General features: G+C 51.7%; 5 protein-coding genes across 15 annotated transcripts; 3 read left to right on the top strand and 2 right to left on the bottom strand.

Moving 5' to 3' along the window:
• Positions 1–1,883: 1,883 nt before the first annotated feature.
• Positions 1,884–33,116, bottom strand: SPPL2B (signal peptide peptidase like 2B). Of its 4 annotated transcripts, none has more exons than XM_088147297.1 (15): positions 32,882–33,116; positions 32,640–32,759; positions 32,352–32,534; positions 31,037–31,126; positions 18,554–18,693; positions 17,586–17,728; positions 15,842–15,938; positions 15,234–15,350; positions 14,609–14,690; positions 13,741–13,815; positions 12,669–12,731; positions 10,744–10,843; positions 10,281–10,358; positions 9,062–9,222; positions 1,885–6,408 (listed from the first exon to the last, which is right to left on the bottom strand). In XM_088147297.1, the coding sequence occupies exons 1-15, from the start codon at positions 32,930–32,932 to the stop codon at positions 6,067–6,069; spliced, it is 1,842 nt and encodes a 613-aa protein (XP_088003423.1). In that variant the 5' UTR covers positions 32,933–33,116; the 3' UTR covers positions 1,885–6,066. The 4 variants fall into 4 exon arrangements, with proteins under 4 accessions (XP_088003425.1, XP_088003423.1, XP_088003424.1 ...); XM_088147300.1 differs by having other exon boundaries at positions 6,270–6,408; positions 8,993–9,222; XM_088147298.1 differs by lacking the exon at positions 15,234–15,350.
• A 139-nt stretch (positions 33,117–33,255) lies between these two features.
• Positions 33,256–34,736, top strand: LSM7 (LSM7 homolog, U6 small nuclear RNA and mRNA degradation associated). The gene is made up of 4 exons (XM_088147301.1): positions 33,256–33,400; positions 33,620–33,710; positions 33,837–33,908; positions 34,026–34,736. Exons 1-4 carry the CDS (start codon positions 33,377–33,379, stop codon positions 34,166–34,168), a joined length of 330 nt encoding a protein of 109 aa, XP_088003427.1. The 5' UTR covers positions 33,256–33,376; the 3' UTR covers positions 34,169–34,736.
• Positions 34,737–36,316: 1,580 nt separating this feature from the next.
• Positions 36,317–48,703, top strand: LOC103055164 (kelch-like protein 24a). Its single transcript, XM_088147296.1, has 5 exons — positions 36,317–36,339; positions 43,563–44,587; positions 44,724–45,648; positions 46,581–46,992; positions 47,483–48,703. Exons 3-5 carry the CDS (start codon positions 44,739–44,741, stop codon positions 47,790–47,792), a joined length of 1,632 nt encoding a protein of 543 aa, XP_088003422.1. The 5' UTR covers positions 36,317–36,339; positions 43,563–44,587; positions 44,724–44,738; the 3' UTR covers positions 47,793–48,703.
• A 2-nt stretch (positions 48,704–48,705) lies between these two features.
• ADAMTSL5 (ADAMTS like 5) lies at positions 48,706–84,550 on the bottom strand. 7 transcript variants are annotated; one of them, XM_088147290.1, is made up of 12 exons: positions 83,971–84,535; positions 80,790–80,850; positions 73,118–73,272; positions 69,522–69,582; positions 67,598–67,706; positions 62,907–63,034; positions 62,324–62,447; positions 58,843–58,926; positions 57,375–57,538; positions 56,767–57,049; positions 54,070–54,141; positions 53,141–53,589 (listed from the first exon to the last, which is right to left on the bottom strand). In XM_088147290.1, the coding sequence occupies exons 1-12, from the start codon at positions 84,093–84,095 to the stop codon at positions 53,276–53,278; spliced, it is 1,680 nt and encodes a 559-aa protein (XP_088003416.1). In that variant the 5' UTR covers positions 84,096–84,535; the 3' UTR covers positions 53,141–53,275. The 7 variants fall into 7 exon arrangements, with proteins under 7 accessions (XP_088003414.1, XP_088003419.1, XP_088003420.1 ...); XM_088147291.1 differs by having other exon boundaries at positions 56,800–57,049; positions 83,971–84,527; XM_088147288.1 differs by lacking the exon at positions 56,767–57,049 and having other exon boundaries at positions 48,706–53,589; positions 83,971–84,538.
• A 15,022-nt stretch (positions 84,551–99,572) lies between these two features.
• On the top strand, positions 99,573–114,675 carry LOC103063396 (uncharacterized). Of its 2 annotated transcripts, XM_088147287.1 has the most exons (6): positions 99,623–100,449; positions 100,557–100,650; positions 103,868–103,947; positions 104,094–104,220; positions 105,759–105,926; positions 113,592–114,675. In XM_088147287.1, exons 1-6 carry the CDS (start codon positions 100,048–100,050, stop codon positions 114,275–114,277), a joined length of 1,557 nt encoding a protein of 518 aa, XP_088003413.1. In that variant the 5' UTR covers positions 99,623–100,047; the 3' UTR covers positions 114,278–114,675. The 2 variants fall into 2 exon arrangements, with proteins under 2 accessions (XP_007443868.3, XP_088003413.1); XM_007443806.4 differs by lacking the exon at positions 113,592–114,675 and having other exon boundaries at positions 99,573–100,449; positions 105,759–111,323.
• Positions 114,676–121,896: the final 7,221 nt, after the last annotated feature.

Here is a 121,896-nt window from a genome sequence, read left to right as displayed (position 1 = left end):
GGGAAAGATATAAGCAGCTGAATGCAGATTTCCAGAGAATAGCCAGGAGAGATAAGAAGGCCTTCTTAAATGAACAATGCAAAGAAATTGAGGAAAACAATAGAATGGGGAAGACTAGAGATCTCTTCAAGAAAATTGGAGATATGAAAGGAACGTTTAGTGCAAAGATGGGCATGATAAAGGACAAAAAAGGCAGGGACCTAACAGAAGCAGAAGAGATTAAGAAGAGGTGGCAAGAATACACAGAAGAACTATACAAGAAAGATCTTAATGTCCCTGATGTCCACGCTGGTGTGATCACTGACCTTGAGCCACACATCCTAGAGAGTGAAGTCAAGTGGGCCTTAGGAAGCATTGCTAACAACAAAGCTAGTGGAGATGACAGGATTCCAGCTGAGTTATTTAAAATACTAAAAGATGATGGTGTTAAAGTGCTGCACTCAATATGCCAGCAAGTTTGGAAAACGCAACAGTGGCCACGGGATTGGAAAAGGTCAGTTTACGTTCCAATTCCAAAGAAGGGCAACGCCAAAGAATGCTCAAACTATCGCACAATTGCACTCATTTCACATGCTAGCAAGGTTATGCTCAAAATCCTACAAGCTAGGCTTCAGCAATATATGAACCGAGAACTACCGGATGTACAAGCTGGGTTTCGAAGAGGCAGAGGAACTAGAGATCAAATCGCCAACATTCGCTGGATCATGGAGAAAGCACGAGAGTTCCAGAAAAATATCTACTTCTGCTTCATTGACTATGCAAAAGCCTTTGATTGTGTGGATCACAACAAACTGTGGCAAATTCTTAAAGAGATGGGAATACCAGACCACCTTACCTGTCTCCTGAGAAATCTGTATGCGGGCCAAGAAGCAACAGTTAGAACCGGTCACGGAACAACCGATTGGTTCAAAATAGGGAAAGGTGTACGACAAGGCTGTATACTGTCACCCTGCTTATTTAACCTATATGCAGAGTACATCATGAGAAATGCCAGGCTGGAAGAATCACAAGCCGGAATTAAGATTGCAGGGAGAATCATCAACAACCTCAGATATGCGGACGATACCACCCTAATGGCAGAAAGTGAAGAAGAACTAAAGAGCCTCTTGATGAGGGTGAAAGAGGAGAGTGCAAAAGCTGGCTTGAAACTCAACATTAAAAAAACTAAGATCATGGCATCTGGACCCATCAATTCCTGGCAAATAGAAGGGGTAGAAATGGAAGCAGTAACAGACTTCTTTTATTTGGGCTCCAAGATCACCGCAGACGGAGACTGCAGCCATGAAATTAAAAGACGCTTGCTCCTTGGGAGGAAAGCTATGGCAAGCCTAGATAGCATATTAAAAAGCAGAGACGTCACCTTGCCGACAAAGATCCGCATAGTCAAAGCTATGGTTTTTCCAGTAGTAATGTATGGCTGTGAGAGCTGGACCATAAAAAAGGCCGAGCGCCGAAGAATTGATGCCTTTGAACTGTGGTGCTGGAGAAGACTCTTAAGAGTTCCCTGGACTGCTAGGAGGTCAAACCAGTCAATCTTAAAGGAAATCAACCCTGATTGCTCATTGGAAGGATCGATAATGAAGCTCAAGCTCAGATATTTTGGCCACCTAATGCGAAGAGAGATCTCTTTGGAGAAGACCCTGATGCTGGGAAAGATTGAAGGCAAAAGGAGAAGAGGACGGCAGAGGATGAGATGGTTAGATAGCATCACTGAAGCAATGAGCATGAAACTGAGCAAACTCAGGGAGGCAGTGAAGGACAGGAAGGCCTGGCGCAATATGGTTCATGGGGTCACGAAGAGTCGGACACGACTTAACGACTAAACAACAACAACAAATTTATTTAATAGACTTGTCCCCACCCATCTCCCCACAACGGGGGACTCTGGGGGGCTTACAACAAACTAAAATCAGAAATACAATTAAAAGTTATAAAAACCGGACATTACAAAAATAAAAAAGCTAAAAAATCCAAGAGGCCGCTGGGGGCACAGCATACCACTAAGGGGCCAGCCAACCCCACTACTGATATCCTCCCTCCCTGCCCCAGGCCAGATGGCAGAGCCAGGTCTTCAAGTCCCTCCGAAAGGCCTGGAGTGAGGGGGCCTGTCTCACCTCCAGGGGCAAGATGTTCCAAAGGGCGGGGGCCACAGCAGAGAAGGCCCGCCTTCTGGACCCCGCTAGTTGGAGTTCTTTTGCCGCGGGGATCCGGAGCATGCCTTCTCTGTGAGATCGGGTGGGATGGGTTGAGATCATGGGGGCGAGGCGGTCCTTCAGGTAGCCTGGCCCCATGCCATGTAGGGCTTTAAAGGTGATAACCAACACCTTGAATTGGACCCGGAAGCAAACTGGTACCCAATGCAGCTCACGGAGCAGAGGTGTTATATGGGTCCTTCTTCGGGCCCCAAAAATTGCTCGCGCCGCCCCATTCTGGACCAGCTGAAGCTTCCGGATATTCTTCAAGGGTAGCCCCATGTACAGTGCATTGCAGTAGTCTATCTGGGAGATAACAAGGGCATGAGTGACTGTTCGAAGGGCATCCCATCCAGGAAAGGGTGTAACTGGTGCACAACCCAGAGCTGTGCAAAAGCCCTCCTGGCCATGGCTGCCACCTGCTCTTTGAGCAGGAGCCGTGAGTCCAGGAGGACCCCCAAATTACGCAATGGGTCTGTCTGGGGCAGTGCACCCCCATCCAGCACCAAAGATGACAAAGTCCCGGAAACAGAGGAGCCCCCAACCCACAGCCACTCCGTCTTACCAGGGTTCAGCCGAAGCCTGTTGTTCCCCATCCAGACCCTCACAGCCTCCAGGCACCGAGAAAGGGCGGCCACGGCATCACTTACTTCACCAAGGATGGAGATGTATAGCTGTGTATCATCAGCGTACTGATGATACCTCACCCCATGATGACGGATGATCTCACCCAGCGGCTTCATATAGATGTTGAAAAGAAGCGGAGAGAGAACCGAGCCCTGCGGCACCCCACAAAGGAGGGGCCGAGGATGGGACCTTTTGCTCCCTATCACCACCGATTGGGACCGGCCCTGGAGAAAGGAGGTGAACCAGCACAGAACTGTGCCGCCCACCCCCATATCCCTGAGCCGTCCCAATAGGATCCCGTGGTCGACGGTATTGAACGCCGCTGAGAGATCAAGGAGAGCAAGGATGGTCGCACTTCCACCATCCCGCTCCCGCCAGAGATCATCCATAAGTTCTGGGGACATTTATCTCCAAAGGCCCATTGCCCCCCCAACCCCCAGCCCATTACAGTATTATGATCCTGCCCGGGCAAATCTTTACTGGGAGATCTTTGTAGGGACGGGTCATTTACTTCATGTGGTTTTGTTTCCCAATATCTGTCTATGGAATTGGTTTGTATTTATTATTTTATATAGCCACCCAATTTGCAAATTGTAATTAACATGATGAATGTGGTGGCTACACAGGGTTAAAAATTCCAAAAAGATAAGCAATGAATGTAACTGCAAAAGCAATACATAAAACAGCCCAAACTGAGGTCAAACCCAACACATCCAACAACCCAAATCATTTACCAAACAGGCTCAAATATCCTGGCCCTGTGCTTGGGGGAAAACCCAAATTTTTGATGCCTCCGGAAGCTGCCTGAATCTCAAGGGGTATAATCTGCACGTAGCTAGTTCCAGACAGGAAGGGAGGTGGTTGGGCACAGCATCAGGCGACAAGTTCAAGAGGCGTTCTTAAGCTGTTCCAAGATGCTTAGAAAAGGTCGTAAGACAATGCCAAGAAGGAAAAACAAAGAACACAAATCACTGCAGCCAGCTGGAATAAAATAGAGGGGCTGGGAAGCCCCCAAACCAAAATGGGAGGGCAGCAAGCCTTTTACCCAGCCCGCAGGGGCTAATCCTTCAAGTTAGATGTATACTGCTTGTTTCCAGGATCAGATCTGAGCCTGCATGCTCCCATCGCCACTACAGGGTTCAGATTTTTAAAAAAATGCAGCGAAAGTACATGGCATTTCTGTGCTTCCTATGGACGTGCAGAGAATCCCAGAGCAAAACTGTTCAGTCCATACTGATGTCATCCCTTTTCAACCCGGATGACTCAGACTGAAAGTGTCTACCGCACACAAGCCAGGAAAGGATCCTGTCAATCTCCCAGGTGGGGGATCTTGCACATCTTCTCCATCCCTTGATGGAGCCTCATTCCACAAAGACAGAACCCCCAAAATTCAGACACAACGTTTGGGTATGAGCAACTCAAGTTTCATCAAATTTATTGTTCAACCTGCTTCAGTAAAATAAAAGTTCCGTGTACATTATTTATAAAATGGCTTAAATTAAGGCATAATCCTGTAGTGTCTAAACAAGCGCCCGTGGTTCTGCATGAGTGAGAGCCAGGCCCACTTGCTACCCACACGTTGCACCAAGGAATCGGGATAAACCTCTCGGAAATCAGGTTGCCGGACCACAGAGGCGTCCCCTCCTTGAAGCGAGGGCCAACGTCACGGGGACTTGCCAGCAACTCAGCATCTACTGGACTCACCAGCGACTCAGCAGAAGCCAGTAAACTTTTAATATGCATGGTTGTAAAGCTACATCTGACAGTTTGGGAAACAAAGGAATGCAAATACACCACACTGAAACGTAAAGACAACACAGAAACCCTCAGGCCCAGGATGCCAAATAAGAGAAATTCAAGGGGGACTTGACACTCCCAAGAAGGAAGACTGCTCACTTTCCTCACGTTAAGACTATTGCCGCTGGAAGACTTCAGGTCTGCTGCAAACTCCATGCCTCCAAACCGCCTCTGCTTCGCTGGGAGATGGCCACAGGCTACGCAGAGTGTGTCAAAGAGGGCAGGGGAGAACTGCAGCTGCTTCGCTTTCCAAACAACGGAGGACTTGACCTGGGGTCAGGAAAGCTCTCATTCAATCCCAGCTGAACCAGAAAAGAAGAAAGTGACAGAAATGTGGCTGCCCTGACTTGTTGCCTTGAGCCGGTGCTCCCTATCCAATTCCCGTCCAGCCCCAGCTAACCCTAACCCTATCTCATTGCCTTCATTTCCCCCCCTCCCCCAGGAATTAAGCAGAGCAAAACCCAGGGCCACAGGGCATAATCAGGGCTCTGGCAGTGGCATGGAAACCACTGGGTCAATTTGGAGGGAGACCAGAACAGCGATCCGGAAGAAGAGATCACCTCCATCTGCCTCTTGCACAGCCTTGGTCTCGTTCCCTGGAACTGGCCTCAAGGCAGCCAAATGCTGGACAGGGGCTGGACAGGGTCCAGGAACCACTTCCACAAGCCACTGGGCACACAAAATCTATACCTTCCTAGCTGGACCTGATGGCCTGAAGCAACAGTAGTCTCTTCCTTCCCAGCCCGGAGAGTTCTGAAGGGTACCCCACCTCCTCCTGAGCTCTGCTTAGAGGCCAGCAAGTTGGGGTGCCACGTCCCACGGTCTTTTCCTTGGAAGGGAAATCAGCAGGCCGTGGCACCCCTCACTTCCAGCAGCATTACCATCCACCAGAGAAAGACAGAACGAAAACCCCACAAAGACAGAGTCAATGCCATTTGCTGTAAACAAATTCTTTCTGAGACCAGCTCATTCCTTGAGAGGACAATACATAAATTGCCCATTGGAAGGAAAAATGCAGGGCCTTCCATGGAGAGATTATTTTTAAAAAGAGGAAATGCCTACTGTCAGAGAAGAGTCTCTTCCCACGCAGCCCTAGTTATGCTAAAGCGATTATCATGGCCACGCAAGTGCAAATACTACCTACATTTTTTAAAAAAAGGTATTAATACTACCCAGCAGAATGAAACGGGGAAAGGAAAGGCATCTGCTTGTTGATTTGTTTCTTAAACAGTTGCGGAAATTCTATTCGAACCTTCATAAAAGCACCATATTCAAAATGGAAGGGGATTTGGTATGAAATGCTGATAGCCTGCCCCGCCAAAATCCAGCCTGGAAGTCTCCTAATGCTGAATGGCCCAAGAATTGATGTAGTGCTTCTGTGCAAAATGTGAAGGTGACCAAATCGGTCCTTGGCTGCACTCGGGAGTCAGGGGCAGGAGAAGGGGGGAGTCTAGCCAGACTGACTGTGCTTGGCTGGGGGGCTCGTCTGTCCCAGAACATCATCCTGCGGAGAGCTGGGCTGCTCTTCTTGTGGCCGTTGGGCAGGTGGCTGGTCGGGCTGGGGCTCACCAGCTTCAGTCTGTTCCTTCTCCTCTCCCTCTTCCTCCATCTCCAGGAAAGAGGCTTGTGGCTCCTCACTGCCCAAGTGGGTGCTGGCTGGCTCTCTGGGGGGGGCAGCAGAAGTGGCTGTTTCTCCGTCGGCTTCTGGGTGGGATGCTGGAGAACTCCCCCCTTTTGGAGGTGCAGGGCAGCTGACGGGGGAGATGACTAAGGGAGGATGAGGTAGCTCTTTCTGTGTATAGAAAAGCAGAGGTCAGGATCACTGGGATGAGAGAGAGAGAACTGACCATCAATGGCCACGACTGGCCAGAGGCTCTTGAGAAGGCCCCCCAAATCCAAGCACCTCCGGAGCAGGAGGGAGGAGCAACCTTCAGCCATAGCCAAACCGGGGCTCTGTTTGAAAGCGGCCTCCCACCCATCCTACCCTTTCCCCTGCTCCGGTTCAGCGGTGGTGCACTCTATGGCACCCCAGTTTTGCCACCAAAACAGCTGGCTTGGTTAGCATCCATGCCAGTCCATCAGGAACATCAGCAAGAGATCCAGGGCAGATTTTAGGCTTCTCATGCCATTCACTGGCCATGAAAGGGAGCATGAAGGAAATAAGAGGGCCGTTCGGCTCTAATCACCAGCCACGGGATGAGGGCCAAACGTCCAACCTGGGCTACTTTTCACCATGGCATGTGCCACCCTCAAAACAAGTAACTTTTCTGGGTTGCAAAATAAACAAGCTTAAGCCAGTTCAGTTCTGCTCTCCACCGTCCCCTGGAATGGTGGGCCATGTAATCTTGCAAGGAAACACAGGATTGTTCAGGATCCATAGGCGTCCCAAAGAATCACAACTTCCAGCTGTTTGTTTGGGGAGTAGGATCCCAGCCGGGAGAAACTAACCAAGCTTTTACTCTTCTACCTCCCCCCGACCAGCATGAGTCTGTCGCAGCACCAACATGCGTGTGTGTGTGAATTTTTTAGGAAGGGCAGCCACAACAGCAGTGCTCAAGACAGCACAAAGCTGTATGTAGGATTATGGAGCAGCGAATCTATTCCAGGATTAGCTCTTCACCCAGCCTTCGGCGAGGGAGAGCGAGACCCCTCACTTCACCGTGCTTGTCATCTTTTCTCTTTATTTTTGTTTTATTGATTTTATTGTTTGATTGTTGTAAGCTGCCCAGAGTCGTGCAGCATACAAGTTTAATGAATAATAATAATAATAATAATAATAATAATAATAATAATAATAATCTGTTGCACACCACCTATGACAGAGGATTGCAGTGAATAAATGCATACTCAGCGAAACTACAACCCTTGTCCAACCTTTAGTGCAGCTGCAAGGTGGGGAGCACACTCCAAAGTCAGGAGGGTGGCTGTGAGGCACAATCAGAGCCCTGTCCTCTTTGGATGTGAAGCTCACATGATGCACATGGCCACTACTTTGACTTCTGGGATGCCCTTCTGTGCCCCCTGGTTGATTCCACACTGGATCAGGTCAACAGGGGCCATCTGGTCCCGTGTAAGGTTCCCCCTCTAGCAGAGCAGCTATAAGCTGCAGAGGAGAGTCAATGCACCGTCTCCCAATGTTCCCAAGCAAGTGGCATGGACTGCTGTTAATTCCAATCACTGTAGGATCACAGGGACGGTGGCCAGTGAGAGTGCCATCGCAAGTTGGAGGCCTTGCCTGCAGTAGTGAATTCCCTCTTTTAGGACCAGAGAATGGAAGGGACCTGGAGAACATCCAGCCCAGCCCTCCGCCCACCACCACAGCATCCCTGGCAGAAGCCCTCCAGCCTCTGGTTAAAGCCTCCAGCGAGGGGGAGTCCCCCGCCTCCCAGGGAAGCCGGCTCCGCCCCTGCACAACTTTTCCAAAATCCAGCTGAAATCTGTTTAACCTCCTTGTTTCTCGCCCCATCCTCTAGGGCAGTGTTTCTCAAAGTGTGATTTGAGGACCCCTGGTGGTCCCCCAAGGCCCTCTCAGGGGTCTGAAAAATCAGAAGAATCAAAATTATTTGCCAGCCTATGTTGAAAAATAATGCAATATTAAAATCTCATCAAACAATCATGAGAAGCGGTAGTTGCAGCAAATGCGTCTATTTTGATTTTTAATATGGTAAATGCTGACAAATGCAACCCATACAAACAAGAACTCTTTTGGGGTCCTCCATACTTTTTAAAAGTGGGAAAGAGTCCTGAGGAAAAACAAGTTTAAGAAACACTGCTCTAGGGCAACTGAAGAGTTCTGCCCTGTCATCTGCCTTCAGGTCGGTCATGTCTGTCCAGACTTGCCTCTTCTTCAGGCTAAACGTACGCACCTCCACCAACCATTCCTCATTCGGTTTTTCTAAACTATATGCATGCCTTTGATTCTTCCTACCCAGATATAGGATTTTGTCCCCACTGAAATTTATTTTGCTGGCTTCTGCTCATTTTTCTAGTTTCTCAAGATCCTCCTGAGGGCTGATACTGTATTCTACGGTGTTTGCCCTCCCCCAGTCTTTGCGTGATCCACAAATGAAATAATCATATCCTGCCGCTCTGCCCCCCTACCCCCTGGGTAATTTAGAAACATGCTGAATGGCATGGGGCTCTGAAATGCATCTAATTGCTGGGTGGACCTGCTTCCTGCAGGAATCATCTTGCAGAAGATGCTTTTTCACCCCACCCTTTTGAATTAAGAGGCGATCCACGTGTCCCTAAACCCCAAGGCCTGGCTTTGAAGAAAGAGGCCCACCTCAAAAAGTTAAACACAAAGGAAGAGGAAAAAGGCAACAAGCAAAACTGCCCTTGTCTGGAGGGTAATGCTGATAAGAGTTCTACTCAACTTTAATTCTAGTTAGGGGTTTTCTAGCCTTAGCACGTCTCGAGGAGATTCATATCAAACTGGTATTCACCGCAAAGCCGCTGCCTGTCCAGAACATGGCCAGCTCCTGGCGCCAAAGGGCCACGAGGAGGCTGGTGAGAAGCGTGCAGGGCACAAGGTAGAGGAGTGCCGGCTGGCCCTTCTGCATCCACGCCAGGGCCGCAAAGGTCACCAAGAGGCCGATGCCGTAACCTGCAGGGGAGACGAGAGGCGTGGCTGTAGGTGCTGGGCTGCAGATCAGCCCCGCCGATGCCCTGGGAGGGGAGTCCATCCTCTCCCCAGCTGGAAAATCGGAAACGGGGGCAGAGAAGCCCAGGCAGCCAAAAGGAAGCTGAGGGGAGTGAGTGAAGCTGTGGCGCCCCCTTATATGCCAGCCGCCACGGGAGGGCAGTTGCAGAGCTCTGGGCCCAACAGCCGCTCCCCAAAGCGCTCTTTTGTGCAAGGCGGGCTATGGGACGAGACCGGGAAGCATTTCTGCACATCTGCCCTGATCCAGGAGGGGGACTTGCAAGAAGCAGCCCTGCTGGATAACGCTCCCCAGGAGAAAGGGTTCTGGAATGCCACTGGCAGCTCAAAGATCCAGGCCCAATCAATTCAAGGAGCAACTCCCAGGAGCATCACGAAACCACAGCATCTGACTTGGCAGCTGAGGACGTCAGGGTCAAACTCCTACTTCTTCTAACTGACTTTCTGGCCCCTAGCACTGCCAGGCCAAGGGACACCCTCGCTCACATTCTGTGGAGGGTGCACTGTTGCAATTACAGAGAACGCTCTTCCTTCGGGCAGCCCTGAAAAACTGCAATAGAAGGCCAGACCCAAGCCAGCACGGTGCCAGAGACAATGACAGAAGAGCGGGGGACAGAGCGCTCCTCCGGCCACAAGGATGCGGAAAGATACATATGTGGGGAAGCATTCTACCGATTCCCACTTGGGCCAGATGCCCCCTTGAGAAGAGGCTCCCTCCCTCCCCTTCCTTCTAGCTCTTCCTCAGGTGACTGAGGCCCCGTTCCTCCCTAATGTCTTTGATTCAAACGAAGCACCAACCCCCCGCCTGCCTACAATCTGGGGACGCAAGAAACTGGCCAAGCAAGATGAGGGGAGCAACTTCTCAGGGGCTCCCTTGGTGGGGGGAAGATAAGAACCGAAGGCTACTAGGGCCCAGTGGGAGCAGCCCCTCTGCCTTACGAGGCAGCAGCTCCTGGTGAGGGAGTGCGGAGACGAGGGACACGGGGTGGCGGCAGCGAACATACCTATGGTGCAAGCCACAAAATACACTCTGGACGACTGGACTTGAATGTCAAACCGGTGGCAATATGCCACAAGCAGACCTGCACAAGGAAAGAGAAGGAGAGGTGTTGGGTTCCTCTTTAAAGCAGCTGCAAGACTAACTCCCAAACCAAATCAAGGATTTCGTAAGGCAGCTAGGTGCACAGGGGCGCACGTCCCTTAAGACCCTGTCCTAGACCTAGGGCAGAGCTCAGGGCCAGCAGGGGCATCAAGCCCAAGAAGGGGGGCAGTCAGGAGGGACTGGGGCCTGCCTGCTATACAGGGCAGCCTCACCCACAGCCTTGTGGCCAAACGGAGGAAGGGGGGCAGGCTTTGGGGCGGGTAAAGCTGGCACCACTGGAGGCCAACTCAGGTGCTCTGGCCCGGAGCTGAGTTGCTCACACTGCCCTGTGCATCAGTCCAAACTGGAGGACTGGGAGCTCCTACCTGGCACCAAGATGTCCCCAAATCCCAGGAGAGAGAACGGCCTGTCGCAGAGGGCCAGCGGGGAGAAGTTGAGCCGGGGGACTTTGAGCACCATCGGAAGCTTTGGAAGTGAAGAAGGCATTGATTCTAATGGGGAAATAGCTCTTCTCCCTAACCGTACTGCTGTGGGGCAGAATCTCCCCCTCCCACCTCCACAATCTGCCTGGCCCAGCAGCAAAGGGTCAGCCCCACCAGGTAGCCCAGAACAGGAATCCCCTCCACAGGAAGGCTAGAACTACTTTCACTGAGAGTGGCTCTAAAGGCAAAATCTTGCAAGCCTGAGTGTACTGGACCCTCCCTCCCTCCCTCCCTCCCTCCACTTCACTGAATTAATGAACAAAGAAGGGCCTTCTCCATGGTGGCTCCCTCCCTGTGAAACATCATCCCCGCAGAGATAAGACTGGCCTCCACCTTGATGCTCTTCCACAAGGCCCTGAAGACATGGTTGTGCCAGTGGGCCTGGGGATCCCAGGTCGACCTGGAGCCCATCAAATGGCTAGTGTTTATGTACTGTTGTTGCCAGGGGGGTGGGGGGTGGAGTGGGTTTTGTATTGGGATGTTTATTTTTGTAAGCCGGCCGGAGTCACTGTGAGTGATTTGGGCGGCCATATAAATTGTTTAAATAAAGAAGGAAGGTAGGTAGGTCGGTCGGTCTGGGCCATATGCAAATGTTATCTTGTTTCCCAGGGCTTAGAAATTGTTTACCCCTTTTCCTCAGGTAAGAGATCTGTCCCTCAGGTCGCATTCCTTACTCTCTACACCAAGAGCCCGATGGTTCTGCTTCCTGGCTGGCCCAGCAGCAGCTTCCCTACACCCTCCCTGCTGCTCAGATAAAGATGAAACAACCGGGACTGGAGGTGGGTTTTTCCCCAGAAGGCCCGCCTGCAGCCCCGAGGAGGAGCGCCAATTCTTGCGGACCTTAGGTGGAGTTTTCATCTGGCCCCTCTTCGTGTCCTACCCCCGGCATCTTCCAGGGCATCCCTAACACTCTACAGGTACCTCCACCTGCCGAAAGTTGCTTGCCATCACCCTTGCATGGCCAGCTGCAGGCGGAAGTTTGCAGGGTTGGGTTGCCATCACCCTGCACTCAATGCTCGTGCCTGGCATACTGGATACGTCTTCCCCACCTCAAGGAGCACCTCTCGAGCGTAAGGATAGTAGCGGCTGAGAAGGGAAGGCAAGCTTGGCCAAGTCATGGGCCCCTAATGACCTCTAGAAGCCACAGGGCGTCTAGAAAACCACCTGGCTGCCCAAGGCCGCAGATCAACTCTGTGGTGACATCCTTGGTGGTTCCTGACTTCACCAGCAAAGCAGCCCCGCTGCATCTCCCCCGCCCACCAGCAAGAGCACAAGCAAGCCCTCTGCATACTGCCTGGTGCTCAGGAAGGAACAGGCCTCCCTTCCTTCCCCAAGAATCCTCCCTGGACATCAGGCCTCGCTGAGGGACTGGACTCCTGCAGGCAGGCAGGCAGGCCACACGCCAGGGACAGCATTCACCCCCACCCAGAGAGCTCAGGCCCTCTGCATGGCCGCAGAGGAGACTGGACTGCTGGGCAGGACACAAGGGTGCGAAATGCCAGAGGGTCGGCATCCTAAGCAGGGCCGGGGCTCTTGACGGCCTTTTGGATTAGGAAGTTGCCTAGAGGAGACAGATCAAAATTTCAGCCCTCTGCCAATTGTGCTGCCCGCATCCAACTCTCTTCCTTCCCCACACAAATTGTAGCTTTGGGATCCTCGGGGAACCCCAGCGCTGTGTCCCACACTGCTCCTCCCAAAATGAGCCACCTGGAAGCCTCCCAACCCTTTTACTCTTCCTGCTTTGAGCAATGATTCCTCCCCACTTGGTCTGGGGCAGCAGCTGGAAAGCCCACAAGGGCTCTGCACACCTTTTCACGAGTGGATGAGTCGGTTGGCCCAGCAGCCACTTCCACCATGATGCTCTCTCCTGTCTGGAAGAATGAGGAAGGAGGACAACATCAGGATGCCGATGGACTCAGCATGCTCCAAAGCCTCCCAAAGACCCGGAAAGCCGCCAGTCCACACCAAAAACACCACTCTATCCCTCTTCTCCCTGGGGACTGATCTTCCCACTTCCTCAACCTCTAAAAAAAACAGGGTGGAGGAGCTGAGTGGATGCACAAGCTAGAACGTGGACACTCTGCCCTGGTGGCCTCACCAGGGAATCCTCCCAACTAGCTGCCCTCTAGATGTCTTAGATTCCCAATTCTGGGGAGTTCTGGCTTGCATGGATGGACCTGGCAAGGGATGGTGGGAAGAATGGTCCAAACAGCCAGAGGGTACCTGTCATGCTTAAACATCTTGACAAACTAGCAGAGCACAGATCTGCCTTCTGTGGCTTTCATTTTGGACCACTAGCTCTTTGGCTTGGCACTTCTTTCTCCTGGTGATCACTAACCCCCTCTTGCTTTCTCCCTAGACCAGGAGACCTTCAAAGTGTTGGACATTTGCAAGATCTACACCTTTAACAGGATTAACCATAATGATTGTTTCTGGCTGTGAACTATTAGAATCAGCTGGCAAACTCTGTATAAGAGAAGTATCCTTCCTCTTACTCGTTCTGCTGCTTTCCTGATTTTACTTTTTTATGCTCACTGCTTTTACCCTGCTGTCTGGTATATATTTTGTATTGTATTATTTATATTCTTTGTTGTTACTTCTGTATTGTTGAGGATGTATTTTATATTTAAGTTTACCTTTTGTATATTTTAAGTAGATATAAAGGTTGATATTATATACCTTGTCTCCTCTTAATCTCATTACCCAACATAAAGGCAAGATTCTCCAGCCAGCCAAGTGTGTGAACCTGGTGAAAAGGCACACCCTAAAGCTCCCTTTAATCTATACCCACCTCCTTCCCTGAGAGTATCTCAGCCCTTCTCAGTCCCAAGGCCCTGTAGCTCATAGAAGAAAGCACTCACGGAGATGCACTGCACATACCTTGGTCAGATATGGTGTTATGAAGACGAAAAAAACATCATACACAAAGAGGACCAGGAGAAGCAAAGTGCAGCCCTGGCAAAGAAAAGGGAGGAATAGGGTGATGTTACCTGTTCTGCACTTGAAACAGCTACAGCTTTACCTACAGACTGCCCACATTCTCCACCTCTTTCGAGGGGGGTGAGGTGGGGGGCTGGAAGGATCACACCCCAGGCCCTCTGGGAAGCCTGGACGAGTCTGATTTTCATGGGCTTAGTCCAACTAGACAGACGGCAGCTCGCTGTGCTTCTACTGTACTTGGAACCAGCAGCTTATTCAGAAGAAGGAAGACTGGAAGCTTACTGGTGAAGGACTGCAATAGGGGGTCTTTGGAGCTTCTTTGGAGACTCCCCAGAAGCACCGCATTCTGCGACCGAAGCAATTTCCCAGCACCCTTTCTTGCTCCGGAGCAGCTAAGAGAGCGCCCCCCACAGGCCAGCCTGTTGGTCTGCCCGGCTCAGCTCCATCTGCCTAGCTCAGAAGCCTCTCTCCCATCACCAACCGGTAATCTCTTGGGGCAGTATAGGAGTAGGCACCTTTTCTGAGTTCTCCCCCATCCAGAGGATGTCCACGCCTGGAATTCCTCTTCCTCAACAACCAAGAGCACCCCTTTCTGTGTTTGCAGCCCTCGCTTTCATTCTCTTCCCTCCCCCTCTTCGCCCCTGACCTGGTGCCCCCTTATTGCTGCTGGGAGGGAAGAAAAGTAGTCCCCATTGCAAGCACCTCTCAGTGGGCCTCAGGGCAACTGGAGAGTCCTGATGCCAAGCCGGCCGCTCCCTAGCCTGTACTGCAAGCCAGGTGGCCCCCGCTGGGCCATCCGCTGTCTCACCTTGAAAGTCGGCAAGCGGATGGTTTTCAGCATATAAAGGCAGAAGGCAATCCCCAGGGCATCTTGGAGGATCCAGGCCCACCTGGGGGAAGAACCACCAGACAGCTGATCCATCTTCCCCTGCAGAAGCCCTATTTTACCCAGTGGTGGCGGCAGCAGCCACCCCTGGGCTCTCCCTCTTGGCTCACGCAGCGATGACGACACCCCCTGCAAGATTCCTGGACAAAACGGACCTCTCCTGGTCTGGTCTGGTCTAAGAAGGCTCTCCACGTAGGCTGCAAATCACAGGGACTGGAGCCGTTCCATTTTGGCCTTCTGCACAGCCTCTGCTGCTATGCCAAGTGTGCAACAACAGAAGTCGTTCTGTTCCCTAAGCTGCGGAGAGGAAGGCTGGAACTCAAAGCACGTTGGGAAGACGCTGGATGAGACCAGGGCTCTTGAATCCACCGGGGGCTCTGGGTGCCAATACAGACTCCCTCAGCCTGGGGCTCTAGTGTTATCCCAGTCCCTTTCCCCGCCTTGTTTTCAGGAAAGGAGATAACCTGGCACCCTGCAAGGCCTTCCTAAAGATCTGCGTGTCGCCAACATTTCAGGAAATCAAACAGAAGAGAGAACCCAGACTTACTGGTCCTCATTTCGGAAGAGACCCCAGACCAGGCTGACAGCAACGCAGAATGCAGCAAGGAGGAGCATCCGGACTTGGGGGCGTTTGTGGAAATAAGGCCAGTTGTTATTTGGAAAGCTGAAAGCAAGGCAGAGGCATGGCATGGGCATTGAGTGGCAATGGCAGGGACAGAGGAATGGGAGGAAGCGAGCTTTGTGACAGGAGTGCGTTAGTGCGTGCCACTCTCTCCAAGCACCTCCCTTCCCAAAGGGGTTTTCTGCAGCCTCCACCTTCCCCAGGATCTAGTCTTGCATCCCTTTAATCAGCTGGGGTAGCTTAACGTGGGTTATAAAAATGCTTCCTCAGGCTGAGAGAAAGATGCTGCTGCTGTTTTCAGCAGGTGCAACCGTGCTGTCTGTCTGAACGTGGCTAATAACAGAGCAATGCAAGGAAACACTGAACGAGGGCCAGAAGGTCCAACGGCAGCTGAAAAGAGAGAACCCGGAGAGGCTCTCTGCCACCCTGTGAGAGATGCCCAGGCCAAAGCACCTTCCAGACATCCCCACGGCTGGGAAACAGCACCTCTCCAACCAGAGCAGTTAAGGGGAAGTGGACAATCATCATCGTACCGGCACTTTCCAAGGGGGAACCTTCGGACAAACGGGGAAAGGCAGCTATAGAGACCGATGGAAGCTGCCAGGCAGAAAATTCCTATGATGGCATATACTGGAAGAGAAAAGAAAAAGGAACGACCATTAGGAAAATGCCCAAGTCATTCAGGCAGAAGATGCAAACACGGGCTGGGCCCTGAAGCCAAACCGAACCAGATAATTAGAGGAAAAATTCTCTTGGTCCCTGAGGGATCCATACTATTTATAAAGGGGTGGGAGCGCAGCTGCCCTGTTCTACTCCCCCACACCCAACATTACACTTTCCCCATAAGTAGCCAGCATCCTGTGGCTGGCAAACATGCTGACCGTTCGCTATGGTGATAGAAGAGCATCTGGAAAGGGGGATGCCAAAAGGAGGTTTTCTTTCTTGGCAGACCCTAGAATATCCTAGACCAGCCACACAGTCTGATGGACTTTCTTTTTGAAAAAGAGACTAGTTCATGTGACTGTATACATTGGTGAAACAATATTACTACAGGTAGTCCTCGCTTAATGACCACAATAGGGACCGGAAAATTTGTAGTTAAGAGGAGCGGTCATTAAGCAAAGCATCACATGACCTCACCTGATTTTACATTTTTTGCAGTGGTCGTTAAGCAAATCACGCAGTTCCCCATTGATTTTGATTGCCGGAAGCTGGCTGGGAAGGTCGCAAATGCAATCATGTGGCCCTGGGATGTTGCAACCATCGTAAGTGGGAGCTGGTTGCCAAGCACCTGGATTGTGATCACTGTGGGGGTGCTGCAACAGTTGTGAGGGGATCAGTTGCAAGTAGTTTTCAATGCCATCATAACTTTGAATGGTCGCTAAACAAATGGTTGTTAAGTGAGGACTACCTGTATTCTGAAAGTAGAAGGGCAGCGCCTCCTTATGTGCCTTCATTCTGCTATAAGTTGAATGTGATCAGAGCTGCTTTACTGGACAACGAAAGGTTGAGTTTTTAAAAGAAAGCCTTGGAAGCCATGAAAACAGTACTCAACTTCCAGGGAGGCAGATTACCCCTGGAAGCGAGGGGCAATTACCACATCCACGATCCATAACAGCGCTAGAGATGAAGGGAAACTGACAATCTGACATTCACTTTTGTCAGAGTGATACTTGCTTATTTTTAGGAGAGGATCAAAGCTAAGCCGGAGGATCAGTTTGACAAGTGGAAGGTCACATGCCAGCCCCCTAGAAGTACCTGCAGCTTCCAAGGGATCCCCTTTGGTCAGCTGGGGGCCCTGGGGGGCTTGGCAAGATGGATGGACCCCCATTTGCAGATTAGGAAGCCAGTCCTTTACTTGGAACTTGTTCTTTGAAAGGGTCTGCTCTGAACACAGAAGGTCAGGTTCAGTTCCCTGCAGCTTCTTCAGGCAGGGCTGGGAAGGACCTGGAGGGCCACTGCTGGCCATGGTGCCAGTGGCACTCTGGACAGAGAAGCCCCCTCAGTTCTTAACACTTGAGTTATCAACAGGCAAAAGGCACTGAGGGTCCTAGCAGCAGGCAAAGTCCAAGTTGCACAAGCCATGCCTTTTTCCCTTTCTTTTAACTCCCCAGGCACATGAAGATTTGGATCCTAGCCAAAGAACTCTAGCCTTTAACTTGCAGCCTTTGGCCAAAGAAAGGTAACTGAGGTGATCACAGAGTATGATGGGTGGAAAAAACAGAGAGATTATCTAGTCTAACTCTAACTGCCCAGTGCCCACCTCCTAGTCAGTACCTAGTTGGTCATAGAAATAATACAGGAGGACCAGCATAGAACAACACATGACCACAAAGACGCCAATCATGACTGGAGTAACATCAACGGTCTCATCCTCATGCTTCTCAGCCCCATCATCCCGTTTGTGCTTCATGTAGCGCCTGAAAAAGAAAGCCACAAACTGAGGCAGAACCCTGCAGGTTGTTGGATGGACTGTGGCCTTGTTCCTCTACATGTGTAGCCCATTCAACTGCTAACCCTGTCCAAGGAGTCCAGGAAGGATTCAGGACACTCCTAGCCCTTTCCTCACTGGCTGGGTGGGCAGCAGGAGGCACAGCTTGGCTGCCACATTCAGTCAACCCTGGGGAGGAGCCTTCTCCTCCCTCTGCTCCAGTCAACTGGGCTAAATGAAAGGGACGCTGGCTTGGCAATGCTCCCATTTCTCCACAGGCCCATCTTCCAAGCAGCTGGGGTTGCCACCAGTGGATATTCTTTGGAAACCTCTAAGTCATTTACAAATTTCTTTCCAGAAGACGTGCTGGTGAACCCTGGCTTAGAAATGCACAGAGAAGTCCTGCTGGCTTAAAAAAGCCTCCCCATTCAGAACCTCTGGCTATTTGTTGCCAAGAGTGACAGGAAGAGGGAACACTTCCTTCTGTTCTGCTTATGGGCCCCCAGAGGAGTGGGCTAAGATAGCTGTACTGGGGAGTTGAGGAGTAAATGATGTTGTACAGGCTAGAAGGAAAGTGCACCAACTCCTTTGGATCTCCACACTTGCAGCAACAAACGCTTGGGAAATGTATGGCAAAAGGCCTCGGGCTGCTAGAGATGTGAGGGTGAGAGAGCAACAGAGAGAAAGGAAGCGGGGGCAAAAGGGGTCAGAGCAGCTGCCTTGCGCGAATATTCAAACAGGTGTTTAGAAAGGACAGGGGGGCAAGAAACCCCACTCCTCTCATCCTTCGGGGCCACGTCATCTCTGGACTTACTTTTTCACGTCTCTGCTCCCAGCCCAGTACCCGCCGACAGCCACCGTGCCCACTGCCATGACAAAGATGATCACCATGTTGTAGTCCAAAACGGGCTCACCAGGTGCGTACATTGCCACCTTGGCTGAATGACCAAAGCTCTACAATAACAGCACGGACCAGGGTAGGGAGGTGAGGAGAAAGGAAGAGAATAGTAAACTAGTGCAGCATGCGGCTTTTAAGTAACAGCCAACGCTTTTTTCCTCCAGGAATTAATCCTAGGATCCTAGGGTTGGAAGAGACCTGGGCGGTCTTCCAAGGCAACCCCCTGCCCAGTGCAGGAATCCTCTGGCCGTTCCAGACAAATGGCAGCCTTGGCTTGGAACCCTCTAGGGAGGGGGCCCCCCTAGCTCCAGGAGGCAGGCTGGTCCACTGCTTCACGGCTCTCACGGCCAGGAAATTCCCCCTTGATTCACATTTGGATCTCAAGCTTCCACCTGCCAGTTCTGGTCTTACCCTCAGATGCGAGGGAGAATAAATCTGCTCCCTCTTCCCTGTGACATCCCTTCACATATCGGAAGACTGCTACCATGTCTCTCCTCAGCCTTCTCTTCTTTAAGTTAAACGCACCAAGTTCCTTTAACCACTCTTCGTAGGATTTAGCCTCCAAGCCCTTCACCATCTTTATTGCTCTTCTCTGCACTCTTTCGAGTTCCTCGGCATCCTTTTTGCATTGTGGTGACCAAAACTGGACACAGTATTCCAGGTGTGGTTTGACCAGTGCAGCACAGCGCGGTACTATCACTTCTCATGATCTTGACACTATACCTCTATTAATGTAGTAGCCCAAAACTGCATTGGCTTTATTTGGGCAGCTGGAACAGATTGCTGGCTCATCCTTAGAAAATTCTCATTGTCTCATCCACACATTTTAGGAGCATGCTTTCTATTCCCCCATCTAAGTCATTTATGAAGATGTTGAACATCCGTCCTTTTTTGCCATTTCCTCTAACCTTTTTTGTAATGTCTCTTGCTTTATGCCCGGCATTTCTATTTGTAGTTCAGCGGCTGATCCTCTCCTTTCAGTAGCTCTCGTCACCCTCTGTATGGGGGCTGCCATTATTGCTTATTTTATCTATTTATTCAATTTATATAGCCATATCTCATGATACTTCGCACTGTTGTCACTTCCTTTTTAGAAATTGCCTCCGCTAGCCTTTAGCCGGGGAATTGTCTATGGTTTGTTACGACTTCCTGTTGTTTGAACTAGTCCTTCTCCACCTGGTCTCTTATCTTTGTTTGTGTAAGTGGCCAATCCTCACACCCCAAAGCTTCAAACAACCCACTTTCCCACAGAGGTATTTAACTCTCTTCTTGCTTTTTAAAATTTCTCCAAAAATCCAGTTTTGACTGGTCACCTTATTCTGTTTAAATCTTTCTCAGTTTACTCTTAATTATGCCTTTTGCTCTCTCTACTTTTTTCTTTAAACCATCATTCAGTCTCTCTCTGTGATGGAATGGAATTATGAAGGCCAGGCTCAGGGAGAAAAACATTTTCTTACATCTCCTGAGGAGCGTGGGAGATACAAGAGGATGAGGCTGGCACCTCCCTGAGGAATTCACAATGTTGTGGCTGGCATAACTTGGGAACTGGGGTTTTTAGTCTGGGAAGATGCTTGCTAGAGGTTGTCGCTAATAAACATAGCCGGACTGAATTTACATGGTCTCCTGGAGTTCCTTGGGCTAGGCCTGACACTCTCAGGGGTCATATTTTTTACTCACTGGTTGGTCCTACTTTCAATAGAAATGAAGGTCCCAGTTCAGAGAGTTCAAAACTTTAAAACCTGGCTCCTTAAGAAAAGTGGACTTTGGTGACTAGGAGTCTCCTTTCGAAGCAGAGAGCTTGATGTTTCCCGTGCTTCCTAGAGGATATTAGCGAGATCCCTTCAGATCCCCCCACTATTCTGAGGAGTCTCCCTTTGCGGAATCAAATGGTTGATCTCCAGGTTTCCTCTTGATCCAAGGAAACTTCGCTTGCTCAGGGGTCGAGTTGCCTCCAGGCTGCCTCAGTTAATGCTTCAATGCTGTGTCTGTGGTCTGCCCTGTCTTCCCCGGAAGAATCACTAAAAGAATGGATGAACGATAGATGACTTTAAAAAAGAAATAATGGGATTGATTGAAAAGATTGCTGGTAAAGAGAAACAAAATGAGGAGAAAATAGAGATTTTAGAAAATAAGACTGAAATAAGTAACAAAGAAATTGAAAGAGCCTTGGATAATATCATACTATTGGAAGTAAGAGAGAAAGAATACTGTTTAAGACTAAGAGGTGTTAAGGAGGAACAGGGAGAATTTTTTTTAAATTCTATCTCAAATCTACTTGACTGGGGGAAAAAAAAAGGACGAGGAGATGAACAAGGTGTATATGATCAATTCCAGATATGCAAAGAAAAATAATGCCTCAAGAGAGATACCTGTACACTTTGTATGGAAGAATGTAAGAGATTAGATTCTTTGAAAGCATTTTAAAAAAGCATTTAGATAAATGATAAAGATGTCATTGTATTTAAAGAAATACGAGTTAGGATATTATGAAAAAGAAAAGATTATTCCTTTCTAACAGATGTACTTAAAAGAGAAGGTCACCCATTTCGTTGGGATACAATGGAGGGAATAATTCTGATGTACAATCAGAAAATACATACATTCAATTCTGTATCAAAGGCCAGAGAATTCTTTAAGTTTGACGGATTTGGAGGGGTAACTGGAAAAAAGGTGAGAGCCAGTAACAAGAAGAGGACCTAGAGGGAGATATCACATCACTAGGAGCTACAGCCATGGATGTTTCAAAACCAATAATGTAGATATAGAGCTTAAAAGCTTAACTTGGAATATAAATAGACGAAACTCCCCACAAAAAAGGAAAAATGTTTTTCATCATCTGGAAAAATTAAAACAAGATGTGATATGTTTGCGAGAAACACATTAAAGAAAAATATAAGGAATATTTGGTATATATTTGGGAGAAGAATTTATTTCAGCACGGGAAACAACAAAAAAAGAAATGGGGTGGTGGTGGTCTTGGATATTAATCTAATTTTACAACCCAAACTTATTTTTAACGATAAGAAGGTAGATATGCTGGAGTGGAGATCTTTTGGAATGCGACTAAGATTATTTTGATCAGTGTCTATGCACCAAATAATAATAAATTCACTTTTTAAATGGATTAATGAATAAATTAATAGAGATTAATTATGAAAGTTGGTGTATATTAGGGGATTGGAATGGAGTGGTGTGTCCACAAATAAATAAAACCTTGGCAAAAGAAATTAAAATAACATAAGGTAAACTCCCTAAGATTTTTTTTTGAAATAGTTGAGAACCTGGAATTTATAGATGTTTGGAGACATATAAATGGAGGTACAAAAGAATACATACACTGTTCTGAGAGACATAACTCTCAGTTTTTGAGAAATGATATGTTGTGGATTTCCAAGAATTTACTTAACTGGATTGACAAAGCAGAGATATTACCTTTTTCTGATCATAATCCAGTAACTTGGGTTCTTAAGAAGAAATATAAAGGATATGGATCGAGAATGAATGAAACCCTGCAATGTAATGAATCAATAATAAAAGACTGTAAAGAACAAAAAGAAATAAGTTTTTGAATTCAATTTGAATAAAGGCACAGAAATAACAGTAGTATGGGATGCAAGTAAAGCCTATATGAGGGAACAATTTATCAAACAGAATACAAGAATAAAAAAGATACTAGTTGAAATACAAAAGAAAGAAAATGAATTTAAAAAAGGAAATAAAAACATTTTAAAACATTTTAAAAATATAATTGCAACAACAATTAAAGAAATACAAATAAAAATGAGTTTTGCAAAGCAAAAAAAAATTGAATCAGCAAATAAACCAGGGAAGTGGTTAGTGTACAAACTGAGGAAAGAAAGAGGAAAAAATGTTATTAAAGTTGCAAAAAGGAAAAGATATTATGACAGACAATAAGGAAATGCAAAAGATTTTTTAAAAATATTATACCAAATTATATGAAGATGAGGAGATTCAAAAGAAGTCAAAACTGCCTAAAAAATGGGATTTTTCTTGATGCTGAAAAAGTCTTTGACAATTTGAACTCAACATTTATATTTAAAACCTTAGAAAGAATGGATTTTGGAGATAATTTCAGTAAGTGGATAAAATCAATTTATTCATCACAAAATAATAATAGTTAATGGTGAATTATCAAAACTCAATTCCATCTTGATTTCCGGTAAGGATTCATGGTGAACTAGATGTCCCTGAAGGAGTAGGTTCACTGCAGTGTAGAATGGCAGCCAGACAAATTCTGGCTGGCAAAGTCTCCCCGGAAAAAGGAGACATTGTAAGATCGCCCACTTGCACTCTGGACAGATGAGAAGACTGCAGGAACTGAAGTTTGTGGTTGACTTGTGAGTCAAGTGGCTGGAAGTCAAGGGATTTCAACCAAGCTCACAGCCGTAATGCAGCCTATATGAACATAAGATTCACTGAGCCTCATTTTTTAATCACTTTTGGAAATCGCTTAACTGCTTTTCAGTTATTAGGAACCTCCAAAGCGACAAGTTTTACAGCACCAGGTGAGTTTCCTTCAATCCTTAGCGAAAGAAGTTAGCTAAATTTAAATACAAGTTTAAGGATTAAAAAAAAACAAAACTTTTTTTTAGAATAAACAGCAAAAGGATGATTAGAACATTGATTTTGGAAAGTTACAAATGGACTAAGGGTCCAGATGGATTTGAAATAAGACTTTGAAATTAATTATAAGAATCCTTCCTGTGGGAAAATGCTGTTGCTTTGAATTCTTAAAAAAACAAACATGATAGGATGGGACTTTGAAGGTTGGACACTACAGAGAACCAGAAAGAACTAAAGATTACAATTAAAGGAGAAGAATACTTAGATTTGACTTATTAATTCAGAATGGAGCAAAATAGTTTAACACTGGACATACTGAAGAATATTTCTGAACAATGGGCCCAGAAGTTAATTTTAAAAGTGTCTGCATTATAGATGGCAGACTGTGGAAGAGGAACAAGTTTCACTGGACAAGACTGCTTTGAAAGTGGATTTAAAAATGACAGGCTATAAGAATGATATGGAAAAAGATGCTACACTGAATATACAAACAAAATTGGTTGATGTCTTAATTAAAAGGGATATACAAATAACAAAAAAGAGTGACTTGGATAATTTTCCTATATTGGATTTGCAAAAGAGATTTTTTAAAATTTTGAAGGATTTTGTGAGAAGGGACAAAGAAAAAATGAAAAGAAATCAAGTTCTAGGACATTATTTAAATCGATTAAAGATCAAGATTGTTAAAAATAAAAGGAAGGAATATAAAGTTGGTTTATTTGATCAAAGTTAAAATAGATATGTTGTTATCTGGTAACTCTTAACGGACGTTTGCTGACTGAACGATGAGGCTTTAAGGATTTGTTTATAGATAAGAAATATGGAAGAACAGAACATTTGTTGTATTTTAAGAGAAGGCAATAAGTTACTAAAATTATTTTATAGGTATGAAGGGGGAAGTCATTTATTTTCTTTTTCTTTACTATATTATTTTTTCTTTCTTTTCTATTTTTCTATTTCTATTTTTCCTTCTTTTCTACGCTTTCTATTTTTTCTTTTATTCTTTTATTCGTATTAGTTTATCTTTTTTAATGTAAAGTTTAATAAAATTATTATATTTTTGTTGTATAAGTCATAGTTTAAGATCCATTGACACTCTTGCTATAGAAGTTAAGACACTCTCCCATTGTCTAGGCAACATAGGAACCTCTTTATATACCTTCTTTATTCCACTCATCTCTCAGCACCTGCATATCAAATTGATTTACTGATAACAAATATCTACAAAAACTAATAGGTTTTTTAGTTTTAAAGGATTTAATAAGTTGTTCCAGTATCTCAGGTATTTCAGAAGCTGAAAATGCTGCTGGTCCAAACAATACTGTTAACAAATGTTGTAACTGTAAATATTGCCATTGAGTTATGTCTGATAGGTATCTATCTCTTAACACAGCATATGTTAAAAATTCATCACCATCTATCAATTGGTCCAAAGTAATTTAATGTTTAATAAAGTTATTATTAAAAAACAATCCTCATCACTATCTTGCCGTAGGTGGTGTTTACCAGGGATGTAAGACAAGATGACAGAATTATTGGAGTGAAATTGAAAAAGGGGACGTATAAATTAAGTGCAGTTGCAGATGATCTTCTTTTGATATTGGAACATCCCTTGGAAGGAATACAGGTAGTCCTTGTTCAATGACAATTCATTTAGCGACTGTTCAAAGTTATGACAGTGGTGAAGAGTGACTTATGACTGGCGCCTGAAGTTACGACCATTGCAGTGTGGGATGTGTGAAAAGGAAAACGAAACTTTTTATCGTGCATGGTGGACTTGTGAAAAAGCCAAAAAAAAAAAAAAATTGGGTACAAATTCATACAACGATGCAAAAAAAAAATTGCGGATCAATATTATGAGTTATTTCTACTGGATTTTATGGACAAGGAATTAGAGAAGAAACATGGCAAATTAATATTATATATGGTAACTGCAGCAAATTATTGTATGCAAAAAGCTGGAAAAGCAATGAAATACCTACAGTGGAAGACTGGACTATAAAATTAACTGAACTTGCAGAAATGGCAAAGCTGACCAGTTTTGTCAGAGAAAAAATGATAAAGACTTTTCTGAAAGACTGGAAACCTTATATGGATTTTTTGCTGAAAGAAGAAAAAATCAAATTGATGATTTGGGGATAAAAAAAAGGTTGGGAGAAAGTTTAAGATGATAATTACTGGACAGAAAGAAGGGCAAGAAAGCATAATTGTATGTTTTCTTCTTTTTTTATTTTCTATCTTTGCCTTTGTCCTGCATATTTTTACTACATTGAAAATTCTATATAGACAGACAGACAGATTGAACAGTACTGAGCCCAAGACAGAACCCCGAGGCGCTCCAGTGCATGCCTCCCTCCGTGTGGACACAGACTCATGGAGGATCACATGCTGCCTATGGCTGTTCAACCAATCCATCTGGTAGTGGGACCATCCAGGCTACATTTTCCGAGTTTATCAAGGAGACTAGGGTTACTTTATCAAATGCCTCACTGAACTCTAAGTATACTACACCCACAGCATTCCTTTGCTCTACTAATCTAGTTGCCTTGTCAAAGAAAGCGATAGGATTTGTCTGGCACGACCTGCTTTTAACAAATCCACGCTGACTTCTGGTAATCATCCTATTCATTTAGTGCTTGCAAAACTGCTGCTTGATTATCTTTTCTAGGATTTTCCCAGATACTGATGTCAAGCTGATCCATCTGTAGTTTCCTGGGTCCACTTTTTTTCCCTTTTCTTGAATATTGGAACCACATTGGCTCTTCTAACACTTCCCCTGCTCCAGGATTTCTTTAAGATTTCAATCAGTGGCTCTGAGATGACATCCTTTAACACCCGGAGATACCATCCCCTCCGGCCCAGGAGACTTGAATTCATTCAAAATTACTAGGTGCTCTGCAGGGCAGTGCCCCTGATTTTTGGAAACCAGCTCATCATCTGATACCAATACTCTGATGTTAAAAAAAAAAAAAAAAGCATGGAGAAATGTTACTCCCTGTTTAGGACATCTACGTGAAACTGTAGGGTGAGGCAGTTTGTTACTGGGTTTCACAGTATGCAGAGGAAACACTGTTTGGTTGCTCTCTCTCGTCATACTCCTACAAGACAGCACAGTGCTGGACCCTGCAAGAGGCTAAAGGAGGCCAGGAACCCTGGTAAGACAGAAGACCAAGGACTAGAGGATAATGGTCTCCTTCTTAAAGAGCAGGTGGGTTCATTTCTATCACTCAAGACTTGAAGATCTGCCTGACCCTGAGGACAACCAGCCAGCTGTACCTCACCTGTGATCTTTCCTGGATCAGTACGGCCTGGCCAGAGTGGTCTGTCCTCTGATAACCTCCCAGTTTTTTGATACCAAGTGAAAACATGGCCTTTTCCTTTTCCTTCAAGAGTTAACAATCACAACTCTGTGCTAACACTCCTTGTAAATAATCTGTACTTCTCTACTAGTATACTATAGCCATTGTTATTTTAATCTTTTGAAGTTATTTATTTATTTATTGTATTTATATAGCCACCCATCTCACATAAAGTGACTCTGGGTGGTGTACAATTAGAAAGAATAAATACATAAAAACAATTACAAGTAAAAAACTATAAAAGCACACAAAACAGGAGGGGATAATATTCATAAGGGAGCCATTGCAAAATCTCCCCAGTCCCCTGGGATACCCAGTCCTGAACACATAGCCAGGTCTTAAGGGACTTGGGGAATGTTAAGAGGGATGGAGCTAATCTCACTTCTGGGGGAGAAGATTCCACAAGGCTGGCAGAGAAGGCCTATCTCCTGGGACCCACCAAATGTAATTCCCTCGCAGTTGGGACCCGCAGCATGCCTTCTCTGCTGGTCCCGATGGGACGGGCAGATGTAATCGGGGAGAGGCAGTCCCTCAGGTAACTGGGCCCCATGCTATGAAGGGCTTTAAAGATCAAAACCAGCACCCTGAATTGGACCTGGAAGCAAACTGGCAACCATCACAGCTCGCAGAGCAGAGGTGTAACATTTACTGACCTAAGGGCACGCATTTTGCACCAGCTGAAGCTTCCAGATACTCTTCAAGGGCAGCCCCAGGTAGGACGGATTACAGAAATCCAAACGGGAGGTGACTAGGGCATGAGTGACAGTGAGTAGGTTCTTCTGATCTAGGAATGGGTGCAACTGGTGCACAACACGAAGCTGCGCAAAGGCCCTCCTAACCACAACTGCAGGAGTCGTGAGTCCGGGAAGACCCCCAGATTGCGCACAGGGTCTGTCTGGGGCAGTGCAACCCCATTCAGTACCAAAGACAGTATAGTCCTGGAACCAGTGGGCCAAAAATCCCAAAGCCACTCAGCCTTGCCGGGGTTCAGTTGAAGCCTCCCCCCTCCCCCCCCCATCCTCACAGCCTCCAAGCACTGGGATAAGATACCCACAGCATTGCTTAATTCACCAGGGGTGGAAAGGTATAATTGGGTATCATCAGCATACTGATGATACCTCATCCCATGGCGACGAATGAGCTCACATAGCGGCCTCACGTAGATGTTAAATAGGAGCGGAGAGAGCACTGACCCCTGTGGCACCCCACATAACAGGGGCCGAGGGCGGGATCTCTCCTCCCCAACCACCACTGATTGGAATCGGCCCTGGAAGAAGGGGGTGAACCAGCACAACATCGTGCCGCCCACCCCCAATCCTCTGAGTCGATCTAGAAGGATACCGTGGTCAGTGGTATCAAAAGCCGCAGAGAGGTCAAGTAGGGCAAGGATGGATGCACAACCCCCATCCCACCTGCGCCAGAGATCATCCAAAAGCATGACCAATGCTGTTTCTGTCCCATACACAGGGCTGAATCCTGACTGAAAGGGATCCAGATAATCCGCTTTATCCAGGGTCCTCTGAAGCTGTTGCACAACCACCTTCTTAATCACCTTCCCCAAAAAGTGGAGGTTGAATACTGGACGAAAATTGTCCAGTATAGTGGGGTCTAGCGATGGCCTCTTGAGGAGGGGCAAACCAAGGCCTCCCTAAGAGGTGAGGGAACAACCCCCTCATTCAAAGATACCCTAACCATTGCTACAACCCACTCACACGACACCCTCCAGGCGCTTTAAACACCCAGGAGGGGCATGGATCTAAAGAGCAGGTGGCTGAGCTCACAGTCCTAAGGACCCTGCCCCTTCCTCAGATCCAACAGGTTCAAACTGTTCCCAGATAACAGGGCAAGACGCCTCCCTAGGCATCTCCACTGGAGCTGCAGCAAAGCCAATGTCCAACTGAGAATGAATCAAAGCAATTTTATCTGACAGATGCTGGGAAAATTCCTCCGCATGTCCCTGTGGAAGGTTCTCCAAGCCATCCTTACCCAGGAGGGCTTGCTTCATCTGCAACAGGGCTGCAGGGTGGCTATCTGCAGACGCAATAAGAGTGGAGAAGTAATGACACTTCACCGCCCTTATCGCCACTAACTAGGCATGAATAACAGCTCTAACCTGTGTTCAGTCGAGTTCATCCCTTGTTGAGCGCCTGCGACGCTCTAGACGTCTCTTCTCTCGCTTCCTCTCCCTTAGCTCTTCCGTAAACCACGGAGAGTGCCAGGATCCCTGCGAGGAGAGAGGTCGCATGGGCATAATCTCATTCAAAGCCTCAGCCCCCCTTTATTCCAAGCGACCAAGGCTTCAGATAGACCATGCAGCAGACCAGCAGGAACAACCTCCAGCTCCCTCTGGAACCAATCTGGGTCCATTAGTCACCTGGGGCAGACTGATCTAATGAGTCCAGCCTCCCTGTAGTGGACAGTGGCGCCAGAGAATCCCACTGTAATCAGGGCATGATCTGACCATGCCAAGGGGGACACCAAAAGCTCCCTGAATTTCAGATTACACAGCCACTACTCTGACAGGAACACCAGATGTATGTATGACAGTGTATGACCACTGTCCTGTGTCATACACCTATCCCTGTATGATTAGGGATAGGTCCATGGCCATCGTGGTGGCCATGAACTCCTGAGCCACCTCAGACCCCACCCCTAGAGAAGGCAGATTGAAATCCCCCAAGATCATAAGCCTGGGGAACTCCACTCCCAACCCAGAAATGGCGTCAAGGAGCTTAGGCAGGGAAGTTGCTGTGTGGCAGGGAGGCTGGTACAACAGCAGCAGCAGCAGCAGTCCCAGCTGATCCCTAGAGCCCAACTTAATAAACAGGGTCCCACATCCGGTGACCTGTGGTGCAGTGCCCCTGAAAGCTGTTAAGTGATTCCCGGAGGACAATCGCCACACCTCCACCCCTGCCCCGGACTCTCGGCTGATGCCACACTTGAAACCTGGCTGGGCATAATTCCAAGAGGGCTACCCCCTCCTCTGAACCTAGCCAGGTTTCAGTGATGCATGCCGGGTCAGCCCTCTCATCAGTGATTAAATTACTGATGAGGGAGGCCTTGTTACAGACTTAGATATATAAGAACCTAGGTATGTAAGATAGTAAGGGGGAAAAAAAAAAAGAGAGACACGCCACTGAGTAAAGCTCTACTGATGTCACCCATGCAGTATTATAATAGTGGTTTGCCGTTCTATTATATTATTACTATTATTTTCCAACTTCCCATCTAGCCAACAGCTTTGCCATTCCCCTCATCCGAGTTGCCCTGTTTAGCTATTCAAATCACCCAAGTGTTCCACCTGCTGAGCTCTTAGATAACAGACAGGTATAAATATTTTAATGAAACATATAAACATAGAGCTAATAGTATCCATCCTCCCCAGGAACAGATATGATGGGTTTTAAAAATATGGTTAAATTCTCAAATGCTGCCTCCAGACCAATTAATCAGACAGCAGCATTCTGTTTGTACACTGCGCCACTTAGTTTTTCTTTTTGCCAGAAACGAGCCCAAGACTGATTCCCCTCCACAGCAGAACACATTATGAAGCTGACTATTGAGGCCATAAAAAGCACCGCAAGAGGCCCAACTGACTCTTTGGCACTGAAGGGGACTGAGAGAGGAAGGGGCGTAACCCACTTCTTGGCCACCTGTCCACTGACGGTATCAAGAGGCAGCAAGCAAGCGTTTGCAAGGAATGGACTTGCCGAGACACACAAAGCTGCTCCGCTCTACTAAAGCCACCCACGATCTCTGCAGTGTCGCAGCTGTGCTGTCTGGCAACAGGTGCAGGCGGGATCATTTCTCTCAGCTTTACCTGGTGATGCTACTGGAATCAAACCAGGGATCTTTTGCATGCAATAACTGTCACCCTCTCTGGATTCCAGTTCTCATGCTTCTACTGGGCTGCCTTAAGTAGGAATGGAAGGAACTCTGTGCCTGTCTATCTCAGGAAGGCCAGTGAAGTCCCTGTAGAGGAGTTACAAAAGTGATCAGAGAAAAACTCTTGGCAATATTTGACAACTCCTGGATGGTTGGTAAGGCCCCAGAAAACTAGAGGAGAGCAAAGACAATGGCAGAATAGTCTGTTATGTGAAGTGGTAAGATCTCCTACAAAGAGAGGCTGGACGGTCATCTGCCCTAATGGATCTTGCACTGAGCAGGCGGTTGGGATAGATGGTCTTTAAGGTTTGTTCCAATTCAATGATTTTCTGACCCTTAGCCTACAAGGCAAGAGCCCACCACTAAAAAAGAAAATATGCTATTTCTTTAGAACTATCTCCTTGTGGGAGGATTTATATTTGTTCCACTATTTACCAACTTTTATCAATTAAATGGTCAAGATTACTCTCACTGAAAAAATGATTTTGCTTTTCAGCTTCCCAACATTATACCTAGAAGTACCTCATGCCTGACTATATTGAAGACCACACAAACATCGAGAAGGGCTTACCCGTCCTATGTCCAGCATATCTGCATAGCTCAGCAGGGCCACTGGGATATCAATTTCCTCATACTGACTCCGGTTACCAGCTGGGGGGACCTAATGAGAACAGTAGAAAGCAGTGCTTAAATATACCACATAGGCATCAACTCAATTTCAGTGGCCTGAAATCTAAGCAATTCGCCCCCATGATGAAACTCAGCAACATCCATTTAACAAGCGTTGGGTTAGCTTTGTTCAATCTAGATGCTTTGCTGGGAGACCGAAGATGTTAAAATTGTTACAGGTTGTATGTGTTTGGGAACACGTTGGGATGTCACCTGGGGTGACCAAGGAAAAGGGCAATACAGAGAGAAGACCCAGGGACTTTAGTCATTTTAGTTTAGTTTAGTTACCGAAGGACCTTAAGCCTTCACATATGGATCTGAAGATGACAGAACTTGTAGAAATGGTTAAATTGACTTGCTTAGGGAGGGAACAACTACTACTTTTATAAAAGACTGGAAATCCTTCATGGACTTTTTGCTGAAAATGGATAAAAACAAACTGATGACTTATGGATTTACTGATTAATAAGGGTTGAATACAGGGAGAAAGGAACCATGTTATACAATTTAAAAGGGGGAAACGGTTTCAAGAATATCTATAACTGCTGTAAAGAAAATAAAAAATCGCTTAAGTATTTTTGTTTTATTTTTCTTTCTATTCACTTTCTATTGTTTCAACACTTTTTGTTTACCTTCCTTACTTTTTCCTATACTGTTTCACATTTATCTTTTAACTTTGTAAAAAAAAACCTTTAATAATTATAAAAAAAAGAACAGAAAAAAAAGAACAGAAGGACCTTGAATCTCAACTTCCCTTCCTACGTATAAGCTGAAGCTTAGCCCAGATACAAAAAAACAGTGCAGAACCGTACCATATGCATAAGTCCTGAATCATTCTCATTCCTTAGAAAAAGGATTAAAAGCCATGCTGAGGAAAAGAAAATAATAAAGGAAGCGAAACAAAAAGATCTATTTTCTGGGCGGCAGTGGAGTAAGAAAATACAGTGTGAATATAAGCTTTAAGTTTACTCTTTTGTCACACCGCTGGTCCCAGAAGCTAAACAAAACCCCTAGTTGAGAGGCCGCAGTGCTGTGCGGCGCTTAAGAGCTCTACCTAGTTTTCCTACCAAAACGGCATTTTAAAGAAAAGCAAAGCTTCGAAGGACTGGAAAGCACCGGGATAATAGAAGAGACCACCGCAGCCGGTTCTTCCGCCCCCGGGACCCGACCCAGAGGCGCGGGCCGGAGGCCCTCCCGAAGGGCCCGCGAGGACTCACCAGCCTCTCCTTGCTGACCACCAGCAGCCCGCGAGCGCCGTTGATCTGCGCCAGGCGCACCTTCTCGTAGAAGGTGCAGTTCCCCCGCATCACCATGGGCACCGCGTTGCCGAAGCCTCCGTCGGGGACCTCGGACGGAGCGCACAAGACCGACACCGTCTGATCCTGCAGCGCCAGGAGGGACTGCGGGAGGCGGGGAGCCGGCCGTCAGCGAGGCAGGGAAGCGGGGGGGCCGGAGCCGGGCCCAGCCTCGCCCCCGCCCCGCCCCGCCCCGCCCGCGGCACTCACCGCCTTGCCCAGGTCGTGCGGCAGGTGGGCCCACTGCGAGTTGAAGAGGATGCAGTAGTCCTTGCCGCCGCCGCCGCCCTTCTCCGGGAAGACGCGGACCACGCCGAACTCTCCGGACACCTGGGGAGACGCAGAGCAGCCACGCGAGCGGCGCCCTCCTCGCCCCCTGCCGCCCCGCTTCCCTGCCTCGCTAGCCAGCCAGCCAGCCGGCCAGCCCACCCCATCGGAGCGCCGCGGCTCACCTGGAAGACCAGCAGGGCCAGCACCCACCCGCGCGGCCCGCGAGCCACCATGGCTGCCTATTGTCTCCGCGGGGCCGGGAAGGAGCGGAAGGGAAGGCCGCCGCCAGGCCAGGCAGGAAGCGAGCGCCCGTTACTTGGCAACCCCCGGAAGTTCCTCCCTGACCGCCGAGCAGAGCTCCGCCTCTTCATTTGTTCATTTGGCCGGCGCGACTTCGCCCCAGAGAGGCTTCCGTGAGCGGAAAGCCTCGCCTCGCAGGGGCCGCGGGCGGAGACGGTTGCCGGGGCGACCCGAGAGCCTTTCTGGAGCCGAGCCTCTGTTTTAGAGCAGAAAAGAGGCGATCCCGACCTCGTCCGAGAGCGCCGGAAGTTCGGTCGTCCGCGGAGGTGCCTGCCGGTCACGTGACCGCGGCCCGCCGTCAATTGGAGAGCGGGCAAGAGGTGGTCCCGGAAGAACTGTCGGCGGAAGTGACGCCACGAGGGGAGGCAAGGGGCGGGATGCCTGGCGAGAGCAAGATGGCGGTAAGCGGCATTTCGGCCGGCCGCCTCTCTTCCGACGGCTGAGGCTCCTCGGCGGCGGGGCAGGAGCCGCCTTCCCGGAGGGCGGGTGGACGGACGGGCCGGCGGGCGGGGGGACGCTGCAACCTCCCTCTCGGGGAAGGGCTTCCTGGCGGGGTTGTGGGGTTCTTCCCTTCAGGTCGCGGGGCTCACGGGGTCCTCGGTCTTCTCGTTCGCGCGCAGGACAAGGAGAAGAAGAAGAAGGAGAGCATTTTGGACCTCTCCAAGTACATCGACAAAACCATCCGCGTCAAGTTCCAAGGGGGGCGGGAAGGTGAGTTTCCTCCGGGGAGGCTCCGTCCCGGTCGCTTCGGCTCGGGCTGCCGATCCGATCCGATCCGATCCCCGGCGTTCGGCCGCACGGAGGGCGCCCGGTAATTCTCCCTTCCTCTCCCCGCAGCCAGCGGTGTCCTGAAAGGATTTGACCCTCTTCTCAACCTGGTGCTGGACGGCACCATAGAGTACATGAGAGGTGCGTAGGAGGTCTCGCGGGAGGCCTGCGGCTTGGGCCCCCTGCCCTTCCGCTTCGGAGTGGGGCGCGGCAGGCAGGTGAGACTAATCAGGCGACTCTTTCTAACACCCCCATCAGATCCGGATGACCAGTACAAGCTCACCGAAGATACGCGCCAGCTCGGACTGGTGGTCTGCAGAGGGACCTCCGTGGTCCTCATCTGCCCGCAGGACGGGATGGAAGCTATACCGAACCCCTTCATTCAGCAGCAAGATGGCTAACCTGTCCAGGCTGCCGTTCAAGCCTTAGGAGGACTGGAGTGCGGTTGTCCTGAAAAGAAGCCTCTTTTGCAAGAAAAATTATTTTTTTACACTCATTTTATATAGGAGAAGGACCTTATAACTTTTTTTTACATTGTATGGCACCATGTGTTGGCAGGGAAAAGCCTTGCAGTGAGGTGATGTCTTTTGTCTGCAGCCGGTTTAGAGTGTCTTGCTGCTGTAAACAATTGAAAGTGCATAAGAAGGTTCAGTGAAATACAACAGACTATTCTTGGCGGTTCTTGGTCCTTTACTCCCTGGATGAACAATGTAGTTCTTCCCTGGATTGGTCCTGTTTCACCAGGCCTTCATCGTTGTCTGCTGACAGCTCTGTGCTGCTTTCTCAGGATGGGGTGTAGGACAACTGAACAGCCTCGTGAACTTTTTGGTAAGAATTGTAAAGAAATGGTGATGAAATTTGTGTAGTTCGTCAGCTTCAAGGGATGTGTTCCTTTTTTGTTGTTGTTGTTTCTCACTGGAGAAGGAGAGTTTCTGAGTTGATATATAATAAAATATATCCTGAACCTTCTCACAAGTTGTAATGTTATGGAACGTGAAAACTCTTGGGTAGTGCGCATTGAGAAGAAAACTGTACACAGTGTTAATTTAGGCAGTATCCTGGACTTGAGATGCCATAGCTATTGTATTAGCTATTTTATTTAAAATGATTCCTGGGCTAGAACTTTAAACCTGGTCCAGATCTGCTTGCTTGGTAACAAAAACTCTCAAAACCGGCACCTTGAATTGGACCTGGAAATAGACTGGTAACCAATGCAGCTCATGAAGCAGAGGCATAACATGTTCTGCTAGAGACACACATAACTGCCTGCGCTGCTGTATTCTACACCAGCTGAAGCTTCCGGATACTCTTCAAGAGCAGCCCCATGTAGAGCACAATACAGTAGTCCAACTGGGAGATCACTAGGGCATGAGTGACTCTGAGTTGCCCCCCGCCCCTGATCTAGGAACAGGTGCAACTGATGCACAGTACAAAGTTCAGCAAAGGCCCTCCTAGCCACGACTGCCACCTGCTCCTTGAGCAAGAGTTGTGAGTAGGAGAACCCACATATTGCACATGGGGTCTGTCTGGGGCAGTGCAACCGGCACCGGGATAAGATACCCACAGTATTGCTTAATTCACCAGGGGTGGAAAGGTATAATTGGGTATCATCAGCATACTGATGATTCCTCATCCCATGGCGACGAATGAGCTCATGCAGCTGGCCTCATGTAGATGTTAAATAGGAGTGGAGAGAGTACTGACCTCTGCAGCACCCCACACAGTAGGGGCTGAGGGCGGGTTCTCTCCCCACCCCAATAACCACCGACTGGAATAGACCCTTAAGAAAGGAGGCAAGCCAGCACAACACAGTGCTGCCCACCCCTGATCCTCTGAGTCAGTCCAGAAGGATACCATGGTTGATGGTATCGAAAGCTGCTGAGAGGTCAAGTAGGGCGAGGATGGATGCTCAACCCCCATCCTGTGCACACCAGGAATGATCCAAAAGTGCAACCAATGCCGTTTCCATCCCATAACCAGGTCTGAATCCTGACAAAAGGATCTAGATAATCTGCTTCATCCAGGGTTCTCTGAAGCTGTTGGGCAACCACCTTCTCAATCACCTTCCCCAAAAAGGGGAAATTCGATAATGGATGAAAATTGTCCAGTATGGTAGGGTCCAGTGATGGCTTCTTGAGGGGGTGTACCAAGTCCTCCTTAAGAGGTGAGGGAACAATCCCGTCGCTGCTAGAACCCACTCACATGACACTCCCTGGGCTGCCTTAACCAGTCGGGAGTGGCGGGGTTTAAAGAGCAGGTGGCTGAGCTCACAGCTCTAAGGACCCTGTCCCCTTCCTCAGGCCCAACAGGTTCAAACCATTTCCAGATAACTGGGCAAAACTCCTCCCCAGGGACCTTGTCTGGACCTGCCACAAGGCTAGCGTCCAACTGAGCAAATTTGAGTGAGTTTTACAGATGCTGGATGGATTTCTCTGCATGCCCCTGCAGGGGGTTCTCCGAGTCCCCTCTACCCAAGAGGGCATGTGTCACCTGAAACGGCCACAGGACAGCTATCTGCAGACACAATGAAGGTGAAGAAGTACTGACGCTTCGCCACCCTTACCGCCACAAGGTAGGCTTTAATAGCAGCTCTAACCCGTGTCCAGTTGAGTTCATCCCCTGTGGAACGCCAGTGACACTCTAGATGTCTCTTCTCTCACTTCAACTCCCTTAGCTCCTCTGTGAACCATGGGGAGTGCCGGGATCCACGAGAGGGGAGAGGTTGCATAGGCGCAATCTGATCCAAGGCCTCAGCTGCCTTCTTATTCCAAGCGGTGACCAAGCTTTGGATGGACCATGCAGCAGATCAGCAGGAACAACCCCCAGCTCCCTCTGGAACCCATCTGGGTCCATTAGTCACCGGGGGTGGATCGATCTAATGGGTCTGGCCTCCCTGCAGTGGATGGTGGCACCAGAGAACCCCATGGCAATCAGGGTGTGATCTGACAAGAGACACCAAAAGCTCCTCCAATTTCAGATCACATAGCCACTGCTTCGACAGGTACACCAGATCTGGTGTGTGACCACTGTCCTGTGTCAAACTCTGGATGACCTGGGATGGGTCCATGGCTGTCATGGTGGCCATGAACTCCTGAGCTACCTCAGAACCCACTCCCAGAGAAGGCAGATTGAAGTCCCCCAAGACCATAAGTCTGGGGAACTCCACTCCCAACCCAAAGATGGAGTCAAGGAGCTCAGGCAAAGAGGTTGCTATGCAGCAGAGAGGCTGGTACAACAGCAACAGTCCCAGCTGATCCCTAAAGCCCAACTTAATGAACAGGGTCTCACATCCGGTGACCTGTGGTGCAGCAGCCCTGAAAGCTGTAAGAGATTCCTGGATAACAATCACCACACCTCCATCCCTGCCCCTGGATCTTGGCTGATGCCACACCTGAAACCTCGTTGGGCATATCTGGAAGGGCCACCCCCCTCCCCCCCACTTCCAGGCCAGTTGTATGTCAGTCATGGGAATGTGGTGAGAGCTTGTGTGGCTGAAACATCCCTCCTTGAAAGAAAAAAACAGCTGGCTGCAGTTGTTGGAAAAGAAACCTGAAAGGTATTAATAACAATTGGGCATGAGTATATCAGAATACAAGATCTTCCAAGCCAAGTCATGAAGGGGTAGAGAATTTCTGAACATAAAATTTTTTGTACTTAATATCACGTTACAGTTGTGAGATTTGCCCCGTTCGACAGAGAAACTCTCGTGACACGTGTGGTTCACAAAGAAGGTTTACTCATGCGTAACGTAGTAGTCACAAGCAAAGCCAGGACTGGCTTGGTACAATTGCATCACTTGTTATATTCCCCCCTTCCCGCGCTTTTTCCCGCCTCGTGATCGCGTTGCGGCTGTGGGCAATTAGGCCCCCCAATGTCCCCCCTGATCGTTCATGATGGCAGGGTCGGTCAGAGTCCATTGTCCTTGATTGCCAGTCCCCCTCCGGCTGGGTTGGCCCCTCCCTGCTACGTGCAGACCCGCGGGTTCTGTGCTGCGTTGCGATCTTGTTTCGCTGCCCTGCGGCCCCGTTCCTTGCTTGCTCGCGCCGTTATCAGTTCGTAATTAAAAGCTTCCGCTGCGGTTTTCCTGTTTAGCTGGCCGCAGGTGGCTCGTTTATTAGCGGCGCTTTCGGTTCCTCTTTTCCCCGCTAGCTACCGCCGGTGGATTCCGCGTGGTCTGGTTGCGAGCTTCCCTGCAGCCCCGTGCTTCCCTGAAACCTCGTGCTGACCGAACCTGACATGCCGCCCCCCTGACGACAACTCCCCCCCTCGGTCCTATTTCGGCTTCCCGGGGTATTTACTGTAAAAGTCCCGCACTAGGTCCGGCGCCCTTATGTGGGCTTTACTCACCCATTCGCTGTGGGACTTGGGGAAATGTTTCCATTGCACTAGGAGCTGGGTCTGCCCCTTGTGCCTCCGGGCGTCCAGTATCCGGTTGATTTCGAAATGCTGCTCCCCCCCGACCATGATGGGTGGTGGTACTCCCTCCGCCTTGTGCCAGGCGTTCCCCGGCTGGTGCAACTTTAGCAGGCTGCAATGGAACACCGGGTGGATCTTCCCGAGGCTTTTCGGGAGCGTCAGCCTGACGGTCACCGGATTGATGATCTCCGAAATGGGGAACGGCCCCACAAACCTCGGGCTGAGTTTTTTCGATGCCTGGTGCGTCTTTAGGTTTTTGGTTGACAGATACACCTGGTCCCCCACTTTCCACTTTTCCTCGGGGAGCCTCTTGCGGTCCGCGTGCTTCTTGTAGTCGGCTTTGGCTCTTTGCAATGCCGCGTGCGCCGCTTGCCGGGTCTCGTCGATTTGGGCGAACCAGGCGTCCAGGGAGTTGATCTGGGATTCCGGCTGAGGCAGCTCCGGCATGGGGACGAATTCTCTCCCGGTGGCTACTTTGAACGGAGAGAACCCGGTGCTCTTGTGGACGGCGTTGTTGTATGCCACCTCCGCGAATGGTAGTAGCTCCGCCCAATCGTCCTGTTGGTGCCCCACGTAGCAGCGCAGGTACTGTTCGTGCCCCCATTCAGGCGTTCCGTGGCTCCGTCCGTCTGCGGGTGCGCCGCGGAGGATAGGGCTTGTTTCGTCCCCACCCGCTTCAGGAACTCCCGCCAGAACCGCGCGATGAAGTTGCCGCCCCGATCGCTGACGATACGTCGAGGTGCGCCGTGGAGTCGGTAGACATGTTGCACGAACAGTTTCGCCAGCCCCTCGGCCGTGGGGACTCGCCGGCACGCTACAAAGTGCGCTTGTTTGGAGAATAAGTCCGTGACCACCCAAATGGCGGTCTTCCCCTTACTCTCCGGGAGCTCCACTATGAAGTCCATGGCGACCTCTTGCCAAGGGCCGTCGGGTTCCGCTACCGGCTGGAGTAGGCCTCTAGGTTTGCCTTTGGCTCCTTTCGCCGTTGCGCACACCGGGCAACCCCCGAGTACGCCTCCACGTCCTTCCGGAGCGTGGGCCACCAAAACTGCCGCCGGATTAAGTGGAGTGTCTTTACGAAGCCGTAATGCCCCGCGCTCCGGCTGTCGTGGGCTCTCTCCATGACCTCCCGTCGGCAACCCTCGGGCACGTACAGCTTTCCTTCGTGCCACCACAACCCCTCTTGGCCGGTTAGCGCCTCTCGGTTCTGCTTGAGCCAACCGTCCCGCTCCGCTGCCTCCGCGAACCCTTGCCTTACTTCAGACGCCGCGTCCCGTCGCTCCCCCTTGGTCTGGCTTCGGGTCACCGCCTTTGCAGCCAGCCTGCTGGCGGGGATGACGGAGTCCACGATCTCCTCCCGTAGGCTGGCGTGTTGGGGCATGCGAGACAGTCCATCCGCTAAGAAGTTGCGCTTCCCGGGGATGTGTTTCAGTGTGAACCTGAACCTCCCGAAGTATTGGGACCACCGTGCCTGTTTGGGGGATAGCTTACGCGGGGTCTTCAGGGCCTCGAGGTTCTTATGGTCCGTCCACACCTCGAACGGTTCAGTTGCCCCCTCCAGTAGATGCCTCCACGTGGCCAGCGCCCACTTGACCGCGTACGCCTCTTTCTCCCACACCATCCACCTCCTCTCCGTCTCGGTGAATTTGCGGGAGGCGTAGGCGCACGGGTGGATGGCCCCCTCCGGGCTGGGTTGGAGCAGGACTGCTCCCGTTGCCACGTCTGATGCATCCACTTGGATTATAAACCGCCGGTCTGGGTCGGGATGGCGCAGGATCGGCTCCGCGGTGAACCGCTGTTTTAGTTCCTCAAACGCCCCCTGGCATTCTGCAGTCCACGCGAGTGCCATGCTGGGCTTGGGGGTTTCCCAGTGCCCTTGGTTTTTAGCAGGTCGGTTAGGGGAAGGGCGATTTGGGCGAAGTTCGGGATGAACTGACGATAGAAGTTCGCAAACCCTAGGAAGCTTTGGAGTTGCCTCCGGGTTCGCGGCGCTTCCCAGCCCAGGACATCCCTTACTTTCGCCGGGTCCATCTCAATTCCCCGGCTGGATATTCGGTAGCCGAGGTAGTCTAGTTGCTCTCGATGGAACTCGCATTTCGAGAGCTTTGCGTACAGCTGTGCCTTCAGCAGTCTCTGGAGCACCGTGCGCACCAGGCTCACGTGCTCCGCCAGGGTCTCGGTGTAGATGAGGATGTCGTCCAGGTAGACCAGGACGCCCCGGTAGAGTAGGTCGTGCAGCACCTCATTAATTAGCTGCATAAATACCCCGGGGCCCCTTTTAATCCGAACGGCATCACGGAAAACTGGTAGCTTCCGAGCGGGGTGTTGAACGCCGTCTTCCACTCATCTTTTGCGCGGATCCTAACTCTGAAGTAGGCTTCGCGCAAGTCCAGTTTTGTGAACACCCTCCCCTTCGACAGATGCGACATCAAGTCCTTCATCACGGAGAGGGGGTATTTGTACTCCGTGCTGATTGCGTTCAGCCCCCGGTAGTCTACGCACATACGGAGCGAGCCGTCCTTCTTCTCCCGGAATAACACCGGGGCCGCTAATGGTGACTTCGCGGGTTGGATGAATCCCCGTGCTAGGTTCTTGTCTATGAACTCGCGCAGGGCTCCCATCTCCCTCCTCGACAGGGAGTACATTTTTGGCTTAGGCAGGGTCGCTCCTGGCTCTAGCTCGATGGCGCAATCACTGGGCCGGTGTGGTGGGAGCTGGTCAGACTCCTTCTCCCCGAACGCTGCCGCCAGGTCTCGATACTGCCTCGGGATTCCGCCGCCCGTCGGGGGTTCCCCGGGTCCGGCCCCTCGCTTTGCGGTTGCCTCGCCAGTCGCCGCTGCCTCCCTCGCCTCGGGATCGTGGCGGGTCTCCGGGGTCCCGGCGCTGCTGCTGCTGCTGCTGCTGTTGCTGTCGCCGCCCGGGTCTCGGGCCCCATCTGCTCTCGCCCCGTCTCCCGGTGTCCCGGACCCTCCGCTTGTCCGCCGGTGGTTGCGGCTGCCTCCGTCTCCACGGCTCGGTCCCCTCTGCTCTCGCCCCTCGCCGGTCTGTCGACCCCGAACCGCACTGCCTCCGCCGTCCAGTCGACTCGTGGGTTCCGCCGCCGCAGCCACGCCAAGCCGAGTACCACCGCGTAGTCGGCCACCGGGACCACCACGAACCTCAGTTCTTCCCGGTGACTCCCGATCGTCATCTGGACCGGCTCGGTGTAATACTGAGCTGGTCGCCCTGCCAGCGTGCCATCTAACTGGCTGAATGAAATGGGCTCCCGGAGGCGCCTCAGCTGTAGCCCGAGCCCCGAGACCACCGCTGGGTGCATCAAGCAGTGGGTGCAGCCCGAGTCCAGTAGCGCCCGTAGCTGCACCTCCCCTCCGGATCTCACCCCCCGGACGTGTATCCTCACCCGGAACGGTGGGCAGTCCTCGTCTCCTATTGGGTCCGCGCGCCTCGACTCCCCTGCTCGCACTGGGACGCCGTTCAGTGCGAGCGCGCCTCGTTTCCCGCCGGCTCCGAGTCCTCTCCGGAGGATGCTGTCTCCGGGGTCGACCACCCCCCGCGTCCTTTCTCGGTCACCGCCGCCACTGCCCCCTTCCGCGGTCGGTCACCGGTCCTTTTCCCGTTCGCACGCGGGGTTTTGACTTCGGGCCGTGGTGGGGCGCCTTCCCGCTCCGTCGGGCACTGCGCCGCTCGGTGGCCTCTGCCTCCGCATCGGAAACACAGATTCGGGGCTCTGGTCGCCTCTCGCCTCCCGGTGGACTGCCGTCGACCGCTCCGTCTCTCCTCGGGGTCCTCTCCCTCGGCCGGTCCCTCGTCTGGTCCCGTCGTCTTGTGCTCTGTTGGATCTGCCGCCACGCCGATTCCGCCGTTCCGGCCAGCCAGATCCAATCCTTCACTGTGGCCGGGTCGTCCCGCCCCAGTGCCCGTTCCAGGATCTCTGGGTTGAGTCCCCTCTTAAAATACTTCACCTTCAGGGACTCCGGCCAGTCCGCGAGCTTCTCGGCCAACCTCCGGAACTCCAGGGCATATTCCGATACCGATTTGCCCCGCTGCCTGAATTGTAGGATGTCGTCCTCCGCCCGCTTGGCGCTCAATGTGTCCTCGAATCTGTCCCGGAGCGCCTGCATGAAGTCCGGGAAACTCCGTAGTTCCGCCGCGTTGGCATCGTACAGCCCGATCACCCAGCTGGCGGCTTGGCCATCTAGCAGCTCGGCCACGTAGGATACCCTGTCCTCGTCTCTAGCGAATAGGTGACCACCCCTCTGCATGAACCCCCTGACGTGCGTCAGAAAGTGCGGCAGCTGTTCGGGGTCCCCTGAGAACTTCCCAGTGATACCTCGAAGTCTCAGGGCGTCTGCCGCCCGTTGGTCCTCCGACCGGGGCGCCGTGGGTGGTGCCGGCGGGGGTGTCGGACCGCCCCCTGTCGCTCGCCTCCTCGTTTACCGCCGGTGGCCCCACTCTCTGCAGTAGGGTCTGGAGCATCGCCTCCACGGCGTCTAGGCGTCGCTCGACTCTCTCCTCTAGTCGGGCGAATTTCTCGCTCCACTCACGGTCCCGGAACCCCGAACCCCGGGTCATCGTAACGCCCGAATCGTCTGGTCCTTGATTCACGCCCATCGACCACCGCTCGGATGGAGTGCGCCCGGCCCTGGCCGCTGCCCCGTCGCTCCCGGGCGGCTCCGACCGCCCTTCCGCGAGCCTGGATCCCTCGCGCTCCGGCTGACCCACGGATTCCTCGTCGCTGGTCATGCCTGTATTGAGAAAGAAAACGCTCCTCGGTGGTACCGGGTAGCGCTGACGGTGAGTCCTGGCTTTATGTGAGATTTGCCCCGTTCGACAGAGAAACTCTCGTGACACGTGTGGTTCACAAAGAAGGTTTACTCATGCGTAACGTAGTAGTCACAAGCAAAGCCAGGACTGGCTTGGTACAATTGCATCACTTGTTATATTCCCCCCTTCCCGCGCTTTTTCCCGCCTCGTGATCGCGTTGCGGCTGTGGGCAATTAGGCCCCCCAATGTCCCCCCTGATCGTTCATGACGGCAGGGTCGGTCAGAGTCCATTGTCCTTGATTGCCAGTCCCCCTCCGGCTGGGTTGGCCCCTCCCTGCTACGTGCAGACCCGCGGGTTCTGTGCTGCGTTGCGATCTTGTTTCGCTGCCCTGCGGCCCCGTTCCTTGCTTGCTCGCGCCGTTATCAGTTCGTAATTAAAAGCTTCCGCTGCGGTTTTCCTGTTTAGCTGGCCGCAGGTGGCTCGTTTATTAGCGGCGCTTTCGGTTCCTCTTTTCCCCGCTAGCTACCGCCGGTGGATTCCGCGTGGTCTGGTTGCGAGCTTCCCTGCAGCCCCGTGCTTCCCTGAAACCTCGTGCTGACCGAACCTGACAACAGTCGCGATGAAGAACATCTTGAGGACTACTGGATGGACGGCCGTTAGGAATTGATGAGTGAGCTAAGAAAGCTCAACAGTAAAGCTGAGACAATCCAGCATTGCCTATAAAAGAGCTGCAGGGAAGAGAAAACTGAAATCCCATCTTCCATTCCACTGAGGTTCATCTTGGCTCTCTAAGGGGGCTTCCCATGACCTTTTGTCACTTGACCAATGACACGAAGGGTGTGGTCTGAATGACTGAGAGAGTAAAAGTGAAATGCTTGTATTGCTAAAATAAAGCTTTTAAAATCTACTGTAGTCTCCTGTTGGGTGGTGGTCACTGACTGCTCTGACGCTGCGTAAAAGATTAAAAAAATGTTATAGCAGAGCACAAACTTGTAACAACAAGGAGGCTGGGTTACAAAGATCAGGATGCTAAATGGGTGAAGATAACACTATGCCAGTCAGTCAAAGATGGTACTCTGGGCTGAGGACTGGCATTTTGATGAGTTGCAGGTCCAGCGTATCTCTGAAAAGGGAGACGCAGCATCCCAGATATGCTCCGGTTCCATGGTTTCTGCTTTGAAATGCTGTTCACTGCATTGTTCAGATGAGGGTCAAAGACTCTGGGTGGCTGAGCAGTTGCTGCTGCTGCTGCTGCTGCTGCTATTATATTTTATCCTTCCTTTTTTACATATGACTCAAGGCGGCGAACCTACTTAATCCTCCTGCCTCCTATGTTCACAACCCGTGGGGTGGGGTGGGGTGGGCTGAGAGAGAGGGACGGGCCCGGCTTCCGTGCCTGAGGCGGGACTAGGACTCACCATCTTCCGGTTTCTCGGCCAGCACCTGAGCCACCCCACCGAACTGGCTCCCCGCTAGGCTCCGAGCGTCGCCATTTCTAACCGCCATTTCTAACGTCAGGTTGGCGCTCCTTGTTCTTTTGTACAGGAACAGACGTGCTTGCTCCACGCAGAAAGCCAAGCAACATTGCCACCGGGCGGCCAGCGTGTACGAGGGCTTGTGACGTGGGTCCCCGACTAAGGCAGGCAGACCTCTATTTTTAGCACGGGAGTTGTGTCTATATTGGGCCTAGCTGCTGCTGGCCTCTCACCAAGGCTCAGATGGGAGCCAAGGTCACAGCACAGGAGGGTGTTTTACTCTGGGTTTGGCTTCTCTAGAGCTGGCCAGCCAGCATGGACCCGTCCCCGCGCACAGCAGTTCAGGCGAATCCTGAGCGTGACGCCATCCTGGAGGTGGGAGAAAAATGCTTTCTGGTCAACCGGTGGGCACTGGCCCGCCACAGCTGCTATTTTGAGGCCATGTTCTTTGGTGGCACCCGGGAGAGCGTGGAGCGGCACATCCGGATCGGGGGGATCGAGGCAGAGCCCTTTCAGGCGCTTCTAGACTTCACCCGGACGGGCAGCCTCTGCATCGCCCCCGGCAACGTCGCCAGCCTTCTGCAGACAGCCGACTTCCTGCGCTTTGAGGCTGCCAAGAGGCGCTGCGAGGTGTTCCTGGAAAGGGAGCTGCACGTCTCTAACTGCCTCAGCCTGAGGGCCTACGCGCAGCACTTCGCCTGTGTGGCGCTCGCTTCTGCCGCCCTCAACGTGGCCCTCACCCACTGGGCCGACGTGGTGGCCCACGGAGAGGTCGAGGAGCTGCCCAAGGAAACCCTGAGGGAGCTGCTACAGAGCGACGAGCTCTTTGTGGCCCGCGAGGACCTGGTCTTTGACACCGTGATGCAGTGGGTTGTTGCGGACCTGCCCGGGAGGGCCGAGAGTTTCCTGGAGCTGGTGGGCCTGGTGCGGGTCCCCTTCCTCAGCCTCTCCTTCCTCGACCACCTGGTGAAGCGGAGCCAGCGCCCTGGGCTGGACGCTCCTGCCCAGCTGCTGAAGGAGCTGGACCGCTGTCCGCCCCCCAGCTGGAAGGACGTCGCCCAGGCCCCCTGCGTCAGCCGGAGCTACGAGACCCTCTTCGTGGTCGCTGGGAAGCGCGACCAAGAGCAGCAAGAGCTCTTCCACTTTCTGCCCAAGGCCGGAGTGTGGCGAGCTTGCTCGCCCCTCAAGCGCAGAAACCTCACCCAGTACGCTGTGGCTGCAGTGGGTAATGCTCCTTCCCTTGGGGGGCTGCGTGCGTGTGCGTGTGGGGGGGCTCTGGGCTGCAGCCCCATAACAGGCAGGACCAAGTGCTGTTTACTGAGAAGGAAGGGCCCAGGAATAACCCCGCAGCGCCCGCTGCCTTGCTCAGTCATGGGCGAGGGAGACAGTGGCGCTCTCAAGCAGGGGGGCTATCTGGCGCTTGCTCCAGGCTCCACCGCAACCGGAAAAGCCCTTGGGGTCTCTGGTCTTCAGCCTGGTGCCTCGCTTGGCAGTTGCCCAGGCAGGGAACTGGGAGGAAGTGGGAGCTGGGGTTTGAAACGGGGGCTTGGCTACAAGTGCGGAGGGGCCCCAGTCACCGCCAGGTACAATCAGCACACACCGGTGAGGGTCCTCTGAATGCAGTTCCCGGCAGAAGCAACAACAGGATGGCAGTTGCTCCGCTTCTGCGGGGCCGGGGGCCAGCTTGCTTCCGGAGCAACGTGGACGGAGAAATCAGACGGGCCCCTCTTATTTTCAGAGCGTGTGAGGATAAGATAAAGGCATGTTCAGAGACCATTAGGCATGGTGGCCAAATAGGGAACTTATGTGTTCAGAGGCAGTCTACCTTGTAATGCCAGCACTTGGATGACTGCTGCCAACATGGCTTGGCTTTGACATTTTGCCCCAGCCAGGGCTCCCGTTGCTCCCCGCCTTCCCCGCTTTAGGATGCCCAACATGGTGGCATACGATGGATGGGGTGCTGCTAGGTTTACTGCTCAGTCAGAAACACAGGAACCCGCTCCGCCTGTGCCCTTGCCTGTGCTGACAGGTCCAGGGAAGAGAAAGCGACGGGGGGCGGGGGCGGGGGGAGCTATTTCTCCATGCCAGGAGGGAGCAGCCCAAATTTTTTGGCTTCGCCTTTTCCCGCCTCATCCTTTCTCTGTGGTCTCTCTGCAGGCAATTTCCTCTTCGTGACAGGAGGAAACTTCCGCGAGGAGTTTTTCTGGGCCCCTGTGGACTGGGTTTTGATCTACAACAGCTGGGATGACAGCTGGCAGGAGGGGCCGGCCATGAAGGAAGCTCGCAACAGCCACTGTGCGGTGGGGGTTGGCTTCCACCTGTACGTGATGGGGGGAAGTGCCCCAGAAGGCATCACCCCCAGCGTTGAGCGCCTCGCCCTGGCAGATTCCTCCTGGGAACCCACCAGTCCCCTGATCCATCCCGTGGAACGAGCCGGAGCTGCCGGTGTGGGGACACGGATCTATGTGGTCTGCGGCCTGGACGAGAATGGGGACGTGTGCCGGGCAGTACAGCGGCTGGACGTGGAGACGGACATGTGGGATGTTGTTTCTTTCTCGCCACTGCCGAGGTGAGGCTGGGCACAGCTTTCCTGTGGCCTTTTGGGGGGGGGGGTTGCCAAGAGCCCATTCTCTGACTTCTGGGTGCCTTGAGGACTTAGAAGTCCCCTGGTTTCTTGTGTGGCCAAGGAAGAAAGGAAGTTGGGACTCTGTGAGGAAAAGTCAAAGAGGAGACTTTGGGGACCATTCCAAACTTTCTGGCCTCCGACATTCCATCATTGGCAGATGATTCCTTACCTCATGCAGGTTTGAGATAGAGAAAGATGAAGCTGCTTTCAGAAAGCACACCCAAATGGGAGTCCCAGATGTGGAACTCCCCAGTACCTCACTCTCTCCTCGACAGGACTGAACAGTCTTCGGCTGCTGGTAGCTCAGGCCCTCTAGGAGCTTCTTGCGGGGCAGAGCAGATATGTCAGTAGGTCTAACCAGCTCCGGAGAGCAGCGCTTTTTGCAGGGGCCTCGCTTCCCAAACACCTGATGCCCTGCTTTTCTTCCCCTCAGGTATGACCTCTGCGTGGCAGCTCTGAATGGGGCCATCTACACCATTGGAGGGGGGGCCTTTCGCTTCGACGTGTGCACTGATGAGTGGACACCCGTGGATGATGGCTTGGCCCAGAAGTTCTTTGAAGGATGCAGCACTGCCAATGGACGCATTTATCTGTTGGCAGAGAGGCGGGGGAATGCTGCGGTCCCAAACATGGTGATTCTGGACCCCTACAAGGAAGTGTGCCAGGAAGTGGACCACAAGCTCCTCTGCCCCCTCCCCATCCACGGAGTGGCCTCTGTGCGGAGATTCGACACCTGGGTGTGACAGGTGTAGTCAGGGTTGTCGCCTCCTTTCCAAAGAGAGCTTTAGGGCAGGGGCAAGTTCAGACTCCATGGAGGTCACGTCTGAGCCTCCCAGTTCTGTCAACATTGGCCCTGAGGCACGAGGAGGGATTTCTTTCACAGGGTCATGGAACATCTAGTCCAATCCCTGTCTAGTGCAGGAATCTACTACTGCTGTCTCCCCAACCGAAGGCTATCCAGCCCCTGTTGAAACGCCTCCCATGAAGAGTCCCCCACTGCCCAAGGAAGCCGGTGTCAGCGTTCAGCAGCCCTAACCACTAGGAAACTCTTCCCAGTGTCTGACGTCTGCAGGCTAAACGTACCCAACATCCCCAACTGTTCCTCATCGTTTTTCCTCTCCAGGTCCCGTGTCACCTTGTTTGCTCTCCTCTGGATAGGTCCCGCTTTTCCAATACCCTTCCCAAAATGCAAATAGGACTGAACGCTATCTGACGAATGCCAAATAGAGAGAAACAAGGACTTCTTTTGGTCTCGATTCGACCTGTGGATGCAGCCTAGGATGGCACTGCTACAAGAACTCTTGGGTAGATGCCCTTTAGCCCCAGGAATTGATTTAGTTTTATCAATGTGGCTGATTATTTATTTAGTCAATTTATATAATCACCCACTTAACGTACAGTGCCGGGCAGCGTACAGTTCAAACAACAATATCAAAGTAAAATAACAAAATACATAACAACATAGTAAGAGTTAATGCAGATTACATCACAGTCAGTTCAGCAACCAAAAGTGATCCATCCAGATCTGCTGATAAATCCTCCTGAGCGTTTTTTAGCAGAACAGCTTAATGACATCCCTGACTGGCTGCCTATTCTGAATATATTGGAAGATTTTTCAGGGTTTCCTTCTTAATGTTCTTCGCCAGGCCCTCCTCGAAGGGTTTGGGTGTTTTCTGCATTGTTTACGAACGCTTGCAGAGATGTTCCGCTTTGTTTTCTTCTTTGGCTTCGAATGGAGCCTCTGACCTTGCTCCTGAATTGCTCTGGTGCCCCTTGGACTTTCCAGAACTCTTCCTGATCTGAGGAATGTGTCCTAGCTGGGATTCTTTTATTATGGCTTTGCATCTTCCACAAGCATCGGACTGACCTTCCTGACTCAGCTCTTCAACTTCAAGTTTTTCACTCAGTTTGCTCTCCTGAAGTCACGAGTGTGTTGGACTTTCTCAGCAAGCACATGCTTACATCCACATGGATGAGGATAGCATTACGATCACTGTTACGTATCCCCCCCCCTTTTTTCAACAGACTGTTCTTACTATTTGGAATGGTTTATATCGTAGGGTAGAATTTCCTGATGACATATTATATGATTACATGTAATCTGAGTTAGTTCTATGTTTACCTTTAGGTACAACTTTCGGTTAGATTTCTGGTGTTAGGTTTTGGCTGGCTTCCACTGCCCTCTGCCAGGCTTTGTTGTAAGTGTGGGCAGGAGGAGGGGTGTGGAGGTGGTGGACTTGTTCTCCATGGAAACCCCAGTTTTTGCCCATTTTTTGTGGTCTGTTTCTGTTTTGTTGTTTTATATTCTTAATTTTAGGCTTATCTTTTTAAAGTCACAGGTTGGATTACCTGTTTAAATTAAAACTGTCTTCATATATATTTATATATTTTTAATGGTAGTATTTATTGCCTCTGAAGCTGGTTTATTATCTATGGCTTATGTGTACATTTACTTTAAACTTACATTCTTTACATCTTGAGGCTAAGCATACTGAGTTGGAATGTAAAAGGTGTGCAAAATAAGATACTTAGAAGTTGTATTGTCGAAGGCTTAGAAGTTGCTTCCATGTTCACAGGACAAACACTGGGGGAGATCTCTGAGCCCGAGCTCCTGTTCTCAGGAAGCGAATCAGAGAATGGAGTCAGTGCTGACAAGAGAAGAACTGACAAATTGTGCATCAGTAAATCAGCAGGTCCTGGTGCACCCGCTCTAGGGTTATTAAGGAGCTTAAGGCTGAGATTGTGGCTCTTCTAACTAAAATATACAAGCTGCCTCTGCCTCAGCCTCTGTAGTTGTGGACTGGAGGGTGACCAACATAACTCCATTTTTTAAGAAGGACTCATGGGGAGATCCAGGAAATTATAGGGCTGTCAACTTAATATCTGTTCCAGGGAAGATAGTGGAAACTGCTGTTAAGGATACAATTACCTAACAGTGGTAATACAAGTGAAGCAGCTGGGGTTATACCTTAGTAAAGATGTTAATTTGGTAGTGATGCAAGAATCTATTGACTCCTATGGACTTTTTCTATTCTTTTGAGGAGATGCAGTTTTGATTTAGTTCTTGCTAACTTTAATGGGCCCATAAAAATGATCCTGATTTATTTCATAGATCCCTTGCAAGGCTTCAAGGTATTCAAGTTGATTATTTAGTCTTGGGAGGTGATATCAACACAGTGATGCATTTAGAAATGGATTGGAAAATTCTTCCCAGAAAACACATAATCAGAATTGGAAAGTGTTTCAGGCTTATCTATGAGATATTAATCTGATTGATGTTTGGCGTAAACTTCAGCCTCATGCTAGGAAACATGCATACATTTTTTATGCTCTTAGAATGTGTTCCAGATTAGATCCTTTATTTCTCCTTTGCTACTGGAATGTTTTAGATTCTCCTATTCATCTTATGTCAGGCCCTGTGCCAATTACATTAACCCTTCAATTCAAGAATGTCAAGCTATTCTATGGTAGGTGGTATCTTAATACTTCTGTCAAAAGTTGATGGCTTCTTAAGTTATATTAGACAATTAACTCCAGTTACAATTGGATGAGTTTTAGGCTGATAAGGTTGACTTCTCATTGAATAGACACAAGCTAAGATATTGGGAGTTAGGTGAAAAAGCCAGTGTTGTACCTCAAGTGATTTACGTCATGAGAAGCAACCCTATGTTGATTCCAAATAAATTTCTTCAGAATTTCAGATAAGTTATTTAGGACATTTATTTGGGAAAATAGACCACCAAGGATTTCATTAGCTAAATTTAAATTACCAATTGATGGTGGTGGTTTTAATTTACCAGACTTACAAAACTATAATTGGCTTATATTTTATCAGCCACAAGTATGTGGAATGAGAATCGCATCCTTTATGGGCCTTGCTGGAAAGCCATTCCTACTTCTCTTGCGGTCCTGAAAGTTCTTGGATCAACATACAGTAGAAAAGATTTTCTATTTCCAGGAGCATGTGCTGTGAGAAATCTTGGGGCTTTATTGGGGTGTAGATGTTGAGACTCATGAATATTTAATATTTTTGGAAGAATTCTACGTTAAAAATAGGCGGTAAAGCATTTTATTGGAAAGTATGGGTGGAAACCAGGATAATGACTAAATCAGTTGTTATGTAATGATTTTAAAGGATTTTTCTTGGCTTCAAACTAAATTTGGAGTCTCTAGTTTACAACAGCGGCAGTTCTTTCAAGTGAAGCCTATTTTGATGGCCTAGCATAGGCCAGATGCCTTGGCAGCTTCCAAGGCACCTGAGGACCTTTCTCATCTGATGGAATCTACGGTGGAAGTCAAACCCACAATATAACTTTACCAAAAGAAAGAATGTTTTTAAAGGGAATACCAGTGGGATTTATCAATCTTGGACAAAAGCATTGGAATCTCTGGTAACGCCACATCAATGAGTTGTTGTTCAGTCGTTAAGTCGTGTCCGACTCTTTGTGACCCCATGAACCGCATCGCGCCAGGCCTTCCTATCCTTCACTGCCTCCCTGAGTTGGCTCAGTTTCCTGCTCATTGCTTCAGTGATGCTATCTAGCCATCTCGTCCTCTGCCGTCCCCTTCTCCTTTTGCCTTCCATCTTTCCCAGCATCAGGGTCTTCTCCAAAGAGATCTCTCTTCGCATTAGGTGACCAAATTATCTGAGCTTGAGCTTCAGTATCAGTCCTTCCAATGAGCAGTCAGGGTTGATTTCCTTTAAGATTGACTTCAATGAGTGCAAGTCTAAAAAATGTTAAACTGACATTGATAGATTTGAAACTAAAATTGATTAATCAAAAACTGGACTCCTCAAGGAATGTATTTAAAAGAACGGACATGGGATTGTTGGAGGGATCACTGACCCATATAATCTGGGCCTATGAACGGTTGGTATCTTCTCAGAATAAGATTTAAATGTAGGTAAGTAGATTTATGGGGAAATCCCTAAATATTAAAGATGTTAATGTAATGCTGAATTACATCGCAAATTTTGGAATCTGACTGTCTTTGAGGCATAATTTTGAGAAACTGGAAAACTGATATTATTCCAGTAATTAAAGACTGGCTTTTAGAAATGTGTAATTTCAGAAAAGACAATATTTTCAAATATCAGAAAATGAAGTACAGCAATATGTTCTTCTTTGGTATAGATTTTATATTTTACAACAACAGAGTAATATTTTTAGGTAATGGTATTTCTTGTAGACCAGAGATTTTTATATTTATATTTATATTTATATATATATATCAATGACAATAAAGATTACTACTACTACTACTACTACTACTAATATAACACTGGAAGAAAAAACCCAGTTTTATATCCATTTTTGTTTGACTGAGAGGTCTTTTAAAATTTCATGCAATAACTCGTCAGCGTTATGCAACATCCAAGATTCCACAAAGGAGCCCTCTCAGATCCTTAATCCAGTATTGTAATCTCTGTTAAACCTCTGCTCTCAAACTGCATCTGGTCCATTTTGTATACCAAGCAAACATTAGGTGGGACCCACCCCATTTTTCCTGACTGCCACTGGACGCCAAGAAAAGATGCTACAGTGCTAGAAAAGATGCGAAAAGGGAAAAGCCCAAAACATCTGGAGCTTTTACCGCATGGTAGAGTATTTTGAGGAGCAGCGAGACCAGGAGAGATGCCTGGTGAAGAGCAGAGAGCCGCCTAAGGACGGGACAGGGCTGGGAACAGCCGGGCGGAGGGTTTCTTCCCTTCCCACCCTCAGAGTATGGGTCTCCCGGGGCGAACGGGCGAGGGGCGAGCGCCTTTTTCGTGGTGGCGTCCGGGGGAGGGGGCTTCTCCTCCAGGCCAGGGGATCAGCGCAGTATTAGCAACAGGGCGGCGGGGACGCGCCCAGTCTGGCTGGGAGCTGCGCCGGCCAAGGGGAGCCAAGCAGCAGAGGCGACCTGGGCGTCCGGGGCTTGGCGGCTCTTCCGACGGACAGTCTCACGGCTGGTCCAGCAGACGCCCTTCCTCCGTGGGCACCGGCGCGGCGCGGCGGGGCGGGAGAGCCTTTGGGACTCGCCCGGTTGGACGCGGCGCAGCGGCAGCGCGATCTGCTGCCAGCCCGGGCGGCTTCGTCCCCGGGCGGCTTGGAAGTCCCCAGCTAGCCGCCTTCCTCCGCGCGCGCGCTGTGCCGCCGAGCGGGGCGCGGGGCTGGGCGTCCCGGGCGCGCGCAGCAAGCGGGGGGCTCCCGCGGCTCCCGTCTGCGGGGTCGGGGCGAACGGCTCAGGCGGGCGGGCGGGGCTGGCAACGGGGGGCCGCGTCGCGCAGCAGCAGGTCCTCGCGGGGCGACCAGGGCCGGGCGTAGCCGCCGCGCTGCAGTAGGAGCCGGTCGAGGGTGTGCTCGTAGTTGACGTGGCGCCGCGCCATGAGCAGGTACTCGCGCCGCTCCAGCAGCGGGGGGCAGTCGCAGGAGTCGGGCACCCAGACGTACTCGCGCGGGAGCAGCGGGAAGCGGTTGCGGTACGTCCGCTGCACCTGCACGTCGTAGCGCGTCTCCGAGCCGACGTAGCGCTTGGAGAGGATCCGGGCTCGGAAGACTGCCGGGAGGAAGTCGGTGAGAAGGGCCACAGGGCCGCCGCGCCTTGGCCCCGGCCCCGGCCCCGGCCCCCTCCGGGGTCCCCCTGCGCCTCCCGTCCCCTGTCCGCGAGCCAGGGTGGAAGGAAGTCTGCCCTGCACGGAAGCCGCCCACGCCGGGAAGCGGACTCTGGGCGCTTCTCCTCGCGCGCCGCCGCCCCGGGCCGCCTGCGTGCGGCTCCTGCTGGCCCCCGGCTGATGGGCGCGCGAACGAAGCCCAGCGAAGGGCCGCTTTAAGCGCGGGCATCTGCTTCTTCCCGAGCCGTCCCGCCGGCGGCGGCAGCAAGCCCGCTTGCGTCGCTTTCTGTGCGGCTCTGAATGGATCCTAAGGCATCGACTCCGGGAAGGAAGCCGGCGTCGAGCGAGCGCCGAGTTCTCTAAAGGCCGCGGCAGAAGCTTCCCCAGCTCCGGCCCCGGCCAAGGGAGAAGGATGCTGTACCTACCGAAGTCGCTGGTGCAGTAGTGCTGCAGGCGCTGCGATTTCCCCCTCGGCAGGTCGCACTTCCCGCAGGGTCCTGCAGACCAGGAGAGAGACAGGGTCAGTGGGACCCGCTGGCTGCCTGCGGCAAGCCTTGGCCCTTCCTTCTGGGGTGGGGGCAGAACTACCTTCCTGGATTAAAGGCCGCACCCCATTGGGAAATCTGCGGGAGGGCTGGTGTGCTTTTCCAATGGCCTAGGCCCACCACTTTCTGGTCAAGCTGCCACCCCCCTGACTTCTGCAAGAGCAGGGGGCCTTTTAGGAGGGTGCACCCCAGGTGCTGATGATGCCAGCTGGTTTGGGGGGCCAGTTCCACCACACATTTGAGTGGCTCTCTGGAATGCAAAGTTCATAGCCAAGGGGTTGGCAAAATTGCTCCTGTCTGCTGGCATCTTGGTTTACTGAGGAGCACCTGAAAATGAAATGAGTAAAGATGGAACAAATCAACCCTGAGTTCTCACTGGAAGCAACAATGACCAGGCTCAAACTATCCTGCTTTGGACCCATTATGACTCTAATGCTGGGAAGGATGGAAGGAAAGAGAAGAAGACCAGCACCAAGGGGAATGGACTCAGTTACGGTGGCGATGGGGGCACCGTTGGAAGACCAGGAGGACCAAGTTAGGGACAGGTTGACCCAAAGAAGGTCTGCCACTAAGAGTCGTCAGCGACTTGACTCAGGCAAGAATCAGTCAAGGAGGTACCTGAAGATGAAGAGCCAATGTGATCTGATGGGTCAAGGGTCTATGCCTGAATTCAGGGGTACCTATGGCAAAGACTCTGCCATCCGGCAGTCTTGCCGGGCTCCCCATTCCTCATTGAGATAAACAGACCAGATCATGCCACGCAGGCCCCTGGATGTCTTTGTGAGAGTTTGGATGGAACTCTGGTGCCTTGGAGGGCAGGACCCAAGCCCCTGGGTTGGAACTACAGGGAAGTCGACTCAGGTTGGATGGGAGGAAGATGTTCCAGATGGGAAGAGCTGCCTGTCAGTGCAATAGGCTGTTCTCTCACTGGAGGTCTTCAAACAGAGGCTGGCCGGCCGGCCATCAGTGTGCAGTACTTCAGCAGGTCCTGCCCTGAGCAGGAAGTTGGACTAGGTGACCTCTGAGACACATGCAAACTAATAACTCTGTCTCCTCCTGACACGCTTGTATGGGCCAGGCCGGTTCCACTTGGAAGGGACCAGGCACACTGGAGAGCAGCCACGCGCAACAACTTTCTAGGTCAAAACCATGCTGGAGGGAGAAGCTTATGAGGAACCGAAGGAGACCCTGGGTGTGTTTAGCCCGGAGAGGAAGAGCCTGCAGGGAAGCGCGATACTCGGCATCAGGGATCTGAAGGGCTGCCCCATGGCAGAACCTTACAGAGTTGTTCCAGAAGACAGGACAAGAGACAGTGGGTATACATTGCAGGCAGGTTTTGGCTGGGCTTGAGGAAGAATTTTCTAAGAGTAGAGGTGTTCAACAATGGGACCAGCTGCCTCAGGAACAATGGGACCAGCTGCCTCAGGAACTGGGGGATTAGAGAAGCTGAGTGGCCTTCTGTCGGGGTGCTGTAGAAGTGAATTTCTGCACTGGGCGGGGGTTGGACCAATGACCTCCAGGGTGACATCTGCCCTTAATTGCTGTGAGGGAAGAAGGGAGGCTTTGGGAAACCAGGGCTTGGCTTTCCCAGTCAGGGTCCCCAGTGCTGCTGATAGCAAGGCTCCATGACCCTGGAAGTGGCTCTCGGTGGGAATGGAAAAGCGATCCTCAGATGGCCCTGGAGCACGCTGGATGAGAGCAGAAGAGCCTCTGCCGCTGTCTTCTTCCTCTTCCTCTTCCTCTTCTTCTTCATCTTCCCTGAGAGCTAAAGATGCTACGCTTTTGAAATGAAGAGCAAAGGATTCTGTGGCATCAAAGTCCCACAAATGGCTGAAATGGAATATGACATTTCTTTGCCCTTTCTTGGCCATGCTAATTATTGGCAAGTCAATGAACTGTCTGTGCTTGCTGTGACAGAAACGTACTGGAAATGCAGGGTTGAAAGAGAAAGAATTCAGAGCTGGCGCGCCCATGACTCCCAGGGCATTGCTGGCAAGGAGACTTGAAATCAATTTAAAATGCTAAATGGGGCTCCAGCTCAGCTGTTGGAGAATAACTGGAGAGGCGGGACATCTGCTCCCTGTGGGTCCAGCCCTAGAGCAAGCAATCTGAAACAAAATGCTGTTGTCTGCAGGTTTGCCCCTGAATTTCGTATCCTGGGAGAGGGCTCTGCTGTGCCTGTCAGCTAAGGCCTATCAGCCTCGTAGGGAGATCTGCCTGCTCCCTCCTAACTCGCATCCATTATTAAAGACTTGGCACTCCGCTCCACTCCCGCCTGCCCCAGTAGTGCCTGCCCGCGGTGCCCCCTTTGAAGGAAGGCCTGATGTCACTCTTGGGAGCAGCATTTCCAGCTCTGTTTTTTCTGAGCCGCGTTTTAACAGAATAAAATAGCACTTGGGAAGTTGGGGTTGCTTTACTGAGTTAGAGGGTGGGTTGCTTGTGGGGCCAGCACTGGGGCACGGGACCAGCGGCTCTGCCCAGAAACCTGCAGTGCCTCCCCACCCACCGCTTCTGCTCCTAAGTCTGCTGGAGGAGCAGAGTCAGAAAGGGACGATCTGGAGAATTGGGGGCTCCCACCTGCTGCTGCTGCTGCTGCTGCCCCAGAGCTACCTGGCGCTGTAGAGGTCCTCAGCGGTGCTGGGGTGACCTCCTTCTGCGACCCCTCCTTGGCTACCTCCTGGGCCTTTGCGAAGCGGTGCGTTGCTGTGGTGGCTTCGGGGAAATCTGCAAGCTCTTCTGGGTGATGCGCCTCCACCTCTCTGGCCTGGGGCTGGCGCAGAGCATGGGCTCCCTCTTGTGCGCGGTCCCTTGGCACCCAGAACTGGTAGTCTATGCCGAGGTTCTCCTCCTGAAAGAGGACCTGGCAATGGGGGTGGGGTGGGGGGAGTGAGCAGTCATACTTGCAAGTCCTCTCCAGCCTCCTGCCCTTGAAAAACGGCCACAGGTCCCATGCCACTTTCTTCCTTGCGTGCCCGTTTAAGGAAGCAGCGAGAGCCAAAGACTCATGCCGTGCGTGCCATTCCCCGTGTCTCTAGGGCGAGGCCCACGGACCAGACAATGGCCCGCCCCTGCTGTTGCTCCCTCCCTCCCAGCATTTAGCGTCCAGAGATGGCCTTCTCTTGCCAAAAACAGGCCCTTGTGATATGTCCAATTTGCTTTTTGCTAGGGGATCCCCACCCTCTCACCATGAGAAACAAGTCCTCGCTTGTGGGTCCAGCCGCCTCAAGGGTCTCATGCACACTGCCCGTGCGAGTGTAGTGCCATTTGGTGCCCGCCACCTCGTATGCGCCTGGCTGGTCAATGGCCCACTCCCCGTTGAGGACGTAGTGCTGGTCTGCATTCATCAGGGCTGCGGAGGGAGAGAGCACAGGAAGGGTTGCGGAGGGACGCGGGGCTCCAGAGAAGGAAAACGACAGAGCTGGGCCAGTGTGGAAGTTCAGTGCTTCTGTTTATTTTCCCATGTCATTGCTTCGTGAAGCAACCCTCTGGGCTGCTGTGTCACGGGCTGGGTTGGCACAGCGTGCAGACCCAGGTCAGCGGAAAACCAGGGGGGCTGCATCCCCACAACAGGCGGAACTTGTTTTGGGGCTCAGCTTGTTCCCTGCTGGCTCTTTGGGCCAGAATACGAGCGAAGGCCCGGCTGAAAACAGTGGGCTCCGTGGCTGCGCATGTGTGGCGTGGGTCCAGCGGTGGAGCGAAAAGGCAGGGAAGAAGAGAGGCTTGCCGGAATCCCAGAGGCAGAGGGAATGCCTCCGAGTGGCTTCCAGTTCGCCGTTCTCCTGCGCCATGATAGACAGAAGAGAGAGCAGAAAGAGTCCTAAGGCAGGGGCCAAATCTGGGGGGCTGCAGAAGGGAGCAGAGGCGATGGGGGAGGTGGTGCTTCCTCTGCTTTTGGGGGGGCCTGGGGGCATGCTGTGGACTCCATCAGCTGTGGTGCCCTCCAGTGATGGGCAGCCTTTCCCATGATATGGGCGGGAGAGGAGCAGCACGATGCCCCACCGTTCACTGGGATCGAGGTATCCAGAAGCAGGCTCTTCTCTTCTGAAGGGGGGCTGCATTTCGCCCCCGTGCCCACTAACCCTGGTAGACATCCTTGTCTGCTTTGTGACCCCCCCCCCTTTTCAAACTTCTGAGCAAGGAGCTGTCATGAGCTCACTCCCAGGAAAGGAGCGTGTAGCTTCTGTGCCGAGACCTGCTGTGGGCCTTGCTCCAGAAACTAAGCACAGCCAGGTCAAAGGGTTGAGTGGGGCCAGGGCAAAACAATAGAATAGTTCAGTGGCCTTTTAATGTGATGCCATTGTGTTAAGTCCATTAAATGCAGCTTTTTGATTAGTCCCATTCCTCTTCTAGCACGTTGAACATTATATGTGGGGGGCGGGGGGGGAGAGTGCCCGGGACTTGGGGCTTCAGGCTGTCATAGAATTAGGCAAAACGATCGCCTGGCAGAACTGCAGGCCTGTTGCCCCTTCCCCACTCCCTGCCCATCCTTCGCCTCCAAGGGCTCTTCTTTTGCTGCCTCCTGAGAGGCTTACTTCAGGGTCAGGAAAATGCTGGTGTGGATCCGCCCCCCCGCCCCCCCCCCCCCGTGGGCAACAGAGAGCTGTGGCCAGGGAGGAAGGGTGAGACAGGCCCAGGCTGCACCTCGCGCCCTACCGAGATAGTTGCGGCTTCGGTCAGTCGCCCTGATCTGTCTTGCTCCAGCTGGAATCCGGGTCACGTTCCTGTACCCAGAGAAACCTGTTTGAAAGAGTCAGGGAGGGGTGGGAGTGGATGAGCACAAAGAGGGGAGGGCCCCGGGAAGCAGGACCTGTGCTGGAGAGGGGCCCCTGGGCCTCCCGAGGCATCTGCTGCTCCCCAAGGCTGCCGGAGAAGTGAGGAATTCTCTCCCCCTTGGGTTTGGAGACCCCCGCCCCCTCCCCCCCACCCGCCTGCTTTCAATGGACTCAGGGCCTCCACCCTGGGCTTCCTTGGCAGCCCTGGGTCTGCTTCGTGGGACTTCCCCACATTTCCCTTCCTCTGCACCGAAAGAGCATGTGGCTTAAATGCAACAAACGGCCATTTATGGTGCTTTTGGATGGTTTCTGGACAGCAAAGGCAGCCAAATTAGCTTATGCAAATGTTGTTCAGTGCACCTTTCTATCCTTGCACACTCTCCTGTTTCCACTTTTTTTCCATTTTTCGGTTTGACCCTCCCTTGTTTTCATCACACGCGCTCCTTCGGCACCCCTTCTCCCTGCTTCCGATTCACTTTGAGGTGTTCCTGACAGCACCCTCCGCCCGGGTCTTTTTCCGACCCCCCATCAGCGTAACTCCAGCTGCTTCTGTGGCACGCTAGCCCATCCTCGCGTGCCAGTAACGGCGACATGAAGGTGTCCCACTAACAGTTCCTTGAGGGCCTGGCATCGTAAGGCCCCCTGTGTCTCATCCTGGCTCCATCAGTTTGTCCTGCGCCACGGCCGGATTTTCCGTGTTCTGACACAACCCTCACAAGTCCTCCCGGAGGACCGCTAGACTCGTTGAACACGCGTTCGGTGGTCCTCTTGAAAGGCTGAACCACGCTGAGCCAGGGAAGACGAAAGGCTGGTTCTGCCAGAAACACCGTGTTAGAGGTTTTCAGGGGTTTCTGTCGATGAGGGTGGGGGGTTTGTTGCATAGGTTTCATTCATTTAGGCAGGAGGCGGCCCCGTTTTGCCTACTCTACCAGCATTTTGCATCTCCACTGACTACTACTGGGTGCTGCCAACTGTGGTCTTTTGTGGCAGCATTGCTCTTGCCTGGCAGCATTTATTCACTTGGGGCATTGGGGGTGAAATTGACAAGGCTTCTGCTGTTTCCCCTACTGGGATGGGGTCAGGAAGACTGGGAAACCTCTGACCAGCAGAGCCCAGCTGGGTCAGGAGAATGAAGCGGGAGAGAGCTCTCTCAATGGGCTCCAGAAGCTCTTCCCCCCACCACATACTGCTACTCCACTGTCCTGGCTGGGGTCAGCAGAGTCTTCCGGAAGATCGGCAGTTCTGTGTTCGGAAACTGCGTTGCCGGTGCTGAGCAGAGCGCCTTTGGGCTCTGTGGAGAGTGGGGAAAGCCAGGCCCCGCTCCACATTCACCTGAGCCTGCCCTGGCACCTTTAAGGTGTGGTGGCTTTTCCAGCTGGCTGCTGGCGTTGAAAGAAAGCCGGGGAGTCTGTCAGGTGCTGCCCTTAAATTGTTCCACAGGAGAGCTGCAAGGACAGGACCACTCGCAACCCTCAAAGGAGGATTAGACTTGGCCATCAGGGCGGTGCAAACAATGCTGGCATGTTTTCCTACCAATTCAAGGACTGGAGGAATGTCCATGAAGGTGGCTCTGCAAAAGGGCTGGTTTCCCTCTGCCCATTTTCCAGCTACTTCTGTTGAAATATTGATCTAAGGCTGGCACTCTCTCTTCCTGCAGTCAGTCAACTTCCACTCTCTTTTCTTCCTGCTCTCCCCCAGCTCCACTCTTGGCATGGCCAGAAACAGGGTCTGCCCTGCTCTGGAATCTCTCACCACCTTTGCACCCTCTCTTAAGCTTCCACCCTAAATGATCTAATCAAGCATGCTTGAGATTTAGAGCCAGGCCTTTGCCACGTGTACAGATATGTAATTCGCATACAGTCTTTGAAAGAAAGCAATGTTTGGCTCCACAGGCACCTTTCTCATGATTCCCTCAAGGTTTTCCATACTTCTTGTCTCCTTCACCTCCTCCCTTCACCAAAGGAGACAAGGGCATCTCCCCCGCCCACCCTTTGCCTTCATTCAGAATATTGCACCAATTTCCAAAAGGGCATCCTTGGTTCTTCCATTACCACAGTTCACTAGAGCATGACCCGCCATTCTCACCAGCGAGGGCTTCCTGCTTCCAGGCACAGACCCCCAACGTCCCACTTCATACTTGCTGGCGTACACTTTAGCCCCCTCATTCAAAAGTAGCCCTTTAGTTCCTGGTGTGCATTTGTCAGCTCCACTCTATGAGATTGGACCAGAAGTGTGCAGGGGGTGGGATGGGACAAGAGGGCACAATGACAACAGAACACAGATATCATGAGCCATTGCACAAATAATGGGACTTATGTACTTGGGTCTGACATCAGCAGCTGTGCAAGTGTGTCATTTGCCTGGTGGTGCCATGGTGCGTGTGTTGGCATGGGGGAGATGCGACTGGATCCGCTTTGTTCAGATTGATTCCATACTTGCCCTTCCTGCAAATTTCACGGACTCACAATACATCTATTCTGTCTTTCATACATTATTCACACTCTTAACCATTTATTTAGTGCTTTGGGGCTCCAGGCCACAGTCTTCTGAGGCAGGCCCAGAGGCTTCTGTCCATTACTTAGGAGTATTTTTGTTTTAATCTAGCATGCAAACAACTCTGAAACTGTGGTGCCTGCCAAGGTTTGTTTAGTGCCCCCCCAGTGGGCAGGGTGTGTCAGGGAGCAGAAGGGACTGCAGAGGGCAGCGTGCCCTGCTGCCAATCATGAAATGCTTCAGCTTGTTAAAAGAAAAGCGCAAAGGTGCTCAGCCAGCAAGCCTCACGGAGGGGAGGCCTTGCCTATGGGCTGGAATTCATCCTGCCAGTCGTGCCAAGGGGCAAATGGGCAAAAATCGCCTTCAGGAATAGCCCCAGCCGGGGGTGTCTGCAGGGGAGGTCAATGATGCTAAGATGGTGGATGTGACTGGGCAATCAAGGCCGTGCCCTTTTAAACCGTATTGCATGGACTGCAGGCCCATAAAATGGGGTGGGTCTTCGCCCGGCCATGACCACCATTTTTAGGTCACTGAGCACCCCCCTGTGGATGCCCCACCCCAGTGGATCAAGAGCAAACCTCTTGTTTCCAAAAGCAGCTATGCAAATGTTTTGGGGAAGTCTGTTGGCAGGCGGGGAAGGCTCCAACCACCGCTGCCCAGCTGTGGCACGTTTCTCTCCAGGTAGGCAGATGTGCCCAAGGAGCGATCCTGACCTAGTGCCTGGGCTCCCCCCTTGCACGTGCGTGCTCAGCCGTCAGCAGAGAAGCAGCGGGGTAGGAAGAAAGGAGAAGCAAGGCGGGGAGGGGCGACGAACGTCAAAAGCCAAAGCTTCACCCATGGAGGAAGAGAACGTCAGGGCATTCAATCACCGGAGGTGGGAAACGCCGCCCAGAAGGCTTCCTGGACGAAGATGCAGGACTCATTCCTGCCCGCACAAACGCCGCAGGCGTCGGCCAGCGCATCGGAGCCGAGGATTCCATCACAACCGGCTCTCTAAGGAATTGGACAGAGGGGCAGGAATTAGAGGTGCCCAGAAGAGGCTCCGCTTCTTGGGGGGGTGGAGGACGTTCACTGCCGCTCAGGGTGTCAGCGCTGCTCTGCATCTCTGCAGCGCTAGAGCTACACAGGGAGGGACTGAGGTGGGGCAGGACTTCTCGCTTGGCAGGGAAGACCCTCCCCGGAGAAAGGAGCGGCCCTCCTTCCCCCATAAAACCCAATAGTGGCGGCTTTCCTTCAGCCGCTCGTTCAACAAGGCCGATGTTGCTGCAGCGCCGTGTAGGCTTGTAACGCGCTTTGCTTGTGTAGAGTCTGTGTTTTTATCCTGCTCTGTTTCAAGAATTAGGGTCTAATTCGGGGGAGGGTCTGGTCCAAAGACTCTGGGAGGGTTGGCGACACCCGTTCTTCCATTGATCGAAAGCGGGGAGGCATGCTTCAAAAGGCAAGAGGACTCACCAAGCACCGGCCACTGATGCAGACATCTGGCAAAGCTGGGCTGCAGGGGGTTCCGTCCAAGACTCGGCCAAAGGTGTAGTAAAAATTGTGCCCCACTGCTAGGCAGTTAAGGTCACAGAGGTTGGCAGCTGGCGGGGCAAAGGAGGCAGAGGGGAGTATGAGAATGAGGCAGCGGGACAAAATATGCCTAGTCCATCTGATTTTGAGGTCGGCCTAAGGGTCACACGGTGCTGGACCAGGGCTGAAGTTTTTCAGTCTCTCTCACTGCATTTGCTCCACATGGCTGCCCAGATCATGTGCTCTCCCACACAGCTGACTTGCCTCCAGCCCTGGGCAGCCCACAGTCAAGGGTGACCCAGTTCATGCTCCCCTTTGGGTGGAGGGAAATGTTTGAAAACCCCTTCTCCCCTTTTACAGCACACTTCCATCCATGCAATTGTAGGATTGTGTGCGTGACACATACAGCACATACAGAGATGGAGTTCCCAGTGGAGCCCTGTTTTCTGCAGCCACTCTGGGACTTCAGCTCTGTCTTGGCACCATTAATGTTCTGCCAAAACCTCTTGTGCCCATTCTCATGACACAACTTCTGGTGGGGACTGTTGAGCACCTTCTATCTCCTGTTGACCCAGTCTGTTTTTCAGACATCACACTGACATCTCTGTGCTTGTCCCAGCTAATTGAGGCACATGAACTGGTTTGTGATCAGAGCACAGGGTTAACCAAGCAGAAGGAAAAGGGAGAAGCCAGAGGTTCATCAGCATCTGTCGGTCCTCTGAATTGTGGTATCCCCCAATCTCTCCCCTACACCATTCTACCCCCCTTCCTTCTCATCAAGGCCGTTCCCAAGAATCCAGTTTCTCAAAAGGGCCCTCCAAAGTCTGAGTGCAGCAGGGGGAGTTCTGCCCCACTTCTCCCAACTTCACAAGGCCCTGAAACTCCATCAAGCTCATGTTACTTCACCAGGACCTTACAGGAGAAGCCAGTCTAGTATATACGTTCTCCTAAGCCATGTAGGATGCCCTTTGAACTGGGTCCAATGTCAAAAACCACACAGACAAGCCACAAAACAAACCCTCAACTCGGGCAGGACTAGACAAACTTTTAGTCCCCCCCACCCCCACCCTGCAACTCTGTGGCACTGGTTTGCAAAACTCTTGATCTCTAGAAGATGAAGCTTAGTGGTCATTTGCAAGACCAGAAAGTTTAACCCATTCTGCACTTCTACTCAATTTACTGGTTCAATTAAATCTGTGTATATAGAAACCAAGTGTGTTTCTAAACCTAAATGCATGTGGTGGCATGGCCATCATAGGAAAAAACTTTCTTTTCTGGAGATTAGTACAACAAAGTGGGCCTGAGGGCCCCTCTAAAGTGGGTATCCATATTTATTTGGAAATATTATTTTATCACGAAACACTCCAGAGACTGGTCATTAAGACTGGTTGGATGTGAGACCCTGTTCCTGAAGGGTCTAGGGATCAGTTGGGAGTGTTGCTACTGTCCCAGCCTCCCTGCCTGAGCTCCTTGACTCTGCCTCGGGGTTGGCAATTCCCCAGGCTTGTGGTCCTGGGGGATTTCAATCTGTCTTCCCTGGGAGCGGGGTCTGGGGAATTCATGGCCACCATATCAGCCATGGGCCTATCCCAGGTCATCCAGGGCCCAACAAAGGACAGTGGTCACACACCTGATCTGGTTTTCTTGTCAGAGCAGTGGCAATGTGATCTGGAGTTGGGGGAGCTCTTTGTAGCCCCCCTGTCGTGGTCAGATCATGCCCTGGTAGCCATGAGATTCTATGGCGCTGCCCCTGCCACAGGAAGGTGGGCCCTATCAGATTGATCTGCCCCCAGCGACTAATGGATCCAGAGGGGTTCCAGAGGGAACTGGGTGTATTCCTGCTGGTCTGCTCCACAGTCTGGCTGAGGTCTTGGTCATCGCTTGGAATGAGAGAGTGCCTGAGGATTTGGATCGGATCGCACCCACGCAACCTCTCCCCTCCTGTGGATCCCATCGCTCTCTGTGGTTTACAGAAGAGCCGAGGGAGATGAAATGGGAGAAGCAACGTTTAGAGCACCACTGGAGGTCAACGAGGGATGAACATGACCGAACACGGGTGAGAGCCACTATTAAGGCCTACCTTGTGGTGGTAAGGGCAGCGAAGTGACAATACTTCTCCACTGTGTCTGCAGTTAGCCACCTGGTGGCTTTGTTTAGGGTGACTCAAGCCCTCCTGGGGAAGGGGGACTTGGAAGTTCACCTACAGGGCTGTGCAGGAGAATTTGCAGAGCATCTGTTGGACAAATTTGCTCAAATTTGTTCCCAGTTAGACGCCAGCTTTGGTACAGGTACAGGTCCGGTGGAGATGCCTCGGGCACAATCTTGGCCAATTAGCTGGGAATGGTTTGAACCTGTTGGGCCTGAGGAATTGGCAGGGTCCTTAGGATTGTCAGCTTAGCCGCCTGCCACTTAGATCCTTGCCTTCCTGGCTGGTTAAGGCTGACTCCACGGTGTCGTGTGGTTGGGTTCTGCCACCCCTTAAGGAGGCTTTGGTTTACACCCTCTTTAAGAAGCCATCGCTGGCTCCTACCACACTGGACGATTTTCGTCCAGTATCTAACCTCCCTTTTTTGGGAAGGTTGTGGAGAAGGTGGTTACGTGGCAGCTTCAGTGGGCCATGGATGAAGTGGATTATTTGGACTCCTTTCAGTCAGGATTCAGGACTGGGCATGCGACGGGAACGGCATTAGTTGTGCTTTTGGGTGATCTCTGGCAGGAGTGGGACAGGGTAGTGCATCTGTCCTTGCTGTCCTTGATCTCTTGGCGGCCTTTGATACCATCAGCCATGGTATCCTTCTGGATCAGCTCCGTAGGGTGGGAGTGGGTGGCACAGCGTTGGGCTGGTTCTCTTCCTTCCTATGGGGCCAGTATTAGTCGGTGTTAATTGGAAGTAAGAGGTCCCGCACACACCTCCTACTATGTTGGGTGCCACAGGGTTCGATATTCTCTCTGCTCCTATTTAACATCTACATGAAGCCACTACGTGAGCTCATGCGTCGCCATGGAGTGAGGTATCATCAGTATGCTGAAGATACCCAATTATACATCTCCTCCCTGGCGAACTAAGCGATGCTGTTGATGCCGTCCTGGTGCCTGGAGGCTATGGGGGTCTGGATGGGGAACAACAGGTTTCTACTGAACCCTGGCAAGACTGAGTGGCCCTGGGTTTTTGGGCCTTCTGGATCTGGGACTTTACCATCTTTGGTACTGGATGGGGTGGCACTACCCCAAACAGACCTGGCGCACAAACTGGGGGTCCTCCTAGACTCACAACTCCTGCTCAAGGGGCAGGTGGCAGTCATGGCTAGGAGGGCCTTTGCACAGTGTCATGTTGTGCACAGTTGTACCCTTTCCTGGATCATGAGGTTCTACTCAGTCACTTACGCCTTGCTCACCTCCAGAGTGGATTACTGTAAGGTGCTTTACATGGGACTACCCTTGAAGAGTATCCTGAAGTTTCAACTGATACGGAGTGCGGCTGTGCAGACAGCTATGTGTGCCTCTAGGGTGGCACGCATCACACCCCTGTTCCACGAGCTGCACTGGCTCCATCTGCTTCTGGGTGCAGTTCAAGGTGCTGGCATTGACTTTTAAAGCCCTACATGGCATGGGACCAGGCTATTTGAGGGACCGCCTCTTCCTGATTGCATCTGCTTGTCCCGTTAGGCCCAGCAGGAGGGGTATGTTGCGGGTCCCGTCTGCTGAAGCGTTCCGTTTGATGGGACACGGATGATGTGCCTTTTCTGCTGTGGCTCCCGCCCTCTGGAACATCATTCCCCCTGAGGTGAGGGTAACCCCATCCTTGTTAGACTTTCTGAAAGCCCTGAAAATGTAGTTTTTCCAGCAACCTTTGAGATCCCATAGGGAGCCTGCAAGATGGTAGTATTGTGCTTAAATGGTTGTTATTCTTCTGCAATCTTGCTTTTTATTTATATTATGTTTATTGTTTTAAGTGTTTTACTGGTTGTGACATTGTTTTAATTGTTGGTTGTACGCCTCCCAGAGTCACGTCCGGTGAGATGGGTGGCCATATACATTTGCTAAATAAATAAATAAATAAATAAATAAATAAATAAATAAAAAGATGGTGGCGAAATGATTAAAATAAAAACAAAATGATGTTTGAGGTTTTTACACTTCTAACCAGTGAACCAGGGGCATCGGTTTAGATCATTAAAAAGGTTAATCTGTTAATTTAAGTGTACAATCTCCACTTGTACAATCCCCGTCTGTGCCTTTTCCTGGGATTTTCACTCTAAGCAGCAGAGTTGAAAAAAATGGTCTTAATGGGGATCTAAGGGAATATCATCCAGTGGATCGGTAATGTCTTTTAGTGATCTGCTGATGACTTTTTTCTTGAAAACGGGGAAGTATTGCTTTAGGTATGGCCGTGTCTGTCAGTCAATCATTATTCATACGCCTCCCCCCGCAAGGAGTAGTGGGTCCTTGGGGCCTTCTGGGCTCAGCTCTGCTTGGGACAGGCTGGTTCTCCCCTCAGGATGGCTCTCGCCTTGTCTTTGTTGGTGGAGGAACCTGGTTCTCACCACCAACCCCAGAGTGCAGGCAGAAAGGAAGCCAAGGCCAAGCCCCTTTGAGTGGCCTGAGGACCTGGCTCACATCCCCGCTGCTCTCACCTCCGTGGAAGGGAACCCACTGGTACCGCGTCTGTCCCCCCAAGATGGGTTTGCTGTTGTAGAGAGCGCACTGCATTGCCCGGAAGGGGACGGTGCCAGCTGGGCAGGCCTGCAGGAGAGAGGGCAGGGAGGGGAAGGGAGAGGATCACCGTTAGACCAAGACTGCAGAATGACAAGAAAAGCTACACCCAGGCTGGCCTCCTGGCTGCTTGCCACATTGACTGATGCATGCATGCATGCATGCATGCATGCATTCATTCATTCATTCATTCACTCACTCACTCACTCATTCATTCATCACATTGATGAATTGCATGCCCCAGACAAGCCAGCCCGCAGCAGCCAACAATACCAAACAAGAACACCATCACTATAATCCAGCAATCAAAATCACAGAATTTAATAAAACTTCAAAAGCACCACATAAAATCCATAAATAACCAGTGCCTAAACCAATACACAATAAAAAATGACAGGCTTCACACATCAACATATCAAATAACTGTGATATGTTTACAAAAGTCCTAGGATACATAACTCCTGGATGAGAAGGCTTGGAACTCGAAATGAGTCTTTAGCATCTTTTTAAAGCAGGCAAGTGTGTGTGTGTGTGTGTGTCTGTATGAATTCCAAAAGGCAGGTGCTGCTGAGAAAGTCCAGGGGCCAGCTGTCTAGGAGTTTTAATTTTGAAACAAGCATCCTGAATGTAATTGGAAATCCACAGGACCCCAGTGCAGCTGTGCCTACCAGAAACTCCTGATAGAAGCTGACCCCTGCATTCTGGACCCACTCTAGTTTCCAGCTGCATAGGCCACCGGGAGGCAGCACGTAACCCACTTCATCTTTATGGGGACTCTGTGAGTTCAAACTGTGCTGGAAGTTGGGCTCACAGGCTGTGGCACTTTAGAGGGCTATAAGTAGTGCTTCAATGCAAGGAGCTATCCCGGCCCTGGCGCTCAGTGATATTGCAGGATGTGTAGCGGCTGCACTGGAACAGTGTCTGCATTCCACCCTCCCGTAAGCTGTCAGAGGCACGAATGCCACTTCATGTTATGTCCCGTGTAGGAGGTTTCACGTGATGGTTAAGGGAAGGTGGAAGTGCCCTGTGGGCACCCCCACCTCTGAAACAGCCGGAGCTTCCCCTTCAGAGCTCTCAGCCATTGCAATGGTATGGTACTGGTCAGTGGGAATGACCTTGGGAGACAGGAGGAAGAGCCGCAGCCTAGGCAACTGTCATGCAAAAGGTATCTCAGCCCACGGAAGGAAAACGGATGTGGGAAGCGTGTCAGAAGGGACTCTCCCGAGTTCTCTGGAAAGTAAACGCCGGGGAGGGCGGGAGCGCTTTCAGACTTGCAAGATTCTCTTCCTGTAACCCGACAATAAAAGCCCTGTTGGTACTCAGGGTTGCTGCTTCTTGTCTGGACTACCTTGACAGTCATCCATCTCCCAGAGAAGACTAAAGGGTAACCCCCCCCGACATACCACCCCTAGGGGAACTCCCACCTTGCCCCAGCATCAGATTGCCCGCTCTCCTAACTGAAGGCCCTGAAGCCTTCTTCTCCCTGATACCCCGGGGTTAATAATCTGGAGGGGCTCCCAGTTTTGGGGGAGGGGGCCCGGGCATGAGTCAGCAGCTCCCTGCCTTGGGTCTGCGCTTGCCCTCTGCTCTCGGCCGGTGACCGCGAAGGCCACGCAGAGACCATGGGCGGTTGGGCTCCCTCCCAGACCTCTGTGGACCGCTGGGCATGCCAGTGACGGTTCCCTTGAGCATCTGGGAACTGTGGTTAAACCAGGACTGCTTTCCTTGACCCCCCTCCTCTAGGAACGACATCTGGCCAGAGCCTTCCAGCCTCTAGATTAAGCCTGCCTGCCTGCTCACCAGGTGTCAGAACAGGTGTGGGGCAGCTGAGAAGAAGGTACTCACTTTCAACTCACAGACGCGGTACTGCCTGCGCTCCGCTCTGCAGGGCTCTTCCTCAGGGAACCTGTGGCCCAAGAAAAACCCTGGTTGAGTGTTCTCTGTCAGAGCGGCAAGGCTCATTGAGTGGAGAGCCACGAGGGGAATGATCAGCACGGCAGCTGCCGCTGCCTCCCCGGCCATTGGAGATAGATGCCCTCAGTCCATGGAGGCTCTTCTCGTGGCCAATATCCATTCTACTTTCTTCCAGAACCTACCATTCTTCATCATTGTCTCCAGTCCAATCTAATGTGGGGGATTTTACGTAAGAATATAGGGAGAATAGAGTTAGGATTAGGAACGCTTTGGAGCAACAGCCAAAGGTGCTTCCCCAAGTCTTGCCAACCACTGCAGAAGATCCAAGGGATGTGACTGTTTTATTTCCATAGCTACCAGGTCACAGTCACTCATTTCCTGCACCTAGGCAAGCCAAAAGCAAAAGCGTGAAAACGTTACAGGGAGTCCTCAGGTTACAATGGCAACTGGGACTGGAATTGGAACTGGATGTGGTTGTAAAGCACGACATCATGTGACTGCATCGCTTAGCGACGGCAATCCCAGCAGTCCTGGTTGCCATTGTAGCCCCAGGACTGCAAGGGTCATTAAGTGGGAAAAGGTAGAAGTCCCAGGCAAGCAGGCCGGCGGGTGAGAGCTGCGGGTGAGAGGTATGGGTGGGTGGGTGGTTGGGTGGGTGGTGCCACAGGCAGGCACTCCAGAGCATGGCTGGGTGTATGGGTGCTGTGGGGTGGGGTGTGTGCTGCGGGCAGGTGCTATGGAGTGCGAGTGGGTGAAAAAGTGGCGGAAGCAGGAGCAACTTCCAACTTCCTGACGGCTTCCCCATTAACTTTGCTTGTGGGAAGCTGGCAAGGAATGTTGGAAATCACAATCATGTGACTGCGGCTCGCTGCGACATTGTAATCGTGAGCCGGGCACCAAGTTCCTGGATCACAATCACGTGATCGCAGGGATGCTGTGATGGCTGGAACTCTGAGGACCGGTCATAGGTCCCCCTCCTTCAGCACTGTCATAATTTTGAATGGTTGCTGAACGAGTGGTCACAACCTGAGGATTCCTGGGAAGTGGGTTGGACTAGAAGACCTCCATGGTTCCTTCCAGTTTGGTTCTATATTCTTCCCCAGGAAACAGAAGAATAGAATCACAGAATGTAAGGTTTGGAAGTTACATTGACCACCAGGTGGCACCTTGTGACAGTTTCATCCTTAGACTCTTCAAACACGAGTAGCCTGGTGTTATTCTATGGGGTTCAAACCTTCTACCAGGAATTGGACTCACAGACCTTTGCACTTTAGATGGCCATATACAGTGCATTCCCCCCTCCCCACGCCCTGCCAAGTCCTGCTATGCTGCCTCATTGTGCTGATGGTGGTGGGGACTGTTTTTGGAAGGGATGAGCAAAGAACGCAAGAAGAGTATGCCAAGAACATATATCCCCAGCAGGGCCACCCAAGGCATGACAGTCAGGCAGCAGTGATAGAGGAAGATGCCAGAGGCAGAAGACCACTTCAGTGACAATGGCAAAGGCATCAGTTCACACTGCGTGGGAGAAGGCAATGGTAAACCACTCCTGTATTTTTACCAACCCCCCCCCACATGGATAGAAAATATAAAATGATTGATGGTATAAGGTCAGATGATGGGCCTCTCAGGCTGGATGGCACTGACCATGCCACGGAGGAAGTGTGTTAGTTGGAGTGCTAATGTGTTTACGATGTGGCTAGAGTAAAGCCTTCGGGGCATCTAGTTGCTGATGTTGCCATGCAGGAAAAGAACATCCGAAATTGCAAAGACAGAATTACAAGGGAACATGGGACATAAGGAGCATGAACACGGGAAAGCTCAACACAGTGGAAGGTGAAATGAAACGACTACAGATTGGCATCTTAAGTACCAGCAAATTGAGATGGACTGGGACCTGACCTTCAGTCAGAAGATCACACTATTTACTACTCAGGACATGAAAAACAAAGAAGGAACAGAATTGCTTTCATAACCAGGGAGAGTGTAGCAAGAACAGTACTACAATGGCTACCATGCAATTAATAACCAAATAATATCAGTTTGACTTCTGGACAACCCTTTAATATGGCGATCATCAAAGTTGATGATCCAGTCCAGTCACTGATGCAGAAGAAGAGGTGGTTGATGAGTTTTATATCAAGTTCAACTGGAAATTGACTGAACATGTAAGTAAGATGTGCTATTGTGATTGGAGACAGGAATGTTAATGTTGAAAATGCTAATGAGGAAAATGTAGTTAGATTGTACAGCTTAGGAAACCAAATAAAGCAGAAAAACAACTTATCAATTTCTGCCACTCCAGTGGTTGCTTCATTGTTAACACCCAAATGACACCTGTATACATGGACATCATCAGATGGAGTACATAGAAACAACATTGACTATATTATTGCTAAAAGGAGATGGAGGAGCTCAGTTATAGCATCAAAGATATGTCCAGGTGCCGACAGTGGAACAAATCACAAACTGCTCATGTGCAAGTCACAAGTTAAGCTAAAGAGGAAGGAAGCCAACCAGTTTCCACAATATGATTTTACACATATACCCACCGTTTTCAAGGTGAGCAGCAGGAATCGCTTTGAGGTCTTGAACCTCGTTGACAGAGAACCAAAGGAATTATGGAATGAATTTAAAGAAGTTATTAAGGATGAATGTGAAAAGGGACTGCAAAAAATGAAGAAAGAGAAAACAAACTGGATGTCCAAGCAAACTGTGGAAATTGCCAAGAAGAGAAGCCAAAGCCAAGAAAAATAAAAATCTCAGGAAGGAAGTAACAAAGAGTTTCAGAGAGCTGTTAGAAGAGACAAGACACTGACAATGGCAACAGGCATGGAAGAACAAGGAACGCCTTCCAAAAGGTCTCTGAACGTAGGAGGAGGTTCCCACCTCAAATCGGTATGCTAAAGGATGCCAGTGGACGGATAGCAACTGATTCAAAGGAGATCAAATTGAGGCGGGAGGGGTAGACTGAAAGAATGCACGGCAGAGACATCAACGTCCAAGATACCTAAGAAGAACGTACAAGAACCGCTAGTCCTAGCAGATGACGTTAGATCAGCACACTCCAGTCATTACCAAGTTGGAAGGTTACAGGAATTGGTGGAAGACCCACTGAGACATGGCGCGCAACGGACACAGAATCAGTAAGGCCTCTGATCAAACTACGCCAGCAAACCTGGGGAAGGACACAGATTTTGTGGTTGCTTTATATTCTGATTTAGCATGTTCACTTTAGAATGATTTTACGCATTCGTGGTAAGGTGCTTGGGTTTTTTTTAAGGATACAGTGGCATAAATTTTCCTCGTCGTAATGAAACAAACAAACGAACGCAGACAGACGACCTAGAATAAAAGTGTGCCCCCTGCTGCCCTCAACGACTCTCTTCTTCATCGCACACTGCAGCCAAAGGTATTGACGTGATTAGTGGTGACCGCCTCTGCCAAACCCCCACTTCAGCCCCAGCCCTGCACTTGATGGGCCTTCCCTCTGAGCAGCTACATCTAAACAGGCCTTGTGCGCTCACCGGATGCACCTCCGGGTCCGGAAGGAGACGCCATCCCCGCAGGTACTGGAACAGGCACTCCAGCTGCCCCAGTGTGTCCACGTCCCGTGGGCTGGCTGGTGTCGGTGCTGGGGCTCTGATGCCTGGTCAAGGTGCAGGGTGCCGTGGTTTCTCCCCTACTTAAAAGAAGATGTCAAAGTTACCACTGCCTGGGCAGGCACCAGCCCCGGTACCGTTCAGCACAACCTCCACAAGGGCGCGCGAGCGTCACCCCTAACTTTGCCCCATTTCGGCCTGCTGAGCAAATAAGGTTCTCTCCCCCCTCTGGCTCGGACTGCGTGGGGGTCTTCTCCTCCAAGCCATCCTGAGGCGACCTCTTCGCCATTAGGACTGTGCCCAGCTAGCCTTTTGCAGTGTGTGTGAGTGTGAGTGAAGGCTGTGGAGGTGGGAGTGTGCGTGTGTGCAGACGAACAGGGAAGCTCACCTCACCCACCCACCCACCCACCCACCCACAGCTGCTGAAGAGTGGGAAGGCTGGTCCTCGGCCAGGGTGCAGCAGAAGTCAAGGGACCTCCTCGGGCGAAGTCGGTGGAAGAAGGGGGCTTCAAGGGGGGGACTCCCTCAGACTCAAGGGCCATAACAGGGCAGCCCTGAGGTGGCCAAGTGGCTGTGGCAATGCAGTCCTGGCCTGGAGAAGAAGCAAAGGGAGACCACACGCATGGCATCTTCTGATTCCTCCCTCTGCTGTCAAGCATAGGTGATGGGCCCTCTCTGGGGGCCCCCTTTGGCTGCCGTGGCAGATGGTCCTCCGTGCCCGGGCAATGCGCACACAGGAGGCTATTTGCAGAACGAACAGGCTAAGAGTGCTTCCCCGCGTGATTTCTGGAGGCTTCCCCAAATGATCCTGTTCCAAGGACGGTTTCAGCTGAGTGCGTCTTGTCTCTTCTCTCCTGATTCGCTTCTAATGAAGATCTTTGTTGACCTTTCCAGCCCCGCTTCCTCTTTCTGCAGCACAGAGGGGAGGGATGGAGGGAGGGGCGCCCCACTGACAGGCCGCCTTCCCCTCCTCCCCTGCCATCTGCTTTGCCTGCTTGCTGGCAGGGAGGAAGGAAAGGGTCAGAGGAGCTGCTGCTGCTGCATCCGCCCACTCTCCTTGCAGGTGTGCCCTGGTCCACGCCACGCCACGCCACGCCACGCCACGCCACACCATGCCTGCTCCTGGTCAGCCAGCCCTGCCCCCCCCCCGTTCCACTTCGGCTGGGCTGCAGGATGCAGGGGCCCTGCTGAGGCCCCTGCCTGAGGCTGCCTCCTAAGGCTTCGCGGAGAGAGCGCTGGGGCTGGTCTTGTGCGGCTGACCGACTTCTGCCAGAACGATCTGCGGGCGACCGTGCTTTTGACGGCCCTTACGCTTTTGGACGCCACTCCGCCTCCCCTGCAGGCTGCTTCCGAGCCCTCTGGGCATGGCCCGGCCCGCCTGGCAGCAGCACCACCACCCCCTCCTTTCCCTTGCTGCAGAGGCCGAGCCCAGAGACGGCTTATCGTCATTGCTCGCTCTGCTGCGCCCCGTCTGCCCCTCCCTATGCTGGGGCCGAACGCCCCCAAGGCTCTTTACCCCCTCCTCCGCCCCCCCACCAAGGAAACCGCACCTGACCGGTTGCCGGTGGGGAGGAGACGGAGGGAGCCCTTGCTGGGCCCCGGCCTGCCGGCTGAACTATCTTGGCTGTGGGTGGGCAGTGTGGCTCTGCTTCTTCTGGTTGCCCGCTTTTTGCCACCTTTTGTCCCTTGTTCTTGTGATGGTACTATCTTTCTGTGTTTTTACTTGTGAACCACCCAGAATCACTGGGAATTGGGTGGTGCGCAAATTTATTGAACAAGTGCATCTTTGTCAAGGCGGAGCAAAAGTGACGGGTGGAGGTCTCATACAGCAAGCGTCTCCTCAGGCACCTCCCCAGCTGACGTGGGTTGGCTCCAGGCAGGATCGTGGCAGCCAGCCCAGCCCATCACTTGCACCAGCCCTGAGGCCGCTGCCCTCCTTAAGAGGGTCAGCGGCCGGCCTCTGCAGCCATGAGGGAGTCCTGGCCACTGAGTACAGTGACCCTATTTTCCTGGCAAAAATAAAGGACAAACCTGAAAAAGGGGCCAATCTGAAAGAGGTTCATAAGGATTAACAAATTGTTTATAACTTTGCCTTACAAAGGAAAATTCAAGAGCAAAACCAAGAAAATTAATAATTCAGTTAAATAAATCTAAAGGAGAGCTTTCTGAAATAAAGGACGCGTGGTCACTGTACTCCTGAGGGACACTGAGGGCTGTGGGCAGATATGATGGCTTTGGAAGAAGACTGGAGGAGACATTTGTGGAGAAAGCTTGTGGTCGGTGGACTTTTGGAGAACATCCAGACTGCTTCTGGGCAGCCCACAGGGAGGAAGGGGGGCCAACAGCCGGACCAGAACGGCAAGCTAACTTCCCAGCAGGTGGGCTCTTTACTGTACAGTAAGGTCTTCTTTCAAAGGCTAAGCATGGCAGAGGGGAATTCATATTACAATGTATTTAATTATTTATATATGATATTTTTATACCACTGTATTTCCCAAGGAAATTCTATTCCTATCGCCAGGAATTGGGCATGGTTGAACAGAGAGCATCCCCATAATTTCCCAAGGGCTAATGGCTGTGCAGAGAACCAGTTTGGTGTCATGGTAAAGGCACCAGGCTAGAAACCTGGAGACCATGAGTGTGAGCCCCGCCTTGGGCACGAAGCCAGCTGGGTGGCCTTGGGCCAGTCACTCTCTCTCAGCCCCAGGAAGAAGGCAAGGGCAAGCCCTTCTGAAAAACCTTGCCAAGGAACCTGCAGAGGCTCGTCCAGGTGGTCTTCAGGAATCAAAACTGACTCGAAGGGACACGCACACACACAAACAAAAATGGCTGTGCATAATTAAAACCAGAACACATAGGAACAACTTAATAATTTAGCCCACACAAAACACATAGACATTTAATGATGTGTACGTCACTATAGCCAGGACCTCCTTCTCTAAGAAAGGTCACAACTGGTGACCAGTCGTGGCTGGGCAGAGGCTCCTCTCAAAACAGCCTCCAGCAGAAGGCCTGAGTCAAAGAGGAGCCCCAAGCCACAAGCCTGCTCCTTTATGGGGGTGGTAATTCATTCTGCACTTAGAGTGCCAGATGGTTTCTGGACAGCTGCTCAAGCTGGCTGAGATTTAACCTGTTTCTCCCCATAGAGATCCTCTGGGCTTCCACTGCGTCGCTGTCTTGGCCTGGGGTGGCCACGCATGTACCTGAGCATCTTCAGTATGCTCACCTGAAACTGGCAAATGACCTCATGCAACAGCTGGAGGGAGAGAGAGGTGTGTGTGCACGTGCACACACACACACACCTGCCAGAGTGGCCAAAGGTTAGCTCTATCCTCCCATGCGACTGCTGTCTGGAACTGATCACTCAGCAAGTAGTGGGAGTACTCTAAAATGGTACCTCTATCCAACCCTTGCAGACAGCCCAGAAAATTTTATTTATTTATTATTTCAATTTATATAGCCACCCGCCTCAAATACATGAGTCATATATAGGAGATGGGTGGCTATGTAAATTAGAAAAATAATAAATAAATAAACCTCCCCTAAAAAAGGGCAGGTTGGAGACTGGACGAAAGTTGTCCAGCATGGTTGGGTCTAGCAATGGTTTCTTGAGGAGGGGTGAACCGCTGCCTCTGTAAGGTGTGGTGGGACAACAGCCTACTCTGTGGCAATAAGGGGGATCAATAATCTTTCCTATTTCTCAACAGCATCTAAATTAATTGAAAAGATAGAAGAATATGGAAAAGTAGCAGGTTTAAAAATAAAGATAAAACAAAGATATTAACAAAGAATATGCTAGCAAGGCGAAAGAAAGAATTGGAAGAAGTTTTAGAAATACAGGTCACAAACAGGGTTAAATACCTAGGGATATATATTACACCAAGATGTAGTACATTGAAGGAGGATAATTATGTTAAACTTAAACGACAGATTGCAACAGATTTGACAAAATGGGAGAACTTACAATTATCAATGATTGGGAGAATATCCACCATTAAGATGAATATATTGCCTAGGATATTATATTTATTCCAGACAATTCCAATTCGTCTAGGGAAAGAGTTCTTTGATGACTTAAATAAAATCGTATTGAAATACATCTGGCAGGGTAAAAAAGCAAGAATAAAGCTTAAACTACTACAAGACGCAAGAGTAAGAGGTGGGTTTGCCTTGCCTAACTGGGAATTATATTACCAGGCGACAAATTTGATGTGGGTAAAGGATTGGATAACTTTAAGAATAGATTATTGACCTTAGAGGGACATGACCTGTTGTTGGGCTGGCATGCTTTCCTGTGGTATAAGGGAACGAAAACACAGGGCTATTTTAGAAGGCATTATATTCGAGAGGCATTGTTTTTAAACTGGGAGAAGACAAGAAGACAATATTATTTAAAAGTTCCACGATGGATATCCACTATTGAAGCTTTCTCTTATCCAATAACATATAAAAAGGAACAAACAGTTAGATATATTGAGATATTGAATGAAAAGGGTGAACTTAAAACTATGCAAGCATTGGAAGAACAAGGTATAAAAATGAATTGGTTTTCATATTTGCAAATACAATCTAGATTTGATAAAGATTTTAAAGCAGAAGGTATCTATGATGAGCTGACTGTTCTAGATAAAATTTTGATGGGTACTGATGAAAAGGTGATTAAAAAACTTTATGGACATTTACTAGAATTTAAAATGGAGGAAGAAATGGAGGTCAAAGAAACAATGATTGCATGGGGGAAAAATTTTGGATATGGAATTGATTTAGAGAAGTGGCAAAAACTATGGTCTCAAAACTATAAAATGACAATGTCAACTGCATATAAAGAAAACTTGTATAAGATGTTTTACAGGTGGCATTTACCCCCAGCGAGGATCGCGAGAATGTGTAAGAACAAGTCCGATAAATGTTGGAAGTGTCATCAGATACCCGGTTCATATTACCATATGTGGTGGACATGCCCAGAAGCCAAAAGATATTGGATTAAAATCCACACATGGTTGGAAAAAATGACAAAACAACATATAGACTTTAAACCAGAGACATTTTTACTGGGAATTATATCAGAAACATATAGTAAAGAACTGAAATATCTGATTGTAAATGTTTTGACAGCGGCTAGAATTGTATCTGCTAAGAATTGGAAGAATGAAAAAATACCTATGCAGGAGGAAGTTATAAAGAAAATTATGGAATGTGCTGAGATGAGTAAATTGACATTTGAAATTAGAGAGCAAGAAGACAAACAATTTTATATGATATGGGATTTGTTTTATCAATGGTTGGATGAAAAGATATAGTAATGTAATAGATTAGGAAATTATATAATAGAAACTTGATAAATTGATATAAATTACTATATATATATATATATATATATATATATAATCAATGGATAAAAATGATACAAATCTTATAATGAAAGTGGTGTTATAGACTAGTAACAAATGAATAATAATTGATAACTGATAAATATATAAATATATGTTGGATAGATAATATGAGACTCTGTATAAATGGTGAGTGAAGACTATGAAAGGATGCCACAAATGATTGGTAACTGGCTGACACACGGTTTAAGATGGAAGATGGTTTTTATGTTTTTTATCCTCTTGTTTGTTTATGTATGTTTGTGTTTGTTGTAAAAAATAAAAAATTAAAAAAAAATCTTTCCTATTTCTCCACCCATGAGTCTGTTTGTTAAGCTGGCTTAGGGTGGGCATCCCTTTGGTGAACTGAGGCTCAGTAAGATCTGCCCACAGGCTGCTACGAGAGTTTGGGCAACAGTTTGCTCGTATCTTGATTTTGCATGGATAGGATCTTTGGGGATGATGGAACAGAATCCTGTGATGTAATCTGGAATTGGAGGATGTAATGATCAGGTTACATAGCAGCAGTTCTGAAGGGAAGACTAGACCTAGCGGGTTGCCACTTACCGACTTTGGACTCGAAGTAACCTGGGTCAAGCCCATGGTTGCCAGAGAAGCCATGAATTCCAGGACTTTCCTGGCACCTTATCTCAAGGCCTGCAAGCTGATGTCTCCTAGCACTACAAACCAGGGAGATGCCAATACCAGCCCCATGATGAGCTCCAGCAGGCCAGGAAAAGACTGTTGTGAAGCAAGGTGGGTGGTACCTGAGCAGAATCTCTAGATTGTCCCTACTGCCAACTGTCACATCAAGGTATGCCCAGTTCACAGTCTCAAGGAGAAGAGTCTTCTGGATGCCACCAAATGTTGAAAATCACCACCACTCCTGCCTTGAAATTGAGTTTGGTGTGGGCCCTGAAACCTGGGAGGTCAGATCTCAGACAGGGTGATATTGGTGCCCTTGTCCAAGCCATGTTTTGGTAATACACACCAGGTTATGGAAGAATGAGGTCTTATTACACATGGAACTGACATTTACCAGCAGCAACTGGAGACCATGGCCTCCAGCCAACCAGTTCCTGCCCCTCAGAGCAAAGCTACTGAGTGGAAGTGGCTACTGGTAGCAGACTGTAGGTCACCCTTCCGCTGGAATGGGCCATCCAGCATCATCCATCTCTCACCTCTGCAATCTCACTGTCATACCCCAAACCTGAGGATAGGCTTCTTCCTCACCAGCAGAAATATTTTCAGGCATCATCTTCTAGATTCCCACTAACCACATCAACTCCATATTCACACAGGCTTCCTGACCCAAACCTCCAATGAGCTGGTAATCTTGCCATATGCCACTGTGATCAGCTCTTCTCCACTCAACAACTACTCACTCTCACTCCTCACTCCTCTTTTCCTTTTTAATAAAACTTTTCTGGAGAACTCACCTCCCTTGCTCTCACCAGGTTCAAGGAAGGCTAGTTCCCCATCCTGCCTTCCTATTCTCTCCCTCCAGTGCCTCAGACCCAGCAGGCCCACCTTAGCTGGTGCTTCCCAAGCCTGGTTTCCCCAGATCTTTGAAGTCATCATGGCTCCCCAGCAGGACCCAGGGCTGCCCCTCTCCCGGACGCTCTCATCCACTCCTTGGGGCCAGGCTGGCAGCTGAGTCTTCTTCACCACCTGACCAGGACTAAAGTTCTGCTTGGATCCCAAGCCATGCTCCAGCCCAGCCTCCAGCCCCAAAGCACAGCACCACAGCTGCCCGACTAATGAAAATCTGAGAATGCCCTGCCCTTGCTCACCCAACCTCCTTCTCCTTACTCTCCCTTGTGCTCAGCATTCCTAGCTTGCTCCTGCACGCCATTCCTCCACCCGCTCCCTTTGGTTCCATTCAGTCCTGCTCTAGTCGCTCGTCTTCTGGTGGCCAATCCAGACGAAGAAAGCACTGGTGATCTCCGATGAGAGCATCCAACGCGCTTTCTACGAGGAAGCTCAGGGCCCGTCAAGCAGAAACCCGGCCCTGCGATGCCTTAACGATGTGAAATGGCCTCCAGGAACCGGACACTCTCCTTGCCATTGTTGGAAACGGTGGTGAGAGGCAGTGGCCCGCTGACCCCAAAGCCTGGCTGCTTAAGAAGGGAGGGGGATGAAGGGGATCTGCGGAGGAAGCGGGAGACTCCTTGTCACCCAGCTCTGGAGAGCAGAAGCATTTCTGGATTTCAGTCGGATGGACTTACCTGGACTGTGCGTGCAAGGACCAGCCCAGTCAGGAGCAGGACCCTCCAGGGGGAGATCTGCCTGTAGGAAAATGCCAGAGGGAAGTGAATGTTTTCAAAGCCTTTGGCAGGGAAGGCTAACAATGGAGAAAGAAAATGAGTGGTCAGTATCTTGTAAGTACAGCTGAGAGAGAAGCTGTGCCCTCACCAGACTGGACACGTCTAGTGCCAAAGACATGCGAATGCTTTAATGATCCGCCCTGAATCTCCCAGCCCTCACCCATTAAGGCAGTTTGTCACAAATCCCAGGCGGTCCTGCCTTCCTTTCTTCTCCCAGTCCTCAAGAAGACCACTGCCCCCTTCCGGTGCAGAGGCCACCCCCCCGCCCCAGGTCTCTGCAGCAGGGCTCGAACCCAACCTCAGGGGCCAACCTCTGTCCTCCAGGGATCCTGGCCAGGCTCCTGATCCCTTTTGCCAGATCTGCAGTAGAGGGGCTGGCAAGACTTTCTGACCAGCTTCCAAACTGGAGTCCAGAAAATATAACAGAAAACAGTTGGGAGCAAAAGATAAAAGTGCAGCTCCAGGAGAAAAGATGAGGCATCCCAGAAAGTATGGGAAAATCTTAAGCCGTGTCTTGACTGTCTGTCAGGGAAAGAAATGTCAACTGGTTAATTTAAAGCTGTGTTGTCATGCTTTACCTGTCTGTGCCAAGTAACACCTGAGCTACCTCTAAAGCGCAGCGACAGATCTGCACAGCATTCGCCCTGCGGGCAACTCCTGCCTTAGCGGCTGCCAGAGAACAGGCAACTTTTCAAAATGGTCTGGCAGCACAAGAGACTCGAAGCAGCTCTGAGACAGCTGTTGCTGTGTGCAGGCACTCCAGCTGTGGGCAGCCACGTCTTTAGGAAGAGGCCGCAAGGACAGACAATCGTGCCTGGTCAACTTGTTCATGTTCTACCTTGGAGAGGGCAAACCGCGATATACAAAATGCAGCCCTAAATTTAAAAAGCAACACAAAGCCTCTTGAACCCGGGCTGTTGAAATGCCAAGCAAATGGAGAAAAATTGGCAGTTGGAAATTCAACCAACTTTTGGGGGGACAATGCTCCTTAATATGCGCATCACCCTGAAATGCTTTTGGCCCGTGGCCCTTTGTTGTTCTGGGACCATGGACCGGGGTGGGGCTACCTGGTCCCTCGGTGACACGTGTCTTCCCCCTTTGGCAAGGGCCTCAGTTCAAGTCTGCTCCCCAAAGGGGGCCTTTCCTGGGCCTCTCAGCCCACCCTGCCCGTTGGGAAGAGCACACGTGGATGTGCACTGACTGCTGGCTTGAGTGCCCAGAGGAAGGAAAGGGTTCTCAGCCCTAGATGGACAGAATGTGGCCAAGGATGGGTTTCTTCTCTGTGGGCTTGGGGGGGCTGGGGGGTGTCCAGCAGGGTTTGCGGACAGTGTACAGGTTGATTATGGGTATATTTAGTTCTACTGTTTTGCATACCTGTGGTTGTAATTAAAGAAACATTTTGATTGACTGATTGTGATTATGCGCCATCAAGTAGTTTTTGCCCCCTAGTGACCAGCTAGGTAGATTTAAAGCAACATGGTTCAGTTTAAAACTGCAACTTTTATTCCATATAGTCCTTACTGAAGTAAGGGGCAGACTGGGTTAATGTGGTAAGGGACCAGGCACATGAGGATAGGACCGAGCCCCATGGAGACTGAGAGGGAGGGCAGGGGGAGCTGGTGAAACATGTCGCCATTCTCACCAGCAACTTGAGGGTTATGGGGCACTTTGGGGGAGCCCCGTCAGCGCCAGGGGAGTGCTGCAGGGCTAGAAATGGACTGACCTGCGACCCCGCAAAGTGGCAGTCTTGGCCTGCCACATTCCAAAAACTGCAGCCATCCAGAAGGCCGCAAGCTGAGCTATGCCGGCATTCCCTGGAGATCAGCCAAATGGGGGGACCCACAGCCAAGCCGGCCACCTGCTGCTCTACGTGCGGCAGCAGCCCCACCGTGAGGGACATTGTATGGGGGGGGAGCTCTCCCTTAAGAGCCTGGATTTGGAACAAGTTCCCCCTTCCACAATGGCACCAAGGATGCAACAGCTCAGACACACACACACACACCCCACCAAGGTTGCAGCCAACTGTAGATCCCCAGCATGCTGGGGAGGTGAGGAGGAGCTGCGGGGGGGGGGGGGCGAGGGTGAAAGCAGTTTGGGAACCGAAGCATGATTTAACTGGCACACAAGATACTGTAAATGTGGCCAGAACGAAAAGGGGTTGAGTTTTCATTCTGCCACCTGCGTCCCCAGGCCCTGCCAGAGTGTGATGCCTCTGACGTTTCCAGCCCAATCAGCCCAGCCTGGGCACCCCTGGAGCAGGAAGGCGGCTTCTAGGAGGCACCTAGCCGCTGGCCCTGGGAGGTGCGCAGGGTGGGCCCAGCCTCGTGGAAAGGGATTCTCTTCAGGCCCGAGGAGGAGCAGGAAACGCCGAAGGGATCGGGCAGGAGCAAGCGGTCGGCAGGGGCAGTGAGTCACCGCTCAGCAATCCCGAGTGCGAACCATTAGGGGAAATCCTCCCCGTGTTTTGCTGGGGAAAGTTTGTTCTTTCATGTAAGTAGGACCAAGGCCCTGTCTGCTCCCTCAGCTAAGTGGAACCTCCTTGGCCAGAAGCAGTGTGACCCAAACAAATGGGGGGTACTTCTTCACTGGCTGTCTGCGCAAGCGGCCGGCCTCTTTGCTCTGTGCCCAGAAAATCTTTGGAGCGGGAGAAGGCGGGAAGGGATCTGGCACAGCCTGAGCTCTCTGCCCAGCCTCCTCCTACGGAAAGGGAGCTCTCCCGGTGGGGACAGACCCCAGAGCACCTGCTGCCGCCCGCCGTGGAGACGGGCCCTCCGTGGCCGCCGCCGCAGCTGCACCGGCCGGCCGGGGGCGCCCGTGTCTGCGCTGCCCCCGCCCAGCCCCTGCGGAAGCGAGGCCGGCGGCGCAGCCCAGCAGCCCGCAGAAGCAGATGGCTTCCAGAAGGCAGCCCGGGATCCGCGGGCAAGAAAGAACAGAGGCGAGGAACGGGGAGCCGTCTTGGCTCCGGAGCGGGGTGTGCTCCGGCAGCCCCAGGCCGCCCTCCAGCTCAGCCTCTGCGGCGGCTGAGGGGTCCCCGCAACGCTGAAGCGCGGGGCGGCCCTACGCAGGAAGGACAGTTACTCACCGGGCGCTGAGCACGCCAGAAGCGGGGGACGCCCCGAATCCAGCCTGTAGCCGCATCTCCCAAAGCCCGCCTCTCCTGTTGTGATCCAGGGGGCAGCCTTCCGTGGGACCCCCAGGGGGCTCCATTCCCAGAGAAGCCAGGAAGAGGCTTTGGCCAAAGCCAAGCCTGCGTTGCACGCGCCCTGCGGGAGCTCCCTGACGCTTCTTCCCCGGCTGCCCCGGCTTCTCCCGCCGAGCTTGGGCGGCGTCCCACGGAGGGCGGCGGGTGGGGTGGTAGCAGAGGGAGGGAGCGCCCGGGCTGCAGCCTCCTCCTCCGGCGGGGCGGGGGGGATTGATGTGTTGCTGAACACTTCAGTCCCCCAGCAGCAGCAGCAGCAGCTCATCAGGCTCCCGGGGAAAGGTGTGAGCGAGGAACAACTTGGGGCTTAGCCCTTCAGCAGAATTCACACGCACATCCCCGAGAGGGGATCATCTCAGAGCAATATGTCTGCAGCTAAAAATAGCCCCTGCGCTTCTCCCTCTTTTCCTCTGCCAACCCCTCCCCCGTAAAGCTTGGGGAGGGGGAGGAGAGCCGGGAGCAGAACAGAGGGAAGCACCCTGCAAAACTGATGTCGTTGGAATTCCTGGAAGAGCAGAGAGAAGAAGGGGAATCAAAACTCCCATCCTCTTGCCTCATTTTCCTGGCCACCTGCCAAGCAGTCCTTGGGAAGGATAGGCCATAAATAACATCCGTGGGGTGGAATGGGGCGGGATGAAGGGGAAAGCAGAGAGGGAATGGAAACCATGGGAAGAGGAGAGGGCCAAGGCCAGGATGGCGTAAATCAGGGTACGAATCAGAAAGGGATCCAGAACTCCCAAAGGGGCAATGTTGCTGGGGGGGGGCAGTGGGGGCAGATCCCACAGTGCATTCCCTGGCTCAGTGAGGAGGCACCGAGTCGCAGGAGTTAAATTTAGCCCGAGGCAGAACCAGTCCTGCAGGGCACTCAGCGTGTGGGTTTGGCGGGCCCTGTTCAAGTTCTCCAAGCAAAGAGCTGGAGGGAAGGAGGCCCCGGGCCAGGCAGGCTCTCCATCCTGGCTCAGGGCGTGGCTGTCCTGCCTCCCGTCCCGTCCATCCTGCCCAGCGGGGATGCAGCGGCCAAATACACCCGCTGCTGCCCGCCTGTCCCATCAGCAGACCCTCCTGGCACCCAGCTCCTGGCACTTTGGCACCGCTGCCTCAGTGGGTGGCTGGGGCCGTTCTCCTCCCCAGGCGGGGGCTTTTAACTGGGGAGGAGTGCTGCTCTGCCCGAACCCCTGAGAGGGTTAGTCGGTCAGTCAAGTTCAGTGCGTGGCCGAGGAGGCTGCGAGCAGCAGGAGAGGAAAGGAGACCGTGCATCCCTTCTGGAATCGGCCCGTCCCAGGAGAGGCCGAGAAAGCGGCTTTCAGATGCCTTGTCTGCGCTGGGACCGAGGGCACCCCTGCGGTCCCCCAACTCTTGCTTCTCTTCACAAGGCCTGTTGCAAGTGAAAACAAAAGGACTTAATGGGAAAGACAGGCATAACTTGAAACCAACCCCCTCCCCCCCAGCCCCCCACCTCTTTTCAGGTCTGATTTACATTTTGGAAGTCAGCCGGAAGAGCGAGGGGCTGCCGTGAGGGATTGTGGGGAGACACTGCAGGAGAGGCCGGGAGGAAGGGGGCAGGACAGCACCGTCCCTCCCCCAGTTGCCACCCTGCTCCCGAGTTGTAACAGCTGCACGACCAGAGGTAGCCCAACAGGTGCAGTTCTTCCTTTGGCTCCTGCTCAGTTCTGGGGAAAACCTGGGGCTGTTCAACTTCCCTTGATGTCCTCTGACAGTCTGCCAATACACATGGCAGGTGTGGTGCCAATGGCTTTACTAACAGCCTGGCTCCGAAACGAAAAGGGGATTAACCACCTTCCTTTGGGTCCATGACAGTTTATACTGCTATATAAATGAAACAAATAGTAAAATAAAATAATGAAATAAAATATACTGCCAAGGTCTCCAGACTGGGGGCAGGACAGGGAACAGCAAGCCACCCACCACAACTCTGGGCTTCAGCAGAGAAGACTCTCCAAGGAAGGTTAGGCCAAGGGGGACACTGGACAGGAGGGGCATTAAAAGCCTGTCTCAAGCCTGTGTGGGGTCAGACTCTGCTCTAAAGCTGTGCCTTCTTAACCCCATGTGATGGAAACCAAGGGAACAGAAACCTGTGACCAGGTAGCCAAGGCAGGCCATCTGTCTTGGCCTTGGCTGGTGCCCTGCCCCCTTGGTATCTTCCAGCCATGGCTGCCACAATACCCAAGCTGATGATGCCCCCGGCAGATGATGCCCTTTGGAGGCCCTCCCCTGGATCTGGGTAGCCTCCATGGTCCACCCGCTGGGATTTCAGAACCCTGGGGAGGGTGCTGCAGGGGCATCCCAGCAGCCTGCCCCATTTGCAGACAGTCTAGGCACTGACAAGAAAGATGCGGGGCTGGGTCCTCTCCAGTCTCTGCTGGGGCAGAAATCCACAAAAGGTGGAGTCCCTGCAGTGGAACACCCCTCCCAAAGCAACAGGCAGGCCCTGGACCTGATCCACCCAGGCCAGCCCTGTGAGGATGCCCAAGAGAGCTTAGCTTATTCTGCTGCTGCACTGTTTCCTACCAGCCCCCCCAACTGACTCCCTTTGCGAGGAAAAAGGCTGCACGGAGCCAAGTTCCCATCCTCGCCCTGGGCTCTGCACAAAGCCAGCCACTGTTGCTGCAGAAATGGAGGGGCGCTTTGCACGTTGGCAGGGAGGTGAGGGCAAGTGATGAGCACTCTGGGCGGGGCGAGGGGGGGGCGGCATTGCCGAGAGGCTGACCAGAGTGGCTGGAACAAGAAACCCACTTCATTCAGTGAAGAGCCCAGATCCCCCAACCTTCAGTTAGAGATGCTAGTTCAAGTTCTGATCCTCTGTGAGAGCAGGGAAGTCATCTGTTCTGTTCTGCAGAATGATGAACCAGCTGTTACAATTATCTGGAGCAAAGATGGTAACTGTTAAAGAATGAAAACCTGTGACAGTTTGGCTATAAAGAAGTGTGGAGTTCATTACAGAGCCCTGATTAACTTGCAGGAGGGCCATAAAGGCACAGCAGCCGTTGGAGGAAACATGGGGGAGAACAGGGGAGTGGGCGGCTGGATTTGATGGGCTGCTGTTGGATCCTGCCGCAAGACCTCTTCTCTTCTCTTCTCTTCTCTTCTCTTCTCTTCTCTTCTCTTCTCTTCTCTTCTCTTCTCTTCTCTTCTCTTCTCTTCTCTTCTCTTCTCTTCTCTTCTCTTCTCTTCTCTTCTCTTCTCATCTCATCTCATCTCATCTCATCTCATCTTAAAGACTTTTGCCTGGTACTGATGTCAAACTTTTTTGAGTAATAGTTAAAATACATAACAACAAAAATAAAAGCAGGAATCAGATCAAAACATTCTAAGCAGCGCATGCATGGAAAACTACCATTGGCCAGAGAGAATAAAACGTCTTGCTGGTGCCCCAGAGTCAGTTCCAGGGAGACCATTAGCGAGGCAGAGTAAAATCTAAGCTTGAAGTATTTCAGAATGCTTCTTGGCTTCTTGGCAGGATATTTAACTTGTTTTGCTTGTTTTGGGTTTATTTGGTCTAGGTATCATCACTGCTTCTGAAGGGTTAGAGGTCCTGGAGGAATTATCCAGAGTTTCTGCACCAGGAATCCTTTGGATAGGAAGCCGATGACATGAATCTTCACTGTTCATCCAGTGAACGTTCTGTTCTGGTAAATCAGCGGAGGGCTGCATTTTATGGTTGGCTACCCAGAAGGCAGGACCAGAACTGCAGGAAGGAGATTTAGGTTAGACATTGGGAGGAATTTCTTAACAGTAAGAGTTGTCAGCCAGTGGAACAGGCTGTCTTGGGACACAGGAACAGAAACAGAGAGCCCCAGTCACAGGAAGCAGTGATTTCCTTCTGCTCTGCCTGGTGAGACCCCACTTGGAGTCCTGTGTCCAGTTCTGGGTACCACCGTTCAGAAAGGACTGTCACAAAGTGGAGAGAATTCAGAGAAGGGCTTTCAAGATGGTGAGGGGTCTGGAAACCAGGCCCTGTGAGGAATGGTTGAAGGATCTGGGGATGCTGGGCCCACAGAAGGGAGAACTGAGGCGAGATAGGATACCTGAAGGACGGTCACGCAGAAGGGGGGGTGGACTTAATCTTTGTCGCCCTTGAAGGCAGGGCCAGAACCAGTGGGCTAAAAGTACAAGGAAGGGGGTAGACATCAGGAGGAACCTCCTGATGTACCAGCTACCAACCAGGGGAACAGGCGGCCACTTGATGTGGTCAGTTCTCCTTTGCAGAGGCTGAATGGTCATCTGGCAGAGATGCTGTGGATCCTGTGTTAAGGAGCGATTGGGTTAGGTTACTTCCAGTGTTACAGTTCTATGCTAATAGAAGCCGAATAGCCTCTGCCAGAATGCTTTAGAAGATTCTGCACCTAGCAGTGGGTTAGACTATGTTGCCTCTAAGGTCCCTTCCAACTCTTATCATTCCATGATTAAACAACATGAAATTAATTTCCTAGGATCTTAAAAAGAAATTAGCACAATCAAAATATTTAACGAGGGTTGGTTACAATTACACTGCCGCTGGAGGTGTAACTGAGAAAGATCTTGTCTTATTACGGTATTGCTACCTTTGCACTGGCATCTGCAGGACTGCAATCTGACTCCAGATCAAGAGTTGTATGTTAAAGATGCATCTGTTCTTCTTGGCTGTATCCCCAGTAATTAGAATTGATCAAGATAGTAGAACTGTGGATTTTTCAGGCATAGGGGCTAGTTACATTATTATATAACCCCGGAAGAAGAAATCTACCTGTGATTTGCAACAATGGGATGTTTATTACTTCTTTATATTTATTAATCAAATGTAATGTGTATGCTGCTGTAATCACAAGACTTTTGGCAGCTAATAAGGTATAAAAATACAGTAAAATATGAGAAGCTTAAGTTAGATAAACCTCAAACAAAATATATAGCCTCAGGAGCCCAAAGCCCTCCAGAAAAGTTCCATTTCAGGTTTGTCCAGGAGACAGACAGAAGAAACTCCAGCAGAAGAGAATCTCTGTAGCTCAGTCCTTCGTGCTCTCTGAATTTGGTGGTTTGCTTGCAGACGTTTCATTACCTGACTGGGAAACAGCATCAGTGAAGAATCTCCCCTGGGAGGCACCGACCTCCCATAAATGAGGGACAAAACAGCACTGACCTCCCATAAATGAGGGACAACCAGCTGCTTTTTTCCAGCTTGTTGTCCAGCCATTGGCATACACTTGCTAGGTACGATTGTTCAAATGGCATGATCGTTCAACTACCTCTGTATCCATCTAATGATAGCAAAGTTGACCCACATTTTGCCATCTTCTCTACCAGGATTTCTTGGGAGACTTTGTCAACCCAGAGTTCTCACTTGAGGGACAAATGACCAAGCTCAAATTGTCCTACTTCAGGCACATGATGCGAAGACCCAGCAGCTCTCTGGAGGAGGCTCTAATGCTGGGAAAGGTGGAAGGAAAGAGAAGAAGAGGATGACCAGCAGCCAGGGGGAGGGACTTTGTTATGGTGGCCATGGGGGCACCATTGGAAAGCTTGAAGGACCAGGTTAGGGACAGGTCCTCCTGGAGGAAATGTATCTGTGGGGTTGCTCGATGCTGCATAATCAATCAATTTATCAATTTATCAAATGCTTTACTGAAGTCAAAGGATACTATGTCCACCACATTCCCCAGTCAACTGAATGGGTCATTCTGTCAATAAAGGAGATCAGGCTGATTTGTCATGACTTATTCTTGATAAAACCCTGCTGGCCCCTGCCAAGTGAAACATTCTTTCCTAATTACTCACAAATTGACAGAATAATAATCTGTTCCAGACTTTTGCCTGGTACTGATGTCAAACTGCCCAGCCTGTAGTTTCCCAGACTCCTTTTTTCCCCCTTTCTGAAGATAGTAACAACATCTGCTCTCTCCAGTCCTCTGGCACTACGCCTGTGCTCCGTGATTTTTTAAGGATCACAGAAAAGGGCTGCAAAATGACATCCAAAAGCTCCTTCAGGATTTTTGGACATGATTGGTTTCATCCTGGAGATTTAAACTCATTCAAGGAACTCCAATAATCTCTTAACTTGTCTTGGGTTGTCCATCCCTGCTGGTCAATTATTCTGCTTAGGTAGGTCCATGCAGAGAGTCAGGAAGGTGACCTTGATGGAGATATGCTGGAACCAACCGTTGCCTAGGCAAAAGGGGCTGAAGCATTTTTAAGCCCAGAGCAATGAGATGACATTCAGAAGTGACTCAGACAGACGCCTCCCTCGTTCGCTGAACTATGAGGAGCAGGAGCAGGAGCAGGAGCAGGAGCAGGAGCAGGAGCAGGAGCAGGAGCAGGAGGTGCAGCACAATCAGGCTTGCAAGATTCTGTTGTTATAGCCACTCTCAGTAAAAGTGGTTCTACTGCTCCTGTAGAGTGGATGTCCTGGTCTGGTCTACCTGGTGGGGCTGACATTCCATCTGAACACAGCTCCTCTTAGGGGGAAAGGCTGAAGCATGGTCCAGCCCACATTTTGCTACCTTCTTTGCTAGAAACTCATGGATATTTTGCCGAATGCTTTGCTGAAATCTTCATCAACCTACTAAAGTTTTTCTCTGCTTCAGGTGATGAAGCTGATGATGTCGTCATGCAATTAAAATGAAATTGTTCACGCTGAGCTGCTGTGTCATGCTAATTGTATGAACTGATCTTGCAACTATGGTCAGATTTGTCAGAACTGTGGTTACAGCAGTGGCAGAATCATGACTGATCGGTGGCTGGTTATCCCAGAAGAAAGTAGTGGTAAACAATGTCCATGTTGTTGCCAAGAAACGAAAGAGATGTATCTGCATGGCCTCCAGGAGCTGAACTTCACCTGAGAGAGACCACTTTTTTGTAAGATGCAGCCTCAACAGTTTTCATAAACTTGGCTTTAACTCTTCAAGTTAATAAACCCTTCAAGTTAATTAAGACAAGAAACTATAGGAGTTTTGCCCCAGGCACAACATAGGCTTGGCAGCAGTTCAGCTGCATCCAGAATGAAATGGGAGAGAAGGGCAAGTCTGACAGGTGTTTAGACAGGGGATCTAAACTGAGAAGACAGTCAGCTAAAATCAGGAAATCTGGGTCAATGGGAGCCCTTCTTCTGACTGACCAAAGATAGTCCTGCATTGGGGCCTGGGGGAAGCAGTTAATCCTGAATTCTTGGGGCCCTCCTTGCTTTCTCCATTGTGGCTGCACAGAAAAACAAACAAACGAGAGGTGGGGATGGGGGGTGGGGAGGGGGGAGGCAGGAGCATCCTGGTTTAATTCCATCTGGCCTAAAAGACTCCTGGCCCAGAGGGAACAGCAGTGAGACAGGAACGTTTTCCTTTCAGATGAGGGACAGAAGGGAAATGACAAACAACCTTGGCCCCAGATCTTGCTGCAAAATGGCCCACCACGGGCCTCAGATTGTCCTCCGGGGGCTGATCTTCAGCAGCACCGAGCAAAGGGGAGGGGGGACGAATCCTGCAGGGCTTCCTGGGAACGAGGAGGAAAGCATGGACAGGAAGAAGCTGCAAGGAGATATTTCTGGGTTGGCTTTGGCTGTTGAGCCACGTCCCAGGATGCTGTCATACCCACCTGGTCCCAATTTTGGAGATCAGAACAGGGATTACAGTCCTCCCCATCCCTGCCCCTTTGGGTGGGGGAGGGTCTGCCCAAGTGGGTTTGGGTGTCTCTCAGTCTCACCAGGAAAGGCAAGGTCCTCCTTCTCCACTGTGCCCGGGAAAACACACTGTGGCTGTGTGTGTGGGGGGGGGGGGGCAGGCAGGTGCTGAACAGGGTCAGGCTTGGCTCGGGTAGCCTGCAGCATCCGAGGACAAGAGCAACACACGGCCCCGGAGGACCCTTCAAAGGGGAGCCTGAAGCTTGCAGCTGGCGCCTGCCACTGGCCAAGTCGCTTCTGGGGGAAAGGCTGGCCAAGTGCAGTTTTCAGCTCTCCTGTTTGGGAAGCTCACAGGTGAAATACGTGCTACGAAATGGTGACAGCGCAGAAGCTTTGGATCATTTCCCACAATAAATAAATGAACAAGTATAATGTTTTTGACTCATTTGCTTAATTGGGTGCTCTTTATCTAGTTTCAGGATTGTGTGGAGAACAGATTACGCTGTAGGTCCTATTTAGGCAGAAATACTGAAAATTCAAAAGGGTTCACAAAGCACCACTGTACGTTCAGCCGGGTTCCCCTGACCCTCCACGCCAGGGAGACAGGCGGGTCCGGAGGGCTCATCCTCTGGCTGCGGGTCTGTCCTTTTGGCTGGCAGCCTCCTTTCTGGCCTCGCTTCAAGCTGAGAAGACGTGGTGGGCCTTCCACATGAAAGGTGTGCTGAAGGAAGAGAGGTGGAAGGAGGTGGGAGCGTGCCGAGTGACGATTGGGCTGTTTGAGTGGAAACAGGGGTTGCTCAGTAAGTCTCTCTTTGCTTGGAAAACTTCTGGGAGACGGGGTTTAAGCATAAGTCCAGTCACTCATACACAGGGCAAAGGCACTAATTTGACTCTCAAAGTATGATTTCACGTGCCTTCTTTATTGCAATCAATGATCCATCTACCTTAACCTATAAAAGAATATAAAAACAAATACGTGATAATCAGGCATACTGTATTTGATGACGTGTCTTGACTGCTGCCATGGAAAACTTGGCTGCAATGTTAGTGATGTAGTCATTAGAATCAGAAAGTAAACAGCTTGCATATCAAATATCTCTTTGTTGCTGCAAGATAGGTGAAATAAATGAATTCCTTAGATCTCTACAAAAATTGAGAGCTCAGAAAGATGGTGTTGAGGTAGCATCTATTGTTAAGAGCTCCCTCTAAAGCCAATTTTTAATGAGCTTTTTTGCTTTTATTCAATTTTATTTGCTTTTATCTTCATTTTTATTCTTGTTCTGCTGGAGTTTTGGACGTACTGGGAGATCAAGGCAAAGAACATCCTTAAGATCTGTATTTTCACTGTGGGGAAGAGAAGGAAGAGGCTGCCTCCCAGACCTCACTCAAGCCTACCGAACAGCTCAAACGTGCCATCCGCAACCCAGCCTCCCTCACGGTTCCTGGTCGCCCCTCTAATAGCTATGGCCCCCCAGAATGGGGCCCTCAAGCCGAGTTAGAGCGCTCCCAGCTTTTAGGTCTTTCCTCTCTGATGCCTGAGGAAGCCCCCCTCACAGATCGCAGCTGTTTTGTCCAGCTGCCGCAAGGCTTACACAGTGAGGGGACAAGGACTTAAGAAATGAAAGTGTTACTGATTTTGTGACCAGACAATGCCTACTGATGGCACAAACAGTACTGTCAGTTGTTGGGCTTCTAATCACTGTTCACAGCAAGGTGCGCAGAGGAGGCCTTTAGGAAAAAAGAGACCTTTATTATGCTTCAACACAGTCACCCAAATACTACTGCCAAGACAGCCAAAACCAGCACATAGTGGTGGAAAGGTGGACCCTACTTTGGAACCTAAAAAGGGCGTGAGGAATAAATTAAGAGATCTAAGAGGCCTACATCCAGAGGAGTGTGCGAGGCGAGTACCGCTCTCTTGGGAAGTATTGGACAAAAGGCAAATGAATCATAACCGTCGCTTACAGCCAAATCACATCGCTCTACGAATCCAAAATAACAGAGTGGATGGAGGAAAATGGGAACCCAGAAGGGCAGCCATTCTCTCCCTCCGTCCGCGTCTGCGCTGTGAACGGCAGCTGATTGATTTGCAGGAGGCTGAATGGCTTCCCTCCGGGGGAGATGCCAAACGAATCCTTCTGACACTTAAAACGTTCTACCATCGCCAGCATCTTGTTCAAAATGAAGCCTCTTCTGAGCAGATTTGAGATCTTCCCATTACACGTGTTTCACACGGAGGGAGTCAGCTCATTAACAACTCATCTTGGCACCAAGAGGCTTTTACCTTAAAGTTTAATTGTAGCAACATAAAAGTAGGTAACTCCAAGGACGTTCTTTCACCCCATTCTTGAGAAGAGACCGTCGGAGGAAACAAGCTGTAGCTCCTTCAGCAAGTCAGTCCACTGAAGAACCCTCAGAAACACACTGGATTAACTCTTTCAGGACCTTGCCAGATACTGAACAAGCAGGTACTATGAAAAGGCTGGACCATTGGTTCTCAATGGGGGCGGTACCGCCCCCGGGGAGCAGTGGGAGGATGCTGAGGGGCGGTGAACGTGTTTTGGGCGGTAGGGGGGTGGTGGGCATGTTTTGGGTGGTAGAGGGGCAATGAGCATGTTTTGGCATTCGAACTTAACTTTAAAACTCCCCCCAAAATTTATTAAATCGATTATCCGGTTTACACCATTTGTACCAGCAATAAAATGAACTTACACGACGGCTGCCCTCACACACTTCTAAGAATGGTGAGACGAATTTGTATTCTAGGTAGGCTGACCTTGAAGAACTCGACACTACGATTCTTCTCCGATCCCAACCAGCACAGCGCATGCGTCAGCTGTTTTCCCGCGCGATTAATTGCAGTGCGTACGTTGAGCGTCCTTTCAATATGAATGTTTGATTTGACCCGTGTTTCTTGAGTTGCTTTTCGTTCGCTTCATTTCTGTTTTTTCCCCTCAGTTTCGATTTACTTTCATTGTTTATTTGGCCAGTCGGCTAGGTAAGTGCGCTTATTAGTTCTTTATCGTGGTCGTGAATTATTAATTTTGAGAAACTAATGAAATTTTGAAAGCCAGCTTCCAGAATGGTGATCGTCTCACAGAATTTTGGCTTCAAAGTAACATCAATCGCCTCTACCCAGGACTGTGGACTATCATCAAAAAAATTTTTAGCGTATTTTTTTGCTGTTTTTTAAATTATCTAATTAAGAATAAAGAATTTTTAAACATTAAAAAAGCATTTGAAAAAAAATAAAATTAATTAAAAATTAAAAAAATTAAAAAATTAAAAAATTAAAAAAACGAGCATCAAAAAAATAAATAAAGGTATTTACAGCATTTTGAAACAAACGTCATTTTAATTTTAATAAAAGGAATGCAATTACCTTCCAGGGCAAAAGTATCGAGTTAAATCGAACAAATTTGGTGTGTAAGTCTACTGAAAAAAATTACTTAAAATTTTTGCCTTTTATAAGTCAGTAACTTCCCCCCTTCCCCATACCCTAAATTACAGGATTTTCACAAAGGGGGGCGTTGAAAAATTTTCTACTCCTTAGGGGGGCGGCAGCTTCAAAAAGGTTGAGAATCACTGGGCTGGACAATCTGAGGGGATTATTAGGAACAACAAGTAAAGCTGCTAAACCTTGAATAGAGCCGGTCACCCCAACTGCCCAAGAAAATACTACCTATCTTGAGAAACCGTCTGCTGGTTCACCTCCTATTGTGATTCGGAATACAGACACGCAAAAGAACAACAAAGAGCCCTTGGGAGTGGTTCCTACCTCACTCCCCCTGCTTCCTGATAAAATACTACCCCACACAGAAAACACAAGGAATGAACCCTAATTGAGGCCGATGGACAAGAGGAAGCAAGATACAGCCCAACCTCAGTGGGCTACTACCTGCGGCTGGCTGGGGAGTGGGACAGAGTTGCAAGGAGCTCAATGCTTCTAAAAACAGACCCAGGCCCCAAGTCGTCCGTTAGGGCTGCAGCTCAGGAAGCTGTCTGAAATGGGTCAAGGAGAGACCTGGAGGCAGGAAAATCACCATTCCCTCTGGACGCTGAGACTATGCTGAGCTGCCAACCTGCAAAAGGACCCACCCAAATCGCTGCTCACCTCAAAGCCTGTTGTAGCTCATACAACACAAGACAGTGGCAAAGGCTGACGAACTTCAGACCAGCATGTTTTTTCCGACACCGAAGGAATCTTGGTTAACACCACTCCTGCCGAATGACTGAAAGACTCATGTTCTTTAACCCCAAATTCCAATACTTTTCCAATCATCCCCATTGATATTAAGCACGAGGGCTCTGTGCCGTTACTGATTTGGAATATTTCTGGTTGGAAGAACAGAGCAACCGATGGGGACCTGGTGGAGTTCCCCTCCGACGTTGATCTCATGGCACTCTGAGAGACATGGCTGACCACGGTGCACTTACCAGGCTTTGCTTCCTGGACTATTCCTGCAAGGAGCCTCATGGGCAAAGGGTAGATATCAGGAGGACTGACTGCACTGGGCTGGCAAGGACAGGAATTGGTCCTCGGAGATGACTCTCCCCATTACTTAGCTGTTAAACTTTCATACAAATTCTCTGAAATGGTGCTATTGAACATGCAGTATATCTAACCCCACACTTGTCTCCCCACTTTTCCTGATATTTTGATGAACCTATAAAAGACGGTGTTAAAGATAAACTCAAATGTATTTATTTATTTATTTTTCAAATTCATATACGCTACCCATCTCACTGTACAAGTGATTCTAGGTGGTGTTACAGATAAAGAACTATAAAATCCTAGAAAAAATATGTAAGTTAAAAACTACAAAAGGTTAAAATTAAGCTAAAAAGTTAAAACTAAAGCCCAAACTAAAAAGGCGGAGAGAGCATCCTCAGACTACCAGCCAACCCCAGTGCTGTGAACCCCCGTTGGGTCCCCATGCAAGTTGGCAGAGTCAGGTTTTAACACTCTTTCGGAAAGCCAACAGAGTGGGGGCCAATCTCACCTCAGGGGACTAGATATTCCAGACGGTGGGGGCCACAGCAGAAAAGGCTCTTTTCCTGGGCCCCACCAGTCAAAACTCTCTAGGCAACAGGGTCCATAACATACCCTTCCTGCCGGACCAGGTCGATGTAATGGGGATGAGATGGTCCCTCAGGTAACCTGGGCCCATGCCATGAAGGGCTTTAAAGGTCATAACCAACACCTTGAATTGGACACAGAACCAGACTGGCACCCAATGCAGCTTGCGCAGCAGAGGTGTTACATGTGCAGTCCTAGAGGTGCCCATAACTGCCCGTACTGCCGCATTCTGCACCAGCTGCAGCTTCTGAATACCCTTCAAGGGTACCCCCACATAGAATACATTGCAATAGTCCATACAGGAGGTGACCAGGGCATGAGTGACTGGGAGAAGGGCCTCCTAATCTAGGAAAGGGCACAACTGGCACACACCATGAAGTTGAGCAAAGGCCCTCCTAGGCATGGCTACCACCTGCTCCTTGAGCAGGAGTCATGAGTCCAAGAAGACCCCCAGATTGTGCATTGGATCTGTCTGGGACAGTGCAACCCCATCCAGAACCAAAGATGGTAAGACCCTGGATACAGGGGAGCCCTGAACCCATAGCCACTCCATTCTATATTACCAAGCTGAATTTAAGTGTTCTTCTCCTTTATTTCCTTCTGGTTCCCTCTAGTGTCCAAACTTCAAAGTACCATCTTATAATTTTTTTTTTAAGAAATCAGAACAGCCATTTCCTACAGGAAGGATTCTTATAATTAATTTCAGAGTCTTATTTCAAATCCTTCTGAACCCTTAGTCTATTTATAACTTTCTGAAATCAACACCCTAATCACCCTTTTACTGGGTATTCCAAAAAAGAAATTTTCTGAGTCTTTAAACTCGTAGTTAAAACTCCTTTCACTAAGGATCGAAGGAAACTTACCCAGTGAATGCCATGAAAGTTGTCGTTCCACAGGTTCTTAATATTTGAAAAGCAGTAAAAAAGTAATTCCAAATGTGATTAAGAAATGAGGCTTGGTTGAACCTTATGTCTGTATTGGCTACATTATGACTGTGAGCTTAGTTGGAATCCCTCGACTCCCAGCTGCTCGACTCCCAAGCCGACTGCAAAAACCTCAATTCCTGCAGTCTACTCATGAGGAGCAGCTGTCCGGAGTACATGTGGGCAATCTCATGATCTCTCCATTCTCCAGAGAGATTTCACCGGCCAGGATCTGGCCACCGATCTCTGCCGCAATGTCATCCCTGCTCCTTCACGACGTCTAGTTTGCCAATTCCTCACCGGAAGTCCATGAAGGAGGGTGTGATGGAAAATAATAAAATAAGGCTGCAAACTCTTCCCCCCTTCCCTCTGCCTCTTTCTGTCCCCCTGCCCCTTGTGTCTTCTGTTGCAAACTCCTTTCCCCATTTCCCTCTGCTGTTTCCTTGCCCCCCCCCCCCCCCGCATGTGTAAAACAGGACCAGTCCCAGGCTATTGCATGACCCAAGAACGCCGTGGTTCCACTGCTGAGACAGCCCTCTTGACGCTATCACACTAAAACAATGAGAGGGTCATTGCCAGTCTGCTTGAGAGTTTGTCCAGGGGGCAGCCTCAGTGAGGAGTCCTTTGTTAATGAAGCGAGAAGCTGCAGGAATTCTGTCCCTATTAAGCCCCCTGCTTTTCTTAATCTTCCGTCCTCCTTGGCAGTGCAACCCTCAACTCGGCCGCCTTGTTACCAAAGCACGTTTTTTGTTTCACCCTAGAAAACCACTTGTCCCCTGTTTAACACCTGTCCAAAACTTGCCCGTGACTCAGTTCCCAAGGATTTCCCACCTCTCAACCCCAAACTGTATAAGAATCTCTGCCTTTCTACTGTTCGGGGTCCCTCTTTCTTGGAAAGCAGGCACCGGAGGACCACTGCAGTAAACATCGTTCTTCTCCTCAGCGTTGTGCTCCTTTCTTCGGCAAAAATTCCACGACAGAAGGCATCTGAGGTGGCACGGCTGGGGCTGCAACTGCCGTGGCCCAAGTTGGCTTGCAGGTCCCCTGTCAGACGGTCCCCTTCTATCCAGCCCCTGGGCTCAGCATCTGTTCTGCAGCGCTGGACGCCGGCTTCCGCAGCGACTTTTTTCCCTTTATAAACGGGGTGGTGGAGCAAGAGAGCGCGAAGCCCCGGAGGAACAGATGAGTCCACCCGGCTGGCCCGTGCAGCGGAACGGAGTCCCCTCTGGCACGCGGCAGGGCCTTCCCTTCCCAGGAGCCCGACAGGCTGCTCCCCGTGCGCCCCGCCTCGCCCCTCTGGGGGGAGTCCAGCTCCCGCCCAGCCCCCGCAGCTCCCCTCTTTTGCAGGACGTACCCAGCAGCTGGATCTCGGCCCCGACAGCCACCGGATGGCAGCGAGCAGAGACCAAACTCTGAGGTCTTTCACGCCGCCCAGAGGCCGAGCGGTCAGTACCGCAGCGGGATTCTCTCGAGAAGCGCCCAGTCGAGGACAGGATGAGCCCGCTTGCCGGCCCCCACCAGTGGCGGGGGGCTGGCGTTCGCTGTCCCCGCCCGGCGCCCAGCCCAGCCCAGCCGCCGCGCCCCCGACGGAGCTGGCCAGCGGAGAGGGGCGCACTGCCGCGAGGCCCCGCAGACGCTGGAACGGCCCGCCGCCGGCCTGGAAAGGCGCGCTGCGAGAGCGGAGCCGAGGCAGGGGAGTCGCGCGCCCGCCTTCTCCCAGGAGCGGCCGCTGCCGCCGCCCTCGGACGCTCGGCGGGGAGGTGCTGGGAGGAGCTGCGTGAGGGGGCGCGGGGCGGGGGGGAGCAACCAGCCCGCCGGAGCCGCTGCGAGCGCCCGGGGCGGCGGCACGGAGACGCAGGGCGCCGCTCGCAGGCAACAAAGGATCCCCCGAGGAGAGGAGCGGAGAGGAGAGAGGAGCGGAGGGGCTGCGCCAGCGGCTCCTCCAGGCCACCTGCCCGCTGCTCCCCGCGGCCGTCCGGCGCAGGGAAAACAAAAGGCTGCCGAGCGGGCCAGGCGCGGGCAGCCCCGGTCGCGTTCCGCGGCGGGCCTCCTCGGCAGCGGCGGGGCCGGCGAGAGGGCCTTTCCCGGCGGCCCCGCAGAGCCCCACCGCTTCCCGAGTGTCCCCCGTCCTGCGAGACTCGTTGGGTTCCCGGGAGAAGCCCCGCGCCCGCAGTCCTTGAAGCTGCCTGCGCGTCGCGCGGAGCAGCGCTCGTTGCGCCGGGGATGCCTGCCAGGGACCGACGCAGGACGTGACCCCCCCCCCCCGGCTCCGCCAGGCTGAGTAAAGGCCCCCCGTTCTTCCGCGAAGACCGCGATCGGGGACGCAGCGAGGCGATCGCTGGGCTGGGCTGGCCAGGATGGAAAAGGAGGCTGCTGCTGCGGCGGGGGGGAATCCCCCAATCCCCAGGGCCGGGGCCAAGGGGGAGTTCTGGGACAGCGCGGTGCGGCAGATCTTGGGAGGGGACCCCCCGGGCTCTGACGTCCAGCGCCAGCTCTTCCGGGCATTCTGCTACCGGGAGGCTGAGGGGCCTCGAGAGGTCTGCAGTCGCCTCCACCATCTCTACCGGCAGTGGCTGAGGCCGGAGACGCACACGAAGGCGCAGATGCTGGACCTGGTGATCCTGGAGCAGTTCCTGACTGTTCTGCCCCCGGCAATGGAGAGCTGGGTCCGGGAGTGTGGGGCAGAGACCAGCTCTCAGGCGGTGGCCCTGGCCGAAGGCTTCCTCCTGAGCCAGGCGGAGGACAGGCATGAGGAAGAGGTGAGGATCCCAGTAGACCTTCTCTGTCGATTGTCCCTCCCTTTCCTGCGTTTTAAGGGCACTTTTTCCTTTCTCTGCCCCGCCTAAAATCCCTGCTCCTGTTTCAGAGGGTGGCCGAAGTGGCCAGGGGCCCCACCGAGGAGGCCGGTTTGGATTCTGGGCAGCCCATGCTGGAGGCGGACCAAGGCCCCCCCCCGCCTGGTAAGGCTGCAGGGAGCAGCTCTCCCCAGGATTACTATGTCTTGGACTCCAGAGACTGTTTGTCTGTTTTGTTTATTTATTAAAATTCAATCCAGTGACTGCCCACTTCTAAGTGTCTCTGGGCAGTGCACAAATAGCAACATAAAAACCAATACAAGCCAAAGATAAGGTGGTCTGGGCACAATATAGAAACAGAAAACAAAAATAACAAGAACACCAGGGGCCCCCTCTGTCTCTCCTCAGGGCCAGGGAGAAGAGCCAGGTCTTCAAGGCTTTACGGGATGCCGCCGGGATGGATTTCAGGGGGCTTCTCATTCCAAAGGGCAGGTGCCATGACTGAGAAGTCTCACTTCCTGGGTGCCAAGAGATGACATTGTTTAATGGAAGGGGCCTGAAGCACGCCAACTATGCCAGCATGTACCAGCTGGGCAGAAACCATGTGTAGCAGGCGGTCCGCCAGGTAACCTGGCCCTGTGCCATGTAGGGCTTTACAGGTGGTAACCAGCACCTTGAATCACATCTGGAAGCAACCAGTGCACCCCTTGGCATGCCCATGGTTGCCCGTCTGCACCACTGTGTTCTGGACCAGCTGTAGCTTCTGAGTGGTTTTCTAGGGCAGACCCATGCAGAGTGCATTGCAGTGGTCAAGCCTTGAGATGACTAGCGCACGAGTGACTGCTTGAGGGGCCTCCTGATCCAGGGAAGGGGACAGCTGGTGCACCAGATGGAGCTGTGCGAAGGCCCCTTGGCCACAGCTGCTGCTTGCGCTTTGAATAGGTGCTGCGAGTCCAAGAGGACCTCCAGGCTGTGCACCGCTCTTGAACGGGGAAGCGCAGCCCCATCCAGAAGCTGAGAAGGAAAGCCCCCGGGCCCAAGAGGCCCTAATATCCTTCGTAAGACTGAGCTGGGGCTGATTCCTCCCCATCCAGGCCGGCTCAGCCTCCAGGCCCTGGACAGAACCTCAACAGCTTCACTTGGCCGGCCTGAGGTCAAAAGGTATAACTGGGTATCGCCAGCATATAGATGATCCTGGACCCCAGAGTGACGGATGGCCTCCCTCAGCGGCTTCACGTAGATGTTAACAAGGGGAGAGAGCGTTGGCCTCCGCGCCAACCCACGTAATAAGGGCCCACGCCAATCAGAACTGGCCACGAACGAAGGATGAGAGCCGTCGTAAACCGGTGGGCCCAGTTCCCAACCCCTGTTTTGTTCTTTAGCCTGTGTTATGCAGAGGGAGGGACAGTTTTCTTCAGCTGTCCCCTCAGTTTAAAAGAGAATCTCATTCTGACAGCATGCCGAGAGGTGGTTGCTACTCAAAGGGAGATCGTGGCCTGGAACACTGCTCTTGAGAAGGGTTCGGTCAGCAACTTTCCCTTCTGCTTTTGATTTTTATTTATTTATTTGATTTATACGGCTGCCCATCTCACAGTAGTGATTCTGGGTGGCTTACAATATTTAAAAACAGTGCAAAAACACAATGTGACGTGGTATAAAACGCAGCAACGCACAAAGTAGCTGAATAGTTTACTAGATTCCTTATTAAGCTCTTGACAATGGGTGGTTCAAAGGGGGTGTGGGTGTGAAATAAAAACCAGCAAAATGACAAGCATTTTATTGTTTTCCACATTTAAGTGTGAACCACCCAGGTTGATCGATCGATTGATTTAAAGATTTATATGGCCACCCATCTTGTGAGACACAACTCTGGGTGGCTAACAGCAATAAGAAAATGATCAAAAAAAGAAAAAATCCAACAAACAAACAAGAGAAACCTGGTGCCCAGATAGACAGTCCCCTGAACTCCAGGCTGGCTACCCGGGCGCCTGGCTGAGAGGGTGGGGGCTGCTGGATCTCAAGGGGGATGGAAAAGGCATGCTTCCTAGGCCCCCCTAGATGGCAGCGTTTGAGGGAAGGCCCCTGGAACGCGTCCGACCTAGTGGGCTGGGAAGATTCCCCCAGGGAGAGGCAGTCCCACAGATAAGCTGACCCTGTGCCAAATAGAGCTTTAAAGGTAATAACCACCACCTTGAATTGCATCTGGAAAGAAACTGAGCCGGTGCAACTAGTGCAGCGATGGTGTAGTGTGGGCGAACCGAGAGGCACCTAATGCCTCACAAGCTGCTGGATTCTGGACCAGCTGTAATTTCTGGGTGGTCTTCGAGGGCAGCCCCATGTAGAGTGCACTGCAATAGTCCAACTGGGAATGAGTGAGGTGCGAGTGACTGTGAGCAAGGCCGCCTGGTCCAGGAATGGGCGCAATTGGCACACAAGACATATCTGGGCAAAGGCCCCCCCAGTCATGGCTGCCACCTTTGAACAGGAGCTGTGAGTCCAGGAGGACCCCCCGATTGTGCAACCACTCTGTCTGGGGAAGTGCTACCCCATCAAGAGTTAAGAATAGCATATCATCAGACGGGGGTGGGTGGGTGGGCTGGGGGGGGTAAAGTCGCTCTGTCTTGCTAGAGTTGAGCTGAAGCCGGCTTCTCCCATCCACCCTCACCGTCTCCAGGCACTGGGCAAACATCACCTGTCTAACCTAAATAAGCACTTCTGAGAAATGTCAGAGCAAAAAGTGTTTACTTGGAGAGAGAAACTGCTTTATTTATTTATTTTTGCAATTTCTATAGCTGTCCAACTCAATCCAAGTGACTCTGGATTTTAAGAGAGAGGAGATGATAAAATCCTTAGCATAAAGCAAAAACTGAAATCAAAACAGTAGGGCATTCCCTATGGCCAAGAAAAAGAGGCATGGTTGTAGGTGCCAACGTGAGGCAGGTGATTCCTTGGCAGCACTTTTTCTCTTTAAGAGGTGACAATGTTGGGCAGGAGGAAAGACCCATGGGAACAGGGACGCCCAGGGCTCATTGCTGCAAGCCAGAAGGCTCGCACTTTTGTCATGTTTATCTGATGTTTGACTTCTCAGATACATTTGGGGATGAGACGTTCCTTTGTTACTGCTGACACCTGCTCACAAAGAGAGGGGGTGGACTCCCCTTTGTGGACAGCCCTCTGTTGAGGGGCTTTAACTTGGTTCCCTTCATGGGGTGGGGTTGGACTCATGGCTTCCAGGGCTTCTCCGATGCCACAATTCTAGGATGAGATCAAGAGGATGATGTGATGCCTGACTGTTCCAGGTGACTTTAAGATGTGAAGGAGGGCTGCAGGTGGGCCTTCCTGCTCTCCCGGCCCATCACCCCTTCCTGTGTCTTGCCAACAGGTGATGGCGCAACAATGCTGGCGGTGCATCCTGGTCTTGGAAGTGGGCTAGAGACGAGGGCAGGGCGGTTGCCGGACCAGGTAGGAGACGAGGGCAGGGCAGTTGCCGGACCAGGTAGGAGATGGGGAATGGGATGGCCGGAGTGCTCTGGATTCCTCTTTCTCTTACGCAGCTCCCCTCAACCTCCCCTGGGCCTGAGCGAATCTGGCTTTTACTGTTTTTTCAGTGGCTGGTGACTTTAGAAGAGGTGGCTGTCTCCTTCACAGAGGAGGAGTGGGCGCTGCTGGATCCAGGCCAGCGAGCTCTCCAGTGGGAAGTCATGGCGGAGAATTATGGGAATCTGGCTACTCTGGGTAAGGATTGCGGCCCTTGCCATTCGTCGGGTCTTCACAGAACCCTTGAGTTGGAAGGATCCTGGGAGGTCTTCTAGTCCAGCCCTGCCCAGGGCAGGAATCCTCAGGCCATCCCAAGCAAAGGGCCATCCGGTGGTGGAACCCCCCACCCCACCCCAGCCCCAAGAGGCAGGCTGGTCCACTGCTTCACGGCTCTCATGGGCAGGAAATTCCTCCCTCCTTATTTTGAGTTTGGGTCTCCCTCTGCAAAGCTTCTGCTTGTAGGTTTCTGTTCTACTCTCAGACACCACGGGAATCAATCCGCCCCCTTTTCCCTGGGAGTGCCCTTCAGAGGTTGGAAAACCACTCTCACGTCTTCTCTGAGCCTTCTCTTTTTTAGGTTAAACACATCCACTTCTTTTAGCCATAGCATTTAGCCTCCAAACCCCTCACCATCTTTGCTGCTTTTCTCTGCACTCTTTCCAGTTCCTCAGCATCTCTCTTGTATGGTGGTAGCCAACCAGGTGTGTCTGGCCAGGGCAGCATGGAGCAGAGCCATCACTTTCTATGATCTTTATGCCCTGCCTTAGCCATAAGTTGCAGGCCTTCAAAAACTGAAATCAAACGTTGACTTAGTCTTAGAAATAAGGCAGTAACCTAGCCCGGAGGAAGAAGAACCAACAAAACTCCCAGCCCCACTTAGTGATTTGCAGCTGTAGGTCAACCTACAGTTTCCTAAGCTGAAGATTACCATGGTTGCTGGTTCAGTTCACACAGTGGGCTAAGCGCTTGCTTGCTTACGTCTGGCTTCCTGCCTGAGGCCCAGTTGGCTGGTTCAGACATAAAAGGCAGTCGTAGACCGTGGCCCCAAACTGCAGAGTCTGGCTTCAGGCTAGTCAGAACCAAACAACGGCCTTTTGTCTTAAAGTGAGATGTGGAGCCAGATTCTCGATGATCTCTGTTGGTTTGTGCTTCTCTTGGAAGTCAGCCAAGGAAACCAGGTGGGGCCCAGAGCAGAAATGTCAGAATGCTGCTGGCAATCAGAAGGTCAGAGGAGCTGTGCCAGATCCGGCCAAGGGCTGCCTCATTCTGCCTCGCCCTTTTCAGCAACACAGTCAGGCCGGAGTCTCCCTTCTGGGGCTGGGGAAGGTCGGTCCCTGACTGTGCAAAAAAGGCTTTGGCCCTGTGGAAGGGAGCGGGTGCGCCTCCTCCGATTTCCGCCACGAGCCAGAGGGGTCTGAGAGGCTGCGTGCGTTGCTGGCTGCTTTACAGGTCACCTTTCTTGATTTGCTCCTGCTCGACGGGACTCCAGCTCACACGGTATATTTTGTCATTGGTCCGTTGCAGTTGGGCAGCTAATAAATTCAAATAAATATAAAATAAAACAAAATAAAAAATAACCTGGAGGTAGGTTTTGGAGCTTTTTAATTCCATTCTTCTTCAGTTTGTTTGACCTGCTTTTTAAGAGGTGCCTCTTTGCTGAGAAGAGGGGGAAAAGATTACAGATGGAGGGGCAAAGGTTGGGGTTGTTTCAGTCTGACGCTTTCTCTCTGTTGCAGGAGAGGTGGTGGAGAGTGAGAGCAAGGTGCAACAGCAGAGAAGGAAACCGGAGTCCCAACAGCAGGCATGGTCCGAAGGCCCCGACCTCTGCAGCTTTTCGGCCCAAGGAGCACATTGGGGAGGGAGAGAAAGGCAGGCGACACCTTCGTGCTCAGCAAGCTTAGCTGGTGAGTCAGGCGTGAGGAGGAGGAGGCACCCCCGCATTCACAAGGGAGAGGCTGTCCTGAAATGCTCTGAGTGTGGCAAGAGCTTCAGCCGGCGTTACAGCCTAACTAGGCACCAGCGAGTGCACACGGGGGAGAAATGGTGGACCTGCTCTGTCTGTGGCAAGAGCTTCAGCCAGAGGTACCATCTGACGAGGCATCAGAGGATACACACGGCTGAGGAATGGTGGATTTGCTCCGTCTGTGGAAAGAGCTTCCGCTGCAGCAACAGCCGGATCAGGCACGAGCGGATTCACACGGGGGAAAAGCCCTTTGTGTGTGCCGAGTGCGGTCGGCGCTTCAGCGAGAGCTCGACTCTTTACAAACATCAGAGGGTGCACACGGGAGAGAAGCCTTATAAATGCTCCGAGTGTGGAAAGAGCTTTCGGCAGAAGATCAATCTGACGAGGCACCGCACTGTTCACACGGGAGAAAGACCATATCCATGCTCTGAGTGCGGAAAGAGCTTCAGTCAGAAGGTGAGTCTGTCCTTGCACCGTACGATCCACACGGGGGAGAAGCCATACAAGTGTGTGGAGTGCGGAAAGAGTTTCACCCAGAGGGTAAACTTGACTTCTCATCAGAGGACCCACACAGGAGAGAAGCCCTATCAGTGTCCCAAGTGTGGGAAGAGCTTCAGCCGTAGTAACAGTCTTGCCGATCATCTGAAACATCACCTAAACCTCCAGTGTGCAGCAAATCTTAGGTTGCACCGCCAGCAGCCATGCTGGAAAGACCCCTGTGAATGCTCAGGATCTTTGGCAAGAGAAGGACAGGCGATGCGCTGCGGCATGGCTTGTCAAGGGGCGCCCCCTGGGCAATGAAGCAGAAGGGTAACGCACTGCGTAAAGGTTTGACGGGGGGCAGCCTTCCCTTGGCATCCCAGGCGCTGGACTGGCAGGGAAGGACTGCGAACAAGTTTTTGCCGAAGCCGGATTCCTGCAGGGCCTTGGGAGCTTCTGGTGGGGAACAGCCAGCCAGCCTCGACTTCCGTGTCCCCTTTCCAAACTCTCCCAGCCACGGAGGTCTGAACTGTGTCATGAGATGGTGGTGGCTCTGTTCACAGAAGGGGATAGATGGAGGTGAGCAGAGGCTCTGCAGAGGAGGTCCAAATGGAAATCTCTCACCTTTTCCCATTCCACACCAGATGTCTTAACGGAAGTCCCCACAGGGGCAGGAGGGTGGGGCCTCCATCCAGCCTGGGTTCCTAATGGGTGGTGAGCAGAAGCCATCTGCCTCTAGTCAAGGAAATAACTGGAACCGTCATGGTCAGGTGCCGCTTACAGCCTTATCCTCTGTGAATTTTGTTTAACGCCAGCCTCAGTAGCTTTCTCCCTCCAAATAAAGAGCAGTGCTCCTGTCTGTGCATAGAGTGCCCTTCTCTCCTCCCACATAAAGACAGGTGCCTTCTGCAGCAGCCTCTGGAGGCATCGTGTAGGCAGCAGGGACGATGCTGAATCTACCAGGAGTGACACTGCTGCTGCTGGATGGGCTCCAGTTAAGTCCTATTGCAACCAAGGAGGAACCTTGCCAATTGTCTCTAGGAGCCTGGATCAATCATAGAATGACACCTTTTAAGTGGGGCGGGGGGGAGAGGCACTCCCCTTTGCCAATGGGGAAAGAAACACAAGTGCCAGAAACACCACAAGTTTGGGTTGGACATCAGGACAAATTACCTAATAGGGAGAGCTATTCAGCAGTGGGATTAGCTGCCTCAGGAGGGAGGGGTGTTTGTTTCAGCTGAGGCTGGAGGACCACCTCTCCTGCAGGTCGGGGCACCATAGCAGTGCTCCAGGTTGCCTCCCAGCCCTGACATCCCAAGAAGACCTTGGCTTGGGGCGAAGCCTTCCCCGACACAGAGCAGAATGGGCCCCGATGCTTTTCTGCTTTGAAAAAGAGTAACTTGTCTGCATCAGCTGAAGCTAAGTGGGTGAGCGACACAAGGGGCTTTCAGTTCTGCAGAACAAAACAGAACAATTATCATATTGTCCTGGCCTTGGTCAAATGCCTTGGCCAAGACCAAAGCCCTGGGGGGCTCCATCGCCTGCCTCTCAGGGGAAGGCCATGATCCCTAACCCAGGTGGCTTCTCTCACCTTGCCTAGCAGAACAATCAGCCCTGACTCTCAGTTCTTTTCCCTTCCTTCCTGGGTAGCAATCCAAGTCCCATACACTGTGTAATGGACAGTGTAGTCCATTACATTGCAGCCTCTTGGTAGGGACTCTTACTTGCACAATGCTTAAAGGTGAGTCATCAACAGGTGCCGGAAATGTAAAAACAGCTGGAGGACCCGTGGCCCTCCAGGTGTGGCTGGACCCTTGAGTTCCCTCTGTCCCATTCAGCTGACGGAAATGGCATTGCCAGTGCTGCTCCTGGAGGAAGCAGCCTTAGGCTTTGGGGGTTAACCTGAGTAAGTGGATGCCTGGGTTCCTGGAAGAGAGAGGAGGAGGCTTCTGGCAGGCCTTCTGGATTCCCCCCTCACCCCAGCCTCCTCCCTCTGCTCCCCATTTCTTTCTCTCATCTGGGGATAAGCGCGCACAATGCTCAGGTAACGACTTTCTCTCTTCTGGCAGCTTGCAGGGATAGATTGGGGTGGGGGACAAAAGGGGGTGGGGGTATCAAAGGTATTCTTTTAGTTCAAACCTTCTTGTAGCAACTTTGTTTATCCATGTTTCTGCTTATAGATAGCATTGCATTCAGGGGTTGAAAAAGTAAATATTCTGTTGTGAAATGTTGGGTTTTGAAAATGGGCACTTAAACATGGGCACAAACACTGATGGAGATGCAGAGTGCCTCCCCCATCATGCCCTCCTCTCCTGCCCATTCAGAGTCACTTCCCTCTTGTGTATTTCTGCCTGGCTATCAGTCAGAAGTGAAGTGGTTATGAAATGTATACATGAAAAATGTACCATTCTACACTGGAATCCTCTTTCTGTATTGATTCTGCCTCGAACTGTGTAAGTCAGCACGAGAGGCCTAGAAATCCACACCTCTCTCTTATTTCATCAGCTCCGTTTTATCTTGGAGCATGAGAAGTTTCTGTCTAGCTCAGCAACTGGTGAAGCAGCGGATCATCCTAGGTGGTTTCTCTGCTGTGATACTGTGGCAGGCTTCATGGTGGTTCCACTTAATAGATTGTCTCAGTTGGATGAAGTAAGAAGGAGCCGAGTATGCATTAATTGTGCAATTCATAAGAGCTGCTTCTGAGGGCATGCGTGGTCTTAAGAGTCTGGTTCAACAAATGGTATAGCGTGTGGTTTCTTCCTCTCCTCTTTTATTGTGCTGGATAGGGTTGGACAGATCGGGTGGTGCACAGTGTGACTCCTTTAGCTACAAAAGCCGCTTCTATTTCAGGTTTAGTAGAATCTGGGCAAGCCTATCGAATACACTGTTTCTGTAAGAACCTGTCAAATACTGCTATGAAATAAATGTCGGCTGCTGCGCACGGTAGACCTAACCCCCTTCCCTTCCATAACTTTCCATACACATTAGTGTTTATGCCCCCTCCCCCCTCACGGGCTGGCGCTTGGTTCCCAGGCAACTGGGGAATTGCAGGTCTCTGCTGATGTTTTCTCAACTGTTTCCTGAATCTGTATCAAGCGATGGACAGACCATTGTACCCCCTCCCCAAAGGATACAATTCACCCATTCCCAAAGCAATCGTTCCCAACAACCCTGATTTCTTGGTGCCAAAGCTAACTCTCCCTCCCACCAGACCCAAAAGGATGCCAAGCCCCATATCAATGGCCGCAAACTTGCCCCAAACAAAAACAACGGGAAAAGACAGGGAGGTCTGCCAAGCGGAGGCTTGCAAAGACTCCTGAAACGAGAGCAAAAGTTAACCCTAACCCTAAGTGTCTGGGATAAATTGCATGTGACGAACTGGAGAATGTCCAAAGCACCAGCGAAGGCTGTGCAAGAGTAAATGTTGCCTAGTGATAAAACAGTCCACCTCTCCAACCCCTGAAATCAGACTTCGAATGACTGATCAATGTAGCATAAGCTGTTCAAGGTGACAAGCAGGAGTCAAGATCAACAGAAACTGGCAGGCTGCTGAGGATGGCCCCCTCCACAGGCAGTGTGTAAGGCAACTTGGAGTTGAGAAGTCACTTTTATGACAAAGGGCTGTTGTGGCTTGAATTATCCAGCGGTCTGCAAATTATTATTGACAGCAACTGTATTCTGTTTTCACATTTCTTAAAGAGATTGCTGCATGTCTTACAGCTCAGGTCAGCTTGGGCTTCTGTTGCTTTTGGCCGCCTCGTCTGTGTCCAGCGAGGAGCTCGGTTCAGCTCTCTCCCCTTGGCCTCTGTCTCACCTTGTGTGGAAGATCTGGCATGGTGGCTAGGCTCTGGGTGGGGGTCTCTCTTCTCTTTTAGACCTGCACTTTCCCCAGCTAGGGGAAAAACTGACTGCCTTGATCTTGCTTGGAAGAAGACAGGGCGGAGAGAAACTGTCAGGCTTTCAAGGCTGTGCGACTCCACCCAACCACCCTCAAGAGCATTGCGGGCTTCTGTGACCTGACCTTGACCTTGACCTTGACTGGTGAGCGCCTGCCTGGCCCCCTCAGTGGCTTTTCCATCTCCACCACACCCAATGACCCTGAGGATGGTATGGATGAGACACCGACAAGCGATGTCCCCCTCCCCCCGCAAAGAGCATGCCATACCCAGGCTGCTCCCGCGTCAACGCGAAATTCGGGAACTCTGAATGGTGCCCAGAGACTTCCACAGCTGCCTTTCCTCAAATCTGCTGCCTTCCTCTGCTTTTTGTAGGGAGGGGAGGGGGGGTGCCTCCACGTTCAAGTGTTGAACTCCTGGCAAGGTTTTCCTTAAGTGGCTTGCCTGGCATTGCCTGCTTCCTAGGGTTGAGAGAGAGTGACTGGGCCAAAGTCACCCAGCTGGTTTTGTGCTTAAGGCGGAACTAGAACTCCGGCCTCCCGGTATCTAGCCTGCTGCTTTAACCACTACTCCAAACTGGCTCTCTCGCTCTGCTTAGGAGAACCCAGCTGGCTGCTGCAAGAGGCCATGGGACGTGAGCCATGCTGGGCTCCCTGCAAAAAGTGTTCTGGGGAAGGAGCAGTGCCCTTCCTGGGGATCCTATAGGAAGAGAAGGCAGGTCCTGGAGCAGGCTGTGATGGCCCCTACCTTGGACGGCTTTAACGGGATTGGATCCGTTCGCAGCAGTCAGACTGAACAAGAACTGTTTGTCTTGAGACTCAATGTTTCCGGTGGGTCAGGATCTCTGCGTATCACCCCTAAAAGATTGCTAATATCAGGTTGCTTCCTGCTTTTGTTCCCAGGTTTATCTATTTATGTTTGCAACATAGGGGCAGTGTGACGAAAATAAACAATAGAACAATGTTTGTCATTCATTTGAACCAAAAGTTTGGGAGAACAGCTAGGTTTTCAAGGGCTCCTTGAACATCATCTGGGTGGGAGCCATTCACATACTTGGGGTATCAGTCTTTCTGTGGGGAGATGCTGTCCCAGAGGCAGGTACTGTGACAGGGAAGGTGTACTTCCTAGGTCGTGATAGATGACACCGTTTGATCCAAGGGACTTGAAGCACACCACTCTGCCTGGTCAAACAGTGCAGACAGAAACCATCGTATGGAGGCAGTCCCTCAAATAAACAGGCCATATACTGTTAGAAGTATATTAAATCCAGTACCTCTACCTCCCACACCTGCTACAGATGGGCAACCGGCTATTGCTGGGCATATAGCATTTTTAAGATATCACACTCCTTTTTCACCAACGGATTTGGCGGTGTGGCGCTCTGACACTCCTTCCTTCCGAAAAGACCCATTGTCTGTCATAAGACGCTTAGAGGCAGTCATTCGAAGTTACAACCCTTCATGGGCTGATATGATGGAGCTCCTTAATATGTTATTGACCAGGGATGAGGTCTTGAAATTGTTTGAAAAATGTGTAGAAATTGGCCGTTGTCCTGTTCTACCGGTTCCCGGGGAAGTGGCACCACCACCCCGGGTCCCTTGGCCAACTCATGAGCCTACATGGGACTATAATAATGCTGCCCATTGGACTGAGTATAACAGGGCTAAGGAGAACCTCATTGAAGCCCTTCGGGAAAGAAGCCTTTGAAATGGTCTGAATTTAATACAATTCAGAGACTTGACAAAACCCCGGACGCTTTTTGGGTCCGTTTATCTGAGGCAGGGGTCACTCACGCCCATTTGGATCTTGAAAATGATAAAGACAATAGGCTTCTCCGCTCTGCTTTTGTTGAGCAAGCGGCTGCTGACATTAAAAACCATTTCCAAACCATCGTTTCCAACTGGCAAAGTTTAGATGTTGCTGAGCTCCGTCGTATTGCCAATTTTGTTTTTGATCACCGTAAGCGAAAAGAGGAGGAGGAGAAAGATAAGCGGTGCCGTGCTGAGCGCCGTGAAGACCTAAAAATGTTTGCTACTTTTCAAATGGATCATCGCAGCTGACCACAATACGTGAGGCTCAAGTCTGGGATTCCACCAGCCCGTCCCCTCTGCTATTACTGTCAGAAGGAGGGGCATTTCGTGAATGCAGGACCTACCAGGCGGATGCCCGGCGAATGGAGGAACGACGGGGGAGAAGCGGGGACCCTTTTCTTCCCCAGCAACAACCCATACCATTTCCTCGTTCCCACACTCCGGCTCCACCTCCTCCTCTCCCTTCCCGACCTCGCTCATATCCTGTTATTCCTTCCACAGATTCTCCGGCGCAGTCCGGATTTTCTCCGCAATGACAGGATCTTGGGGACACCCAAGAACCAAAGCCCTTGAGTGCACTCGCTTTACCTCTTCGGTCTGGACCTGGGGGGGAACCCTTTTTGTCTTTGACGGTGGATGGCCAACAGTATCACTGTTTGGTTGATACCGGGGCCACGGCATCCCTACTAACCCACCCTCCTTCTTCCTCCTCTGTTCTTTCTGATGTTTCTGACCATATTGTTGGGGTTGGGGGTAGGGTTATCCCCGTAAATGTTACCGATCCTCTAAAGGTTGAAGTGGGTCCCCTTACTATTGAACATGCTTTTACCATTTGTTCTGAATCTCCTGTTTCCCTTTTTGGTCGTGATTTACTCTGTAAGCTTGGAGCCACTATTAAATGCACTCCTAATGGGTTGATTTTGGACGTTCCCTTGACATATATGCATTGTCTTTTTTCCCTTTTTTTAACAGCCTCAGACCCCCATACGGTGCCCCCGGACTTGTGCACCCTCCCGGACTCATTATGGGGCTGGGAATCCTCGAATGTTGGGTTCCTGAAAAGTGCGGCTCCTGTTGTCATTCAGACTAAATCTGGACCACCACCGTGTCTGCCCCAATATAGTATTCCAACTGAAGCCATTGGACCCATTCAACTGCTTATTACCAGCTACCTTAGACAAGGGGTTTTGCGTCCTTGCATTTCCCCATGTAATACCCCCATTTTTCCTGTTCGTAAACCTAAACTAGACTCTGCAGGGAACCCTGTTTATCGCTTTGTGCACGACCTTCGTGCTGTCAATTCATACGTTATTCCACGGGCACCAGTTGTCCCGAACCCCGCTACCATAACTATGATTCCTGCCACAGCCATGTGTTTTACTGTCATTGATTTGTGTGCTGCTTTCTTTTCCATTCCAGTGCACCCTGAGTTGCAATACCTTTTTGCCTTCACCTGGAACTCCACTCAGTATACTTGGACTCGGCTACCCCAGGGATATACGGAGTCCCCTACCCTGTTTTCGCAAATTTTGAAAGCTGATTTAGCATCTATTGTTTTACCCTGCCGGTCCGTTCTTATCCAATATGTGGATGACTTACTGGTGGCATCGGACACGGTGGACTCTTGCCGTACGGATGCTTATGCCCTCCTTGCGTCGCTGGCAGACCGTGGCCATAAGGCATCACCAACCAAACATCAATATTTACAATCAGAAGTGAAATACTTGGGCTATATCATTGCCCCTGGTTCTCGCAGATTGGCCACTGAGCATATCCAAGCTATTTTAAACATGAAACAGCCCGCAACTAAACACCAGGTACGTGCTCTTCTTGGGGTGTTGGGGTTTTGTCGCCCCTGGATCCCTTCTTTTGGGGAACTGATCCGTCCTTTGATCCTCCTCACTGTGAAGGAAGCCCCCACATCCGTAATCTGGACTCCCGACCTGGATGCTTTATTGATCAAAATTAAGCGGACCCTTTCCTCTGCGCCGGCCCTGGGTCTTCCGGACTATTCTAAAACTTTTTTCCTTTTCGTCCATGAGAATTGTGGGGTTGCTTCTGGTGTACTTTCTCAACTTTTGGGCCCAGCGCGGCTGCCCACCTAACTGCCTGCTGTCATTGCTTCTGCACTTGGTGAAGAATAAATCTCCTAACTTCATGCAATTCATCAGTGTCTTTACTCCCGGCTCAGAAACGGACTTGGTAAGATAACTTTTTCTTCCAACAATACCATGAAAAGCTTTACAGATGGTAACCGGCACATAGAATTATAGAATTCAGAAGCCAACTGGAAACCATGCAGCTCATGGAGCAGTGGGGTCACACGGGTAAGCCTCGGCCTGCGCATTACTGCCCACTCCACCACATTCTGGACCAGCTATAGCTTCCAAGGGGCCTTCATGTGTAGCCGTGTGTAGAGCACATTGCAGTAGTTGAGTTGCAAGGTGACCAGGGCATGGGTGACTGTCTGAAGAGCCTCCTGATCCAGAGAGTCTTGAGTGTAACCCCATCCAAGATTAGAGGTGGAATATCTTCTGACTCAGGGCCCCCGAGTGCCCACAGTCTTGCCAAGATTAAGCCTGAATCTGTTCCTTCCCACCCAGACCCTCACAGCCTCCCAGTGCTTAGACAAGACATCAACAGCGTCCATGGGCAGCCTGGGGTCAAGATGTGTAACTGGGTATCATCACCGTACTGATGATATCAGGTCCCAAACTGATAGGTAACTTCACTCAGCGCTTTCACGTAGAGTTAAACGGAAGGGGCGAGAATGAGGGCTCGTGGGCTCGCCTCTCCCCCCATCAGCACTGGCAAGAACTGACTGCAGAGGTAAGAAGAGAACCGCGTGCCCGTGAGCTCCTCCACACTGGGGAAAGCACCTTAGGAAGCTGCCATCACCAGCAATGTGGGAGTGGACCAGTCAAGCACCCTCGGCCCATGTTGGCCACCACCAATGGCCTGGCAGACTCCTGCTCCTCCCAGAAGCCGGAGTGGTTTGACCAGCTGGGCCCGCCTCGCCTGCATCCACCATTGCGCCTAGAGACGTGCCCCATCCTCTGGGACAGGCCCGCATCCCCAGCAGGCTGGCTTGTCTGCCCCCTCCCCCACTGCAAGCCCTCAGGATAAAAGAGAGGGCCAGCTGGGAGGGAAGGGGCCGGCGAGCAGCAGGAGAGGGTGCGGAAGGCAGCAGCTGCGGTGGCAAGGAGGAACCGGGGGCTAGGTGGGAGCCAGCAGCGGTGGGGGGGGGGGCTGCAGTGACAAGGCCTATTGCAGCATCCCCTGGGAAGAGGGGACCAGAGTCAAAGCCAGCAGGGGCTGCAGACGGCAGCCTCTGAATCCCAAGGCCAGGAGAAAAGGTAGGCAGCTTCCCCTCCCAGAGCTTTGGAGGCCCAGCAGGAAGCCCCACAGCTCCACAACACCCACAGCCCCAGAGAGGCAGCTCTGTGACCCCAGAGCTGAGAGCCAAGACCGGGACAGGCCAGGGCAGGCCTGAAACCAAGGCTGGGCAGGCCACGGCCACCTGGCTCAGCCAGCTAACGGCAATTGGAAGGAGAGCGTGGGAGGAAGGGTCCAGGGCTGTGTGGGAGAGCATTCCCCTGAGAAAGCAGCCCTTCCCTCTGGGATTCTGTCATTCTCCCTCTTAACATGTGTGCAAATGCCGCAGCCAGTCGTTTTCTCTCCGTCTTTGCTATGACAGGAAAACTGGTTTTCTTTGCTGCAGCGAGAGTCTGTCCGAGCTCCGTCTCTCTCGCTCCCTGAACAGAGGCTGCCGCCTTCCGAACCGGCTCTCTCGAACTGTCTGAAGAGCCTCCTGATCCAGAGAGTCTTGAATGTAACCCCATCCAAGATTAGAGGTGGAATATCTTCTGAGTCAGGGCCCCCGAGTGCCCGCAGTCTTGCCAAGATTGAGCCTGAGTCTGTTCCTTCTATGTAAGGTTTGCCCCGTTCGACAGAGAAACTCCCGTGACACGTGTGGTTCACAAAAGAGGTTTACTCATGCATAACGTAGCAGTCACAAGCAAAGCCAGGACTGGCTTGGTACAATTGCATCACTCGTTATATTCCCCCCTTCCCGCGCTTTTTTCTGCCCCGCGATCGCGTTACTGCTGCGGATTATCGGCCCCCCAATAATCCCTCTTGATTGTCCATGATGGCAGGTTCGGTCAGGGTCCATTGTCCTTGATTGGCAGTCCCCTCCGGCTTGGGTTGGTCCCTCCCCGTTACGTGCAAGCCCGAGGGTTCTGTGCTGCGCGGCGATCTTGTTTCGCTGCCTGCGGCCCCGTTCATTGTTGGCTCGCGCCGTTATCAGTGTATAGTTAAAGCTTCCGCTGCGGTTTTCCTGTTTGGCTGGGCGCAGGTGGCCCATTAATTAGCGGCGCTTTCAGTTCCTCTTTTCCTCGCTAGCTACCGCCGGTGGAGTTCGCGTGGTCTGGCTGCGAGCTTCCCCGAAGCCCCGTGCTGACCGAACCTGACATACCGCCCCCCTGAAGACAACTCCCCCCCTGACTTTATTTCGGTTTCCCGGGGTATTTATTGTAAGAGTCCCGCACTAGGTCCGGTGCTCTTATGTGGGTTTTGCTTACCCATTCGCTGTGGGACTTGGGAAAATGTTTCCATTGCACTAGGAGCTGGACCTGCCCCTTGTGCCTCCTGGCGTCCAGTATCTGGTTGATCGCGAAATGCTGCTCCCCACCGACCATGATGGGTGGTGGCACCCCCTCTGCCTTGTGCCAGGCGTTCCCCGGCTGGTGCAGCTTTAGCAGGCTGCAAAGGAACACCGGGTGGATCTTCCCGAGGCTTTTCGGGAGTGTCAGCCTGACGGTTACTGGATTGATGACCTCTGCAATGGGGAATGGCCCCACAAACCTCGGGCTGAGTTTTTTCGATGTCTGGTGCGTCTTTAGGTTTTTGGTTGACAAATACACCTGGTCCCCCACTTTCCACTGCCCCTTGGGGAGTCTCTTGCGGTCCGCGTGTTTTTTGTAATCGGCTTTGGCTCTTTGCAATGCCGCGTGCGCCGCTCACCGGGTGGCGTCGATTTGGGCGAATCAGGCGTCCAGGGAGTTGATTTGGGATTCCGGCTGAGGTAACTCCGGCATGGGGACGAAGTCTCTCCCGGTGGCTACTTTGAATGGAGAAAAGCCGGTACTCTTGTGGACGGCGTTATTGTATGCTACTTCCGCGAATGGCAGTAGCTCTGCCCAATCGTCCTGTTGGTGCCCCACGTAGCATCGCAGGTACTGTTCGAGCCCCCGTTCAGGCGTTCCGTGGCTCCGTCTGTCTGCGGATGCGCCGCGGAGGAAAGGGCTTGCTTCGTCCCCACCCGCTTCAGGAACTCCCTCCAGAACCGCGCGATGAAGTTGCCACCCTGATCGCTGACGACCCGTCGGGGCGTGCCGTGCAGCCGGTAAATATGTTGCACGAACAGCCTCGCCAACCTCTCTGCCGTGGGGACTCGCCGGCATGCTACAAAATGCGCTTGTTTGGAGAATAAGTCCGTAACCACCCAAATGGCGGTCTTCCCCTTACTCTCCGGGAGCTCTACTATGAAGTCCATGGCGATCTCTTGCCATGGGCCGTCGGGCTCCGCTACCAACTGGAGTAACCCCCTAGGCTTGCCTTTGGCCCCTTTCGCCGTCGCGCACACCAGGCAACCCCCCGAGTATGCCTCCATGTCCTTCCGGAGCGTTGGCCACCAGAACTGCCGCCGAATTAAGTGGAGCATCTTCACGAAGCCGTAATGCCCCGCGTTCCGGCTGTCGTGGGCTCTTTCCATGACCTCCCGTCGGCACCCCTCGGGCACGTACAACTTCCCTTCATGCCACCACAAACCCTCTTGGTTGGTTAGCGCTTCTCGATTTTGCTTGAGCCAAGCGTCCCGCTCCGCCGCCTCCGCGAACCCTTGCTTTACCTCAGGCGCCGCGTCCCGTCGCTCCCCCTTGGTCTGGCTCCGGGTCACCGCCTTTGCAGCCAGCCTGCTGGCAGGGATGATGGAGCCCATGATCTCCTCTCGTAGGCTGGCGTGCTGGGGCATGCGAGACAACCCGTCTGCTAGGAAGTTGCGCTTCCCCGGGATGTGTTTTAGGGTGAACCTGAACCTCCCGAAGTATTGGGACCACCGCGCCTGTTTGGGGGATAGCTTACGCGGGGCCTTCAGGGCCTCGAGGTTCTTGTGGTCCGTCCACACCTCGAATGGTTCAGCTGCCCCCTCCAATAGATGCCTCCACGTGGCTAGCGCCCACTTGACGGCGTACGCCTCTTTCTCCCACACCATCCACCTTCTCTCTGTCTCTGTGAATTTGCGGGAGGCGTAGGCGCATGGGTGGATGGCCCCCTCCGGACTGGGCTGGAGCAGGACTGCCCCCGTTGCCACGTCTGACGCATCTACTTGGATGATAAACCGCCGATCTGGGTTGGGATGGCGCAGGATCGGCTCCGCTGTGAACCGCCGTTTTAGCTCCTCAAACGCCCCCTGGCATTCTGCAGTCCATGCAAGTGTCATGCTGGGCTTGGGGGGTTTTCCAGTGCCCTTGGTTTTTAGCAAGTCTGTTAGGGGAAGGGCGATTTGGGCGAAGTTCGGGATAAACTGTCTGTAGAAGTTCGCAAACCCCAAGAAGCTTTGAAGTTGCCTCCGGGTTCGCGGCGCTTCCCAGCCCAGAACATCCTTTACTTTCGCCGGGTCCATCTCAATTCCCCGACTGGATATCCGGTAGCCGAGGTAGTCCAGCTGCTCCCGATGAAACTCGCATTTTGATAGCTTCGCGTACAGCTGCGCCTTCAGCAGTCTCTGGAGCACCGTGCGCCCCAGGCTCACGTGCTCCGCCAGGGTTTCGGTGTAGATGAGGATGTCGTCTAGGTAGACCAGGACGCCCCGGTAGAGTAGGTTGTGCAGCACCTCGTTTATTAGCTGCATAAACACCCCCGGGGCCCCTTTTAATCCGAACGGCATCACGGAAAACTGGTAGCTTCCGAGCGGCGTGTTGAACGCCGTTTTCCACTCATCTTTAGCGCGGATCCTGACCCTAAAGTAAGCTTCGCGCAAGTCCAGTTTTGTGAACACCCTCCCCTTAGATAGGTGCGACATTAAGTCCTTCATCAGGGGGAGGGGGTATTTGTACTCGGTGCTGATTGCGTTCAGCCCCCGGTAGTCCACGCACATCCGGAGCGAGCCATCCTTCTTTTCCCGGAATAGTACCGGGGCCGCTAATGGTGACTTCGCGGGTTGGATGAATCCCCGCGCTAGGTTCTTGTCTATGAACTCCCGCAGAGCCCCCATCTCCCTCATTGACAGGGAGTACATTTTCGGTTTGGGCAGCGTTGCCCCTGGCTCTAACTCGATCGCGCAATCACTGGGTCGGTGTGGAGGGAGCTGGTCGGACTCCTTTTCCCCGAACGCCGCCGCCAGGTCTCGATATTGCCTCGGGATTCCGCCGCTCGTCGTGGGTTCCCCGGACTCTGTCTCTTGTTTTGCAGTTGTTCCGCCAGTCGCCGCTGCCTCCCCACGCCTCGGGATCGTTGCGAGTCTCCGGGGTTCCGGCGCTGCTGTTGCTGCTGTTGCCGCCCGGGTCTCGGGCTCCGTCTGCTCTCGCCCTGCCTCCCTGTGCCTCGGATCCTCCACTTGCCCGTCTGTGGTTGCGGTCGCGCCCGTTGCCATGGCCCGGTCCCCTCTGCTCTCGCACTCCGCCAGCCTGTCGACCCCGAATTGCACTGCCTCCGCCGTCCAGTCGACCCGTGGGTTCCGTCGCCGCAGCCACGCCAAGCCGAGCACCACCGCGTAGTCGGCTACCGGGACCACCACAAATCTTAGTTCTTCCCGGTGGCTCCCGATCGTCATCTGGACCGGCTCGGTGTAATACTGAGCTGGCCCCCCCCCGCCAGTGTGCCGTCTAGCTGGCTGAATGCAATGGGCTCCCGGAGGCGCCTCAGCTGTAGTCCGAGTCCCGAGACCACAGCTGGGTGCATCAAGCAGTGGGTGCAGCCTGAATCCAGCAGCGCCCGCAGCTGTGCCTCCCCTCCGGATCTCACCCCCGGATGTGTATCCTCACCCGGAACGGAGGGCAGTCCTCATCCCCGATTGGGTCCGCGCGCCTCGGTTCCCCTGCTCGCACTGGGACGCCGTTCAGTGCGAGCGCGCCTCGTTTCCCGCCGGCTCCGAGTCCTCTCCGGAGGACGCCGTCTCCGGGGTCGACCACCCCCGCCGTCCTCTTTCGGTCACCACCGCCACTGCACTCTTCCGCGGTCGGTCGCCGGCCCTTTTCCCGGTAGGACGCGGGGGCTTGACTTCGGGCCGTGGTGAGGCTCCTTCCCGCTCCGTTGGGCACTGCGCCACTCAGTGGCCTCTGCCTCCGCACCGGAAGCACAGGTTCGGGGTTCTGGTCGCCTCTCGCCCCCCGGTGGACTGCCGCCGACTGCTCCGCCTTTCCTCTGGGGGTCTCTCCCTCGGCCGGTCCCTTGTCTGGTCCCGTCACCTCGCGCTTTGTTGAATCTGCCGCCACGCCGACTCCGCCGTTCCGGCCAGCCAGATCCAATCTTTCACTGTGGACGGGTCATCCCGTCCCAGTGCCCGCTCCAGGTTCTCTGGATTGAGCCCCCTCTTAAAATACTTAACCCTCAGGGACTCCGGCCAGTCCATGAGCTTCTCTACCAACCTCCGGAACTCCAGGGCGTACTCCGATACCGACTTGTCCCGCTGTCTGAACTGCAGGATGTCGTCCTCAGCCCGCTTGGCGCTCAATGTGTCCTCAAATCTGTCCCGGAGCGCCTGCATGAAGTCCGGGAAACTCCGCAGTTCCGCCGCATTGGCGTCGTATAGTCCGATCACCCAGCTAGCCGCTTGGCCGTCTAACAGCTCGGCCACGTAGGATACTCTATCCTCGTCCCTAGCGAATAGGTGACCACCCCTCTGCATAAAACCCCTGACGTGTGTCAAAAAATGCGGCAGCTGTTCAGGGTCCCCTGAGAACTTCCCGGTGATGCCTCAAAGTCTCAGGGCGTCCGCCGCCCGTCGGTCCACTGACCGGGGCATCGTGGGCGGTGCCGCCTGGGGTGCCGGACTGCCACCCCTGTTGCTCGTGCCATCGCTCACCGCCGATGGTCCCACTCTCTGTAGCAAGGTCTGGAGCATTGCCCCCACGGCATCTAGGCGCCGCTCGACCCTCTCCTCTAGTCGGGAAAGCTTCTCATCCCACTCGCGGTTCCAGGGCCCCGAACCCCGGGTCATCGTGACGCCTGAGCTGTCTGGCCCTTGGTTCACGCACATCGACCACTGCTCGGTTGGAGGGTACCCAGCCCTGGCCGCTGTCCCGTCGCTCCCGGGTGGCTCTGACCGTCCTTCCTCGAGCCTGGGTTCCTCGTGCTCCAGCTGACCCACGGATTCCTCGTCGCTGGTCATGCCTGTATTAGAAAGGGAAACGCTCCTCGGTGGTACCGGGTAGCGCTAATGGTGAGTCCTGGCTTTATGTAAGGTTTGCCCCGTTCGACAGAGAAACTCCCGTGACATGTGTGGTTCACAAAAGAGGTTTACTCATGCGTAACGTAGCAGTCACAAGCAAAGCCAGGACTGGCTTGGTACAATTGCATCACTCGTTATATTCCCCCCTTCCCGCGCTTTTTTCTGCCCCGCGATCGCGTTACCGCTGCGGATTATCGGCCCCCCAATAATCCCTCTTGATTGTCCATGATGGCAGGTTCGGTCAGGGTCCATTGTCCTTGATTGGCAGTCCCC

This window comes from Python bivittatus, unplaced genomic scaffold (genome assembly GCF_059951505.1).
Source record: "Python bivittatus isolate LINGU-HERP-01145 unplaced genomic scaffold, Pbiv_v1 ctg000500_np1212, whole genome shotgun sequence".
In the NCBI taxonomy this organism is placed as follows: Eukaryota; Metazoa; Chordata; class Lepidosauria; order Squamata; family Pythonidae; genus Python; species Python bivittatus.
The sequence above is the reverse complement of the archived record's forward strand: the minus strand, read 5'-3'. Positions and strand labels throughout refer to the sequence as shown.

Coding starts and splice junctions, on each gene's coding strand:
- LSM7 (XM_088147301.1), top strand. CDS start 33,377: ATGCCTGGCGAGAGCAAGATGGCG. Junction 33,401..33,619: donor CTGGCGAGAGCAAGATGGCG/GTAAGCGGCATT, acceptor GTTCGCGCGCAG/GACAAGGAGAAGAAGAAGAA. Junction 33,909..34,025: donor CACCATAGAGTACATGAGAG/GTGCGTAGGAGG, acceptor CACCCCCATCAG/ATCCGGATGACCAGTACAAG.
- LOC103055164 (XM_088147296.1), top strand. CDS start 44,739: ATGGACCCGTCCCCGCGCACAGCAGTTCAGGCGAATCCTGAGCGTGAC. Junction 45,649..46,580: donor GTACGCTGTGGCTGCAGTGG/GTAATGCTCCTT, acceptor GTCTCTCTGCAG/GCAATTTCCTCTTCGTGACA. Junction 46,993..47,482: donor TCTTTCTCGCCACTGCCGAG/GTGAGGCTGGGC, acceptor TCTTCCCCTCAG/GTATGACCTCTGCGTGGCAG.
- ADAMTSL5 (XM_088147288.1), bottom strand. CDS start 84,095: ATGGAGCCCCCTGGGGGTCCCACGGAAGGCTGCCCCCTGGATCACAAC. Junction 69,583..73,117: donor CGGACCCGGAGGTGCATCCG/GTGAGCGCACAA, acceptor CTTGGGCCACAG/GTTCCCTGAGGAAGAGCCCT. Junction 57,539..58,842: donor CCGAAGCCGCAACTATCTCG/GTAGGGCGCGAG, acceptor CTCCCTCCGCAG/CCCTGATGAATGCAGACCAG.
- SPPL2B (XM_088147297.1), bottom strand. CDS start 32,932: ATGGTGGCTCGCGGGCCGCGCGGGTGGGTGCTGGCCCTGCTGGTCTTC. Junction 15,351..15,841: donor TTCCCCCTTGGAAAGTGCCG/GTACGATGATGA, acceptor CCTTGCTTTCAG/CTTTCCAAATAACAACTGGC. Junction 6,409..9,061: donor GGACAGGCAGCGGCTTTGCG/GTGAATACCAGT, acceptor TTCTATACACAG/AAAGAGCTACCTCATCCTCC.
- LOC103063396 (XM_007443806.4), top strand. CDS start 100,048: ATGGAAAAGGAGGCTGCTGCTGCGGCGGGGGGGAATCCCCCAATCCCC. Junction 100,651..103,867: donor CCAAGGCCCCCCCCCGCCTG/GTAAGGCTGCAG, acceptor TCTTGCCAACAG/GTGATGGCGCAACAATGCTG. Junction 103,948..104,093: donor CAGGGCGGTTGCCGGACCAG/GTAGGAGACGAG, acceptor CTGTTTTTTCAG/TGGCTGGTGACTTTAGAAGA.